At 39.2% G+C, this 144,179-nt stretch overlaps 1 protein-coding gene and 2 pseudogenes across 5 annotated transcripts; 1 reads left to right on the top strand and 2 right to left on the bottom strand.

Moving 5' to 3' along the window:
• Positions 1-32,711: 32,711 nt before the first annotated feature.
• On the top strand, positions 32,712-119,454 carry UACA (uveal autoantigen with coiled-coil domains and ankyrin repeats). 3 transcript variants are annotated; one of them, XM_082383564.1, is made up of 19 exons: positions 32,712-32,968; positions 77,225-77,358; positions 82,300-82,388; positions 85,808-85,872; positions 86,663-86,720; positions 92,464-92,534; positions 92,638-92,744; positions 95,766-95,947; positions 97,125-97,162; positions 99,870-99,938; positions 101,001-101,108; positions 101,656-101,688; positions 102,580-102,678; positions 106,006-106,036; positions 107,217-107,269; positions 108,854-111,592; positions 113,157-113,309; positions 115,165-115,230; positions 117,744-119,454. In XM_082383564.1, exons 1-19 carry the CDS (start codon positions 32,888-32,890, stop codon positions 117,813-117,815), a joined length of 4,248 nt encoding a protein of 1,415 aa, XP_082239690.1. In that variant the 5' UTR covers positions 32,712-32,887; the 3' UTR covers positions 117,816-119,454. The 3 variants fall into 3 exon arrangements, with proteins under 3 accessions (XP_082239690.1, XP_082239689.1, XP_082239688.1); XM_082383563.1 differs by having other exon boundaries at positions 106,006-106,042; XM_082383562.1 differs by lacking the exon at positions 32,712-32,968 and adding an exon at positions 74,935-75,072 and having other exon boundaries at positions 106,006-106,042.
• On the bottom strand, positions 54,113-74,411 carry LOC309624891 (ubiquitin-conjugating enzyme E2 N pseudogene; annotated as a pseudogene). The gene is made up of 2 exons (XR_014249436.1): positions 70,236-74,411; positions 54,113-69,838 (listed from the first exon to the last, which is right to left on the bottom strand). The product of XR_014249436.1 is annotated as a ubiquitin-conjugating enzyme E2 N pseudogene (transcript).
• On the bottom strand, positions 93,675-95,743 carry LOC309624892 (mitochondrial import receptor subunit TOM20 homolog pseudogene; annotated as a pseudogene). Its single transcript has one exon. The product of its transcript is annotated as a mitochondrial import receptor subunit TOM20 homolog pseudogene (transcript).
• Positions 119,455-144,179: the final 24,725 nt, after the last annotated feature.

Below are 144,179 nucleotides of genomic sequence, written 5' to 3'. Positions count from 1 at the left end.
TACTTCACCCCAAGGCCCAGTGGGCAGCTTTGAGATTACTCCTCCCCCAGCCCACTTAGAAATAATTCTTTTGTGGAATTTCCCCGGTGTGTCTGGCATTGATCCCATGTCTGGCCTGTTCTAGTGCCCACAGCTATGAGAAAAGGGTTGTACCCCAGCTTTCTCTCCCCCCACCCCACCCCATGACCTCCAGAGAATCAGCCCCTGGGGCCTGTGCTAATGACCTCATGGAGAACTACTGCCTGCTGACTTCCTGTTTTTATATTCTTTCCTCCTCTGTTTGTTTTTTCTACTTTGTTGTTCTTTGATCATTTTTAGTTCTCCTCCCCTAGCCCATCCTGCAAAAATGAAACTTTATTTTCTGTGATTATTTTAAATCCATGTTTAGCCAAGGAGATGTTATACTTCTCTTTTTTTTGCATTTGGGGAATTGGAGTCGAGGGTACTTTCTCCCCACTCTGTTTCTCCCTCCTCATTCCCCATGGTTTATTTCCCAAATGATAGTCTTCAGGTTCCACAGCTCAGGAGAAGCAAATTCAAAAGCTGTGTCTGCAAGTACCATGTGAATTCAGGATTCTGTCTCTACCAGAGATCTCCCCTCTATTGGACGCTGTAGTAGGCAGAAGGGATGAGATCTGCCAGCTTCCCCACTGTGATATTCGCAGGTCCAGGAAACAAAAGAGACAAAACCACACAGACTCTCCATTTCTTCCAAGATCAAGTACAAATTCCTTAGCATGCATCAGAGAGCCTCCAAAGGGTGGGTGGCCCAGCGTAGCTTTCCACCCTAGTTCACTGTTACTCCATCTGCTTCTCCCTCCCTCCACCCTATTTCCTCTCTTCCAGCCACGCTAATCTTCTTATCTTTCCTGGAAACACAGTGCGCCTTCCTACCTCCCTACTTTCGCACTTGCTGTTCCTCTGCCTGGAATTCTGTTCCCTTTCTTCCTTGGGAACTCTTATTCACCCTTCAAAGCCTAACTCAAATGTCACATTCTCAAGGCTGCCTAACCACGTCCTCCAAGCTGAATTTGTTACCTCTTCCTCTGTGTTCCTTTGGCTCTTTTTTCCTAAGAGTAAATATAAATGTATTATAAGAGTAAATATAAATTTCCATAACCTCATTTATATGCTGTCTTTGGTGGTATTTGATTCATTTGAGCATTGCCTTTTTTTATTGTTCTAGTTTCCTCCTCTCCTTCATTGAATTAGTCCTGTGTATTTATTTGCTTATAAGTCTCTGAGATAAACGTTTCTCTTTCTCCTATTCTGTGTGTGCACATGAATGTGTGTGTGTCTGTAGTATGTACGAACGTTTTGCTAATTATAGCGTTGAAATATGATTTATGCCAAAGGGCCTGTGGGGCAAGGCCCCTGTGGGAAGGTGTGAACTGAAAAGGTTGGTCACTCACAACGTTGATCTCTCACAGGAGGTTGTGGCCCATTTAACGGGAAGCCAGAACCTGGGGCAGGTGGGAAAGGAAATGCTTGTGTCTTCAGGGCAGTGCTTATCAACATAGAGCTTGTGAATCAACCATATCAGAATCACCTGGGAATAGAGGTCGAGAGATGGGACTTGTTAAATATTCGGACTCTGGGGCCCAAATTCAAGCTTTTTGAATCCAACTCTCTGGGGGTAGTTCCCAGGAATCTACATTTTAATAAACTACCGGGAGGTTTTTTTGCACCAGCGTTTGAGAACCACTGACCCGGGTGCTTTGGGAGCTGGAGTTCATGCCACTGAAACTGTGCTTGTCAAGGTTGCTAGTTGTCACGCCTCCTGAATGTCCAATCTACTGGCTGCTTTCAGGCCTCTTCATATGCTCCCTGCTGGCTTGGGACTCAGGGAAGCATTGCTTCTTTTCTGAAACTCTTCACTCCCTCACGCTCTATGACGCCCCCTGTTCCTGGTTCATATCCTAACTCTTTAATCATTCTTTTCCGTACTCCCCACCAGGCTCCTCTCTCTCCAAATGCCCGCTCACTCTTGGGGCCTCTCCCAGGTCCTGACCTCAGCCCTGTCCTTGACATTCCACACCACACCTATGGCTTCCACCACTGTGTGTGGACGCTGATGGTGTCTAAGTCCATGTTTCCAGCACAGACGCTCTCCTTGGCCTCTGTCCTGTACACACACCTCCCTACGGGAGCCTCCACTGGGATGGTCCCAGGCCTCCCAAATTGCACATTTCTAAAACTTTTCTGTGTATCTTCCTCCTATATTTCCTATCTTTGTGGACACTGAACTGGTCACCTGAGGGTCATCCTACCCCTGACACTTACTAGCTGTGTCACCTTGGACAAGTTACTTAGTTTCCTGTGCCTCCACCCCCTCACCTGAAATATGGACATCATGACAGTTCCTGTCTTTCTGGATTGTGAGTATTAAGTGAATTCGTGCATATAAAGGGCTTAGAATAGTACCTGGCATGGTTCATGTGCTCAATAAACACCAGCTATTAATAATAATAATGACGACACTAATAATACTTAGTAGTTTAACCATCATGTTTCTTACCCTGCTCTCCTCCTTCTCCTCACTACCTGCCCACTAGGCAGTCACCTGCCATTTTCTGTCTTTTACACTCTCTTCCTCTGATATCTGCCCCATCTTCCCTATCACCTCCTCTCAGTCTTGGTCAGAGTATCTTCATGTCTTCCCTGGACTTGTCTAAGACTGGTCTCCCATCTGGATTCCTGTCTCCTTTCTCACATTTGTGACTCTTTGATGGGCCCATGCCTTGTTCCTCTTTGTGTCTCCCAGCACCTGAGTGTATATTAGGTATTTACAGAATTAATCGGGGAAACGATGGATGGATGGTTGGATGGATGGATGGATGGATGGATGGATGGTTGGATGGACAGACAAAATCAATGCATTACATAGAAATCTTTGAAGGGGCAAGATGCCTTATAAATCAAGGTGGCGATGGATAGTCAGGAACTTGGGAAAACAAACTCTAATTAAGGTCGAATCCCCAGAAGGTGCTTCTGAATAGAAAAGGAGCAATGGCTTAGTCAATTATATTAACTTGTCTGGGGAAGCATGTCTCTCAGAAGGAATGGGATCTGCAGAGATGTTGCAAGAGGAATCAATGTCTACAAGTGGCCAGTGTGCCTCCACTTATTCTCAAGGGAGACAGGCACTGGACCTGAGGGTCTGAGGTTTTCCCACTGCTGGGGAGAGGGCACTGTTGTCAGACCAGAGATATTTTATCCGCCTTTCCTGACCCATGTGAAATATCCACTCTGAACCTTCCCACTTCCTTTCCTCTCATTCCATCCTCTTCATGGGACTGAGCCTTTTCGATGACTAATTTAGTCTGGGGAGCAGATAAGCTTTGCTGTACCCTTGGAATGTCCTCACATTTTATTTTGCTGTCAGTATCCCATGAATGTGGTTCTTGTAGATCTCTTCCCAAGAGCCCAGTCCGCTCCAGATGCACTAGCAAGACTGAGTTTCTGGGCCTATGAAGCTGAGGAAGAGATCTGTGGCCATAATAAAGCCACTTGTGGCTGCCCCAGGGAAACCTGGGTCACCAGCTGGAGTCCCACGCTGTGGGTTTCCTTAGTCACAGAACTGTGTTCGCTGCTGAGGTCAATAATATCTGGTTGAGTTCACTCAAGGAGTTCTGCCTTCACCATCACTGTTCCAGGGAGATGTTACCTAACTCATTGGAAAATCCCCTTTCCAATTAGCCCACTTAACATTTAACTTTGGTTGTTCTGCTTTCGTCATTCATTGATCTCTGATTGATAATATGGAACAAGGATGGCAAATCTAACCAGACATATTGCCACGATTCCCGCCCATGTTCTCTGCACACGTTACTGGAATCTTGGCTTTCTTTGCCGTTAAGTTGTCCTCAAATTCTTCTCAACACAGCCTTCCAGGAAAACACTACGAATCAATAAAGTTAATAGATGAGATGTAACCTATTTATCATTCCTAATCTAAAGGTGTCTATATATTTTTTTACAAAGAAGTAGTATCTCAATTATCTGTTACTGTATAACATGCCAACGCTAAAATTCAGTGGCTTAAAACTACAGTTATATTTTCTTATGATTCTATAGGTCAGCAACTTGGGCTGAGCTCACCTGGGCAAGCCTTCTGCTGACTTTGGCTGCAGCCATCTGGTGGCTTGATAGGGAATGGAGGGTCTAAAACGGCCTCACTCACATGAATGGTAGTTGGAGCTGGCTTTTGACTGACCATGCGTCTCCAGCAGCCTGGCACAGGCTACTTCATATGGTGTGCATGTTCTGATGTGTTTTTCAAGCCCCTGTTTGTATCACGTTTGCTAAGGTCCTGTTGGTGCCAAAGCAAATCATGTGGCCAAGCCCAGAGTCAATGTAGAAGAGGCTACACAAGGACATGGATTCAGAGAGGCATGATTCACTGGGGGCCATTTCTGTAACCATATACCCCAGACTGGTTGGTACTTTATTTATTTATTTATTTATTTTAATTTTTTTATTTTATTTTATTTATTTATTTATTTATGGCTGTGTTGGGTCTTCGTTTCTGTGCGAGGGCTTTCTCTAGCTGCAGCAAGCGGGGGCCACTCTTCATTGCGATGCGTGTGCCTCTCACTATCGCGGCCTCTCTTGTTGCGAAGCACAGGCTCAGACGCGCAGGCTCAGTAATTGTGGCTCATGGGCCTAGTTGCTCCGCGGCATGTGGGATCTTCCCAGACCAGGGCTCGAACCCGTGTCCCCTGCATTGGCAGGCAGACTCCCAACCACTGCACCACCAGGGAAGCCCTGGTTGGTACTTTATTGATCAGAAACCTACTGAGTGCCAGGTACTGTGCTTGGCACAGAGTATAAAATGACAAAGAAATTGGGAAGAACTTTGAAGACTGGAAAGGCTCTGAGTAGGTGCAAAGAGGGAAGAATTCAAACTGCTATTTGAATCATGGTGGATGAAATAATCTCTGCACCTGCGTGTGTGTACATGTTAGAAGGATGAGGAGTGTTGAATTGTTTAGATAATTTCTTCTAGTCTCCATTTCGTGTGGTTTTGTGCAGCCTTGGTTGAATGAGTAACTTTATTGTTGTCCATTGTGATATGTCCCTTAAAGATTTTCTTCAGACTCTAAAACATTCAAAACAATCACAGAAGTGTGTTCTTCATGACCACAAAGAGGTACTTGAGACTTTTTTTCCCCCCTAGAAACCTGGCCAAGTCCTAGACTGAGGCCCATGCTTGCTAACTCTGATATTTCCTCCCTCCCCACATTCCTGCCACCCACAGCTGCTCCGGTCTAGAGGGAAAGTTCAGAGGCCAAATACTTATGGTCCAAACAGCTCTCCAGCGGTGATGGCAAAGAGACAACTCCACTTACGAAAACAAACAATCATTCCCTCCGTTTATATAGCTCTTGAGCCTCCTTTCCAATGCATGTTCACATCCTTTCTCTCATTAGATCATCCCCAAGACACTTTGAGGCAGGCAGGGCAGATAACAGATGGGGAAACTGAGGCCCAGAGAGGGGAACTGACTTTCTCAGTGAGGGACAAGGCTGAAAGTATAGCTCCAGCTTCCCAATTCTAGATCTTGGCGTGTCCGATACTCACACAGCCACGAACTGAGCTGCACGCTCCTTCCAGGTCTCGGAGGTCTGCTTTAAAACCCTGCTGGGGTTTTCTACTCCACATCTTAACAGTTCCACTAATAGCCATTTTAAACTTGTTTTACTTTGCATTCCCACGGAAAGAATGAGGGGAAATATCAAACATTTCCTTGTGTGCCAGCTTCTAAATCTTTTGTTGCCAGAAGATAGTGGATTCTCTTTGAAGTTCCAATTTCCGGGCCGTAAATGATCCAGCCAGCATCCTCCTGATGGAAAAACAGAGGCCTGGAGCCCATCGCTCTGTGAGTACCCACCCTACCTCCTCAAAGCAAAATGTGATACAGGAGAAAATTTTAAATTAACATCAAGAGAAGGCTTGGAGAGGATAAGCCACCACCTAAGAGGAGAAAACCATTTGAGGAAGTCAAGTGTACAGGTGAGAGGAGACAGCTTGCCTCCAAGCTGTTAGAAGGCTTTGGGTGCCACACAACCCTGCTTTTACAACACCTCCTTCTTCCTTGAGAGAGCTGGTTTTCTGTATCTCCGTCGTGGAGCGCAGGAACCCTTCAGAAAGCTGGAACTGGAGCAAACATGCTGATTTTCACAGAGAAGCTCGGGGAGGGTGAGAAATGGTGATGCCACTGCTTCCCACATTCCTTCCTCAGGGCAGACATGGTGATCTTTCTGGATGAGAATGGGAGTGGCTTAGAGCCCTTTTCAGTATAATCCTTGATTAGGCTGCCATGCTGGATGAAATCTCCCTGCCAACTCTGTAGTCCCCGGTGACCCAAAGGCATTGCAGAAAGGAGGAAGAAGTGGGGAAGTATCCAAGTATGTGTGAGGTGGACATTCCTCGCTCCTAGGGGCCCCCATGTGCTAGGTTTTAAATACAGGGGGCATGGTCAACTAGAGACGAGAGCTTGTTGCTATAGGAGAGGTGACTGAAGGACTTTGACACCGGCATCAGAATATCAGAGTTTGCCTTGGAGTCTTTCCATGGCATTAGTGCAGGATCAATACTCATCTATAAGAGTCAGAAAACACAAAAGATTGTCAGAAGTCACAAAAGGAATGCTCTAAACCATGGGAGGAAAACAGCAGAGCAGCTAAAGCAGAAAGGGACACTAGAACTCATCTGGTCTGGTGCCCCTGGTTAACTGATGAAGAAACAGGACCAGAGTAGGAAAGCAACTTCTTCAAAGCCACACAGCACTGGCAGAGCTGGAGCCCAGTCTGCTCACTCCCAGGCTAACCCTCTGTCGACTCACTGCATGCCTTCTCCTTTCTTCTACACCCCACCATGTATTCCTCTATTGCCTGACCCAGCACCCCTTCCCTACCCAGCCACCTCCCTCCTCAGTGGGATATCATTCGTCAGTGGGAAGGTCATTCGTTTACAGACTTAGTCACTAGGTGGCTCAGTTTAAATTGTACTAGGAAGGTGGGGTGGGGGGTGGTGGATGGGAGGAATCTTACCCTGCTTTCTAACAAATAGGACAATTTGTTTTTCTGTTCTGAGGCCTTTGAATTGTCCTCCAAATACCCTCAGGGCGGAGATGTTAAGTGAGAAGTAGCCACTGTGTAATAGGCAAGGAAATTCCTATAGAACTTCAAAAAACATTTATATCCCAATTCATCTTGCCGGTGGCCAACAGGAGAGAAAGAAGGTATAGAGACGCAACATCCAAGGAGGTAAATACTGACAGGTCTGATACGTGTAGTACACATCCCAAGAGTACCCCAGACCTGGGTCTCTAGGAGATGAGTAACTCCCATAGGTGACTCTGAATTCAGAGCCTTTGCTTTTACAAGAAGTTGTAGTACATTTGTGTCCCCCATTTGCACAGCTGGCCCCCATCCTCTGACACCAACTCTCAGAGGAATCTGGCGAGTCCCTTTCTCATCTCGTACAGTGCAAACAGCCGGTAGGCCTGGGCTCTGGTCCTGGGTTGTTTGTTCTGCCACCCCACCACCTTTCATTCTTTCTGTAGTACTTTTGGCCAGTCTCTGGGTTTCATTTTCCTAACATATGGAAATCAAGAAGCTGCAAGCAATTTGACTTCTGGGAATGGATTCCAAAAAAGCGTTAAGAATTTATGCAAATATTTAGCTGCATGAATGTTCGTTACAACACTGTTATTAATAGAGAAAAAGTTGTAATAACCTAAGTGTTTAGCAACGGGGGACTGGTTAAATAAACTTAGTACTTCAGGTAATAGAAATGGATGCAGGCATTAAAATGATGTTGAGAAATGTATCTACAACCACAGAAAATGTTAGGTAAAAGACGGGGGAAAAAAATCACAAAAACGGTATAGACAGGATGAACCCATTTTTGCTTGAAAAAGATACATTTGTGTTTGTGTATATAATTATATCATACATAATATATATAGTACCTTATATATTATATATAGTACAATATATATTTCTTATATATAATAACATATATACATATATATATTTCCTGAGGAGGGTATTCTAATTATCAAACATGGTGTTAATGTTGTAAAATGTTATACAAATTGTAAACAAAATCTTCATTTATCTAGGGGGCTATTTTACTTATCTAACATGGTGTTATTGGTGATTGTTAAAAGTAGGTGAGATTGTGGATATTTTACCATTTCTTCTTTTCACTTGTCTATATTTTCTAACTTTTCTCTAATGAGCAGTGGTGCTTTTGAAAAAGAAAGCAATGAAAAAAATTGTATTTTGACAAAAACGGGGGCTTGACTATGATTACTGAAGTTCAATCATGCTCAAGAATTCTGTAAAGAAGACACACTCTCTATAGAACAGTGGTGGGATGGGGAGAAGGCAGGATGCCACACCCTGGGCTCAGGGCTGAGGAAGCCACCGCCTCCTTGACTCTGGCCTGTGTGCGCCACATAAATATCCTCTCCGCCCAGCTCATGCTCCATCCTGGAGTTATTCATCCCTAGTTTTCCGGCCTTATTTTGACTCACTCTTCAGATTTCATTTAAAAGGAATCTCTGTTTAACCACAGCAGCCACAGGAAGAATCCTACTAAACCTTCATTTTAACTAAGTTCCAGCAGACAGATGACTTAAATAAGCTACACTGGGCTCAGAGGAAGCCCCCAAATCCCCAACTGCTGGAGCAGTTGTTACTGGTGGGCCTGATCAGCAGGTGGGCAAACTTCATTTTAAACACACACACACACACACACACTCACACACACACACTCGCCCTCTACATCCACAAAACCCAGGCATCAGTTGACGACATGTGCCCTCCTCTGCTTGAATTCCCAGGGCGGACTGGTCACCAGGGCTGGCTCCTGACGTGCCCCTGTCTCTACTCCAGTGGTTGAAAGGAAGCCCCTGTGGTACCAGGGACACTTGTAGCCTTGGATCCAGAGTGACAGAGAGCTGTGGGTACACTATTCCATCTCACAGGGCGCTCTGACATTTTCCCTGCATTTGTCTCGCCTGAATGCTGATTGTCCTTCTTGTTTATCTTTTCCCTCAGGCCCACCCAAGGGGAGCTCTCCTATCCCTCTTCGCGTGCTTTGAGAAATGTGCATGGGTTCAACATTCACTTGGCTGGCCCCTTGGGAATGCCTTGATGTGCTGTCATTTTTCCTTTTATGTTTAAGGTCCCCTGGGGTCCCCTTGGCTGTTGTGGGCTGGTTACACTTGGCTCAAGCCTGGACTCCACTGTGTGTGACCAGAGGCAGTGTAGCAGGGTAGGACTGGTGGGAAATGGGGGTGGGGGCCTTTCCAGATCTTTAAAGATAACATAATAACATCACGCTTAAGACGAGGACAGAAATATGTTAGAGGAAGCAAGATTGTGAGCCAGATGGAGAAAAGCAGCTCCCGCTACCCTGCCCACCAGTGGTGGAAGCTCTGCTGTCCCCAACCCTGCCATTAGGCGGGGTCCTGCCAGCTTAGCTCTTGACCAGCCCCCCAGCCCACCCGCCTGTGACAACAAAGCTCTCCCTGGGATTTCTTAAGAGTCCTGGGGCTTATTTCCCAGGATTCCTCTGCTCCCTGCACCTGCAGTCTTTCTTGCAGTGTGTCTCTGTTTAACCCCATGACAACTCAGAGGCTCACCTCAGCCTCCACTGGTTTCCTAACAACATCTCTGCACCATCTCCCATGCCTGGCCCCCCCGGACAGGTGCTCCAGCCCCTCTCCCCGACAGCACACACTTGCTGACATTTAGGGTCTCCACTCCCTACTCCCGGCTTTCTTCACTCTATCCGTGGAACAGGCAAATTTTCCCTTTCTCAGCACCAGGTCCTCTTCCTTTAGTTCTCATTCAACTGTGAACCATTCGTCAGGAAAATTGCTCCTCCTCCACCATCCTTTCAAAGGTGAAGATTTGTCTCACCCTTCCCATCCCCCTCCCCCATCCCCTCAATCCGAGGCCCCAGGGAGCACTTGGTACAGGCTTCTGCTTTATACCTAGCACTTTGAATCATAACTAGTTCTCTCTCCTCTGGCTGAACAGTGAGCTTGGTAAGGGCAAGTACTGGATCTTTCATATATGTTTCCAGCTCTGCTTATTACCTATTTCTTTAACATGTGTTTGAACAGGTATTGAATGAAGTTGGGTTGGTGACACTGGAGACAAGACTGAGAAATGCCTAATTGTAGGCCGGGTTGTCCATTTTGTGCCTGCCTACCAAGAGGAAAGCCAGAAAAGTGCCTCCTTGGACAGAAGAGAACTGGTCTGAGGCAAGTGGGGTATGGGTGTGGTAGGGCAAGGGAATGCCATACCATATGTCTCTTCTCAAGGAGGAGAAGCCGAGGTGAGCCTTCCCCAGGGGCCTGCTTGATGAGACCCACCCTATCTTACCATTTATCATCATTTATCAAGCATCAGCTATATGCCAGGTCCCATCTCGAGGTTAAATGGAGAAACTGAGGCACAAATCATGCCACTTGTCCAAGGTCCCCCAGCTAGTTAGTGGAAGAGCTGGAAGACAAATGTGAGTCCCACCGCAGAGCCAGATGTCTGCGATGAAGGGCAGAACTCCTGGGTGTTTCCTGGGTTTTGTCCAGCCTGGAATCTGACCTCCCAGCAGCTGGAGTCGGCCTGTGTTTGGAGCAGCAGAGGGAAGGGGCAGAGCACACCCCTACGTCTCTAATGGAGTCACCTGTCCAGCTGGCAACTGGCCTCGGCTGACTCTTGCTGGTGGTACATGGGCTGGGCATTCATGTGGACTGGTGAGTCTACCTCCAGTTCTCGGGATAAACAAGCAGCACTCGTTGGCCAAGGTGTTTGGAAGTGCCGTTTCCATTCAACAGCACAACCCAGATTTAAGTTTCCGAGACTTGCTAAGCAGTCACCCCCTTGGATCTTTATACTTCCTCCTGTGTCCTTCCTGCCACCTGTAGTCTAAATTTAGAGACAAGCACAGTAGAGCACCTTCTGGCCTGGGTCACTTTGGCAGGCCATTGAGCTGCCACTGGGCTGTATTCCACCACCCCATCAGGGCCACCGTGGACGTGGGGAGTTGGTGTGGGAGCCCCATGAGAATCGTCCTGGGAGGGTCTCCGGCACCGTGGGCTGTCTTAAAATTTTTTTTTTCTTTGAATATATAAATAATATATAACTTGGAAAATGCAGAAAAATATTAAGAAGAAAATAAATAACAATTGTATTCCCTTCATTAGGAGGTTTCATTGTTAATATTTTGTCCAGTTTTGTTTCTTTATATTTGAATCATATTTTTATTCTGATAATAATAAAAGCTTATTGATAAAAAAAAATAGATGAATATGAGCCAGAAAGAATCCCAGCCTCCAGAAATACCACTGCTAACATTTTGATTTTTTTTTTGGATATTTTTTATTCATTTTTTTTGGTTTACAGAGTTAAAATCATAGCATACAATCAATTTTGTCTCCCACTCTCTCCACTTATCACTTTGGAAAATAAGCAGTCTCCAAGTTTTTATTTCAAACTCTTTAAGACCATTTGTCAACACAATATTTCATTGCTTCAGTAAACTACGACTTAACCATCCCCCTCTTCTGAAGTTGCTTCTAATATTTTACAATTATAAATTATACAACTTGATGATGAACATCTTTATGCCTGAATGTTTAATGACATTTATTATAGAATTACTTCCTTAAGATTGCTATCTTAGGATTATAAGATAAAGGGCTATGAATATTTTCAAGCTTGTGATCCTTCATGCGGCAAAGTTTTCCAAAAGAACTAGGTCAATTTATGTGATCTCCTCCCACAGTGCAGGGGAGTGAACATGCAGCATTTTGATGTGAGTGAAACCAAGTTCAAAGAAAGAAAGAAAGAAATCGGGCTCCCTGGCAAATTTTGACCTAAAGGAAAAAGTCAGAAAGGGAGAGAGTGAAGTGTTAACCTCTTGCAAAGAGAACAACTTTCACAAAAGGGTTACTGTAGGAATGAGAGCCTCTCGGGACTTTTTGCAGATGTGTTGGGAACGTCATCTGCTTTTCCTCTGTTCACCATTTTGGGTAACTCCCTTGTCCACTTCTCCTAGGACAGAGGCCTGAGCAGTGGTACCAGCCAGCTCCCCTGCGGACAGATGGCTCTTCCTACCACAGTCACCATCCAAAAGGCAGAAATGTGCCAAAAGGAAGAGACCTGAAAGATTCTTTGGTCCAAACCCTCATTATGTCAGATCAAAGCCTAGAAAAATGATGTGACTTGGGCCCAAGAAGTGATTCACAGCTAGTTTGTTGGAAAATCTTGGACTAATACCCATTTCTCCATCCACTTTTGATGACAAATAAAAGCCATTGTACTTCAGTACAATCCTGTATACATAATTCCTTGTACACGTTTCCCTCATTAACTTTTGAGGATGTGTACAGTTGTCTACAGTGCTTAGAAGATGCACTTAAAAAAAAGTCTGAAACAAGTAAGTTTTAAAGTCTGATTGATTGGTATACATTGCTAAGGTGAATGGTTTCTCGTGTCTTTGCTAATTTTCTGGATGTTCTTTAAGTTAATTAATGTGAGGTCTACATCCACCTGTGCTCCAACTCATCTCTGTACTTTCTGCTCTTGAAGTATCATGACCTGTCATGGAGAGAACTGTAGCATGTAGGTATGAGTCTTGTGGCTTTCTTCTTTTATATACGTTGGGACACGTGAAATGGGTTGAACCTCAGGTATGCCCTTGCTGTTAAAAGCTTAATCATTATTCAAGGATCAATTTAAATCCCATCTCTTTCAGGAAAAAAAAAAAAAAAAATCCTTTGACCCATCTAGGCTAATGTGTTCATTTTCTTTTCTAAATTTTGGCTCTCTATGCCAGTGGTTTGAACAACCCTATTTGGGTATGATAATTTCTCTTTTTTAACTTCAAAAAAATGTTCTCATAACCCACATGACAATAATTGTTCTTTTAGAATGTATTATAAAAATTCATGATGACCAAAGGATAGCATAGAATCCTAGGCTTTTAAGTAGCTATATATTTCGCCAATCATAATATATATTTGAACAGCAAATATATGCACCTTCTAAGATGTGTCTGAGTCATCTTATATGGATTTTTGATGCTCAGTTCAACCCATAAATTACAAGGGACTCAAGGTCCAAAGTTTGGGAATCACTGACCTATTGCATTTATTTACAATGAATCACAGGCCAAGGGATATTGCTTGCACTGTCATGTAACTCTTCAGGTTGGACTGTATCCTTCATTTAGACTGAATCCTTCCTGAGGACAGGAGATTCCTCTTACATGCCTTTGTACATCCACAGTGCTAATGAACCAATCAGTTAAGGATCATTAATTGAGCACTAACGGTGTACAGGACACTGAACTTGACTCTGTGGGAGATACAAAGCATAAGATCCAGTTCCTACCCTTGAGCTCTCACAGTCTAGTTATAGAGACATGACAAATATCTCTATTAATGGATTAATGAATTAATGAAATAAGGCTGTGAGAGCAAGGCTTGAGATATAAAGTAACAATTTAATTGGTAAACTCTATGGGTTATAGGATGAATTATGAAATGAGTTGAACAGACACTAAATGCTATGACTACAGAAAAGAAGGAAAGTGTGCCTGTGAGCAGGAAAGCTTTGTAGAGGAGAGCTTTGAGTGTGAACCGGAAAGATGATTAGGACTTGCCAGCTTCCCTCAGTCCCGGAAAGTGCTCAGAGAATAATTTAATGAATGAATGGGCACAAAAAGCATTTTGGGCCATTTGTTCCTAGGTAGATACAAGTGAAACCCTCATTCTTTTAAAGAATAACATTCACTCTGCAACACACAGTAGTCAACTTCTTGAAGGGAGCAGTGGATGAAGAGGAGGCGGGCTTTCCTATTTCCTTCCAGGAGCCTCTGAATCCCATAGTCTCGTAGAATGTTGTTGCTGGGGTCCAGAAATCATTTTGTTCAACCTTTCATAGTGGAGAGTATTGAGGCTCCCACGGTGAAGTGACTTGCCCAGGATCATACAACCAGTTAGTAGCAGAGCCGGGACTTGGCATGCGAGCGCTGGACTTCAAGGCTAATGTACTTTCCACTCTATCCTGTTACCCCTGGAATTCCCTCCCTTTTACTGAACTTGCCAAAACAACTTGTATAAAATAAGTTTCCCTGAGGCTAACCCTTCCTACCGCCTTCTTATTCTAATCACAATGCTAGACAGGCCCTTCTTTTCTTGCTATCCAAACATGCCCTAATTAGAAACTAGAAGCAACTCCTGGACCCCGGCCAATGCTTCAGAGAGACTGTGTATTGGCACCCCCTATGCCAAAACCATCTTATAAAAGACAAACTATTAATTACAAAATCCAAACCATTGCTTTGTGGATTGTGGGGATCTCATGAGTGTCAGTGGGAGATGGGGGTGGTTCTGGAGGGCCCCTCTCCAATGCCATTAGGTTTCACCCACAATAGAGAGCTGCCTTCTCTAGGATACCACAAACCAATTACGTTGGGACACTTCCAGGAAGCTGTCACCATCGGGTGAACATTCAGACAGCCTGGGTGATCTGAAAAGACAGTGGGTGGGCACTGGGATACACAGACATGACTTTTGGCCAAGGATGCTCCAGGCTCAGGAACCTGGAAGGCAAATGCCCTTAAGAAATTACCTCCAGGGGCAGAGTCAAGATGGCAGACTAGGCGGACACGAAATTCGCGTCTCCGCACAACTAGGGCACCTACCAGGCACCGGTGGGGGACCATGGACACCTAAGGGGACGGGAGGAACCCCCAGCGACCGGGTAGGACGTGGCCTGTGGGGGAAAGTGAGGGGGGAGGAGAAGTGGAGGTGGGACAGGACTGGCGCCCCTGAGGGGAGGCTGGGGGAGGGGAAGGGATGCCACGCCCACAGGGGGAAGGGGGGGCGGACCATTGGGAAGGCAGAGGATCAAAACGGAGCATGGCCACCATTTCCCCTGCCCACCCGGGCCCCCGGGGAGCCTGCTGAGATCCCGGGACTGATCCTCTGCCCACTGAGGGCCCCCTCCAGCCGCCTGGATCCTGAGGGAGTGAGAGGGAGGGAAGGGGGAGCAAAAGTAAATGCCAGACCTACAGGACCGGCACCCCTAAGGGGCAGCTGGGGGAGGGGAGGAATTCCTACAGCCAGCAGGACCCACCCACGGTTAGGGGTCCAGTGGCTTCGCGGGAGACCCTGGGGGAGGTGGGCAGAGGAATGGAAGGGAACGCAGCCAGCGCTTTCCCTGTCCACTTAGGTCCCAACAGGCTCCCGGGCCTAATCCTCTGCCCTCGGAGCCTCCCTCCTGCCGTGCAGACCCCAAGCCCCGCCCCTCCACCCCCAACCAGGGCCCCACCTCTACACTCGGAGACCCCCTCTGAGACCCCCTCTAACCGCGCTGGGCCTAAACCCCACCCACACACCCTCACCCAGAGCCCTACTGCCAATCTCTGGAAGCCCCCGCTTTGGACGTGCTGCCTCTCCCCTTCGGTGCAGGTCCTAAGCAGACGCCCCGCCCCACACTTAAACATCACCCCGCCACACCCCACCCCCCCAGCCCCACCTAGGTCCCGCCCCACCCTAAACCCCACCCCTGCCTAAGTTCCACCTCTGCCTAAACTCCGCCCACCATAGCCCCAGCCCTTTTTTTTTTTTTTTTTTTTCTTTTAGGTCAGGGTTCTGTTTTACCTTGTTGTTGATTCATTTATATTTTTATTTTTTCTAATAAATCTTTTATTTTTCTAATTTTATTTTATTCTTTATACTTTGTTCTTGTTCTGCTCCTTTTGGCTTGCTCCCCCTCCTTTATTTTCCTCTTTATTCTGTTGTGGTTTTGTTTTACCTTGTTGCAGTTGTTTCAGTTATATTTTTATTTTTCCTAATATATTTTTTATCTTTCTAATTCTATTTTATTTTGTATTCTCTGTTATTGTACTGCGCCTTTGTTTCTTTTCTTTTCTTTTCTTTTTGTTTTTTTTTTTTTTTTGCCGCACCACATGGCGTCTCGGATCTTGGTTCCCAGGCCAGAGGTCGGGCCCAAGCTCCTGTGGTGGGAGCCCCGAGTCCAAACTGCTGGACTAACAGAGAACCTCAGACCCCAGGGAATATTAATCGGAGTGAGGCCTCCTGGAGGTCCTCATCTCAGCACCAAGACCTGGCTCCACCCAACTGCCTGTAAACTCCAGTGCTGGATGCCTCAGGCCAAACAACCAGTAAGACAGGAATACAGCCCAACCCATCCAAAAAAAAAAAATTGAAACAGCAAAAAATATGTTACAGATGAAGGAGCAAGACCAAATAAATGAAGATGAAATAGGCAACCTCCCTGAAAAAGAATTCAGAGTAATGATAGTAAAGATGATCCAAAATCTCAGCAACAGAATGGAGAAAATACAAGAAACGTTTAACAAGGATCTCAAAGAACTAAAGAGCAAACAAACAGTGATGAACAACACAATAATGAAATTAAAAATACTCTAGAAGGAATCAATAGCAGAATAACTGAGGCAGAAGAACAGATAAGTGAACTGGAAGATAAAATGGTGGAAATAACTGCTGGGGAGCAGAATAAAGAAAAAACACTGAAAAGAATTGAGGACAGTCTCAGAGACTTCTGGGACAACATTAAATGCACCAACATTTGAATTATAGCGCTCTCAGAAGAAGAAGAGAAAAAGAAAGGATCTGAGAAATATTTGAAGAGATTATAGTCGAAAACTTCCCTAACATGGGAAAGGAAATAGCCAATCAAGTCCAGGAAGCTCAGAGAGTGCCATATAGGGTAAACACAAAGAGAAACATGCCAAGACACATATTAAACAAACTATCAAAAATTAAATACAAAGAAAAATATTAAAAGCAGCAAGGGAAAATCCACAAATAACATACAAGGGAATCCCCATAAGGTTAACAGCTGATCTTTCAGCAGAAACTCTGCAAGCCAGAAGGGAGTGGCAGGACATATTTAAAGTGAAGAAAGGGAAAAACCTACAACCAAGATTACTCTACCCAGGAAGGATCTCACTCAGATTCAATGGAGAAATCAAAAGACAGCCTCTTCAATAAGTGGTGCTGGGAAAAATGGACACATACATGTAAAACAATGAAATTAGAACACACCCTAACACCATACACAAAAATAAACTCAAAATGAATTAAAGACCTACATGTAATGCCAGACACTATAAAACTCTTAGAGGAAAACATAGGCAGAACACTCTATGACATAAATCACAGCAAGATCCTTTTTGACCCACCTCCTAGAGTAAGGGAAATAAAAACACAAATAAACAAGTGGGACCTAATGAAACTTAAAAGCTTTTGCACAGCAAAGGAAACCATAAACAAGATGAAAAGACAACCCTCAGAATGGGAGAAAATACTTGCAAACGAAGCAACTGACAAAGGATTAATCTCCAAAATTTACAAGCAGCTCATGCAGCTCAATATCAAAAAAACAAACAACCCAATCCAAAAATGGACAGAAGACCTAAATAGACATTTCTCCAAAGAACACATACAGATGGCCAACAAATACATGAAAAAGTACTCAGCATTTTAAATCACTAATCATTAGAGAAATGCAAATCAAAACCACAATGAGGTATCATCTCACACCAGTCAGAGTGGCCACCATCAAAAAATCTAGAAACAATAAACGCTGGGGAGGGTGTGGTGAAAAGGGAACCCTCCTGCCCTGTTGGTGGGAATGTAAATTGATACAGCCACTATGGAGAACAGTATGGAGGTTCCTTAAAAAACTGAAAATAGAACTACCATATGACCCAGCAATCCCACTACTGGGCATATACCCTGAGAAAACCATAATTCAAAAAGACACATGTACCACAATGTTCATTGCAGCACTATTTACAATAACCAGGACATGGAAGCAACCTAAATGTCCATCGAGAGATGAATGGATAAAGAAAATGTGGCACATATATACAATGGAATATTACTCACATAAAAAGGAATGAAACTGAGTTATTTGTAGTGAGGTGGATGGACCTAGAATCTGTCATACAGAGTGAAGTAAGTCAGAAAGAGAAAAACAAATACCATATGCTAACGCATATATATGGAATTTTAAAAAGTGCTACTGATGAACCTAGTGGCAGGGCAGGACTAAAGACGCAAGCAGAGAACCCACTTGAGGGCACAGGGGGCGGGGAGGGGGAAGGGGAAGCTGGGATGAAGTGAGAGAGTAGCATGGACATATATACACTACCAAACGTAAAATGGATGGCTAGTGGGAAGCAGCCGCATAGCACAAGATCAACTCATGCTTTGTGACGACCTAGAGGGATGGGATACGGAGGGTGGGAGGGAGGCTCAAGAGAGAGGGGATATGGGGATATATGTACACGTATAGCTGATTCACTTTCTTGTACAGCAGAAACTAGCACAACATTATAAAGCATTTATACTCCAATAAAGATGTGAAAAAAAAAAAGAAAGAAAGAAACTGCCTCCAACCCCCTGGCCATCTGTGGCCTGAAGTCAAGCTATTGGTTTAGCCTGTTCCATTGTGAAGCAATTAGCAAATTCTTTGCTAAGAAGTCTTGGCCTCTCTTAACTGTGTAGTTTTCTTGTTTCAGTGATAACTTTCTTCATTACTATCAAAGACTCCTGGGCCTTTATACTTTCTCTTTCCTGATCTACCCCCAACAAAGCCTTGTTCTCAGAGCCTTAATTCATTAATCCACTCACTCAATGTATCTATTATGCCTGTTTAGTCGAGTGAAGTCACTACTTGAAGGACTATTAGGTGATGTCACTTCCTCTGATTCTAGGGCTCACTAGCTGTGTGACTTGGGCAAGGCATTTACTTTTCTGGTTCCTTTGGTCTAATCTCCTTACCTATAAAGTGAGGGAGTTGTATGAAATGATCCTCTCTCCTTCTACCTTTGTCATTCAGGGTAGGAGACAGAAACCACATGGTACTAGGAACAGGGGAGGTTTAATTTAAAGAATTATTAACTCATAACAGAGAACTGGCAACTCAGGGGTAGAGCAAACTTTGAAGAATACTGGAACAGCAGATAGAGGGAGCGGCCTAGGACCTACTCCAGGGCTGAGGCAGAGTACCCAAGGAAGGGACAAATTTGGAGAGTCCCCACTCCCAAGGCTGAGATAAAGACCTTATAGCTGTAACCCAGTGAATGGCACAGAAATTCATTGAGGTATTACAGGCTGGGGCTGGCAGCATGAGAAAAACTTGTTGAGGAGCTGCCCATGGGAGTGCTGCTGGTCTCACTGGAAAGTCAGCTAAGGCACTCGTGGAACTCCACATAAGTGCCTGTAGGGTGCCATGGAAACTGTCTTGAGGTGAGTATGCCTCCACCAACCCCGCCCCTCTTCCCCTGCCACAGGAAAGCCACAAGAGTAAGAAGAAAAGAAAGCACACCAGAACCAGGAAAGGAAGTCCCTTTCTCCTGATTTTTTGCAGTACCCCTCCAGAACCCTCTACTGACAAAGCTTAACGTCATGCCATCACGTAAAGAGAAATGTTTACAGCGTCTGGTTTGCTAGGCAATGAAGGGTAGATTTGGAGATGAGAAGCAATAAATCAATAACTGGCACATCATCATTATGTAATGTGTGATTCTTTGATTTGTTGAATTTTTACATTAAAATGTAAGAAATAAATGAATCAGTTGTATTGTACCTAGCCTAGACATGATCTTAGCTTATTTTTCTATGCCTTCCACAATAATTAACAAATTGCTTCAGACTATAACTCATCCTGAGTAGGATGACTTTTGACCTTAAGACTATAAACATGACACAATCATGTTTATATATGATTATATATATGTCTATATTATATATATAGTGGGTAATTAGGTATTACCTATGCCAAGGACAGAGGTAGATGTGAGCTTCCAGGGGAATGAATAGAAGATGTCAAGTCCTTCCATATTCTTCCTAATGACAGCAAATAACTCAGAGGTGAAATAAGATCAAGAGTAAAGTTAATCTCAAACCAGATATCATCAAGAACCAGATGAACAAAGAAACTGTGATAAAAGTTCATAGGAAGGAAAAAGATCCATAGGCTGAAACGGTCAAGGAAGGAAGGATTTGTGATGGCAGCCAGATTTGAGAAGAATGTTGAACGATGGACAGAAGTTGTACATTAAGTGCAAAGGGAATAGTCCAAGATGTGGCTACCGGTGAGAAACAGACTAATGATCCCTCGACCCCAAATTTGCTAGCCTCAGCTTTGAACTGAGCCATTCGGTTGCCAACAGACATGTCCTGCATGTAGTACAGATGCCATGGAGATCAGCATGCAGGACCTCTAAGAGTCACTGGATCTCATGTGAGCTCTTTGTGGAAACATCATTATACAGACCTTCCCCATCATGTAGCTAAACCCATGGCTCTCATATCAATGGGTTGAGCATTTGCTAGTATAGAGGATTTACTGCTATAATAATCAACTTCTCTGCACCTCGTTTCATTGAAATACCAAGATATAAAAGCAAATAAAGGTCCCAAATAATTGTGATCAACGGTGCAAACACAGCCTTGCTGTGTCTGGCCCCTCAGGTTTATTTGCTTTCTCCTGAGTGAAGATTGGGCAGAGGTGTGGCTCAGAAGTGTTCTGAGTGTTCGACAAGCTGTGCTCTGCGTGAGGATGTCAGAAGGAAAGTGGCTATTGACTTCTGTCTATATCACTTGCACTTAATATTTACTGACATTTGGCCTCTGTGACCCTAGAGTTTGCTGGCCTAGGTTTCTCCATCCATCCTCTAAAAGCTGCCATTCCTTAGGCTCTGTCCTAGGCTTGGCTTACTCTACACCTTTCCTGGGCCTTCTTATCTGTTCCTATGGCTCAGATTACCATTTATATTTGCTGACAGCATCTGAGATTTTATCTTTAGCTCCAGACCGGAATAGCATCCGTGCTGCTAGATAAGGATGCGGTATAGGCAACTCTAGCTCAACATATCCCAAACTGAGCAAACTGTCTTACCCCACAAACTTGTTGCTGCTCCTGCTGTGCCCTTTCAATAAAATGTAACATTATTTCACCCAGGTGTGCAAGTTAAAAACTGGGAGGTCGGGCTTCCCTGGTGGCGCAGTGGTTGAGAATCCACCTGCCAATGCAGGGGACACGGGTTCGAGCCCTGGTCTGGGAGGATCCCACGTGCCACGGAGCAACTGGGCCCGTGAGCCACAGCTACTGAGCCTGCGCGTCTGGAGCCTGTGCTCCACAACAAGAGAGGCCGCAATAGTGAGAGGCCCGCGCACCGCGATGAGGAGTGGCCCCCGCTTGCCACAACTAGAGAGGGGCCTTGCACAGAAACGAAAACCCAACACAGCCAAAAATAAATAAATAAATAAATAAAATAAAAATAAAGGAATTCCTTTAAAAAAAAAACAAAACTCAAGTGGCAGCACCAGTCATCATGGGGCGACCCAAAGCCCCGAAAAGCAGCCGTGTGGGTCTTTAAAAAAAGAATCAAAAACCAGGAAGTCATCATTAACTTTCCACTCTTCCACCCACTACATCCAAGTCAGTCATCAAAGACTATTAATTCTTTCTCCAAAATCTCTTAAATCCACCTCCTGGCTTTCACCCCACTCTAGTCCCTGTGCCACAACCTGGTCCACCCACAGCCTTCCTCACCTCAGTGATGACAACTTCTAGGTGCTCGAGTTCCTAATTGGCTCTCTCTCATCTTTCCTATCAATTCATCAGAAATTTTTATCAGCTTAATCTTCAAAGTATATGCAGAATCTGATCACTTCTCTACTGCTACTACCCCGGTCTGGTCACTACTGCCTCTCACTTGGATTACTGCAAAGCCCCGATGTGGTTTCCCATGTCCCTCATAGAAAAGTCTGGAGCCCTTATAATATCCTACTGGGAACTACATGATGTAGCTTTCCACTCCACCTTACATCTCTCAGTTCATATCCATCTCTTGCCCTTTTTCATTCTGTTCCAGCCACATGGGCACTTCTTACTTTCTGTTCTTTGTCCTTCAGGAACAATGATTAATCTCAAGGAGTCTGAACAGTGCCTAGCACTTGAAAAGTACTCAATAAGGGATTTCCCTGGCAGTCCAGTGGTTAAGACTTCACTTTCCAAATGCAGGGGGTGCAGTTTCGATCCCTGGTCAGGAAGATAAGATCCCACGTGACTCACGGCCAAAAAACCAAAACATAAAACAGAAGCGATATTGTAACAAATTCAATAAAGACTTTAACATTGGCCCACATCAGGTGGTGCAGTGGTTAAGAATCCGCCTCCAATGCAGCGGACACGGGTTCGAGCCCTGGTTCAAGAAGATCCCACATGCCGCGGAGCAACTAAGCCCGTGTGCCACAACTACTGAGCTCTGTGATCTAGAGCCTGCGAGCCACAACTACTGAAGCCCACGCGCCTCGAGCCCGAGCTCCGCAAAGAGTAAGCCACCGCAGTGAGAAGCCCGCGCTCCGTGACAAAAGTGTAGCCCCCGCTCCCCGCAGCTAGAGAAAGTCCGCACGCAGCAACGAAGACCCAATGCAGCCAAATAAATAAATTTATAAAAGAAACAATAGTCCACATCAAAAAAATCTTTTAAGAAAGGTAGTATTGAATTAATTAATTAATTAATTTTCTCAATCACAAACTCTCATGTTGCTTAATTTTTCCTGTTTTTAATGATGCTGTTTGCTATTTCAATTGTTTTTTGAAATATGTATTTAGCATCTCAATTTTGGACAGCGTTGACTAGATTTTGGTTTAAAGTGGACAAGGGAAGGCAGTGCTCCTACAATATCAGGAACATTGGCAAAAAAAATAAATAAATAAAATCTGGGGAACACGTCTGAAAGAAAACTTGATTCCACCCTAGAGTCTTGTTTCAGCCCTGGACTGTAAACCATACTTGTTCTGACATGAACCAGGAATGAAACTCGGAAGACATACTTTTGAAAGTTCACATAATAATCATCCATGACTTTATAAATGCACCACTCTGGTGAATATTCATAGTCTTAAACCTGAAGCTAGAAGGTCAATGAATCCTTTGTTTAAGGTGACATTAAGCTGAATCTCTGTGTGTGAACTGTTTTCATACAGAGAACTCAGTCACTTGCATTATCCAGTAAGTCAACACCAATTTCTCAGCACTTACTTGAGGAAGCCGTATAACTACTGCTTTAAGAACATAGGCCTGGAATCACACAGGGATGTTGAAACACAGGAAGTGACCACTCTTAATCTCTATATGTGATTATACCTTATTCACTTCATTATTTCAATATTTTAGAAAAAAGAGAGAAAATATGAACAAAAGACAAACACTGGAACAACATGGTCTCTTGCACCCGTTCCTAACCATAATATCAAAAATACATTAGAATCAGTATTCTTCATGGCTAGAGTTTTCTTTTTATTTCATTCATTTGGCCCATAGGAGAGGGCCTATAATGTCAGACCAATTGAAATTCTGAGATCTCAAAGTTATTTTTGCTAGACATACCCAAGGAAGCATGAGGTCTGGTGGTGCCAGAAAGGCTCATACTAGTTTTTTCCAATGATGTGCTGGAGCTAACCTGTAACAGCTGATTTGTAAATTTTAAGTAATTTTTACGAGCTGGTTGAACTCCATGCTAGCTTGAACTCCGAGGTGGGAGTATTTATACCATGGAGACTGGCAATTACTGCAAACCAGGATTCCCCCCACCAAAAAAAAATGCCAGCTGTTAAATTATCAATACTATACCACTGGTTCAGTCTTTCAGTCTCTTTGACAGACTTTGTTGAGTCAACAGGTGTTTCTAAATTCCCATTTTTCAGTGTTGGACTTTCTGAAGTATTTTAACTTTCTATAGTGAATCCTATCCATCTACAGGTATAGGTCTTTGATTTCAGTTTTGGTTTTATAGATTTTTTTTCTCTATGGGCAAATTATTAACAAGCATGAATAACTGATTAGGATTTGGTTTTACATTTATTTACAAACTTCTTTTCTAATTACATGGCATGATTAATAATTGCTGACTCTCTGTCCTTCCCATCTCATGGACAACTTCATGGTCTCTCATATTGACATAATTTAGCCTTTGTAAACTTCAGATTCATCACTTATAAAACTGAGATAACAATAGTACATGCTGCTCACTTAGTTGTTGGGAGTATTAAAGAAATAACACATGTAAAGAACTTAGCACAGTGCTTGGTACATGATAGTATCTCAATAAATTTTAGTTATCATGTAGTAACAGTAGTAGTAGCACTTTGTGCTGTGAGGTACATACACACAAAAAGGTGAGATATGGTATTTTGGTGGACAAGTATTTTGACCAATCCTTATACAGCTCAGGAACACAAATTAACCAATATTTGCTGCTTGGTGGTTTAGATATTGGGTGTCCCTGTCTGAGTGGATCCCTCTGCAGGTAGAAAGAGATTAGTTGAGTAGTTACCTTCATACCCCCAGAATAGCACTGAGGATGTCTTAGATCAGGAAGAACAAGTTGATATTTTGGAGTTGTAAGACTGAAAGATATTGGCTATTTCTTACTTTCTCATTTCTCCTCAAACTTCTGAAAACCCTGTTTCCTCACTGCCCATCTTTCCTTTAACTGATGATCATGATTCATGAGAAAATACAAGCAGCCCAGTTGAGACCTTTTTCTTTTCTTTCTGCTAAATATACCAACCTATACATATCTGTACCTGTATTTTCTGCCTTCCTTCCTGTTACTACAGATGATGGGTTCAAGCTTCTATGTGAGGAATCAGACCCCTTTTTCACCTTCTCAAGGACTTAATCTGTATGAATATCCCCCTTCTCTGTTTCGTCAGTCCTTCCTCCTCTACTGGATCATTCTCCTCGCAGCTTACAAAAATGTTTTAGTAGCTCCCACCTTAAAAAGATTTCTACTGACCCCTTGTCACCCTCCAGCTACTATCCCCATTTCTCTGCTCCCCTTCACACCACATTGATTATAGTCTCCACCCCATTACCTTCCATTCTGTCTTGAACCTACTTTAGCCAAAACTGATGGAAACTGTTTGTCAAGGCTATTAGTACCATCCATGATGCCAGACCCAATGGTCTCTCATCTGTCTTCATGCTTCTCCAACTTTCAGCGCTACTTGGCAGAGCTGAACTTTGAAAAACCATTCTCTCTTGGCTGCTGCATCACCACCCTCTGGTTTTCTGCCTGCTCTCTAGCCATTCCTTCTTACTCTCCTCCTCCTTGCCTTCTCCTCTGCTTGTTTTCTAAATGTTGCAGTATCCATGTCTTGGCCTTTGGCCCTCTTCTTCCATAACAGAGCTCATCTGGTCCCATCGCCTTAAAGTCCATTTCTTTGCCCTTGATTCCCAAATCTGTGTCTCCAGCCCCACCTCTCCAATGAGTTTCACTGTTGCTGTTTAGGCTGTCTACTTAATATATCCCCACTTGGATGCCCAGTGGGAAGTTCAAACCAGCATGACCAAAATAAAACTCTTAACTTCCCCTTTGAAACACAACTCCTGTAGTCATTCCCACTCAGCAAATGGCACCACGATCCACCTAGTTGTCTAAGGTATTATCCTCTCTGTATCCAACCTACTAGCAAGTCAGTTCTATCCCTAGACTATAACCCAATCCTCTTTGTACCCTTCTGCTTTCCCTCTGGATCATTTATGATCAGTTTTTTCCCCAGAAACAGAAAGATCTTTTGGGTATATAAATAAGATCCCAACATCCCCTGCTTAATTAACTTCCTATTAGAACCTTAACTAGCTTCCTGTTAGAAAACAATCCAAAATCCTTACTTTGACCCACAAGGCTGTGTTGGCCCCAGCCTGCCTCTCCAAACTCATCTTCCTCCTATACTTCCCCCATTATGCTGCAGTGATACTGGTTTTCAATGTGCTCCTTCAACTTGCTAAGTTGGACCTCCACTTAGGGCCTTATTTGCTGTTTCCTCTGCCTGTAGTGTTCTGCCTCCACGTAGACACTCGGCAGGTTCCTTTCAGTCCTCCAGACTTGAGTTCAAAGTCACTTCTCCAAGAGACCTTCCTTGACCACCCATTCTGCAGTAGCCTCTCCTCTCTTGTTCTCTAACACGTGACTCTTTCTGTTTTCCTCACATACCACTATTTGAATTTATCTTGGTCACTTATTTGTGTGTTTACATTTTCTCCTCCCTTCCACCATGCTTGTGAGAATTAAGCTCCATGACAGCAAAGCCCCTCATCTGCCTTGTTCCCTTGTTTCCCCTGCACTGCCTCGCACATCACCTGTGACTAACCAACAATTGCTGAGTGAATGCATGACCATTCTGGACACTTAACAAGGTATTTCTAAATACTACAAGGGTAAATGTAGGTGAGAAACTGACTACTACACTGCTCAATGTCCTGTATGTAATGCCACACCCGTATGAGAAATGTACTCTAGAATGCAGCCTCAGGAAAACTTACTTCTGTGGAGAACCTGCTGTGCCTCTTCCTTTCCCCATATTACAGCTGTCACTGATGGTTTCCATCTTTGATTTGCCCTGGCTGTTAGGAAGTGGAAAGCCTAATTTCAAACCCAGGACAGCAATAGTAGTTGTTCTAACAGTCCCTTCCTCTGGTTTATTTCCTACTTTTGTTATGGGAAGTATGGTAGTGAGATTTGTTATGTCACCTCCATTTCTTTTTGGAGAGAAGTATGATTTAAATGAAAACATTGAAAGGGTTGACATCTAGTGTTGACTTGGAGCAATATGATATTGGATGGGAGCTTTCTGGCCATAAGGGTTCATGTGGTAGTGTGAGCTTTGTTGTTGTTAGGGGTTTGCTGTGATTCATATTTGTGGATTCCCTAACGTTACTTTAATTAGGACTTACTTGGCTAATCAGAGCCCAACCCTCTGGGTTGTCAGGCTTATTTGTATTTGTTGACTTGACAAGTGTCACTTCAGAGTTATGAGCCGAAAAGCTGCTGCATCTTGAGTGTTTGTTATTCTCTTCCTGTCTCAGGCGTGGAAGAAAGATGCCTTTTAGTTTAGGCTTAAAATGCTATGCCTTGATCTTAGGCTAATTCATGAACCACACCCTCCTGAGGTTCAAAGGAACTGTTCTTAATTGTTGTTTAGGTCTGGGGATGGTTCTGAAGTTTATGGAGCATAATAGGTAATGCTTCTCCCTAGTATGACAAAATTAAAATGTAACTCTTTTGAAGTCCAGAATGGGTTGGCATTTTAATTGATTAGTTATTTTATATCTTTTGCTTGTAGCAGTAGCATTCATAAAATAGCAATAGGGAAAGCATACATCAATCCATTATTATTGAATGTCTTGATGCTTGTACTAAATCGATGTTGATGGTGTAAAGAATATATACATGGTTAATTCATGAGGACATCATAGTGGACAAATCTCTTTGAATAGTTAAAGTATGCTTTTAAAACAGCCCTCATGGTTTATATGCAGTGTGGAATAATGCCACTGTATACAAGAATTGTACCTTAATTTAAAATTTTCTCTCAAATAAGCATTGTAATTAAGTATTACTGAGAAATTTGATACAAAATTAAATTTTAATTTTTGATAGTAATTTAAACATTGGTACAAATAATTTTGAAGAAGGGGCATAGAGGAAAACTTTTTGCAAGCTATTCTCATCCAGGAAGCAAAAGTTTTGGTAACCAAATCCAAACATACATACATACATACATAAATCCTCTATGACATTGATTTTTAAGATTAATCTGTTGAAATACAAGTTTACCCACACTAATGTGGGTTCAATTTCTTTTTATATGAAAATTAGGACTTACATAAAGATTTATTAATTTGTGAAGATTAATTAATTTGTGAAGATATTTTATTAAAGAATTCCATAGTACTTATAAGTAATAATATAAATAAATAGTACTTATAAATAATAATATAATATAATCTTGTATGATGTAAAATATAATAATATAATATCTAATATACATAATAAGCTGTGTTTATATATAACTTTATTAGAACATCTATTTATCCAATATTTTGCCTATGACCTTCTTTTCAGCATAACTTAAACTACCCTAGTCAATGGTAATTTTAATTTAAGCTACTGTAAGATCACTGTTAAATATGTATCATAAAGTTTGGGGCATTTACCAAGCATATTTGAAAGTGAGATTTACCTTGACTTATTCTGTCTGGAATGTCGTTTCATTAGGATGAGTAGCAAAGATTGGTGTGGAGTAACTGAAGGTATACCAGTCACATAATTTACTAGTAATTATTCAATCAGGAGTATTAATAATACCTTGCCAGAATTATAAAAGACCCCTGGAGAGTTGGAAGGGAAAAATTATAAGGAGGACACATAAACTATCACTTAAAATCTGTAGAGATAGTCTTTATTTGCCATATTTTCAATTCAAAAGCAAGAAACTTTTCTATTCCACTTCGACAGTGCTGAAGGCTTGAAAGTCTTTTGGCTCATTGTTTGTGCATATCCTGGTGTGCTGGCCAAGATAAGAAAAATCCAAGGTCTGGAATCCAGGAAAGTTCATTATGGAAGTCAGATGGTTACTGATTCCTGAACCAAATGCTCTGCGTTTATCTGGGTTCCAGGATGAGTAGCCTGTTTTAAAAGGAGCAATCAAGAGCTTCTGCCATGAGCACTGAGGGCCATCAATCTCATAAAGTGAGGCCAGCGGTATTTCTGGAACTGTGTGTAATCAAGACTTGATAACAAAGGTTAATTTTCACCAAATGAAATGGGTTGGATTCTCTGACATTAGAACTGAATTCAGAGAAAAAATTGTGGGTATCTCGGCAGCTTTTAGGTGTGAGCTCAATTATGTCAGGGAAATCTGGTTTTGTTCCTGACCACGCCCCTCCCTGCTTTTCTTCTCCCTCTTTCAGTACTGAAACTGATGACACACTTGATGTGTCATAGGTGAATGACAGTCTGTAAATGCCAAGGAGGACAGAGAGTTAGATGGAAATCAGCCCTCTTCAGGAGGTAATTGGTAGGCTTAAGATTGCTATAGCAGAGCACAAAACAACCGTCAATGGGGGAGATTAAAGAAGTTTCTGTAAGAGGGAAGCAGCTATCTCTTCTTCCCACTTTTCTTCCTCCCACCCTAGTTCTCCAGGATGTAGTCATTGGAGAGCTTACTAGAAATGCAGATGGTTTTAAAATTAGTGCCAAAGATCACCTATTTATTTTTTTAAAGCTCTCTTATGCATTGTGTTTTTGTTTTGACTGTGGCAACAGAAGAAGGTGTGAGAACGGCCTCAGGTCTTTCATCCCTGGGGCTGCCATATGAGTTGTAGGTGGAGGTGTCTTTCCTCATGACCCCCTGGCTACATGTGGTTCTGCCACCTATCTGCTTTGGTATCTGAGCTGGCAGAGAATGACTGATATTCTGGGATCCTCCATGGAATTATTGACTGACTTTGTTGGCTGGGTTCCCTGGGGCTACCAGAACTGGTAGGAAGCTTTGAAAATGAAGAGGGAAGTCGTTGGATATAAAATTCATAACTGAAGATTGTCTGAAGGAGATCTTCCTGCTTGAAAGGGGATCGTGTTAAGTGTAACTTTTTGATTCTGTGTGTCTGATTCATCTTGTCTTCGTCGTCTTGTTGCCATTATCATCACATCATTATCAGTGAGCAGCTCCCAAAGGTGCTTTCTTATCTGCTATGGCTGGTCCCCTGGGAATCCTTTGTCATCTTGGTGTCCCTTCTCAGTGCACTCGCTGAAGCTCCTCCCAACCATGGGTACCCTCCCTTCATGCAGACTAATTTCCTGATCTTTCCTTCCCTGAATACCACCCACATCTGCAATCTACCATACAGCTCAGTAAGTAGTTGTTCTCCAGTTAAGCTGTGTATGTTAGCTTTGTCCCCCAGTCTAGAACACAAGTTCCTTGACAGCCAGGGACAAAGAATAGAGGTGGTGAGGAGACTCACTTTTCCCCTTCTGTATTATTTGAGAATCTTTACATTGTGCATGTGTAACCTATTAAAATAATTTTTAAAGATGCATTTCCCTTCCGGGTTTCATATCTTATAAAACACAAGAAGCAAAACAAACAAAAAAATTCATATAGATTCAGCATGGTACCAAATAAATTCCTTCTAGATTTGATAAGTGCCTTTTGCTCTGAAGGGAAGATAAAAATAAACAATAGTGGTAATAGTTAAAAAACAAAACCTGTCTGGCTGAATGCTAATAATAGTGACTTTACTTCATGTGGGGAGCTTCCAGATCAATATAAAAAAGATGTACTGCACATACACAAACCAGTGCTATTTACTTAGCAGCTCTCAAATGGGAATAAGCAGACATTAGCTATCAAGTTTCTAGCCTGGAAAAATCCACAAAGGCCACTGAACACAAGACACCATGGGGACATTGTGCAGACTGTTCATAAAAATAACTTGCCCAAACATTTTTGGAAACTGATGCAAGCTGTACTGTGGCTCTGTCTGCTTCCTTTGCTTTATCCAGTAACAACTGAAAAGAGGCCAGGACTATGAGAACTTGGATGCTACAGGAGATACCCAGTATTCACCATAGGGAAAGTACCAATCCTGTGTTACATGAATACACACAACAAACTATAATTCACCCTGATAACCAAAAAGAATGCATCAATCTATTCAGAACTATTTATTGAGCACCTAGTACATGCTGAGCACTCTAGGGAATTCAAACATATATCAGTTATTCCCTAGTTTTAAGAAGTTTGAAGTCTAGTAGTGAAATAATGCTTGTTCAGAACATATGTATTAGTATCATCTGAGAGGTTCAAGGTAATCATTCTGAGGATGGAGAGATCACTTTCAGTTGAGTGATCTAGTAGCCCACTACCTACTAGAGAGGTGGGCACTTGGAATGGATGTATGATTTTAAAAAACTTTTTTATTAAAGTATAACACACACAAAAGTGTACATATCATAAAGACTAAAGGCTAACTGAATTTTCACAAACTGAACACATTAGTTATGTAACCAGCACACTAGTTATACAATCAGATAGAATAGTGCAATACTCTAGAAGCTCCCTTTGTGCTCTCTTCCATCATTCTTGGGGGGGGGGGAGTAGGATTTTGTTAGATGAATGTAGACAGAGAGAAAATTACTGGAGGAGGGATCAACATGCATAAAGATATGGAAATTAAAAGGCAAGACCCATGTTTGAGGAATGGGCTGAAGAGTTATTTGCTTGGAGTGTCAGCTGGAGAACAGGGTTGGGTTCATGTTGTTGAGCCTTAAATGCCAAGTAAAGGAGTTAAATTTTATTCATTAGCTGCTGAAGGTTTTTGAGCAAGGGAGCAATATTTTGTAAGATTTTTTGATGATGGTTGGTAGTTTATTGGTGACAGGAGAAGTGAGACTAGAGATCGGGTGACCGGTTGGAAAGCTTCTATAATATCCAGGTATGAGATAATTTTGGATATGCAGTGGCAGCTGAGGACAGAGGAACTAGCCATCCACAGATACTATGAAGAGCCAACAAAACTGAATGGCTGTAGATCTTGAGGAAGGAGGAGGAGTCAAAGAAAATTTCCTTCCATAGAACTAATCAAGAGAAAATTTAATAATTTTCTCAAGTAGTTCATTGTTACTTACTATTTTGGTAAGGGTTAACACAGTCTTTAAATACTGTCTCTCCGAAAGAGTTCTGAAAACTTTCTTACACTATTTGAATAAAACCTTGAGTTATTCTAAGGAAACTCCAAAGAAGAGACTGACCTTTCAGACAGAAAGAGTACTTTGCTAGTCGGAAATGTGGATTGTTTGTCTTTTCAAATGGGTGAATGCTAGAATAAACATTTTGCTGGGAAAAACTGACTCCAAGGAAGACTTCTGAAGATTTCACTGTAACAAATTATTGGGTGTTGCTCACTTGCCTGTTTACCCATCCTTCCCTTAAATAATTCTCAATAATCCAGATTTCTGGGCAGGATGAATTAATTTCACTGTATGCTTTTACCAGTAATGTGTTTCTACAGGAAACAAAATTTTTTTTTGAAGAAGGGACAATATTTTTTTCTTTTACAGCTTTTTATATCACTTTGGCCATTTTTTAATTAAAGCTCTCCCCCTCCATTTTCCATCTCTTTCCCTCCAAAGCAGTGGTTTATGGACTCAGCAAATAACTATTGAGCACCTGACATGTGCTTTGATTTTTCTATAACATCTTTCAAAGTCTGTTCTTAACTATTTGTATTTCTGTACAACAGGCACGTTATTCTTTAGAAACTGTTTTATTTTTCTATAGTTTCTGATGTGCGTGGTTGTTTCCAGATACTGGGATCTGTGTAGTAAAACATCAGCAGATGTAAGGGAAGTTGCTCTTGAAAGCCGGTGTGTGTGCAGGTGACCAGGAGTGCTTTCTGGGATCAGACGGAAGGAAGGGAACTCTACTTGGGAAAGAGCACGTGGGTGGGAAGAGGAAGGGAGTCCGGGAAGGTGAGAGCTGGTGTAGGCTGGACCCCATGCTCTCTCTAGACCTGAGGCTCCATCACCCAGGTAGGCGGGCGCCGATGGTCTGGAGCCTGCCTCTTGCGTCTCTCCAGACCGCTGGCCGCCCACCTCTGCCACTCCCCCAGCAGAAGTTCCAAACTTTTTCTCCAGCAGGGAGAGGAAGGGTGTTATTAAGTTTGAAAGGGAAGTCCCTCCCCCTTCCAGGATTCCTATTGGTCGGGGTCGGCCCCATCCCCGCCAGGGTCGCAGGCGGATTGGCTGTGGTAGGGGAGCCGCGCCGCAGGCCCTGGGCCGACCGCCGCCAGGGGCCCCCAGGTGGCAGGCAGGTGGGGCTGGGACCGCCAGCGTTGCCGCCTCCTCTGCGCGCTTGCAGCCCTCAGACTCTAAGGTTCGCGCGCGGGTCAGACGCGCCGCGCTCGGCGGGAGCGGGACTGCCAGGACTTGGCCATGAAGAGCCTCAAGTCCCGCCTGAGGAGGCAGGACGCGTCCGGCCCCGCGCCGTCCGGCGCCGCCGCCGCCGCCAGCGCGGTGAGTCCCGCGGCCGGTGGGCGCCCCGGACTCCCGGCGCTGCCCTCCCGCGAGCCGCGGAGTCCTCCTCTGTTCGGCTTTGCCTCAGGGCGTCCCGCTGGGTCGGCCCCGGCGACTCCTCCTCCCTCCTCTGGCCAGGGCTCCGCGTCGGCCCGGAGACCCTGGGGACCCTGCCCACCGCCGCCCCCGGGCCTCGACGAATCCCTTTCCCGCCCCTCATCCCCGGGTCTCCCAGCTCCTGGTCTTCGGGATTGGATCGCACCCTCCTCCTCAATTCGGTTTTCGGGGTTGTCCCCCACCCCGGCCCTTCCCCGGCGACCCCAGCCCCTCCCCTCTCCCAGGCTGGCCCCCTCATCCCACGCGCGGCTCTGACCCGGCCCGATTCCGCGGGGCCCAGGCGGGCGCCCCTCAGTCCCCGGAGCTGCGGGCCGGGCGGGGGCTTGGCGCCCCGCAGTCCAGGTGGGCAGGGCAGTGGACCTGGCGCCGCCCCGCCCGGACTCCGGACCTTCCGTGGGTGAGCGCTGCCGGGCTGGGTGGACGTCGTGTGCTGGACGCTGTCGCGGGGTCCCTGGGAAAGTTTGATTTCTGAGTGAGGCAGATGGAATCGGGTGTAGTTGTAAAGACAACGCCCCCAATGGGTGGTGACCCTGGAAGTGAAGGTGGTTGTCTTGTGGGACCGTGTAAGTCTCACCTGTGGGACAGACCCGTGTAGACCTCCATTCGGCGCAGATCTGCAGCCCGGCCTCAGTGTGCGCGCTAAGAAGTTCTCCGGGCCTCTCAAGTTGGCAGGAGAACAGAAATCTTGAGAAACAGCCTGACCGCAGATGTTGGGATTTAGATAATTTGGCAAGTTAGAAGAGTTGGCCATATCACCAACATTCTATATTATTAGAATAAACGTTATTTTAAAAGTCTTGGAAGAGTCAGAAACGTAAACGAGATGTAATGCTCAAAATGCCTGGCTGCCCATTTGTAGTAATTAAAACGGACCTTAATAAGTTTACATAGGTTTTACCCAATGATTATATGCTTTTTATGAGAATACTAATTCATGTACTTTGGCTTTTGAGTGAATTCAGAATTGTGCCTTTCTCCCCACCTGACTACTTCTAGGATGATTTTACTTGGACTTAAAGGAAATTGTGGCGAAACTTGGCTCTTTAATTCCCAACTGAAAAAAAAAAACAAAAAAAAGGAATAGCTTCATATGGCATGATATTTGATGATTTGCTATTGTTTAATAAAGCATGAAATTGTTTAATTAGCCCATAGAAGGAATGATTACTTTCACATTATTTTTTAAAATAAAATAATTGGCGGAAACGTCATTTAGTGATATCAGAGGTCACTATAGGTAGCTGAGTTAAAGATTCAACTTCTTTGTAGTGCAGGTTGTTTTCAGCTTTAAAGATATACTTTTCTAGGATTATTCACAGTATTATACCCATTTGGTTTGCACTAAGGGTTCACATCCCATTTCTAGGTTTGTACACCTTAATTTTAGCCTGTTTTCTCTTCTAGAAATGCAGAGTGTTTAGTTGTTATTGGTATTATCAGCATGCCAGTTTGCATTTTATACATTTGGCACGTGAAGCGCAGCTCTCTGAGCTTAAGTCTTCAGCATTTGTTACACTGAGCATTCTGTTATTTTTCTTAAAATAACGGCATAAAAATAAAGAGAAATATATGGTATAAAAAAATAGAATCTACCTGCTTAGAAAAAGTGAACATTTCTCAGTATTAGTTAAATATTCAAATAAATTTTGTAAAATATTCAAATGAAAATAAATGAGTGTGATGACTAATAAAACCAAACCAAGCATTGATAGAGTACAATACATGTACAAGGGAAATAGATTCCTTCTGCTTTTCAGTCTATAACCCATAATCTCTAATGTCCTATTTGGTCACATGTGTATGTATTGTTATGACTGAGCATCTTTTTTTAAATCTTTTTGCCTTCAAAAATATTTAAATTTTATTTATTTGCTTTTGAGTAGATAACATAGCACATGGCTTAATATTTAAAAGGAACAAAATTATTTACAGCAAAAAGCCCCTCTCCCACCTGTGTCCTTCAGTTTTTCTGCCTGCTCCCCACCATTCCGCAGAGGCCAATGGTGTTATCAATTGCCTGCATATCCCTCCAGAGAGAGTTTAGCATATACAAGCAAATATTAATACAAGTATTCACCCTTTATAGAAATGGTAACACATTGTACCCGCTGTTCCATATATTTTTTTAAACTCCAGTATTTAGGCCCTTTCAGAGGATCCCCATTCAAATCTTTTGCTATAATAAAAAATGGTATGATGAATAAACCTGTATATATTTCAAGTGGGGTGTGTGTGTGTGTATATACTTGTAGGATCAGTTCCTAAAAGTGGGATTGGTGGGTTAAAGGATATGTGCATATGTAATTTTAAAGAATGTTGTTAAATTTCCTCTGTGCGTCATGTACCCAATGTGTGAGTAATTATCACTTACCATGCTTTTCTTTAAAGTTCGCTCAGATTTTTAAGTTTTGCCAGCCTGATAGGTAAATACGGTATCTCAGGATAGTTTGAAATTGTATTTCTTTTATTATGGGTGAAGTTGAGTATCTTTTCATATTTTTAAAAGCTCCTTCCATGTTCTTTTCTGTGAACAGTTTACCCTTTCCATTTTTCTATTTGGTTGTTGATTTCTTTCCTATTCATTTGTATGTACTTTATATCAGGGAAATTAACCTTTTATTTTATTTTTTAAAATTAATTTATTTTTGGCTGCATTGGGTCTTTGTTGCTGCATGCGGGCTTTCTCTAGTTGCGGTGAGCGGGGGCTACTCTTTGGTGCAGTGCGTGAGCTTCTCTTGTTGCAGAGTATGGGCTCTAGGCGTGCGGGCTTCAGTAATTGTGGCACGTGGGCTCAGTAGTTGTGGTGCCTGGGCTCTAGAGCGCAGGCTCTGTAGTTGTGCACAGGCTTAGTTGCTCCACGGCATGTGGGATCTTCCTGGACCAGGGCTTGAACCCGTGTCCCCTGCATTGGCAGGCAGATTCTTAACCACTGCGCCACGAGGGAAGCCCTAGCCTTTTTAATATGAATGTTTTTTCTTAATTGGTTGTTTGTCGTATGACTTTGTTTATGGTGGCTTTTGCTAGGCAGAGTGTAGTTATTTTTGTACAATTAAATTTATCAACCTTTTATTTTATGACTTTTTAAGTTTATGTTATATCTTGGCCTTTCCACTCTGCAATATTAAGCAAAAAAAAAAAAAGAAAAATCTCCCTGGTTTCACCTAGTTTTTTGTTTGTTGTTTCATTTTTTTTTTTTTACATTTAACTCTCTAATCCATATAGAATTTATTCTGGTGTAAGGTAAGAGGTATACATCTTGCTTTCTTCTTTCTCTTCCACTTTCCCCTCGTGGCTACCTATTTTGAATCTTAAAGCATTCATTTAATCATCAGGGAAATGATCATGATTTGTACAACTTTGAGAAAAAATTTTAAAATGTGTATTTCATAAATAGTTTTCTTCATGTATTTATTTAAGCTTATCTGGAGACACATTAGAAATAGACTGAGGTATGTAAATATTTTATGATATTATCATATGTGAAATATAGCATATTAGCTTAACATGCTAAATTATAATTATATGTTATATAAGGCATTTCAAATATTCTGAGTAGTACCGTGGTTATAAATATGTCAATGAGTTTAGAGTTCACTAAATGGGAGTGTGTTCATACACATATAAATAAATATAGTTCACAATTATAAGTTGTGCATAGAATACATTTGAGAGTCCTTTACTAGCTAAATCTGGAGATAGCTGCAGCTTTTGATCATAAAATAAGACAATTTTTGTTGTTAGATTTATTTTTAATTACTAAATTGGAGCTTCGGGTTTCTGAAAGGGATAATTAAATGACTGTAGGGACTTCCCTGCAGTGCAGTGGTTGAGAATCCTCCTGCCAATGCAGGGATCACGGGTTCGATCCCTGGTCCGGGAAAATCCCACATGACGCAGAGCAACTAAGCCCGAGTGCCACAACTACTGAGCCTGTGCTCTAGAGCCTGCAAGCTGCAACTACTGAGCTCGCATACTGCACATACTGAAGCCTGCGTGCCTAGAGCCCGTGCTCTGCAACAAGAGAAGCCACTGCAATGAGAAGCCAGCACACCGCAATGAAAAGTAGCCCCCGCTCGCCACAGCTAGAGAAAGCCCACGCGCAGCAACGGAGACCCAAACGCAGCCAAAAAAAAAAAAAAAAGTAAGAGCGGTAATTAAAAAAAAAATGACTGTAAATGCTATTTCAGATCTAGTCAATTATATGTACAGTCAGTTATGTGTACAGTTATATGTACAGGGAGAATAAGCTTGTTTCATTTTCACCTAGTTCAGATTAGGAAATTTGAGTAGTAATTAAACTGCAAAGCAGTATTGCAAGGCGACATTTTGGAAGGGGGTTCCACTTTAAATTGTACCTATACTGGTAATCTCTGACCTGGGAGGTTCTGCAGTGATTATTTTTGCTGCCCTTTCTTTAGGCTTCAGTTAAAATGGGGCAATGAATTTTATAAATCAGCAACCAATTATGTTCTAAAGCATCTTCGTAATGTCTCAGTACCCTGAAGAAATTTCGGTATTTCCAAAAGAATTTAGAGTTACAAATATAGAAACTGAAAAATCTTTAAAAAACTTCTTTTGGTTCCCACCAAGAGTAGAAGTTTGAGATATTTAGAAAGCATAAAGGATTAAATATGATTTTGTTTTAGTTGTGATTTCGAGAATGAGGCATTTGTGTTTTCCACTCAGGGATATGGGCGTGTTTGAAAGGATGTTATTGTTATTCTTATATTGATGATTTTGTGGTAATGTGAAAACTAAGATCACAAATAGTTATGTTTAGTTTAAACTCATGATACTTAATTGAGCAGTGTTTACTCATTTTCATTAAAGATGCCAACCTTTAATTAAAAATGTTTACCTTAATTAAAGCTTTATTCAGACAGTTTCCTAGGGTTACCCCTGCTTTGTATTTCTTGTGGTTCTTGAAGGAAGATCACAATAAAGAAGCCCTCTTTTTATACTTCTGGATTTCAGCCCAGCAGCAGTTTTGCCCAGGTCATCACGCTGACTTTAATTGCTGAACTTTATTATAATACCAAAGCAGAAGGGTTGAGTTGCTTTGGTATGTCTTTTAGTACATAATGAGTCCAAGAACTTAAATGAGGAGTAGTTAAGCATTTTAATTACTTCTTTTAATAAGAGTGGAGTAATGATTGTGCATTTATTTATTGTGCATCATACACATTTTTCAAATTTAAAATCATTAGTTTCATAATAAGGCAGTTGCTTTGTTTAGTTTGGGAAACATTTATGGCACACATGAGCTAGGCTCAAGACTGAATTAATAATTAGGTCATCTTTGAAGAAATGGATAATTCCAAGTTGGGAGCAGAAAATGTGCAAGATGAGCATGGCATCCTTTGTCACACTAGAAGGCAAAGAAGTTATCAAAGATCAGGACTCTAGAGGGAGCCAACTTGAAGAGGCGACCAGTGATGGGGACTGCTTGGTCATCAATAAGGGTGATATGGCAGTGGACTGAATTCTGTAATAAATCTTTGAGTTCATAATAAAGAACTGATGTGTTCTTTTAAGATCCAGAAAATAAAGAGAAAGAATGAAAATTGGGCTTTTTCTCAGGGTAACCAAATACTCAATAAGGGGAAGTTTCTTTTTTATAAAAGGTATTTTACCCCAGCTAATAGATGAAGAAGGGACGATAGAATTAGTATATCACAATTTTACAGCTCCCCATGAATCAATGGCTATAGAATCCAGACAGTCATTTATGAGTAGCTACTAATGTCTCAAAAAAAAGACAGTTGGACATAATTTATCTCCTGATGGAAATATTCATTCCTACTAAGTAATAGTCTTGCCAAAAAAGCCAAACCTGAATATGATAGGCCTCTAGAGCTAACCACCATTTTACAGAAAATACAGAGGACAGAGAAACATGGGGATGCAATGAGCAAAATTCTAATCATGGGAAACTCTAGAACAAATGGCCTAGTTTTTTCAAAAATACATTCTAAGAAGAAGAAAAAAATGGAGGAGAAATCTAGATATTAAGAGAGATTTAGGAGACATATTAACTAATCACAATGGTAGACTTCATTTGACCCTGATTAAATAATTGTAAAAATAAAAGTTTATAAGACAATTGAGGAAATGTAAATGCCGACTGGACTTGTGTTGATACTATGGAATTATCATTTTAAAAGATTTAAGTGTGACAATGGTAGTAATGGGGTTACGTTTATAAAGAGGTCTGTCTTTCAGGGAAACATTTAAAAGTATACTATTTACAGGTGAAATGATGTGAAGTCTGGAATTTGCTTCAAAATAGTCTGTGGGTGGGTGGGAGAAGTAAGTGGGGGGTATAGTTGAAATAGGATTAGTTGTGAGTTAATAATTATTGTAGCTGGTTGGGTAATGATACTACTGTATTTACTTTTGTGATATTATTTTGTATATGTTCTAAAGTTTCTATAATAAGAAAGATCAAGTCATGGCCTTCATGAATTTTAAGAGAACTAGACATAAAATAACAATACTACAGTATGTTAAGAGCCATAATATATCAATAGATGTGTATAAATTGCTGTGAGAGCACAGATATGTAGGGTAGGGTCAGGGATAAAAGTAGAAAGGAGAAGCTTGAACCTGGGCCAGACAGACAGTTCGAAGGGCACTGCAGGCAAAAGAGAAGTGAGCACAATGGTGTGGAGCTGTGAAATGATATTGCCTATTGTGGGAGCATCGGATTTGAAAACAAATTTTGGTGTTCTGGTAAGGGATGATGCAGATGAGTTATTGACAAGAATTTCAGTGAAAGTAAGGAGTTATGGGGTGACAGCTTGGGGGGATAGTCAAAGGAAGATTTTTCTTTCCTTTTTGTTTTTTTACCTTGAATTAAAACTTTGAATTCCTTGACAAGTTTAAACTGTCATTTAGAGAGATCTCTGACTGGAGTTAGTAAAGTTTCATCTTCAGAAATTATCCTGTTAATAACAAGTTCATTTTCCCTCTTATCCCCTTCCCCCTAGAATTAGCTAATAGCCAGCAAAATTTTGTTCTCATTAACCCTGTTTAACTTATGGTAGTAGACTTGGTGAAGAAACCTAGATCCCAGAATATTAGATTTAAACATAACTCACGTATTCTCTGTTTCATCTCTATCATATAGAAACCTTTACTGTCCTGTTACAGATTATGCAAGCATTTGTCTAACCTCACATAAGGGATATAACAGATTGTTGAAAATTTCCACCTGCATGAGCTTATCTATGCAAGAGAAGTCAAATTGATTTCTGTAGGCAATTTGCCTAAAAATAGATCATTGAAATGTACTTCCTGAAATTATAAGCAGAATGATAGGCTAATACATGCATATTGCCTTTTCCTAAATCATAAAACAATTAAAAGCTTTATATAGCTTTTATATAGTTAGAAAGAGTAATAGCTCTTCCAGGTTTAAAAATATAGCACAAAAACACAAGAATAAACTCACTTGTTTGTAGTTATAAAAACAGTTGTCTGTTGGACTTTTTTTATTCTCAGGAATCCTGAATATTATCAATGTGGACTAATTTATTTCCAAATAGTATAGTCTCCAAAATGAAGTGTAAAACACGAACCGATACAGTTGAGTGACTAAAGCTCTGACCAAGGATGGGATTTGATGAACTGTATTTATATAATTGAATCAGACTGCCAAGTGCCCTTGAGAGAGAGTAGATGCCTGACTGAAACAATGAGGATAAATGGCTATCTGTTGTTTTTAAAAATCTTTTTTTCCCCCATAAAATTCATACATGCTCCTTGTAGAAAACAAAATATAGTTGAAGATAAAGAACAAAACAAGTCAACTGTAATTCTATTCACCAGATTATAAACCACAGGTTAGGCTATTTTTAAAGATTTCATAGTGCCTCTTTGTTATTTAGTCAGCATTTAATTACCTTAATGCTGCAGTAATGATATGTATATCTTTTTGAATCATATTTGATTCTAAGAAACTTTGTACTTAAAATTACAAGTAATTTGAAATGATTTGAGCAGATACAAATGTCCCATTAGGAGAACTCAGTAAATGCTAGTGAATTTACTTAAAAAGAAATAACTTATAAGAAGTCCAAGTGCCAATAGCCAGTATTTTTTGAGCATGTATGTCCCAGGCATTGTTCTAAGTTCTCTACATGAACTCACATAATCCTCACAGCAACCCTAAGAAGTGGGTACTATTGCCATCATTTTATAGATGGCAGTTAAATAATTGACTTGCCCAAGGTGCTATCGCTAATAAGTGGAGAGCCAGGTGGCTTGACTCTGGAACCCGTGTCCTTAACCATTGTGAGCTGATATAATTTAAAATTTAAAGCTATGGGATTTGTACCTTAAGCCAAAGACCAAAAAAATTGTGGGGCGGGGTGTTTGGGCAAAAGGAATGCCTTTTATGGTAAGTCTCAAAACCAATTTGTGTTCCATCCAGCAGTATATAAAATTGTTGCATTCCACACACCCTTCCAGTAATGGATGCTATTATTTAAAACATTTATGAACCAAAAAATTTATTGCTTTAATCTGTGTTTTTAATTTCTAGGGAGTGTGATGATATTTTTATGCTTGTTGGCACTTTCACTTCTTGTTTTAAGAATTGTCTATTCATGTTATTTGACCATTTTTTTCTGTTGATGCCTTGTTCATATTGATCTTTAAGAGCTTTATATCTTTATTTTTGCTATTTTTTGGCCTATTGTAGCTTTGAGAGTAGTGTGTCTTTCACTATAGTTGTGTTTCTGTCCTCTCACCTGTATATTTCAAACAGTTTTTGCTTTATGTACTTAATTTTGTGATAATTGATACATTAAGTTTCCTGGCTACTTTATATTCTTTTAAAGTGTAACTAGTGATTATAAAAATCTGTAATTTGTCCCATTATAACTTTTGTCTTGAATTCTACATTGTTTGATATTAATACTGTCATATTGTATCCCTTTTGCCTTTTGTTGTTGTGTATATTTGTATGTTCACCCAGTACATTATCCCATCATCCTTGGTTTTAGCATTAGATGGAGGATGTATGGGTAAAGTAAGTCCTGAGAATCCAATAGAACTAAAAATCGTTGGCTTACTCTCTGGAGAGGGGTGTGTGTGTGTGTGTGTGTGCGTGCGTGCGTGTGTGTGCGTGTATACATGTGTGTCTAAAAGGGTATATGCTTTTTGGGGTGGGGGGAAATGATATGTTTTTAATATTGACTTTATTGATATGTTGTCAAGGCTTGACATTACCTCTGTAGTAAAGTTTTCCCTTTCAGATGCACAAATATATTTTTAAAAATCTCATTGACTTTTGGTTAATTTTTTTCTTACCAGATTGTGGCATTATTAAAGATGGGGGGGAAGGACATAAAACAATCATGCTTTCTCAACCAGAAAAGTGAATGTGTAATTTTTCTTCTAGCTGGTTTTTGTTATTCCATGGTTTTCTTATCCGCAAGATACTTACCCTGTGCAGAGGTTGAGGTACCATGAAAATGAGTCTCCGGTGGGGAAGTCTTTGTGTGTGTGGTTCTAGTGAGGCTGGCATACTCTGATCTTTTCTGCTGTGTACATGAGGAATAGCCCATAAACACTTGCTGATTGACATGTGAGTGGTCTTTTTAATGGGAGATCTACTTTATGATTCACCTCTATTTTTTTTGACTGTTGGATTCTTTTAAAAAATTAACATTTTGTATTTTAAAAACACTATGAAATATAAACAACATTCATGGCAATGGTTAAGTAGATAAATATGGAAAATGGAGTGTTTTCTCAGCCTTAGAAAAGGCACACTGTGGGCCAAAGACTGTCCGTTCATAGCTCTTGAAACTATGCCTGGAGCAGTGTGAAGGGGCAGGTTGGTGTGTTAGTGTTAAAGGGTCAAGGTCTGCAGTCTGGATGACTTGGACTTGAATCTTGCTGCTCCCAGTAACCAGCTTTATGACCTTGGGCAAGTTACTTAAATATATTTGTCTCCTTATTTGGAAAATGGGGTTAATAATTGCAGTTAGCTCAATAAATATTAGTTCTTACTATTACTCCCTGAAAAAATCTCACCAGAGGTCATTCCATTTTTATCCTTTATAACCAGATGAATAGCAGTCTTTCCTGATCTTTTTCTTTCCAATTAATACATGCTCTCATAGGCTTTTTTAAAAAATTTATTTTATTTATTTTGTTTTTGGCTGTGTTGGGTCTTCGTTGCTGCGAGTGGGCTTTTCTCTAATTGTGGCGAGCAGGGGCTACTCTTCGTTGTGGTGCGCGGGCTTCTCATTGCGGTGGCTTCTCTTGCTGTGGAGCACGGGCTCTAGGCACGCGGGCTCAGTAGTTGTGGCTCACGGGCTCTAGAGCTCAGGCTCAGTAGTTGTGGTGCACAGGCTTAGTTGCTCCATGGCTTGTGGGATCTTCCCGGACCAGGGCTCGAACCCGTGTCCCCTGCATGGGCAGGCGGATTCTTAACCACTGCGCCACCAGGGAAGTCCTCTCACAGGCTTTTATATAACCTAGATCTTCAAAAGATCATCTGCCCTAGCCTTTTGCCCCAAGGGAGGTAAATGGTATCTCTATTTTTTTTATTTATTAAAAAAAATATTTCTTGAGGGCCTAGGCTAAGCACTGGGGCATGAGAAGATGAGGAAGATAAAGAGGCTCAAAATACTGTATGGGAGCTCTATAAATGGATAATATAAAGTAATAACTGCTGTGATAGAGGAGTGTACAAGGTGCTGATCCAATCTGGGGCTGAGGAGTTGGTGAAGGTTTTTTTTGCAGGGCGAGCTGCTGCTGCAGCTTTTTTTTTTTTTTTTTTTTTTTCACACACACACACACTGTATTTTATTTTTACAAGAGATAAATAGACTGACACCAAGCATTGTACATGGATGACCACAACAAAAGCAACAATGATTGCAATTACCAAACATGAAACACACTCATACTGTGTCATAATATTGACATTCAGTCCAGTAATCCTTCACTGTAACAGCTCCTTTACTTTGCAGTGAAAATTGATTTGTATATTCTTTGCCTCTGAGTCCTTGTGGGATTTTTTTTTTTTTTAAATTCAGACAGAAAGTCACACAAATTATACTCATCCTCATCAGTTCACTCAGTCCCATGTAATTAATTTTTTTTTTCATCTTGATCTTTTGTTAGCACTTTTATGAGTTCATCAGTTTTTTTTTAAATTGAGGTGAGATTCATATAACGTAAAAGTAATCATTTTAAAGTGAACAATTCAGTGGCATATAGTATATTAACAGTATTGTGTAAGCACCATCTCTGTCTGGTTCCAAAACTTTTTTATTACTCCAGAAGAAAACCCTGTATGCATTAAGCAGTTGCTTCCCAACTCCCCTGCCCCCTGGCAACCACCAGTCTGCAGGATGAGGCTCTTAACCTGACACTTAAAAGAAGTGGGTAGGAGTGATCCGGGAAAGGAAGAAATTCCTTTCAGAGGGAACAGCAAGAGCAGAGGCATGGAGAGGAGAAATGTCAGAGTTGGGGGAAGGGGCAATTGGATTGTCAGCTTACCTTTTTGCCACCAAAATAATAGGCAAGGGGATTGAAGGGGAGGTAGGCAGGAGGGGAGGTTGGGGTTAAATCTTGGAATGGCTTAAAATATACCACACTGTAAGTGTTGGACTTTGTTCTGTGTATGCCGAAGTGGCGAATCATATGATCAAAAGTGTTTTATTAGATGGATTACTGTGGTAGCTCTGTTCAGGATGGATTTGAGGTGGGCAGATTGTTTATGAGTGTGCTACCGCAGTATAGGCAAGGATTGGTGAGGGCCTGAATCATAACAATGCTGGAAGGGATGGAGAAGAAGAGGCACACGTTAGAGAAACATGGGTCACCTGAGACCCAGAGAAGTTGTGACTTGCCAGCCACACAGTCAACAGACGAGTGGTCAGAGCCCTTGCCTGCTAGCCTTGAGCGAGTCCCACTAAGTCCCCTGCACCTGATGCAGTGTGGGGAAGGTGCAGTCCCAGACTAGAGGTAATAACTCTCAAGGGGGGCGGGGAGAACACTGTCTCCATCTTCCTATGGTAGCAACTTAGCCTTGTTTTAAAGTACACTGATTCATAGTCAATTTGGATGAATAGCTCAAAGTTCTGATGATGTTGTTTGAAAAATACTTTTGAAAGCTTAACTTGCTATGCTAATAATCATTATAAGCACAGGTGAATAAAGAACCCTCGATTTAGAGTGTTTTGCCAGCTGAGGAAGACCTTATGTGTACGTTTGATAGAGTTGAAGCTATAGTTAGTGTTTTATATTTACAACTGTATGAGCTTCTCATTCTGTGGTATCATTCATAGCTATCAATATACTCTTTCCACTGGTTAATACAAATAGGCAGAATCTCACTTATTTTGCTGGGAACAAGTCTTTGGAATTCTGTTGAGGGACATTCTATCTACTTGTATATTTGCCATTGTATAAATTACAGTTACTCTGAGACTAAAAATTTCACTTCCACTCATATTTCTCAGACTTTTTTTTGGTGTTAACACTTTTATTGTCTGCCCTCATTTTCTTCTTTCGCTCCCAGGAACTGCTATCCAGTTCCCTTGAAGATTGCCCCACCTTGGACCCAGTGTCAGCTTATTGGCAGGCTATTAGTAGTGTTTAGCCCATTAGTAGCTGAGATTTAGAAAGAGTTCTCTTCTCTGTCCAGAGGGGGGCAGTTCCTGAAGGCTAACAAACATTTATGGTCTATTACATTCTACTTTCATTCAACAGATATTGATTTAGCACCTTCTATATGCCAGATTTGGTTCAGTTTGGTTTGGTTCCTTCCTTCCTTCCTTCCTTCCTTTCCCTCCCCTTTCCTTTTTTTTTTTTTTTTGCTTAGCTAGGTTTATGTGGTGGGCATGGGGACTATCTCATACCAAACTCAGCTGGCTGAATCACTCTGAAATGCCTTGCCAGCCTGATCCCAGGGTTGTATCCTTAGTCTTAGTTTTCCATAATGAACCTTGGGTAGAATAGCCAGTCTATGAGCTAGGTTTTCATTTGGCCCATTTACCTCCTCTACTCTTTTTTTTCTTTTTAATTAATTAATTAATTAATTTTTATTTTTGGCTGCGTTGGGTCTTCGTTGCTGTGCGCGGGCTTTCTCTAGTTGCGGTGAGCGGGGGCTACTCTTCGTGGTGGTGCCCGGACTGCTCATTGTGGTGGCTTCTCTTGTTGAGGAGCACAGGCTCTAGGCATGCGGGCTTCAGTAGTTGTGGCATGTGGGCTCAGTAGTTATGGCGCACAGGCTTAGTTGCTCCGCGACATGTGGTATCTTCCCAGACCAGGGCTCAAACCCGTGTCCCCTGCCTTGGCACGCAGATTCTTAACCACTGCGCCACCAGGGAAGTCCCCTCCTTTACTCTTTATAGCAAGAATCAAACTAGAGTTTTGTACTATAGAAATTGTCACTGGTTTCAGAGTTCTTTGCTTCTGGTTCACCCAGGCATTATGATTTGGTGCTAACCGTTGTTTCCACATTCATGCTTCGCCTTTTGGTGTAACTAGAAAATTGGCTCCAAAAGGTGACAATTTTGCAAAACCATGTCTTTTTTTTTTTTTTTTAAAAACTAGGGGGAAGTTCAGCTCCTTTTTCAATTTAACTAATTTTTAAATTCATATAATTTTATTTTCTTTACAAGTTTTAAAATAACCTTACACTTTATTTCTTTAACATGTTTAAATATTAGATTTTTTAGCATTTTAAGATTAGAAAGGATGTTAAAGTTTTCTAGCCCAGTGGCTAGATGACCTTTAAGCTTTTTGACTATATAATCAACAGTTAGAAATACATTTTCTATTGTGACAGAGATGTAGTGGGCAGAATTCTAAAAATGGCCTTCCCTGATTTCCCATCTTAATCTCCAGGACTTTGAATTTGATGAGATACTGTGCCCATGGTTATGTTATATTACATGGTAAATGAGATTTTGCAGATGTAATTGAAGGTTACTAACCACTGGAATTCAAGTTAGACAAAAGGAAAATTATCCAGGTGGACCTATTCTAATCATATGAGAGTTCAAAAACAGACTTTTCTCTGGCTTGCAGCAGAATTGGAAGGCAGAGAGATTTGAAGGACAGGAGGGACTTGGTATGTTGTTGCTGGCTTGAGGATGGATGGGGCCATGTGAGAAGGAATGTGGGAGGCCTTGAGGAGCTGAGAGAGAGGCTCTGGGCTGACAGCCACCAAGGAAACAGGGACCTCAGACCTATAGCTGCAGGGAACGGAATTCTGCCAATAACCTGAATGAGCCTGGAAGTGAATTCTTCCCAGATGAGAACCCAGCCTGGCTGGCACCTTGATTATGGCCTTGAGAGACCCTAATCAAAGAACCCGGTCAACCCCACTTGGACTTCTGACCTGTGAACTCATAAATAACTGTTTTTAAGCCTCTAAGTTTGTAGTTAATTTTTACACGGCAGTAGAAAATGCAGGACTGTTTTGCCATAGTCTATACTGCTATATGAAGAAATTCTATGGAAGAAATGAAAATCTTATAAGTGAAAAAAATCAGAATAAAAAATACAGGTACAAGCTGATAATAGTCATGTAAAAATTCACATGGGAAAAGACCAGCGGGGGAGATACAAAGATGATCATAGTTATCGATTATGAAATTTTTATTTTCCTTTTCTTTGTTATGACTTTAATTTTTATAATTAAAATATACTTATATTAATATAATTTTAATACACTTATTTATGTAAAACTATGAACTTAATTTTATTTGGGAATTTATTACTGAGAACATGCACGTTCATAGCCCTGAAAGGCTCTTACCGTCAAGTGTTACACGTGAAAAGCTTCTGAGTGTTTTCCCTTGGCTTAATTATTAAATATATGTAATTAAGATCATTGGTAGAAAGAACCTGTTGGTAATACACTAAAACCCCTATATTCCTTATCATTCACCACATCACTAATTTGCTGAGGAAATAGCTTTTGCTGTCTTGTTTTGAGAGGAACGCACAGGCCTGCAGTTTTGGAAAAGAGATTCCGTGTAGAGGTCAAGACGTGGCCATTGGAAAGGTAGATTTAAATTGCTTATTTATGGCTTTTAAAATAAAGATGTGAAAGGCCTTGTTCCAAATATTACTTGTCTTCAAGCCACTTGACACTTGAAGTGATTTAGCCTTAATAAGGAGCTTTATTGCAAGGGGTCGTACAAGTTAAGCTCTACTAATCAGAGCTCTTTCTATGCACAATTGAGGAGATGGGACAGCAGTTTTCCTAATTGCTTAGATCTAATTGCATTCCTGCTGTTGAACTGTTTCGATAGTGTGGGAAAGGGTGAGTCACAAAAGAGGAAGGAACTCCACTTAGCACCCTTGACAAACACTGCTGGGTGTGGTGGTGTGTTTGGGTGTACTCCTAAGACAAATGAAGTGTCTCGTTTTATGCAGTGAGGTGATCATGTAGGGTTTTTGTTGATTCTAACTTATAAGATAAACTTCCTGTGTCTGCTCTTCAGTAGCATTGAAGAGGACCCTAAGTAGGAAAAGAATAGTATTGCATCATGAAGATGAAACCCTATCCTATAGTTATTTTTTGTATGAAACTGCTTTATTAAAACTAACATTGTTAACCACAAGGTATACTATTGCTTTTCAGCGTTCCTGGGTGATAACACTGATTCAGTTAAATAGCAATAATTGGGAAAATATGTTGAAAATGATAACATTTCCATTGAAAGTGTGAATACGCATGCTTAAAAATTATAAACCACTTTTAAATGCAAGGCTAACTTTATAAAGAACAGAGTTTTGGAGCTCCTGGAATGCCTCTTTTTTCCAACCTTCATAATTTCAAAACTTAAGTGTTCCAATTGTATACGTGTGGGTGACTCTTTCTGCTGGGTTCCCCGGTTCCTTGTTTGGTACCATCAGACTAGCAGGTTAGGCAGGCCCTGTAGTTCTTTGAGGGGTCACAGAGATGATGAGTAAGGTGTAAGTGCCAAGGTTTAGTATAGGACAGACCTTGGGGATGCGGAAATCAGGGTGCTGTTTCTGCTGTTAAGTGCAATTCCTGCTGGACTGGAGGTGAGAGTAAAACAGCAGGTGCTTGCCTCATGTTTTGGCTCATTGCCTGCCCCTTAGAGTGAGTCCTTCCTTAAATTTGGTGCCATAAGCACTTCACTCCCCTTACCCTGGTCCCAGCCCTGCTCACTGGTGCATCACTGGGTTAGCAGGTTATCCCATTTTCTTTTCTTTTCTCTGAAGGAGAAACTATTATTTTTTCACCCAGAGAATCCAGTAAGTGTCTTTAAATTGGTTCTTGTATATATGACTTCACTTGGCCAGAGCTATCACAGATTTGTACATGAATGTAAGTTAGAGAATATTTAGTTTATGCATCTGAAGCAGTTTGGTTTGTATATAGCATTTTATGAACATAAGTATTGTGAAAACAGTTTAGATCAATAAATAAATATTTCATGACTATGACTGCTAGGTTTTCAATATGCCCAGGGAGTGTTCTGATTTGTTGTTTTCTTCCTTCTTTTATTGAGACTTTCTACTCCTGTAATTTATTACGGAGGTTTTCTAGGTGTGTTTCACATTTGTAATCGGTGCTAGAGTCAGAGGTGGAATTGGGAGGTATATTGCCATTGCCTTGAAACGGGAAGAGAGGAGGATTGGACATGAACTGTAGTTTTGAGACAGAGTTTTATATTTGGAGGTTGGGAGAGAAACACCACCATTTCTTTTATTTCTATAATTTATATTTTTATTTGTTATAAAAATATAAATAATAGACCAATCTGGGGTTTATATATGTACCACACCAAATCCTAGAGCCAGTACTGTTAGTTTAGTTGAACTTCTGACAATTAACGTCTTTCCTATTGACTTCAAAAATCTGGTAATATTTTTGGTTAAATTAGCAGGAATCTAAGTATTGTCAATGAAGTTTTGAATTTTTAATATGTAAACTGTTAAGAATTTGGTATACATCTTACATGTCCGTAAGTAAAGTTTGCATTTTAGAATCATTTGAACGGCCTTTTAAAGTAAAATTAGGTTATATTGGCAAGAATAAGACCAAGTTGTCTTTACCTTAATTCATTCCTCTGTAGCAGTGGTTCGCAACTACAAGTGATTTTTGTTCCCTGAGAGACATTTGGCAATATCGGGAGACCTTTTTGTTATTACAACTTGGGGGCGTACTACTGGCATCTAGTGGGTAGATGCCAGGGGTGCTGCTAAACGTCCTGCAATGCATAGGACACACCCTCCACAACAAAGTCTTACCTGGTGCAAAATTTGAATAGTGCCAAGATTGAGAAACCAGGCTTTATAGGATTTATAACAAAGTATAGTTTTTTATCATCCTTTATATTTTTCGTTCCCCTCACCCCCACGTCTTAGATGTACCAGCATTTTGAAATAGTGCTCTTGTCATGATATGTGGTAGATTGATTACAGAATGGCCCCATTCTCTACCCTTCCCTGTATCCATAGTCTTTGCAACGTGACTCTTCCTATTTCCCTGCTTCTTGAATATAGGTTGTACGTGTGCTCTGCTTTGGACAATAGAATATGTTGGAAATGATGTTGAGCCTAGGTCTCAAAAGGTCTTTCATGCTTCTGTTCTCTCTTGTGAACAAACCCACACTTGCCTGGCTAGACTGCTGGTTACCAGTTGCTCCTATTGTCCCAACAGACATCTAGCCAATCACCAGACGTGGGAAAGAGGCCATTCTAGACCAGTCAGCCTCCAACCAGCTGGGCCATTTGACTGTAGACACGTGCATAGCCGAGATTACTCAGTCTCACCCAGCACAGCAGAACTGCCCAGTTGACATGTAGACTCCTGAGCAGTAATACGTGGTAGCTATTTTAAATCTCTGTGTTTGGTGACAATAGAAAACAGCAATAGAAAACTGATACATTGTGATATAGTAAGCTTTTTGGAGGGAATGGAGTCTGCTTTTTCCTCTAATTACTAATAATTCTAGGCAGATGTGTTGTTAAAAAGCCTTGCGATGGGATTGTATTTGCTGCCTTCATAATTCAAAGACAGGGAGGCCATGAAGATTGGAGTGAAGTGAGCGAAGGGGAGAAAGTGGAAGGAAATTTTATCAGTGATCTCTTGGGGGTCCGGATCATATATTAGTAAGGATTTTGGATTGTGTTTGGATCCCAATCTAAAGAGTCCAGTAGGCCAGTTTTTTGTTTGTTTGTTTGCCTTTTACAGAACATCCCACGGTTTGGGTTTGCTTGACTTCTTCCTAATTATTACTTTCAGGTTAAATATTTATGGCAAGAATACTAACTACTAGAGGGTTTTAAGCAAAGGAGTGACATGATCTGACTTATGTTTTAAAAAATATTCTGACTGCTGTGTGAAGAGTAGACTGTAGCTTACAAGTAGACAAGGGGGACAAGGGTAGAAGTGGGGAGGCCAATTAGTAGATTAATTTAGTAGTCCAGGATGCAGAAACTAAAACAAAAACAAAAACAACCCCCCCAAAACAGAACCATAATAGTTCTTCTTATTGCCATTAATTAATATAAATTAATTTTATTGTAGACCATTTAAAAACTTTCTTCTGCATTTTCCATATACTCTCGCTTGAGAAATAATGAAATGTTTAAAAATTGGCCTTTTAGAATAATAAACTCATGGATCTATTGAAAAACTCATCTTTCCCCCAAAACATTAAGGGTAACTCCAGGAGAAAGGTGAACAGGGAATAACAAATTACAAAATGTGTGAGGCTGTGTTATATCTATATTACTGGAAAAGTCTAAGCAAATTATTTATTTGTAGGAGTGAACCTCTGAATGTGGCTTGGTTTCTGTTTAAGTACTGTGGCTGATCTTGTTCTTTTTTAAAAAAATTCTTACATTTTAAGTAAAAGGCTGTGGTTGAAGTACAAAAGATATTCTTTTAAAAATAACTAACCATCTTATATTTAAAAAAAATTATATTGTATACATACATATAAGTAAGTAGATTTAGCAAGTGTTTTTAAATATAGAAAAAATACTGTGCAAATTTAAAACTGAATAAAACTTATTAGAAAGAATGTAACATAAAGTTTAAGATTTTGACCTCAAGAGAACACAGTTATTTTTCTCTTTAATGTATATACTTTATATAAGACTTTGGATGAAATGTTCTGCTCTTCTTAATTTGTTCACAATATGGAAGTGGTTCCCAAATAGGGTCCTGCTACACTCAAAAGGGACAGAAAATCTTCCAAGACACTCTCACACTCTGAGCCCTGATAGCCACCTATTCAAATTCGTCTGTCAGCTCAGAACAGTAATGATTTTAAAGCACCACAGCTGTTCTGGAACTCAGATCTGCTCACCATTAAACATCCTTGAAACTCAGAAAAATAAGGTAATGGATATGAGCCACCTTCATACCTCTCACAATGCCTGAGAGTATCACTAGGCAGCATTTGAGAACCAGTGAACTGAAACTCATATTACACACAGTGCCTAGCCCTGCCTTTAGCAAAGTCATGAGCTCTGTCACTGTCAGCCAAGAGGTTATAAGCATAAGTATTTATTAACTCCAATTAGAATAATCACTGCAATACAGATAACTACAGTCCTCTGTTAAGACGATAATAAAGATACTGAATTTTAACTAAGCTCCATAGTTTCTCAAATACAAAGTATTATTTGAAAGCTGTTGAATATGCCATTTTATTAAAATCAATACAAAATATCTTAATTCCAATTGTATAGTGAAATACAATTGTTAGAATAGTTTGCTATAATTTGACTATAAAATAATACTCAAAGCGTACTAATTAATTTGAAAACTACTTATTCATGCCAAATTCAAATTATTCTTCATATACAGCTACTTAACTGATGTAAAATATGTGAAAAATTCAAAATTGCTTTTAAGAGTTATTAAATATTTCCAAAACATGAAAACTATAATTAAACTAATTAACCAATTTAGAAATCTGCCAGTTAACTTCCAAACCCCAAACCGAGGGTATGTCCCATAAAGGTATCTTCCAGTACAATATTAATATTATAATCCCCAACATTAAATTCTAAAATCAATTCAAAGTACTCAAAATAACAAAACTAGCAAAACTGAAACGTTTGTTATTCATTCCTTTTTAAAACTTTTCTCTGATTATAGAAAATTGTAAATCTTTAGAAATTATCATTTAGATTGTGAAAAATCTCCATATTTACATATATGTGACATGTCAAGATATCCAAGATACATTATGTGAAAAAAGCAAGTTGGAGGACAGCCTATTAGTATAATCCTAGTTTGGTTAGTGGAGCTTTTTTATTTTAGTTGGAAAAGTATACACCAAATTCTTCATTAAACTCTTAAAAATAGTTTCCTGTGTTTAAGGGGTACAGGAATGTGGGGTTCTCAAAGATATTCCTGGACCATACTTTAAGGGATGGGTTTAGATTTAGAGTGGTGTCATTCTGCATGTTGAATAAACACATGCACCAGGTCATTTTGGTGCAGATCGCTTGCCTGCTACATTCTGGCTGAGCTGCCCTGTGGAGTATTTTAGGTGATAGAGGACAAAGGAAGAATACAGCCAGTAAAGGGACGCTACCTTCAAAGAGAAACTCCTCTTCTTTGTTTATTTCAGGACTTCTTTGAAGAAAGTGTCTGGAATTAAAAAGACTTGAAAACCACCATCTGAGATAGCTGTCCATATCAAGTAGAAGTTCTAGGACAGTTTGAGGGTATTCAGTAAATTAAATGTCACTACCTTAATGTATATTTGGAGTTTTTAGTTTCTGAGAACATTTTCTCAATTATTTTCATTTTAGCCAGTTTAATCTGAGCAGGACAGATGAAAAGTGTATTAGAAATGAACATATTTCTACTCTGACGAAGTATTTCAAATAATTTATAAATAGGTTGCCAATATAAATTTATCTGCTCTGTGGACAATAAAGTTCAGAAAAAATTTCTATTTAAAATGGAACCAATCAGTTTTATAGTGCTTCATATTATTTCTGTGTGATGCGATGTCAAATAATTTTAAAGTAACCTATTTGTTTTGATTATGTGCATTTTCTAATTGTTGTACAATCGTTGTTTATGTAATAAAGTGAGGAAAAAACTTTATGGGTATTGCTCTTTGTTAAATAATATTTTTACGATTTTTAGAAACATAAATATTAATTTTCCTTTTATAGGTTACTCCCCCCACCCAAAATGCCAGGAAAGAGGAGGGAGACTTTTCCTTTTTATATTCCCTTCTCTATACTGTTGGCTCTTTCTAAAAACCACGGGTATGTATTCAATTCATAATCTAAAAAAGTACAATTCAGTCCTTAAGCAAAAGCTGCCTGTTTTCCTAACCTTCTTATACCTTAACCACAGCCTTATGCTTAAAATGAAGGAAATTTGGAGTTTAAGGTGGAAGCAAAGGAAGCATGTCTATGGCTGATAGTGAGAGTGGAAGACATGGATGGACTAGAATTGAAAAACGTATGTGGCCGAGCATTGGTGGGCAGCTCCTCTCAGTATTCTTCTTGAGGTTCCTGGAACAGAATTGATGCCAGGGCCACCCCTAGCTCTAGACTTTGTAGGGCTCAGCTCAACTGTGGTTTTCTGTGAGATTTTTCTTGCAGCTCTTTGAATATCTTTATGATAAATCCCATTTTTCTTAAGGCAACTGAATGGGTGTTTTATTTCTTGCAAGTAAAGAAGCTTGAATAGAACAATATTCATTGTAGAAAATTCAGAAAATACAGAAAACATAAAGAATTCAAGTCCTCTTTAATCCCACATTCTGTAGCTGTTAACTCTTTGGTTATTTCCTTCCATTATTTTTCTGACTGTTTATTCCTTAAAATTGTGACCTTACAACCTAGATTAATGTTTGCATGCCTTTTCAATGTACTGAGCTCTGTGATCTTATTTCTAGTTCAGAAGAAAATTAAAGCCAAGGTAAATGAGAATAATTGGGTATATGTACTTTTAAAACCTGCATTTTGGAGAGATTTAGTTTTATTATGAAAAGATCAGCAAAGAGTATGCTTCTAAGCTAATGAGAAAATCAGTGCCGTTTGCAGTTTTTTACACTTTCCTCTGTGTTGCTCATGTATTATATGTCTTGTAAAAGTTTGAATTGAAAGTTTTGTTAGGGAAGACCCAATTTTTTGTTGTCAGGAAATACCTTTTGTCACTTTGATAAATTCACGTTAGGCTTGTTTAAGCAGAAACTCAATCTTGATTGGATTAGAAGAAGCTGAGGAACACTGAAAGTCCATTGAGGTATTAAATGTCATCTTACTACTGTATAATGAGAACTAAGTAGCTGACTAGTGGGCTGGATACCTCCATCCAGTCTATCCCTATAGGGAAGCAAGTTTATCAGAAGCTCGTCTGGTAAAGGTAGCATCAGAAGAGTGGGAATGAGTCATACCATTCAGATGTTTAAAGCTACTGTATTTTGGTGACTTGGTATCCCTGTCATCTTCCTTGGATTGTTCCTGCGTGGTCAGTACCTGAATTCCTGAAAACCTTCCCTCTTAACGCACCTCTGCTCTCATTCCAATATGTTCATAGGTACTTCAGTTGTGCTTCCGCTCTTCGTTTCTATTTTTTGGTTAAATGATAACATAGGAAATTTTTAGATTTTCTATACATCATAATGCAGCTTGTGGGGACAAAATAACAATTGCTATTTTGGAGTCATAGAATTTGCTAAAATCATCAAATAAAGACAAAAATCTATCTAATACATCTATCAAATGAATTTATCAAATAAGATTTGAGTCTAAGAGATGTGTTGCAAACCTTGTTGCTTTTTTTGGTTGGAGCTTTCCTTGTTTTCTGGCTTTGGTATAAATGAATAGAGGAAAAGCCATTTGGGGCCAAAATTGACTATATAGTTGGGAATGCTTACTATGTAAGGAAGGAGTTAAATCTATAAAAAGTTCTCACTCTTTAGGGCAATTGGAGGTATGTGTTGGTTTAAAATAGTACAATATGCATACTTGTGAAAGAAGCCACGAAGCACACCTTTTAGCTGGTTATTGCTAGCTCTACTATTTTGCAACCACAGATTCCCTTGAAAAGTAAAACTCTGTAGTACAGTGTAAAGCACTCAATTTCAAACAAATTTTCAGCTGAATATTTGTTACAAAAGCAAGTCACAGACATTGAGTTTTTAAAAAAATTTAAATCAAATAGTGTTAGAGGACTATCATATGTTTAGGTTTCTGTGCTCTTAAAAATTCTTCTCTTTGAAAGGCACAACATTTTCTTTGAGTGTATGTGTTAAAGATATTTCTGTGTATTATTGTCTATCAGATTTTATGAATAGACTTTATGAGCAGCTTGCCTGAGAAGTAATACAAAGGAAAATATTCATAATGTTGCTTTATATTTATATGGCCACCTTTGTATGTGAAATAGTCAGGTTTAGAAAGAATTCTTTGATTTCAGTATCGGTTAATTTAAGTTTATTCAGTCACTCAACAGATACTTAAGTGCCTGCTCTATGCAGTCAAGTGGCTAGGTTGTGAGGATACGGAGTGCTACTCCCTGATCTTGAGGAACTTGTAGACAGACAAGTGGGGGAGACAGTATTACAGTGCTAACACATTTAAATAAAAAGCTACAGCACTGTGTAATAAGCTCTGTGAAGGAGAGGTATACCATAATATACATAATAGTGAAGGTCTGACTTGGTCTGGGAAGTCAGAGAAAGTGTCTCTGCGCAAAAGCTGAGCTGAGATCTAAAAAAATGAGTTATTGTTAAGTAGCACAGAGGAAGGAAATGCTGTCATCAGGTACCCTGTGAGGGAACCTGGTACTTTTGAAGAACTTCACTATGAAAAGAGATTAGAGGGCTGGGAAAAGAGTATCCAGCTTCAAGATTACACTTCAGAGGTCAGTAGGGACCAGACCGTGAAGAATCTTAGAGGTCATGTTAAGGATTTGGTTTTGAGGGCAACAGGAAGTTATTAAAAGAGTGTAAGTACAGTAAGTTTACATTTTAAAAGTTAATCTCTTTGCATTTGATTGCTGTGTAGTAATTCTTAAGGAGTTATGCTGTGTAACCACAACTCAGCTCCTTGGTGGTGGTGGCGGTGGCAGTAATACTTAACTGCCACTTATTTTGCACTTGTTCTGTTAACTCTAATCCTTATGACTAATGAGGTGGTTGATATTAGCTTCTTTTGACAGATGAGGAAATTGAAGCTCCGAAGGAATAAATGATTTGACCAAGGTCGTTAGCAAATAAGTAATCAAGCTGGGAACTCTCTGGGAACTTAGTCCCGGATTTTCTGATGCCAAATCCCTGTTGGCTAGTAGGAGCGAGTGCCCTCAACAATAGACCATTGTACTCTTTCTGGCCAAACTGTACGTTCAGACAAGTTCCCAAAGATGTTTTTAATAATGATAAATTAGTGCTTCTCTGAGATTGAGTGTTTAAACGAATTGAATAATAATAATAAAAAGCTTCTCTTAGTGTCCAGCAGGGGGAGCCAGAAAGACTGATATTTGAATACACTTTGGAATTCTCCAAGTTAGGAATATTCATTCGTAAGCAATTCTATTGAACGTGTATTAAGAATAACCATTTAAATGAAATGTGTGTATTTTGATTTAAAAGTAAATATATATCTAAGTATTGAAAATGAGGAAGGATGTGTAACAAAATATAAAGTTGTTATTATCCCTTAATGATGGTTTTGCTAGGTTGTCTTTGCTGCTTTTGTTTTAAATATGTATTAGTCTTGTATAATTTTTCTACCAGGAGTTTCTGTTATATAATTTAAAAAAACTCTTATTTTTTGTTTATATGGGTGAGGTAAGGGCTATTAAATGGTTTATAAAGTGTTTAAAATATTCCTTTAATCTAAAATGTATCACTGATCATTTTAATGCATTATTGATTTGCTTGAGAAATCCTTTTCATATCAGCAAGGTAAATTTAGGCCATCACTTAATCTGAATCTTCAAAATTCTGAATTACTGTAGTCTGAATTTAAGAAAATGTATTCAGTAGAAATAAAAGATGTATTATTTTGGGATCTTGGTTGTCACATTAATAAGAACATCTTAGAGTATAAAAGAAGAAATTCGTTATGAATAATATATTTATTTAATAGGATTCAGACTTAGAACTGAGTTCATGGTATCGGCTTTCTCTCGCATCCATTTTGTAGAATTGGTAAAAAGTATAAAACCAAGGTAACCCTTCTATGGAATGATTATTAAATAATCTGTACCCTTTTTTTTTTGCCAGCATGGTATAGAAAAAAGTTGAAGTTTAGAATTAGATAGTCTTGAATTTGAATTTTTACTGTGTCACTTGGTAGCTATTTAACGTTGGCAAGTCAGTAAATTTTTGACTCAGTAAATTTTTGATTTTCTTGACTCAGATTTTCTTGACTCAGAGACCCTCCATCTCTCCAACATACAATGTTGGAGCAGGGATAGGCTATCCACAGTAAACCCTCCTGTTAAGAAAGGGGAAGAATGGAGGCACATAGCAATCACACTACAATTGTCCCTGGCAATTGTAAGAATATTCTTGGGTAAATATAGTGAGGCCTCCTTTTCTTGCCACTAGGGGATGTTCCTTGATTAGGCCCTGGTTTTGGTCCTGTGTGAGGCGCTCTAGTCCGCTGTTTTCCGTGGCTATTGGCTATGCCCTCTGTGAGGTATTTCCTTTAATATACCATGTTCATCCATATTGGAACAGAGTATTGGAGGGTATACCCTTCTTAGCTGGGGAATGAGGTAAGTGTTGAGCAGCTCTCCTGGCCTGCTTCTTGTCTACAGAAATTTGGGGACCCAAAGATGGTCTAGAAGAGTAACAGACCCTTAACTCAGTCTGTGGATTGTTTTGGAAGTTGTCTTTTGTCTTCTTATCTATTTGATTTTAGTCAGATGCATGTGCCATGAGCTAGCTATATCCTCAATTCTTTGAGATATGCATTTTTCTCTAGATATCAATACAATTATCTTGAACTTACCAGGCTTCTGTGGGACCACATCCTTAGTCTCTTCCTGTGGGGAGTTCCCCTCCAAGCCATTTTGTTCCACTGAAAGGGTTTACTGGGTGAAAGGAAAACATTTATTTCCTTTACTCACAACTCACTGAATACTTTTGCACTCCCAAGTATGTGTGGGTTTTCCCACACCAAGCAATTCTCCAATTCTCTTTGGGCACCGACTGGGTGTCCTATAAGGTAACTCAATTCTGACACTACCCAGAATTAGCTCAGACCTTACAGGTTAAGGGCTCAGTCCTGCAAGACTGCCCCTCTCCCACTTTAGATGCCAATCACAAGTCCAATCATTTCACCAAGTTGTCTAATATTTTATACCTAACAGTTTTATTTACCACTACACTATGTGGTTTGCCATTAGAGTTTCCTTGCTGTCTGCCACCTGGCCTCAACGCCTACATCACATACTTTTATTATTTTTGGTGGTGGTGGTGATGAAAGTAGCACCCTACTTCTGGTACCAATTTTTAAAGTGTTCAGCTTTGTTGTAGTAAGTACCTCTGCATTTCAGTGGTTTCTCAAAATAACAAACATATTTCCTACTGACTTTATGTTGCAGACTGTGAGTCAGCTCTGTAGAAATAGCCTGTGACTCCCCTCCAGAACCAAGGCTGAAGGAACAACCCTTATATGAAATCTCTCGACAAAGTACTGAAGGGAGAAGCCTGGCCCAAATTCGTGTTGCTGCTTCAAGTTTTTGCTTAGATGTGATGTACATCACATCTGTTCACATTCTACTGGCCAAAACATATGACATGGGCAGTCCCCAAATCAATAACCCAGGGACATCTATTCTTTCCCTATGAGATATGTACAAGTCACACATCTACATGTGGATGTATATATATAATCATCTTGCAAGGAAGTAGGGGATTGAATAATCTCAAATAATAATACTGTCTACCACAACTTTCTCACATACTTTTGGATAATGCACAAAAATCAGAGTATATCCTTTTTAAAATTTAAGGTCATATTACCTTAATATATTGTATCAATCAGGATTCTCCAGAGAAGTAGAACTAATAGGAGATATCTATATATTTGTATCTCATAGATATCTATATCTAAGAGAGAGATTTATTTACTTTAAGGAATTGGCTTACATGAGTATGGGGCTGAAAAATCTGAAATGTGTAAGGCAGGATGGCAGGCTAGGAACTCAGGCAGGATTTCTGTGTTACAGTCATGAGGCAGGATTGCTTATTCTCTGGGAATTTTTAGATTTTGCTCTTTAGGTCTTCAAGTAATTGGATGAGGCCTACCCCAAATTATCAAGGGTTATCTCCTTTACTTCAGGTCTGCTGATTTCAGATGTTAATCACATCTACAAAATACCTTCATAGCAACATCTAGACTCCTGTTTGACCAAACAACTGGTCATCATAGCAGAGGCAAGTTGTCATATAAAATTTACCCTCATATGTACATAATGCTATTTTGCAGAGAGTAGAGTATGAATACAGAGAGTACTTTCTAATAGGTCTCGTGGTAAGGCAGCAAACAAATTAGCTTGATCACAACTAATAAACTAGATGTATTTTGGCTGAAGATATTTGAGCATCTAAAACAGGGGTTGGCAAACTGTGGCCCACTGCCTGTTTTTGTTTTTTTGTTTTTTTTATAAATAAAGCTTTATTGTAACACAGCAAATGCTGGGGTTTTTTTTGTTTGTTTGTTTGTTTTGTATATTATCTGTGGCTGTTTTCATTCTACAGTGGCAGAGTTGAATAGTTACAACAGAGACTGCATAGCTTGCAAGTCCTAAAATACTTACCATCTAGCCCTTTACAGAAAATGTTTGCCAACCCTTAAAGAATACATAGAAATGGTGCTTGCGGTCCTTGCTCTGTTATGGTCCACTCCTAGTTCAGTATTTCCATTCAAGTAGGAATGTATACTTATTAAACATTACAGTAGCAATGTTTTATTGTTGAAAGCCACATATTTTATTAGATTCATAAAATTTAATAATTTCTTAATTGTTTCATTGCACAGCCATTCAGATGTTTTAGATCACATGCTGAGTTCAGTTTTTATGGATAAAATATATATGAATGCTGTTAGTTTTTAGATGAATACTTGTGTATCTTTGGGAATGAAGAGAAAGTATTTTTTCTATAAAATTTGATCAACTTCATATTACAATTGCAGAATTCATTGTATGTATCTACTTTCCTTCTTTTAAGATGGTTAAAAAGGTATTTCGGTACCCAGCTTATCCCCTTTTTTTAGACAATGGGTTAAAAAAAAAAGTAAACTATTATTTTTTAATTTGATTGCTCTTGTATCTGTAAAATTGAGTTAGAGTACAAGATGCATTTGTTCCCCAACCAAATAGTAAATTGCAGCTTTTGTTAGTAGAGAGAGTCTAGGCCCTGGATTCAGACAGTCCTAGGTTTAAATGTAGTGTTTTAAAACAACAGCTATTTTACTTGCTGCCGACTTCATAGGTCAGCAATTTGGGCTGGGCTCTGCTGCATGGTTTTCCACTGGTCTTGTCTGGGGTTACTCATGTGGCCGCCAACTCATCTGGTAGCGCCTATAGTGCTGGGTGGTCTAAGTTGGCCACGCCGATGTGTCTGGCACTTTATGCTAGATTGCATGACTGAGTGGTTGGGCTCTTTCTCTCTTAAGCTCTCGCATGCTCTGGGTCACTAACTTGTTTACGCTGTGTCAGCAGCATCCCAAGAGGGGAAGCTGTAAGGTCTCTTGAGACTTAGATTCAAAGTTCTACAGGGTCACTTCTGCCACATTTTATTTGTCAAAATAAGTTACAAGTCCAGCCCAGATTTACGGGATGAGGAAATAAACGCCATCTTTTGATGGGAATCATGGCCAAGTCATGTTGCAAAGGGTGGGCTTACAGGAGTGAAAGGAATTAATAGTAGCTGCACAGTCCAACACTGTAAATTGCTTAGTTTCTTTATGCCCCATTTGGAAAGTAGAAATAACAATATGACTTAGAGAGTTCTTATAGTGTAACAAGTATTTCTTAATTTTGAAACTGAATCTTTATTTTAAATGCTGTGTTTTCTTGTTATATACCTAGATATCATGAGAGTATTCATTCTTTCTCATTATTAATTTGGTCATGTATTTTTAATATGGGAGAGATATATTGAGACTCACTGGAAGGAAATCCTGCTTAAAAAGCTGTGCGGGAAGAGTTATGCATATGTGTAGAACTATTATTCATTTCATAATTTAAAAACAGTTAACTTCTAATGTGTTTACAAAAACATATATTTTCTTATAACCCTCTGTTTGTACATATTTTTATATTTCCCGCTTTTAATTTAAAAAATACTAGCTAGTAGTGTAAGATTTATTATTAGTTCAACTCTTGAAGGGTCTTTTGAGTTCTAGCAAACATATTTTTGTTTAGCTAATGTTTCTTTGCAAAGCCAAGAAAAAATAGAAAGCCAAAGAAACAAAAATATCTCTTATTTTTTACTGTGGTCAAACCCCATCAGAGGCTCTTTTTTAAGTGTATCTGTTTTGCTTTTTACTTTATCAAGGATAAACATAGAATGCTTCCTAAATCTGTCCTGTTTTGAGATATATATATATATATATATATCAAACATTAGCCAAAATGTTTGTTAAAACTCGTCAGAGGTATTACTCTGTTCATTGGTGTATGTAAGGTGGGGTAGGAGGCATAATAGATCCTTCTCTGTTTTGACCTTTATATTGAAAAAATTTCACTCATGACATTTAGGCATTTAAAGAATTCTAATTTGAATACATTTTTTTCTAAAATTTTCTAGGGAAAAAGTTTATATTTATTTCTCCCGAATAACCAATTGCTTAACATTTTAAAGGGAATCTTAAACAAAATCTTATTTATCCAGCCTGAGAGCTCTATTCTTGTATGATATACATTTATAATTTTTTGTGTTTAAGACCTATATATATATTTACTTTAGAATTTAATGCTTCTTCTGGTGAGGAAGGGTGAAATAAGTAATATTATGAAACAAATGATGCTTATTAAAATTGGAGAGGCAATTTCCTGTCTATTTTAAATAACCTCTTTTGGGTCCCTAGACAGTTCTAATAAAGGAGCAAATACCTGCAATAGTTAGGGGTAGACAGTCTGGTATTTATACAACAGACTAGAATAGAATCAAACCGGGTGGTTAGGAAATCTTATCAAAGCAGTGCTGCGTCTTTTTGACTCCAGTTTAAAGTTTTTTTAGATTTCATAGCACCTTCAGTCCTTAAGATGTTAGATTTATTAAGTAATACTAATAGTTATTATTATTGTTGTCTTTTTTGTGCTTGACATTTTTATGTAGAGAAATCCAGTAAAGCAGGATTAAGCCTGTTAACATCTTAATCAGAAAAATGATTGATGGGGTATAATTTTCCCTTTCCTCTCTTTGTTCCATTGAGCCCTGACTACATAGTACTTTCAGATCACACAGTGGAAGGCTTGAGAGGATAAGATGGGGCCTAATTAAATAAGGATAAGGAAAAATCAGAAAGGGAAGAGAGTCCGGGGTCTGGGAAGAAGACAGTGGATGCGCAGCTTTTGTTTTCCTGGTTTATTTTAACATTCTTTTTTTTCCTTGTTCTATTATGTAAGCTCTAATTTGCTGTTATATAAGAAAGAAGAGTAAATAATCTTTGGACTAAATGGAACGGGGGAAATATTTCTAACTGTCATCAATCCAGTGAACTGTAGAACAGCTTTTAATTGTGCAGCCTAATCTTCAAGGAATGTTTATGCTTCATGAGCTTTGCTTTCTGCTGTTTGCTCCATTTTCAGATGTGGCAGAGCTCGTCTTGGGTTTAGTAACAGGAATGGTGATAATCGTAGGATACTGTGGAAGCCTGTTGTACTTTGTTTCAATTAGATATGTAGGGGTTTGCCTAAATGTATGTGTTATTTAGCTTTTATTTAGGATTTTTTTCCCCTCGGAGAAGACTTTATTTAGTTGCCTCTATGTTCTTTTTCTTGAAGAGCCTTATCTTGAGGATGTGATTGTGAAATTCTGTTTTTTGGGGTGCTCTTTTATGGTGGTTTTTTTAGTGTAGTTTAGTGTAGTTCATTGCAAAGTTTGTTTAGGTTTCCAGGTCTGAGGTGGGTGAGGTACATTATGATATTTATTATGTTAAGATAATTGATTAATCTTATAAACATTTCAAGGCAAGTTAAGACTTAGCTGTGTATTGTTCAATATAAATGCTTGGAAGTGAAAAAAAAGTAGCACTTTAGGATGAATTATTTTTTTAGACTTGATTCTAAAGTGACCAAAAGAACCTTATGAAGAAGAGTTGCTTTAGTTCCTGAATAAGTCCCTTTTGAAAAATTTTGATGACAAAACTGGGGAATCTCACATTTTAGATCTGGTAGTGCCTGCCCCCCTCCCCCTCCTCATCCCGTGATCCCTCTTACTCATTATTAGTCAGCTAAACTGGCCTTCTTTCAACCATGCCAAACTCACTTCATTGCTTGTTCTCTTCTGAAATGTAAATTCTCTCAGGCTGGCTCTTCCTTTTCACTCAGATCCCATCTTCAATATCGCCTTCTCAGAAGTTTCTGGGTTACCCAACCCAATAGTCTATCCCCAGCATTCCATCACATCTCCTTCCCAATTCTCATCTGATAGTTTTTTTTTTTCTTAGTTGTTTAACCCTATTTTGTTCCTTTAGAACATCAAATTCCATTAGAAGAGAGACTTTGATATGTTTATGGTCTTGATGGTGGTGGTGGTTTCACTGGAATCGACTTATTCTCAAACTCACTGAGTTGTATACATTAAATATGTACTGCTTTTTACATGTCAATTATACTTTAATAAAGTAGTTTAAAAAAGGAGAGAGACTTTGGCTGTCTTACTCACTTCTATATCCCTAGTGCCATGCATGACATGTCGTAGGTGCTTCATTAAAGTTTGCATATGCAAATGTGGAAATTTTTGTCCTTTTTTTTTTTTTTTTTGCTGTAAAGGACATCTAAGTTTATGATGTTTAAATTTTTTAAAGATACTTGCATTTTGACATCAAAGATTTATTTTCAAATGATTTAAGAAATAATAGCTTAATTAGTGGAAAGAACTGGCCAAACAAGTCATAACAATAGGATTCTCTAATCATTCTGCAACTAACTGCAATTGCCTTATACGAAATCCCATAATCTCCTAGTGACTCAATTTCTGCATGTATAATATGAGAAACACTGTTAGCATTTCATATGATGGGGCTGAGGGAGGTAGTAGGGGTAACACCATTCAGGGATTTGTAGACATCATAAAGGAATTTGTCTGTCTCCTACAAGAACAGAAAACTCCTGAAGGATTTTAAGCGAGGTGGGAGAGGGTATTTGGAAGGGAGTGGTGTAGTGGTGGTGGTATGATTAGGTTTTCATTTTGAAAATCACTCTGGCTACAGTGTGGAGAATACAAGGGAAGGGGCTGGAATGAATATAGACAGACTGTTTAGGAGATTAATGTAGTCATCCTGGTAAGGAATGGTGCTAACTTGAAGTAGGATAATGTCGATGGACCTGGAGATGAGCAGGTGGATTTGAGTAATAATGGGCAGGTAAAGTCACCGGGATTTGGTGAGTCAGGTGTCAAGACTCATTTCTAGGTTTCTGTCTTGTACAACTAGATGGATCATAGTATCATTTACTGTGTTAGTGAAACTTGGAATAGGATCAGATTTCAGGAGGAAGAACATGTTTATAGTTTGGGACATGGAGGCACTTTTAAGACACTGAAGAAGAATTGTCAAGAAGATATTTGAATACATGGGCCTGGAGATAGAGAAGCCTGGGTTGCAAATGTGTATGGGAGTCATATGTGAATAGATTTTTAAATTGATATATCATGAATATGAAGTGCTTCATAAACCATAAATGGCTGCAGTTGTGTTTAGTTTCCTAATTTGTGGTGCTATTTCAAACCTGGTGATTTCTCTACTCATCTTTTATTTTTATATTATTTTTTATTTATTTTTTATTTTTAGAATAACAAAAAATATTTTACTAAAACATAAGATTTTTTTTTAAATGGCCAGACCTTAATTTGTCTATTTTTAATTTAATATAATTTACGTCATTTTTTAAATTTATTTATTTATTTATTTATTTATTTATGGCTGTGTTGGGTCTTCGTTTCTGCGCGAGGGCTTTCTCTAGTTGTGGCGAGCGGGGGCCACTCTTCATCGCGGTGCGCGGGCCTCTCACTGTCGCGGCCTCTCCTGTTGCGGAACACAAGCTCCAGACGCGCAGGCTCAGTAGTTGTGGCTCACGGGCCTAGTTGCTCCGCGGCATGTGGGATCTTCCCAGACCAGGGCTCGAACCCGTGTCCCCTGCATTGGCAGGCAGATTCTCAACCACTGCGCCACCAGGGAAGCCCCAAACATAAGATTTACAGAAGTTTCCAGACAAGCCGTACAAAATGGTCACAAGCTTTTTCTTGAAGGGAGGATCCTACACTTGACAACAAAGTCACAATGTTATTGGTGAGGGTTGTGATGTTTGTTTAATGTTCCCATTTTGGTTCAAACAATCAAACTTGTCCGTCTACAGCATCTAAATAAAGTTAGACTTGGCTAGAGAGCATATTCTAAAGAACTGGCTAGCTGCTTTTAACCACTGCAATTAGATCATCAAAAAAAGGGGGAAAGGAGCCCATAAAATTAAAATAAAACTAACTTCCTCCTCACCAAAAAAAAATAAAGAAAATAAAGAAAAACACCTACCCCCCTGCAGCTAACCCTGACAACTACCTTCATTCACAGTGCTTTCTCCTTGAACCATGTTGGGGGAAATGAGTAAAAGCAGAAAGGGACCATTGCTTTTAAATGTTTCGCAACAATCCACATGATACTTCTAGCCTCTGCTCATGCTTTACAACAGTGAATCAGGACAAGACATATTTGCTGATGGGCATTTAATCATCGAAGGACTGAGGATGTCTAGGCTTTTATTCTGTAATGTTTCTAAAACTGTGTCCATTAAATGCAAACAAAAAAGGAAGAAGTCTTGGCAGAACTGGAGAAGTGATGCACACTTGACGATCGGATTGATGTAAATATTATTCATGGCATATAGCCTAGTCCATGCTCTAGCTGTTACTATGGCTTGGGCTTCACTGGGCTTCCACTGCTTCGCTGCTTCGCTGCATCATTTGCTAATGGATCATCTGCATTGGGAGCACTTAACAAAGCCTGGATCTGTGCGGATCTACAGTGCTGGGGACCACTTATCTTTCAAAATATCTAAACATGTTCTTCCCAAATTGTCTACATTAGGATGATAAATTTTGGTCATGAAACATACTTTAGAGGCTGCCATTGGGTATTCTTCTGGAAGGAATAGTTCAAGTTTAAAAGTCCCTTCCTCAAAAGGGGAATCCTTAGGCTCAGCAATGACCACATGAAAATAACAGGTGTTGCTCTCATCTGGTTCTGCTTTAATGCCGGGAACTGGTTCTGCCAGCAAACGCTGGGTTTCCTTGATAATCCTGAGGGGTAGCCCAGCCATCTTGTCAGATCCAGAGTTCAGCCTCTGGTCTCGTCTCCCTACTCATCTTTTAGTAGATAGTTTAGTCACTTTTTTCTACAAATTTTTTTCTGATTTCCCTCTTTTGAACTACTTCTATACCTTACATGTAATTAATGTGGTATTATAGCAGTGTATTATGGTTATGTGCATGTTTACGTATATATCTGTGTCTTTTTCATATTGTGAGATCAGTTAAAGAAAGTGACTGGGGGCTTCCCTGGTGGCGCAGTGGTTGAGAGTCTGCCTGCCAATGCAGGGGACACGGGTTCGAGCCCTGGTCTGGGAAGATCCCACGTGCCGCGGAGCAACTGGGCCCGTGAGCCACAACTACTGAGCCTGCGCGTCTGGAGCCTGTGCTCCGCAACAAGAGAGGCCGCGATAGTGAGAGGCCCGCGCACAGCAATGAGGAGTGGCCCCCGCTTGCCGCAACTAGAGAAAGCCCTCGCACAGAAACGAAGACCCAACACAGCCATAAAAAATAAATAAATAAATAAATAAATAAATAAATAAATAAATAAATAAATAAATAAATAAAAAGAAAGTGACTGGGTTTTATTCCTGTGAATTGCCTGAGGCCAGGTCTCATGTATGCTTTGTTCCTTATGGTATATCCAGCACCTAACGTGTGGTGTAGTACATATCAAATGATCATGTATATTTGAATGTTGAGTCAAGTATTCATATGCCTTTACACATAGATGCTCAGTAAATTTTTACTGAACAAATATCCCATCTTTTGGCAGTTATTCAGTACTTATTTTATAAACATTATATAAAAGACAAAACTCTTTTGCTGCTTCTCCTTATCTATATTAGGGGTTTTTGATGTTGGGGCTCGTGGACTCCATATTTGTAGAGAGGAGATCAATGAACCCCCTGAAAATAAATGTAAATTTTTCTGATTCTGTGCTTATGTATAATTTTTAAAAGAGGGTCCATTGCTTTCATCAGATCTTAATGGGGTCTATGACACCAAAATGATGAAGATCTGTGAATTAGGTACTTTTCTTTAGCATGACTTTTCTTGGTTTTAAGCAGTTTTCTATGAAAGTTTTGTGGTAATCCTGTATATTTCTCTTTTGGATAATGTATCCAATATTGCCTTTAGTCTAAAACTGGTCTTCAAATCATATTTGCTGTGGTCTGTTGAGTCCATCCCTTAAATATGTAAGTACTTTATATGAATTTGCGTATATTTTAAAGTCTACTTGTTTATTTGCATCTATAAAGTTCTTCTCAGGAGACCTTCTATCCTAAATATTGCATAAATGAAACAACTGTTGGACTTATTTATGTTTAAAAAATTTTGTTTAAACCTTTTAACAGAGAAGAAATTTGAGCTTAATATACAAAATTTTTGCTAATTTTTTTCTGCATGGTGGAATTATAGGTCATTTCTATTTTTATATGTAAAATTAAATATATTACAGATTTTCTACATTGAAGATAAATTACTTTAAAAATTTTTAAAATATCATTTAATTTCTGAAAATGTTACGAATTTGCAGTTGATGCTAATATGAGGGAATCACTGTCAGAACTTTTAAGTGATTTCCTTTATGGTGATCTAGAGTTTAAAGCTATCATCCATTTAGGTCTACCTGGTGAAATAACTGCTTTGTGTTAGAATGTTATATTTATTCTCTAGAAATAGCTGTATTTTGACTTTTACCATAGATGTGTTGGCTTGCTGCATTCTGAGTTTGATGAATATCTTCTTTTCAAACCAGTGCAGTACTGAAGTATAGAAATATATTTATTATAATATGTGGTAAACATTAATGCTTTTTAAAAAAACTTACTGCTTTTTAGAATGCTTTCATTCGATGGCACAGGGCTCATCTTGTAAGTATATGGCTGTGAATGACAATAGTTTCATTTTAATCCAGAGAAGACTGAGTGGAAAGGATATGTACTGCGTTTCCTGCCATATTAATGAATCAGTGAAGGGTCTTGGTAATAAGCATGGAATATAGTTTAAAAGTTTATACATCAGATTTATTGGACCATGTATCAAAAGTACATGAAATATACAGAAGTTGAGAGAATAGTTTAGTGTAATGAACCCCAATGAACCTATAACTCGGCTTTAACAATTATTAACCTATGACCAATCTTGTTTCATGTATATCCTCACCTTCTTAATTTTGTTTTTGAAAAGTTTATTAATTGATATGAATCATGCTAATGATATTGTGAGAGACTGCATTTTTGTTTTATTATTTTTACTTTTTTTTTTTTAAACATCTTTTTTTTAATTTTCTTTTTTATTTTTTTTATTTATTTATTTTTTTTTAATGCTATTCTTGTCTGCTTACATTCTTTTTATTTATGTATGTATGTATGTATGTATGACTGTGTTGGGTCTTCGTTTCCGTGCGAGGGCCTTCTCTAGTTGTGGCAAGCGGGGGCCGCTCTTCATCGCGGTGCGCGGGCCTCTCACTATCGCGGCCTCTCTTGTTGCGGAGCACAGGCTCCAGACGCGCAGGCTCAGCAATTGTGGCTCACGGGCCAAGCCGCTCCGCGGCATGTGGGATCCTCCCAGACCAGGGCTCGAACCCGCGTCCCCTGCATTGGCAGGCAGATTCTCAACCACTGCGCCACCAGGGAAGCCCCTATTTTTACTTTTAATTGTGGTAAAAAAACACACAGTTTACCATCTTAACCATTTTTAAGTGAATCTTTCAGTAGTGTTAAGTATATTCACATTGTTGTGTAAATTATCACCAGAAGGTTTTCATCTTGCAAATCTGAAATGCTATATCCATTAAACAACAACTCCCCTTTTTCCTCTTTCCCCAGACCATGGTAACCACCATTCTACATTTTGTTTCTATGAATTTGACTACTTTGGATACCTCATATAAGTGGAATCATACAGTGTTTATCTTTGGGGGGCTGGGATTTATTTCACTTAGCATAATGTCCTAAAGATTCATCTATGGTGTAGCATATGACAGAATTTCCTTCCTTTTTATGCCTGATTCATATTCCATTGCATGTATATACTGCCTTTTGTTTATCCATTCATCTATCAATGGATATTTGGGCTGCTTCCACCTCTTGGCTATTGTGAGTTATGCTGCAGTGAACATGGTTGTGCAAATACCTCTTTGAGGCCCTACTTTCAATTCATTCAGATATATACCCAGAAAAGGGATTGCTGGATCATATGGTAGTTCTATTTTTAATTTTTTGAGGAGCCTCCATCTTGTTTTCCATAGTGGTTGCACCATATTTCATTCTCACCAACAGTGCCCAAGGGTTCCAATTTCTCCACATCCTTGTCAACACTTACTATTTCTATTTTTTTGATAGTAGCCATCCTAATGGGTGTGAAGTGATATCTCATTATGATTTTGATTTGCGTTTCTCTAATTTAATGATGTTGAGCATCTTTTTATATGCTTGTTGGTCATTTGTATATCATCTTTGGAGAAATGTCCGTTCAAGTCCTTTGCCCATTTTTAATTGGGTTATTTGTTTCTTTGTAATTGAGTTACAGTTCTTTACATATTCTGCATATTAAACCTTCATCAGATATATGATTTGGAAATATTTTCTCCCATTCTTTAGGTTGCCTTTTCACTCTGTTGTTTGTGTCCTTTGATGTACAGAAGTTTTTAAGTTTGATGTAGTCCCATTTGTCTATTTTTGCTTTTGTTGCCTGTGCTTTTGGTGTCATATCTAAGAAATCATTGTTAAATCCAAAGTCATGAAGCTTTTCCCCTATATTTTCTTCTAGGAGTTTTATATTTAGATGTTAAATTTAGGTCTTTAAATTTAGCCTTTAATCATTTTGAATTAATTTTTCTATATGGTGTAAGATAAGGGTCCAACTTCATTCTTTTGCATGTGGATATCCAGTTTCCTCAACACCATTTGTTGAAGAGACTGTCCTTTCCCCATTGAGTGGTCTTCGCACCCTCGTCAAAGATCATTTGACCACGTATGTGAAGGTTTATTTCTAGGTTCTTTATTCTATTTCATTGATCTAAGTATCTGTCTCTATGCCAGTACCGTACTGTTTTGATTACTGTAGCTTTGTAATATGTTTTGAAATCAGGAAGTGTGAGACCTCCAACTTTGTTGTTCTTTTTCAAGATTATTTGGCTATTTGGTTTCCCCTGAAAGTCAGTATGAATTTTAGGCTGGATTTTTCTATTTCTGAAAAAAATGCCTTTGGAATTTTGATAGAGATTGTGTTGAATCTGTGGATTGCTTCGAGTAGTATTGACATTTAACAATAGTAAGTCTTCCAAGCTGAACACGAACTGTCTTTCTATTATTTGTGTCTTCTCTAATTTCTTTCAATAATGTTTTGTAGTTTTTGGTATACAGGTCTTTCGCTTCCTTGGTTAGGTTTATTCCTAGTTATTGTATTATTATTATTTTTTTCAAGTTAGTGTTTTTGTTTTTGTTTTGTTTTTAACATCTTTATTGGAGTATAATTGCTTTACAATGTTGTGTTAGTTTCTGCTGTATAACAAAGTGAATCAGCTATAAGTATACATATATCCCCATTATTGTATTATTTTTGATGCTATTGTAAGTGGAATTGTTTTCTTAATTTTATTTCTGGATTGCTCATTGTTAGTGTATACAGAAGCACAATTGATTATTGTGTGCTGATTTTGTATCCTGCAACTGTGCTGAATTCATTTATTAGTTCTAACAGTTTCTTTTTCTTGTGGAATTTTTAGGGTTTTCTATGTATAACATCATGGCATCTGCAAACAGAGATAATTTTACTTCTTCCTTTCCAATTTGGATACCTTTTATTTCCTTTTCTTGTCTAATTGTTCTGGGTAGGACTTCTAATACTATGTTGAATAAAAATGGTGAGAGTGAGAATCCTTTTCTTGTTCCTGATCGTAGAGGATAAGTGTTTCACCATTGAATATGATGTTAGCTATGTGCTTTTCATATATTACCATTATTATGTTAGGGTAATTTCCTTCTATTTCCATTTTTTTGAGTGTTTTTATCATGAAAGATTTTAAATCTTATTTAATGATATTTCTACATTAGTTGAGATGATCATGGACTTTTGTCCTTAAGTCAGTTAATGTGGTGTATTACATTGATCAATTTTCATGTGATGAACTGTCCTTGCATTCCAAGAATAAATCCCACTTAGTCATGGTGTATAATCCTTTTAATGTGCTGTTGAATTCAATCTGTCCCCCTGATTATTCTGATTACTTTTGAAGTAAATACCAGAAACAGGCATTAAGCTGATAAACAGGTAAACATATGATATAAGGGCAGATACTGATAACTATTATGAAGATAAGTGAAACAGGGCAGAAAGATAAAGAGTGGCAAGGGTAGAATGGGGCTGGTACTGTTTAGATACAGAGGTTTGAGAAGCCCTCTTACGCAGTGATATTTAAGAAGAACCAGAATGAAGGTGAGGGAAGAACCTTACAGGCACAGGGGACAGCAGAGGTGGGAATTTGCTTAGAGCTCTTGGGAAATACCTGGGAAGGCGGGAGCGAGAGTAGGAACAAGAGAGTAAGTCACAGAGGCTGGGGAGGTTCTGGATATCTGCAGAATAGGAGGGCACATAAATCCCATCTCCTGAGCCTTAGTTATTAGCACAGATAGCTCCATATATGGCTTTTATTACTCATTACAGATTTCCCCCTGTCTTTTTACTTCCTTTGCCTTTGCTGTCCTATATATAGAAAGAATGTGCTTGCTTTGTTAACCAAAGGACAGGGCCTGAGTTCTATCCCACCCAGATTTCCTCTGAAGAGGGTGAAATGGAGTGGGTGGAGTCACTGGGTCCAGCCAAGAATCCACTGTGATGTCTAATGTGATTTGGGGGAAAAAAAAATCGTTGTTTCAAAAACAAAACATTATGGTATATGATCTTACATATTTTATAATTAGAATATGTACTTAATATTTTAAATTTAAATAGTAGGAAATGGATTTCTTGATGAAATTCGTAACAGAACTTTTAACTGGCAGCATGATCTATAGTATAGAGTTACCTCCTTCCTATAAACAGTTGTGTTGGGATGTTTAGCATTCCCATGAAATGATTTCCCAAATCTGCCTTTTTGGAGGAAGTGTAAATTACTCTTGTGTTACTGTGGGAACTAGAAGGTACAGAACACCCTGGAGCTTGTAGACATTTGTCACCATCCTTGATAATGTAAGGAATGTTGTGGTACAAGCATGTTAAACATCATGGAGAATGTGGAGAGGTTGTTTGCTTTGTCCCCACATGGAGTTTTATTTACAGTCTTGTTCAGTGATTTATGCATTTGTCTCCTCTAGTATTTAATCATTTTATTTGTTTGTTAAAATCCCTGAATCTAGATAATTTGATTCCACTGATAAAATATTTACTTGTTATATTAGGCAGGGTGCTAAACTTGGAAATTAAGAGTACTGAGTTAAATTTAAAATTTGTTGAAAAGTATTCATCGTAATGCAGACTATTTAATGTCTTGGCAGTGCCTCTGGCTCTTCTCATTTAACGTGTTAGGAGACAGACTGGCAGCAGTTGTAAGCTGAAACCTGGTTGTGTGCGGAACGAGACTGATAGGGGTACAAGGAAAATGGAGAAAATCTGAAAATGTTTCTGTGTGTGTGTGTTTCCTTAAATTAAAGTGTGACACATTTGCTTAAAATAGAATTTTATATTCTGTTTATCAAGTTTATTATAACTTCATGATAGAGGATCCTAAGACTGAAACTGGTTTTAAATATTGTTTTGTGGAATAACCAAATTTGTCTCTTAACAATTTTGTCGTGATGTCACGCAAGTTGCTTTGATATAATAAGCATGTTTTACAATGTGTTTGAGTCATTTTTCCCTAGCAGACCTCAAGTTTATTACTCAGAGGAGAAGCATGAATTTACAGTATATTCTTAGCTGCTCTTCTCTATCTATCACTCAGCTGTCAAGGCCTATGGAATCTAAAATAGATCCTGACCAATGGGAGACAGCCTACACACTGCTTACGGGGTGATTCGGATGTGGACAGCTTTCTCATGCACAGACGCTGGTCTGTGTTGCAGTGTTGAGGCGGCAGGATGCAGAGTTGAAGTTTTCCAGTGGAGTCCCTGAAAAGGGACAGCTTTGAAAGACAGCTTCTAAAGAATAACAAATAGGAGGAGTTACAGTACCTGATTTGGGGCTGCTCTTACTCAAGTGCTGCACAGCAAGGAAGATAATTTTCAAGCGTTATGAAGGCGGAGAAGGATTCTGAAGACGAAGAAAATATCGTTAGAGATCCAAGCTAAGTGTAGCCCAGCATGAAGACTGCAGAACAGGAAGAGTTGTAACGAGAAGGAGCGAGTCACTTGTTAGGCGTTTCTCTGAGGGCTTGCTTTGTGAGCTACAGAGATTTGTAACTTAATGCGAAGTAGTTTGCTGTTAGCAACAAGAAACTAAATCCTGTCTATGATGAACTGTTGGTTTTCTTGTGCTCCTAAGAACAGAGTAGGTATCCCTGTAGTCCAGTGTAACAAGAGTCTTGGCTAGGCTTTTTGAACTGTATTCTTTTAAAATGTACTGTCTTATTAATTTTGGTTTCTTTGTCTTATTATATTCTCTCTGCTTTATTTGATTAGCAGATTGGGGTTAGTGATAGAAAACAAAAGTTCTTGTTTCTTTTTCTGTGTTTAAAAAGCATATGATAGAATCTTAATAATTGAGCAGTATTTCTGTTAACTGACAGTGGACCAAAATGGAAAACAATGCTTAGTGGAGTAGAATTGAGAATCACAGGATAATATGAGACTTTAATTCCATTTAATTATCTTTTAAAGAGCCTTACTTTTGGATTTTACAATTGTTTTAGTGTTTTAAATAGCTCCTTTCTCCACCAGGACTTTACCTGGAAATAAAGTTGGGTTGTTCTAAGTGCAAGGATAAACTAATCAATTTAGAGCAAGTGTTTGTGTGCTAAACATGACTTAATCCCTTAGGCATTTGAAAACACAAAGCCTACATCTACTACCACTCCCCAATTTAGAGTCAGTAAACTGATTGTTTTGTTTTAAAGCTAAAGAAAGGGGATGCCTAAAATGTAGTTTAGACTTTGAGCTAGTGAGTAGGGCTTAGCCACTACTCATAGTTGGTAGTTCGAACTTTTCAAGTTAGAAGGAAGTGGGTTCATCTCCAAACTTGACTAGAGACAACAATTCTGAAGTCTGTGTAGGTACTTGAATCAGATTTCAGGGGTGGGTTAAAATTTTAATGTATTTATCTTTTTTCATATTCAGTCTTTATATTTTTCACTTCAAGTATTTAATGAATACATTGCTTATTTAGCTAGAAAATTGGTTGCTTTCTTTTTTTCTGGTTTAGAGGGGATAATAGATATAAAATAATCATACTGATCAAACATTTAGAGGATATGCTTCATTTAAGTGATTCATTTCCCCCCTCCAGAAATTTGTTATGGTATTTGTGGATATAGGAATTGCTTTGTAAGTTAAGTGAAAAATATGTACATCTTTTTTTGGTCTAGAAATGATGCTGGACTTAGCAAAGAATTTAGCAATAAGTTTACTGTATAAAATTTTAAAAGGCTAAAACCTTACTTGTTTAAATAATGTATATTTTAGTGCTGGGTTCTACATTTCTACCTACTAAGAAAAGGTTGAAGTTATTGGCTACAGAATGTCTTGAATATATTTTCTCCAATCAGAGCTAAAGATAACCTTGATATAATTAAAATATACATCATGTGATACATTCTCCTATTTAAAAAAAATTGCCTTTGAGCTTCCTTTTAAATACACATGCGCTAAGTTTTTGTTAAAATAAAAAATCTTTTTTTAACAAAAGCAATATATGTTGAATGTAAAGAAGGAAGAAAATGAAAGTCATCTGTGATCCTATAATTTTAGGATTTTTAAGTAGTTAATACTTTAGAGTCTTTTTTCATTTTATTCTATGTAGAAGTTTCTTTTTATCCTAATATATAAGCATAATGGATTGCTTTTTCTCTTGAGTGTACATGTGTGTAATTTGCCTCCATAATTATATTTTGAACAGTGCCTTTTAAACGAGTAGTGGTGGTGGGGTTCTTAAAAGGTGTGCAGAATTCCACTGTATCTAAGGGTCTTGGGAGATAATCAGAGCCAAATCTGAAAGCATGAGTTACAGAATAGGAAAAAAAAGAGCACACTGATTTTGGAAGTCATGAGAAATCTTGATTGGGCTTGGCTGCTTGGGTCATTTAATGTCCCTGGAGCCTTGATTTTTCTCATCTGTTAAGTGGGGATGATAATTCTAGTTTACTAGGGTTGTTCGAGTCATTCATGCCTGGAACAGGGTAGGTGTTCAACAGTTGCTCATTTCCTTTCTCTGCTCTTTGAAGGCAAAGAAAGCAGGGCAGAAATCATGAGAGACATCCTTTTTCTCAAAAGTATAATTAAAATATTCCTTGTACATCAGGTGTTTTGGAAAGGTTCTTTTTGTGACGTTGGAACAGCAGGGACAAGGAAATTTGGGGTGCAGCTGGTAACTGAGTGATGTATTATACATTACTGCTTTCCCTTCTCTTTTTTTTCTCCCCTTCTTTGGGAAGTCTTACTAATATATATAGTATGCCATGTTTACATTCTTTTTTTCTTTTTTGTAGCAAGCAGCAGATTGGAACAAATATGATGACCGATTGATGAAAGCAGCGGAAAGGGGAGATGTAGAAAAAGTGTCCTCACTCCTTGCTAAAAAAGGGGTCAATCCAGGCAAACTAGATGTGGAAGGCAGATCTGCGTGAGTATTACTGACGATAATTCCCTAAAGAGAATTTGGGTAGACCATTGGGATACAAATGAAATTTGTGAATTATGGTTATCAACATTTAATTTAAAAAAACCTTTATCAAAACCCACACTATAAAATCTTTTCAACATCACTTTCAAACAATTTGGACTAATAATTGTTCTCAATACGAAAGATTTTCAAGTGAGAGAAAGAATACTAAAATACTATCCAGTGGTCTAGTTGTTTGGGTGCTGTGGCAAACCATAGCCTGTGTTATTTGGTGCATTTTTATTCGGTGCAATTTTGTTTATAAGCTCTTTAATACTCCTTATCATATTTGATCCTCGCAGTGGCCCTTTGAAAAAAGTAGGGAAAAGTTTACAGAGGTTAAATAACTTGGTCTAGTCTCATTAAAAGTCACAGGTCTGGGCTTCCCTCGTGGCGCAGGGGTTAAGAATCCACCTGCCGGGCTTCCCTGGTGGCGCAGTGGTTGAGAATCTGCCTGCCAGTGCAGGGGACACAGGTTCAAGCCCTGGTTTGGGAAGATCCCACATGCCGCGGAGCAACTAGGCCCGTGAGCCACAATTACTGAGCCTGCGCGTCTGGAGCCTGTGCTCCGCAACAAGAGAGGCCGCAATAGTGAGAGGCCCGCGCACCTCAATGAAGAGTGGCCCCCACTTGCCGCAACTAGAGAAAGCCCTCGCACAGAAACGAAGACCCAACACAGCCAATAAATTAATTAATTAATTAATTAAAAAAAAAAAAAGAATCCACCTGCCAAGGCAGGGGACACGGGTTCGAGCCCTGGTCCGGGAAGATCCCACATGCCGCGGAGCAACTAAGCCCGCGAGCCGCAACTACTGAGCCTGCGTGCTATAACTACTGAAGCCTGCGCACCTAGAGCCCGTGCTCCACAACAAGAGAAGTCACTGCAATGAGAAGCCCGCTCGCCACAACTAGAGAAAGCCCACACGCAGCAAGGAAGACCCAATGCAGCCAAAAAAAAAAAAAAAAAGTCACAGGTCTGTGATGTAAACCCAAGTTTTCTGTCTTGGAAGAGTTCTGTAAATTACACTGCCTTTTCCTCTTAACCCCCAATCCATTTTTATATTTGGGTAATTAATTTAAATGAGAATGTTTAGGGCAGTAGGGAGGCAGAATGACTAGTGTGACTTAGGGAGATACAGGTAGTGATCCAACCCTTTTGCTTTTGTGTTACTGAGGACTTTACATGCTTATGAACCAGGTATCTTTCCTCTCACCCCTCCCCAGTCTTTATCATTTCTCTTCCTGTTGAGGATGGGGAGCAGTTGGATTAAAGGGTAGATCTAGCTTCTGTTACTACCCTCTATAAATATAGCAGTTAAAACCTTATCTGGGAAACCTTCCAAAGTTAGAGGTGAAAAGTCTCGTTTCCTAAAATTCCTCTCCGCCTTATACTTGTGTAAGTTTTTTTTTAGACCATTATAACTGGAAACCAGATACTAAATATAGAAATGAATATTAGGAAGTGGATAGTTAATGTTTGATGTAGGTCACTACCTTAGAATGCTTAGATATTTAAGTATAGTGAAAATAGCAAAGCGTGACTTTAAGTTGTTCATAAGAGCAATAAAGTTTGAGAAGTTCCAATTTTTTTATACTGTTTCAGTTTTATCAAGTAGGCAATTTGATAGCTACAGAAACTGGTTATTTTGAGTCCTGCTTCTATTTTTGCTAATTTTAAACCATTTATAGGGCTCACAGTATAAATAGTGAAAATTTAATATCTAAAACTGACTGTTTTTCATATTTTTTTTCCAAAATGCCAAGATGTTAAAAGATAAAAGGATCTTCTTTGGGATGAAAATCTTCAGTGAAACCTAATTTCTTCAGTTCTGTCTGTCCATGCTTTGAATGTTTTGAATGAATGATTACTTGAGTTTTTGTTCAGATTTTTTTGATCTAAGGTTCAATTTTGAGGGAAATTATTTGTATTAATGGTCAGAATTACAAAAATCTGGTGTAATTTGATTAACTATGAACTTTAGTTTGTGAAATATTTGAGTAGTATTAGTTTCTGAGGTTTTCACTGTAGGAAGTAGAATTCTTTCTGGGATTCATAGGATAAAATATTTTCCTTTTGTTATTCACACACAAACTGTATTCTTTCTTTTTTTTTTTTTTTTAAAGTTCAGAGATTTTTTTTTTTAATTTTTTTTTTTTTTAAATTTTTCACATGAGAGCATGGTTTCTTTTATCTATTTATTTAGTTTTGGCTATGTTGGGTCTTTGTTTCTGTGCGAGGGCTTTCTCTAGTTGCAGCAAGCGGGGGCCACTCTTCATTGTGGTGCGCGGGCCTCTCACTATCGCGGCCTCTCTTGTTACGGAGCACAGGCTCCAGATGCGCAGGCTCAGTAGTTGTGGCTCACGGGCCTAGTTGCTCCGCGGCATGTGGGATCTTCCCAAACCAGGGCTCGAACCTGTGTCCCCTGCCTTGGCAGGCAGATTCTCAACCACTGCGCCACCAGGGAAACCCCCTGTATTCTTTCTTAATTAAAGCATTTTATATTTAGTCAAGTATAGGACATATTACAAATATATTTTCTGTAATTATAAAAATAATGTTATTTTGAATGATTTTTTTGGTTTTTAATTCTTGAAATTTAAGACAAAAGTAACATGTCCTTCTTGACCTCTATCCAATTTAAAAAATGAAATATTTGAGGCCTAGCCATAGTCACTGCAAGGATCTGTTTTCTTCCTGTTCGCCTCTTTCCTAGGGTGTAGCCCTTTGCCCAGGCAAAATGGGGCAGGTTCACCAAGAATCTTCACTGCCACTTGGAGAGCCATGGATTCCAGTTCCTGTCTCCCCATCCCCTCAGGCTGTCAAAAGTACCGTTCAGCCTCCCAGCTGTTTTCTCTGGAATCAGCAAATGCTCCTAGACAAAAAGGAGCCCCAAATACCAAGCTCACCTCTCTGGGCCTCTGTCCTTCCCTGCATACTGGCTTAGTAATTTTTCACTATCTTGTTAGCCTACTGATACCTTCAAGCAGATGTATTGTTTTTTATGCAGCTCTTCTAGTTGTCCTCAGAGGTGGGGACTGTCCATATTACCTGGATCTCCTATTATAGAAGTAAAAGTACTTGTCTTGTTTAAAAAACGAAAACTTAAAGTTGATTTTTTTAATTGAAAAAGAGTATTTCTATAAAGCAGTTTTCCAAATTTCCTTTGCAACTCTGCATACAATTTAATGATTGATATATCTTCTTTCTGAAGCACATCTACTATTTATAGCACAACAGTATTAATAATGCATTGTAGATTTGCTGTGATTTCTGCCCTTTTAAGTGCATCATCAGTATAATGTTGAGTTATTTTGAAGAAAGAAGTCTTTCAGATTTTGTGAGCTAAGAAATGAAAACAAGCAGACAAAAAATGAGATCCCCAAGATTGTTGGAAGACTAAAAACCTTTGCTTGACGGAAATTACCATTCCTCAAAAGGTTCTCATGATGCATTGCATAGTATAATTCCCCTCTTCAGTGTTGCAAAGAGATTGATACCCTCAGCCTTATAGCAATTTAAGGAGAACTTATCTGACTTTTAAGAACACTATATTCCTTTTATCAGAAACATCTCTTTCTCTCTAATTCAAACTTTACACAAACCTGGTTTGCTTTACTTAGTAGTGCTCAGTCTCTAGTTTGCATTTATATCCCTTATAATACTAATAGAGGCATAGCTAGTGTTGTAATATCTGGAAATGAATTTGCTAGCTATCTCCAGATTTTGTCTCTAAGCATTCAGTTATTCAGATATTTGAGGGTGCATCATCTGTCTGGTACTTTCATTGGTTCTGGGAATATAATAGGATGCAGAACAGACAATAATTCCCGCTTTCATCTAGTTAGTTGAGTAGGAAGAGATTAATAGACCATAAAGAAAATAAATCTTGAATTTATATATAGTATTAGAAAATGTGTAATTCTACTTAGAATAATGAAGGCCAGGATGGGGGAGCTAGGAGTACTAAGGTTGCAGAGGATGGGGAAATGTAAAATTTTCAAATGGTATGGTTAGGGAAGACCCCGACAGGGAGTGTGCTGCCAAGTGTGTCTGTATCCAGGCACCTTGCTGAGCCTTTACCTCCTGGCATCTTCACGATGGGTACAATATCGTTTAGGACCTGAGTTCAGTGTCCTTTGCCAACAAGTCCTACAGTAGTTACTTACAATGTCAGTTCTTAATGCACACAAAATATTTCTGTAAATGTTTATTGATTAAGAAAGTATTAGATGATCAAAGAAACAATGGGATATTTTATCATGGATCTTGAGTACTTGATGGCTTAAAGTTATTTTTTTAAGCAGGCTTTACTTGCCTTATTAGAAAACGTGTTCAACTCTGTTTGTGTGAAATTTGAACCAGTCATACAGGTCTCTGAGTAAAAGGAAGAATAATGTGGTAGTACTTCAGGAAGAAGATGATGCCAGATCTTTTGTGGCTTTCAAGTGTAGCTTAGCTTGTTTTGAAGACTTTTCTATGCCAGGTTTAATATGATAATTCTAAAGAGATGGATAAGTGTTTTGATCTGTCTTTGGCCTTAGCATTCCGTGGTAACTTCATTTGTTTTGGCGGTTTCAGTATATTTGAAACTAAGCAAAATAATCTGATAGAAACTTTTCAGTGCATTTATTAAGGTCTAAACACCAGTGCCTTTGTTATTGAAATGATAAACTATAGAGGTAATAATGTAAATTTGGATTAAAATGAGTTTTTCAGTAATATGAGATAGGTTTCTTTTTTCTTGTATTAAATATATAGGTGTTCTAATGTAGCCTTTAAAATGCATGATCACACGTGTGTGTATGTATGTGTGAGTATTAAATATAAGGTGACATTTATGTAACATTTAAGTTGACCTTGAGTAGTTTCCATGGCATAACAAGTATTTTCTTTTTGTTTAGCTTTCATGTTGTAGCCTCAAAGGGGAATCTTGAGTGTTTGAATGCCATCCTCATACATGGAGTTGATATTACAACCAGTGACACCGCAGGTACGTTTGCCTCCATAGTCAGTTACCAACAGAGAAGACAAGCATTGTCCACTGCCAATGCTCTAAATCAGACCTAAATGTGATTTACAAAGAGAAATCCTTAACTTTCTGTTTCTAATTAGCTGAGGTATTGCTGTGGGGGAGAGGGCAAGTACTGGGGATGTAGCAGAAAGGATGACCGAACGGATGAGCAGCTGGAGACCTGAGGTCTAGGGCTGGTCTTGGTAGTGCTACAGGATTCTAAAATCTCAGACTTTGAAGAACCTTTAGGGGCCATTTAGTTTATACTCATATACTCTTCAGTATATGAATTCTCGCTGTCCTGAGGTCATTTGGTTTTTGGTTGGACATTTCTTGTGTTGAGGAACTAACTGTCTCATAATAACAACATCACCAGTAGTGATCATAACAAGAAGAGGTGACACTTATTTAACATAGATTTAACTACTCTGCTAAGCGCTTTACATGTACTAACTCATTTTATCCTCACTTCAAGCCAATGAGGCTGCAAGGCACTGCGCTGTTAAGCCACTTGCCCAGGGTCTTTCAGTGGATGAGTTGCAGTCAGAGTTTGTGTTTTTAACCATTATGCCTCATGAGGAGACCTGGTCTGTGTTTAGCTAGCTATATTTATAAAAATTATTTCTAATAGACAGTTTAAGTCTGTCTCTTACCAGGCCTTCTGCTTAAACTTAGTCATACCTATGTCTATCTTTTAAAATATTACAGCATAAGTTTGCACATCACAAGATAGATTTTAAGTATTTGAGTATAGCTATTGCTTTTCTTCAGTGTTTTAGTTTTCTGTTCATCTGGACAATCATTCTCAGTTCTCTGAGACCTGTGGCAGCTTATTTCTCTGCACTTCTACTTTGTTTTTCAGTTAAATACGGGAGTTGACCTAGAGCAGAGAATGTCCTTGACAACTTTAATGTTTTATCCTATGACTCCATGTAAATACATGTAATAAATAAATACATTACTGTTAAACAGCATTGTGTTTGGAAATGGAAGGCAAGGAGGGAGAGAGAGAGAGATCACAAATGAGTTAGTGAGGAAAATCTTCACCTAAAGTTACCTTAATTGAAGATGAAACTCAATTTATTTGCCACCTCTGAATGAACAAAAAACTGTTATTACTTATATATATGTTTTCCACTGATGCAGAAGAATATTTATTTTTAGAAATTTTGGATTAACCGTACCATTTCAGAATTCATAAGACTTTATTTATTTATTGTGCTGATTCCAGTTCGAACACGTGTCTTTCTTGTTTTTGTCTGTGTTCTTTCTGCTCTGGACATTTCAGCCTAGTGGCCAGTCTAAGTGACTTTTGCCCTCCCTCCTTCAGTGCAGATGAAGCTCAAATGCTTTCCCAAGCTCAGCAGACGACGTCTTTTCATATACTGCATTCCGGCATACTTTGCTTTACCCATTTTGTCTTATGTTTTTGCTGTTGTTTAGTCATGTTTTTATTGATGGGTTTAATTATGTTTGTCTTTAGAGTTGTCCTTTCCTGAGAACAAGGACCTTGTCTCATTTGCTGTTATATTGTCTGTTATAATCCAGATGTGGATATTTGATAAAAATTTGATTAAACAATCTTTATGGATTTTATCTTAACTCCTTTATTTGCTAGCAATATAAAAGTAGATTGAAAATAACCAGATTTCAAGTTAGTGTGGTTTTGAGGTATTTGTCACCCAGGTCTTGCCAGGTACGCGCCTTTGGTGTAATTCAGGGTGATATACTTTAGATGTGATATTTCCATGATTTTTTGCTATACTGTCTCAAGTGGCTGGATTTGGTATTTCCTTAGCCCTGACCTGACATTTTAATGTGACCAAGTTTCTGTGGCGTTTTGGTAAACACCAGGGACTGTTGCCACTGTGTCTATCCTCACTATCCACTCCATGCTCTCTCTTAGCTTCTCGTGTAAGTGACAGTTATTCTAGTCGCTTTTCAGGATGTGAAATGTTTCTAGAAAGTTTGTTCATGAACAGTAGCAAATTGAAATTTGAAATTGTTACATCTGACTTATTTGTAGAGGATGTTTAGGAGTGGTTGAATATGTTATATCTGTTCAAAGGTCTGGACTCACTGCCTTTTGCTCTAGAACCTGTTAGCTACACAGAAATGATCAGACCCAGCAAAATTTATTCACGTATCTACATGCATATAAAACTGAATGAGAGTTGAAAGTCAGTTTATTCCTTCATCCAGGATGAACAGAACACACATTACTTTTCTAGCAGAAAGGTCTACTTGTGAAGTACAGTTATGTTTGGAGAAGTTTGTGAAGTTAGAGGGAAATTAAGAGCATTAAAGATTGGAAGCTGGCTGCCTGCCAATGCAGGGGACACGGGTTCGAGCCCTGGTCTGGGAAGATCCCACATGCCGCGGAGCAACTGGGCCCATGAGCCACAATTACTGAGCCTGCGCGTCTGGAGCCTGTGCGTCTGGAGCCTGTGCTCCGCAACAAGAGAGGCCACGATAGTGAGAGGCCCGCGCACTGCGATGAAGAGGGGCCCCCGCTTGCCACAACTAGAGAAAACCCTCGCACAGAAACGAAGACCCAACACAGCCATAAATAAATAAGTTAATTTAAAAAAAAAATAGTGTACATGAGACGTTATTTAAAAAAAAAAAAAAGATTGGAAGCTGGAATAGTCTGGTGAAACCCTTGTAGTTTTCACCATCCAAGAAAGATATTTGTGTAAAGAAGTACAATTAGGAGAAATAGTGTTTGGAGGTAGAATGTTCTCTGCAAATTACCTTTTTCAGTATTCAGAGTTAACCTTCCAGATTATCTGGTGACCTCTTCCCTGCTCCCCTCATCATTTCCTTTAAATTTGCACATTTTAATCACATATTTGAACAAATTGTCTGATTTTCAGAGACAGAATCTCTCTGTAAACTTTGAATTTTAGTTGAAGCATAAAAATTAGTTAGAGAATACCCTTTCTTTGACTCACATCTCTTAACCTTTCTCCATTTTAGTATCCACACTGCCTATTGAGAAATGTTATGTGAAATCTAGTTATCTTTCTCTCCCTCCTATCCCCATTCCTTTTTTTTCTCTTTCTCTTTCTCTCCCTTCTCTCCTATGGCAATATTTAATTACTTACTCTGTTTCAGGAACTGCTCCAGGTATTGGAGATACAGTGGTGAATAAGACAAAATTCTTGCTCTGTAATGAGTTTGTATGTTTATTTTTTCTTCCCACCTTCATTGTTTTGGTGTGTACCTTATCTCTAATTAAAATATGAAACTGGGTGAGACATCTTAGAAACTTAAAGCCTGCCTACAAATGAAGTAGTCTGTCAACTGATTTTGGAAAACTGAAGCACATTTCTAAGGAGAATTCACATGTGAAGAAAATAACCCTTATCATATGTTTAAAATTATTTCTTTCCTAGGGAGGAATGCTCTTCACCTGGCTGCAAAGTATGGACATGCATTGTGTCTACAAAAACTTCTACAGGTAGTAAAAGTGGTTAATTCTTTGACTTTATTATTTTGACTACAAATAATAGATGTGTTTTTGGAACTTGAGATCAAAGAAAATAGTAGGCTAGCTTCGACTGTTAGCTTACATAATATTTTTTCCATCATTTGTGAAAGAATGTGAACAATAAAGAGCAAAAACTCTGAGGGAAGTGAATTGCATAACTCAGTGTATTAAAAATAAACAACAAAGACTTGACCTTCCTGTTGACATTAGCTGGAGATTGGAATTTTCTGTCATCTGGTATATGACTTGAGATAAAGTGATACAGCATAGGATCTATATATTTCTGTATAAACATCAATAACTCACACTCCATAATATCATTAGTTAAGCTTATAATCAGACAACCACAAAATTCTGTGAACTAGTGGGCTAAATTACGTTTTCAGTTGAAAGGTCTAGTCACACATTTCCTTAAACATGTTTGCCACTAAGTTTCACAGCAGAACTCATTTGTTTTTTCTGATTCAATTGTTCAAGTTTTAATTCTTGCTGGAAAAAAACCCCAAACAATAACGGTTTCTATATTTCATGCTATTGTAATGTACCATATGTTTTCCTGTTTACTGGAATACTGTTAAATTTACAGTATAATGTTATTATATTTGTCACATGTCAAAATATTTATGGCTTGTCTAGTACTCTTTAGAGTTTTTGATAAATGCAATATTTTTAAGATTAAATAACAGCTGTTCATTTGAGTCTCGATATTTAACTTGAAAATAAAACTTTCTTAGATTACTAAATTTCTGTGTTTTAACAGTACAGTTGTCCCACTGAACATGTAGACCTGCAGGGAAGAACCGCACTTCACGATGCAGGTAATAAGCAAAGGTTTCACTTGGACATAAACAAATCTTTGTTAAAATGGCTGGGCATTTAAATTCATTTCAACGTTTTAACATGAATATATTTGTATAATTCATGGAGAAACAGAATGTTATGAATTTTTTATTTATTCAGATTTGAAATTTATTGGATTGTACGGCTTAAAAAGAATCATTCAGCCAATATTTACAGGCCAGGTTGCTAGATACTGAAAGTCCAAAGATGAATAAACCATAATCCTGCTCTCAAGGAGCTGTAAGTACCATGTGTTTGCTTGGGAACTGGTAGGAAAAATGGGAAGGAGGAAGACTTCTCTTTCTTAAAAACTATATTTACCTCATTAACATGTCTGAAGCTCATTTTCCTCATCTGCAAAGTGAAGTTACTAATACTACTGCAGTAGTGCTTATAACTGAATCTTGAGTAGTGCCTGGCATGTGGTAACTTCTTAATTAATGGTGGTGGTGCTTGTTCTGATTTAGAGGTGTCAGTGCTGAATTACATATCATTGTAATTTGCTCTATTTTAAAAGAGATCTCTATTAGTAATTTCAAGGATTTTATTAATCATACTGTATATCAAAATTTATCTGCATTATTCTTTAGGTGTCTTAAAGAAAATGATTAGAAAAAAGTTAAATATTTAAGGATTTTTGGAATGTAAGATAGTCTGACCCCTGGGCAGACTCCTCTAAGACTGAAATTCCTAGTTAACTAGGCGTTCAAAGGAAAGAAAAACAAAAAACAAAAAAAAACCCTACTGTTTCCCTTTATGTATATGGAATATCCTTGGTAGATTAGAGGATTAGAGTAGTCTCTGTTAAAAATGTATTATACTTCAAATTTCCTTCAAACATTTATACTTTTGGTTTTCTTCCTTTTTAAAAATATTTAATGTATTTTTATGATAGTTTAATCTCTCACACAATGCATTTTTTAAAATTTTGGTATAGAGTGCTATTATTTGCAGAACATTTTTACATACATTATCATTTAAGCCTCACAATGACCCCTGTGAGTTTCTATAGTTTTATTTTATATTTTATGTTTTTATGATAATTTTGTATTACTCCTTAAATAAATAAAAATAATGAAATAATTAAAAAATAAATAGAAACATAGACCTAGATTCATATGTGATATACTTATCAAGCTTGTGTAGTTGTGGAATCATCAACACAAATTTATAAATTAAACTTAAAATCATAAAAAAATATAATTCATTTCTGTAGCACTAATTTATTGTGTTTGATGGAAATTTTAAAATGATTTTGCTGCTTAATGAAGTATGAATACGTGTCACATGATATTTCTATTCTCCTACCACCTTCTCATAGTTGTTTTTTAATCCATCCAACCTTATTAATAATCATGTTTTAAAAATTATTAAAAATGTTTTATTATGGAAAATTTCAAACATAAAGTTAGACTATCATATTAAAATACCTTATTCCCTTCATCCAGCTTAGACAGTTGTCATCATATGGCTAATCTTGATTCATTTATACCACCACCCATTATTCTCCTCTACTTGGCATATTTTAAATCAAATCCAAGACATCATATAATTTTATCCATAAACAATTCAGTTTTTATCTCTGAAAGATAATGATTCTATTTTGTAACCTAAGTGTAATACCATTATTACACCTAATGCATTTGAAAATGTTTTCAATATCATTTACTCAATGTTCAACTTTTCCTAGTTGTTTTTTTTTTACTGCTTAATTGAGGTATAATTATTATACAAAAATTGTATACAATTATTGTAAAATGTAATATAATAACGTATTGCACATAATTAACAATATGGTATTGTGTACTTTAAAATATATTAAGAGGAAAGAGTACTTAGTATTCTCACCAAAAAAACCCAAAAAAACAAACCCCAAAAAACACACAGACACACAAAAGGACACAAGGAAATTTGTGGAGGTGATCCATATGTTTAGTACCTTGATTGTGGTGAGGGTATTACAGTGTATGCATTTGTCCAAACTCATCAAAATATGTACAGTAAATATGTGTAATTTTTTGTATATTATAGATTTTATTATCCCTGATTTTAAAACTGGTGCAACTTAACAGATTGAAATCTTAATATTTGTTCAGTAGGTATACAGATGAAGTTAGAATGAAGACCAAGTCGATGTAGTAAAAGAACTCCAATATCAGTTGCTTATAAAAAAAAATGGAGTGGTATAGGTTGGCAGGTGGCTTGAGGTCATTCATGAACTGAATCCTTTCCATCTTGTTGCTCCACTTTCCTCTGGTATCTTCCTCAGCAATGTCATTGCAGCAGGGTTGTAGTCATATCTGCGTTCCAGCTGGCAGGAAAGGGAAGGAGAATAGGAGGAGCGCATGCCCACAGTCTAAGGCCCAGATTTGGAAGTGGTAAATAGCCCTCTACTCATAATCCATCAACAAGAGCAAAGTCAGTTGTATTTATGTGTAAAGGAGGCCCAGAAATGTAATCTCAAGATAACTAGTCATGGCCGAGCTGCTACACTGTAGAAGAAGGGGAGAACAAATTTTGGTAACAATTGCCACAGTCCAGCCCTCTGGCCTTCCAGATATTCCTGCAGCCCCTACTTCCCACACATAGAACATTACCCCCACCCCAAGGGAGAGGATACATAACCAATTCAGTCACTGAAGCCACCTCAAAGTCTGGGGTTTCTGGGTGATGTGCACGTGTGTATTTTTGGCTCTGAAATGGCTCTTCGTGGTCCAACAGTTTGTAAACTCAAAGAAAAGAGATCTGCTCCTCACAATATATAGTGATGCAGCAAGAACAGGATAAGTAAAATAAAGACTCCCTTTTGGAAAAGGGGGAACTGGGAAATACACAGCAATCACTAGTCAACAGCAGGTATCAAATACTGCTGAGCAAAACTTGCAAAAACTGAGATCTTGGAGTAAATTTCTTGGTTAGCTCCTTCAGGTGCCCCCTGGTTTTGTTTCCTAGGAGAAATCCCTTATTGTCCTCTGTGGGCCCTAGCTTTGCCTTCTGGGAGGTTCTTGTCCATTATCCTCCAAGATCACAGGTAAATTGGATGTTGGAAAGTATGCCCTCTATATAAGCAGATTAAGCACAGGAAGAGTTATTAGTTTTAGCTGACTGGGCTTTTGGATTTTGGGGTAGTGCATTCCCTCAAAACCTTGGTAGGTTTCTGGGCTATTTGTTGCCAACCACTTCCATATGTCAGGAACCATTTATTTTCTGGACATAAAGTTCTTAACCCTCCTTTATTTCTTGTTTTTATTTCTGGACTCATGATTCTCTACCTCATTTTATTTTATTTTTTTAACCAAAATTTAGAAAATTTATTTATAAAATGTTCAATACTGTGTAGAACATTAGGTTAATTTACAGAGTTTTTTTTTTTTTAATTTTATTGGAATGTAGTTGATTTACAATGTTGTATTAGTTTCAGGTGTACAACGAAGTGAATCACTTATACATATACACATACCTACTCCTTTTTTAGATTCTTTTTCCATATAGGCCATTACAGAGTATTGAATAGAGTTCCCTGTGCTATACAGTAGGTCCTTATTAGTTATCTAGTTTATATATAGTAGTGTGTGTATGTCAATCCCAGTCTCCCAATTTATCCCCCCGCCCCCACCCCATCCCCTGGTAACCGTAAGTTTGTTTTCTACATCGTGACTCTACTTCTGTTTTGTAAATAAGTTCATTTGTTCATTTTAATACTGCCACCTCAAAGTCATCTGAAATAATAGTCTTGGATGGGAATATAGTATCCTCAATCTGATCTTTATTCCAGGACTGGATCTGGTTTTTTTGTTTTTGTTTTTTTTTTTCATTTTTCCTTGTTGGGCTGTCTTTGAGAAAAGTTGTGACCAACGATGGTTTTATATCTTGCTGTTTGGTATAGAGAAACAATTGGCTTCTCTATACCTGTGAGGTCCCAAATATCTAGAAACTCTATTCCCTTCCATCTGTGTTCATAACTAATTCTTGCTTGACCTCATCTCTTTCTTGTTGACCTCATCTCTTTCTTACTAAAAGCAGTAAGCAGCCGCCAATATGCCCTAAAATTCTGGCTCTTTTCTATTGCTTCACCTAGAAAGGCTCCATAGTCACACAGTGTACCTTGTAAATTAGCACAGATGATAGATCTATCAAACGTTTTGCCACAGTATGAGAAAAATCACAAGGTTTCTAGCCTGAAATAGGTTTACTGACCACCTAGTACCCAACCACTAAACCAGTGCTGTATAATTTAGGTATCTGTTACAACAGCACCTGACTCCTGATAGCAATTTTTGTCTTGGTTAGGGATAAGACTATACTGCTGTGACAAAATAAAATAACATTTGCTTTAAAAAAAACACACCCACACACAGAATTTATTTCTTTCATTTCACAGCCCTAATGATCAAATTGGCTTGTACCTCTGCTCCATATGGCCATTCAGGGACCCAGATTTCTTCTATTTTGCAGTTCTACCATTGCCTGGTGTGCTGTCCTCATCTTTAAGGCTGAAGCTGATAATAGGTACCTGTCTTCCTGCTAGCAGGAAGGAGAAAGATTATGGAAGAGTGTATAACCACTTTTTAAAGCCCTAGACTCAGAAGGTAGCACATGTCCCTCATGTCAGATTCCATTGGCATGATCTAACTCATGTGGTCATGCCTGCATGCAAAGGAGACTGGGAACTGTGGTCTAGGTGAGCCCCCCTGTGCCCAACACAGTTTTGTTACCATGGAACAAGGATGAACAGCTGGCATTCTCCATCATCGCACCTTTAATACTGACTTGATTTGTTCAGTATAGTATAACTCGGGAATTTTTTATGCTTTACATTTTTTCCTTCTTATTTTTGATTGGGCCTGAATGGGTGTTATTTTATAATTCCTGAATTAATGTATTCAGTTTCAATTTATCTTTTCTTTTTAAGATTGATTATGTATTTTATATAAAAGGCTTGCTGGATTAAAGACATCAGAAATGAAAAATTTACTTGATTTTTTAATGTATGTTTGGTTTTACTTTATTGAATTGCACTCAAAAAAAAAAGGAAAAAAGAACGCTGACTTAGTACTTTTTTGTGCAGATAAACTAGTATCAACTTATAAAACTTTTATAAAAACTCATGGGAAGTATAAACACAATCGTACTTTATGAATTTGACCACTTTTTTCCTGATACAAATATGGACTCTAGTGTTGATCAGAGAAGAGGCATCATGTGATTTTATAATATAATTTTTAGCAAAATGACCCTGCTTTTGCATCAAGGGCAGACGTTGCAGTTTCTGCTGTGAAAAGGAAATATGAATTGTATGAATCATACTTTCTTTACTGTGGGTCTTCTATAAAGAAAAAAGTATATGATTCTTTTAAAAAAACTGCCCTAACACTTCAAGGATTCAGTAAGTTATAGCCACATTTTAAAATATACTATAAATCGAAAGTTTAAGCGTGATTTTCGTTATCAGTGTTTACCCTTAGAACAGCAGTATATTCTTGTCCTCTGCAAGAGTGACAGTGTTCCTTGGTCCTAATAAATTCCACAAAATTGACAAAATGATCTTGTCTAATCCATTTTCAGATAGAAAAATCAATGCTTATAATGCTAAACTGAGAATGAAGGATGTGAGGCTAGTACTTTAGGGACTGAAGAACTTAGGCCTTATTCGGGTCTAGCGAAACACCACGTGTTACCAACAGATGTTCACCATTTGTCATTTTCCTTTGTTCCTCAAAGCTATGGCAGACTGTCCTTCTAGCATACAGCTGCTCTGCGACCACGGGGCCTCAGTGAATACCAAAGATGTAGTAAGTCAGTTTATGTTTATTCTCATTTCAACTCATGTATTCTGACTTTCATGTTTTGGGAGACTTGTTGTCTGAATGCTGTCTTATTTTTCTTGTTGCTTAGGATGGGCGGACGCCGCTTGTTCTGGCTACTCAGATGTGTAGGCCAACAATATGTCAACTGCTGATAGATAGAGGGGCGGATATCAATTCCAGAGACAAACAAAACAGGTAATTCTTTTATCGCGGCTCCGCAGACACCAGCTCGATGCACAGTGATCCTGAAGCTCTGCTGCTGTGACTTGGCCTTTCTATCCCCTGTGGTTCTCCCTTCCTTGGAATTGACACTCACTTATTACTCTTCAGAGTTGGCTGAAGAAGGAGGGAGAGGGAAATAGGGGATGACAGGGTAAACTCAAAATACAGGCAGTGATTATGGCCTGTGTTCAGGTCAAAGAACTGAAGAAAAGAGTAATTATATCCTAGTTATTTTGAGCTTATAAAATAATCTTTAATGAAATGGGCTCAAATAAGGAAGAAGAATAAAAAATTACATTTATAGTCTCTACTTCTTCATTAGTGAATCTTTTGAGAGTAAAGGAGTTCTTGCGTGTCCTGGAGCTTGACATGTTTCAGTGTAGATTTTCTCAAGGTGTTTTCTCTCCTTTCTGCTGGGCACAATGCCACCTCCTTCTCTGAAACTGAGTTCATTTCTGTACCCCAATACAGATTTCATTAATTTATTGCTGCACCTGTATTTGATGTTATTTTAGTTGGTGTGCACTAACAATTTCTATCTGTAATTCTCTCTGTCCTCTTTTCTGGGTCTAGTGTATCATGCTGCTTGCTATATTATAATTCTGATGTTTATAGTCATAGAGTTTCTGACAACAAAGTATCTGAAATACATCCCTTCCACCAGTTGAAGCATTACAGTAATTTATGACAAGTTTCTGAGATTGTATAGATGATTACTGGTAAAATTGTTGGTTTCTTTTCAGTTACTTTTATTCTTCTAAACACATATTCTATTGTTTGTAGTTCACTGGAAGTAGATAAGTATAATTAGTCTTTGGATGTCAGATTTTATAGCTCTGATTGTTTTCATTGTTCAGGCATCTCAAAGGAGGAAATTCTTAAGCAATTAAATCATTAATGTGATTTTTAAGAAAGTGGCTTTTTTTATATTACTTTGTTTTTGTGATACTATGATCTGGCTCCAAGCATGTTTAAGAAAATTTGATTGAAAAATAAATTTTAGGATCAGAAAGGGGTGATCTGGCTGATCCACGTATACAATGCCTTATTTCTTTAAAAGATCTTTTATTTTTCCAAGTATGTTTGTCTGTGTTTTTTCATTGGAACTTCACAAAAAAACCAATGCGATAGGGCAATGTGTATTATATTTAGACTACGTAGCAGATGGTTTTAAAGGTAAATTAAAATCTGTTTCTGACACTCTGTATTCAAGTTTCTTTTCTTTCTTCCTGTCTTATCTATAACATTTTTTCCCTTATAACAAAAAATTTGTTAATGCCTGTTTTATGTAAAACTGCATTCCAGCAACTACCGGGGAGTATAAAAGAGGAATAGAACAGACATCAAATAAAGGCAAAAATCAGTTGCCGTATGAAATTCAATATTCACAATTGAAGACAGAATCATATATAGGATAAGTCACTTCATTTCATTAAGTGTTGGTTGCCTCAGCAGTAAAAATAGAGAATTTCTAGAGTACTTCTAAATTTCCATGATGATTTAATTGTTGCATTATTATGGTCTGCCAATTATACTGTTAAATGTTTAAGTGCTGACGATTCTATCATGGCAGAATAAACCAGTGGTCCATGATAATGGGGTTAATCAAAGAAGGTTTATTTGAGAAGGCAAATTTTAAAATTAAGTGTGAAAATGTGAAGGAGATGTGTAGGAGAAGAAAGGCTCTTCTAAAGAGAGAAATCAGGAACAGGAATCTGATTCTTGTTTTGGAATAGAAGGGATTCATTGGGGACATTTGCATGATGTAGTTCAGTTCACGAAGTGATTTATTTATTTTATTTTTTTCAGTAACTGATAGTGTATTTATAAAATGAAAACCTCTCTAACAAAATACACTTTTCACTGGGAAAATAAATAAAACAGACAAATGGATCTACACAAAGTAAAAATTAACTTTGGTAGATTTCAGTATAAGACAGTCCATAACAAGCTTATTTGCCCTTACTCCCCCAGAGCTGATCATCTTCCAAGTTAAGATTTTAAAAATATTTTTTAATTGAGATTATTATGTTGACATTTGTTTCTCATTCCACATCATCTTCAGCCAAGCTCTGAGCACTTACAGTTCTCTAATTGTTGGGGGCTTAGTCAGAAGCATCTGGAACACTGGTGGTGGAAGAGTTTGCTGCAACACTTGCAGTAACTGCTGTGGCCGTCCACACACAGCAATTGCATTTGTCAGATGGTCAACACCCTTCTCATATTCACCTTGAGCTAGTAACTCTTGCAAGCTGTATTTCTTCGAGGAAGAATTTCTGAACGGCTTCAGCATCTTTAAGGTCAGGTAACTTGGAAAGTCCAGTTCTCTCCTTGGCAAGCTTCAGTTTCTTTCTTCGTTCTCGCAGCCTGTTCTTGAAGTTAGGGTCACTCCATCTCTTGGGGTCAAAGTAAATGCAGTACCCGATGAAAAGGGCCCCGCTCACGCCGGCGGAGATGGCGCTGTTCCGGCCCTCCATCTTCTCTCCGACGAGGAGTGGGGTTGGCGGCAGCAGGGCCCGCGATGAAGCCCTTGGCCGAGAACCCTCGGAAAGGACTGTGTCACTCTGTCCCGCCGCCCACCGTGGGGGACGGGACGCGGAAAGGCCTGCAAAGTGATTTAAATAGCTTGCGTTTATCGTTGTAGGTTTTGCACAGATAAGGTGACAGTATCAGTTGTGGAAGGTCTTTGTGGCAATTAACTTGTAGTACATAGAAGGACTGGAATAAAGGAGGTTAATTTGGCAGTAGAAGTAACAAATGTGTGTAGGTAGATGTAAAATGTTAGCTCTGCAAACTAAGACACAAAACAAATGTTTTTATAAATGCAATGGAGTTAAAATATAAGATAAAAATATGAAGTCAAATCTGTGTCTATAACAACGTGGCTTTTTAAAGTAATATCTGTTCTTTAAGAAGGGGACCTCTGAAAGAGATTCCTGAAGTATTTTTTTGGATCCTTCTCAAGGTCTTTTATTCTTCCGTCTTGCCTTCTAGGACTGCTCTCATGCTAGGTTGCGAGTATGGTTGCAAAGATGCAGTAGAAGTCTTAATCAGAAATGGTGCTGATGTAACCTTGCTGGATGCCCTTGGCCATGATAGTTCTTACTATGCAAGAATTGGTGACAATCTGGACATTCTAACCTTACTGAAGACTGCATCAGAAAATACCAACAAAGGTACCAGCAGTTTCCTGTCACTAGAAAAGTGCTAGTTAATAAAGAGCAGCTTTTAAAGATTTAGATGGTAGAGCTACAGTTCGTAAGGGGCAAAACACTCCTTACAATAAGCAGTATTGGTTCATCTCCCTGTCTGCCCCAGCTGTGCGGTTTTACATTATAGTCACTTGTTTTGAGGCAGTGTGTGTTACATGTGTTGTCCAGTTTATCCAGTCAACCCTACTCTACTGTGTAGTAATTTAAGAACTGAAAAGAAAGAGCCAAATAGAGTGTTTTACTAATATATATTTTTTGATGAGGAGGGGGGAAGTGCTTAAGCTCATACTTAAAAAGTTTTAAAGAAAGAATCATTGTTTAAACATGTATTTAAAATATTCAACTAAGATTTATTGAATACTTGTGCCAAGTATTTTCCTATGCTTATTAAAGAGAAATTGGAAAGCACAGAAAAGCACAGCAAGTAAAATCAACCACTCATTCTACCACTGAGGAGCCTCTACTAACATTTTGAGGAATATCCTTCCAGTCTTCTCTCTGTGCATAAAATTGAGATCACCTGTAGAGAGCTGTAGATTACTTTTTGTGTAATATAGTTCGAAGACTTTTCCCAAATAAATATTTTTTCTACAGTATGATTTTTATTGATGCATAAAATTCCATCTAAGTTTAATTTAATTAAGCAATTTTCTATAGGTGTCATTTAAGTTGTTTATACAGTTTTTACTAATATAAATAGTGACTGTCCTTTAGTGACTGTCCTTATGCATAAATATTTTAGCATATTTTTATTATACCCTTAGGATCACTTCCTAGAAATTGAATTAAGAGGTTTCAGGTTATGCACATTTTTTTAAGCTTTTAGTATATATTGACAAGTTGCCTTCTAATTTAGGATGTTTTAAATTTTGTATTTTTCACCTGCCTCCCCTCCCTGGCATTGAATATCATCTACAGGGATGTTGTCATAGCAAAAAAAAAATACTTTGCTGATTAGATAGGCAAAAGTGATATTTCATTGTTGTTTTAACTGTAAGGTAGTAAACTTCAAAAGAAACTTAAAAATTTATTTCTTTAATATTGACTTAATTATATAATTGGGGAATGCAAATCTACCCAAGTTAACCTGCTGTTTCACTGTTCCTCTTTCTCCTCCCTTTCCCTCTCTTTAAATCTTCAGGGAGAGAACTTTGGAAGAAAGGACCATCTTTACAACAGGTTAAAAAATTATGTATATTGTGCAGTTTAAGTAAAGTGCTGAGCAAACCTGGGTAATGGTTATATATAACTGTTTTGTGTTTAAATGCATGCTGTTCTCTCTTCCCAGTTAATCATGCCCATGTAGGACCTAGGTCATGAGATCCTGAGGCTTTATCCAGATACTGTCACTCAGCTTGAGACAGTGGGTCTTAATTACAATGAATGTATCCAATGGGAAATAGGTAGACTCCTGATTGCTGGTCTTGAACATCCAGCCTTTTCAAGTATGGAATATTGCACCTTGTTGAGTTTCTCTGATGATGAATATTAGCTTGGTAGACCATAGGCAGTTTTCTCCTATTCTCCCTTAGTAACAGAGTCGAATATCCCCTGATGTGGGAAAATTCTTCCAAGCAATAAGAAATGAAGAAAACAGAATTCAAAACTGATTATATATGTGATTTCAATGCCACTGTTAACATTTGGATTTCTTTTTCTTTTTCTTTTTCTGCTGTGTGTATTTAATTTAATGAGGACTTGACTTTAAAAAAAACACAGTACATGAAATAATTCATACCTTGCACTAAGTTTATTATCACATCACTATTGAACCCTGGTTTTGTGTCTCAGTCTCTGTAGATGTCTAATCATTTCCCCTAATCTCGTCTAGTTAAAGTGAGTGGGGCTGCTTTGCGCACTCTTAAACCATCTCACCCAAAGCTAGTGTAGGCAGCTCTTCTCTTCTGCTGGCTGTTCCCTTCCTGGCTTTCAGCTTTTCTCTAGTGAGAGGGACCTGAGCACTTCCAAACCGTGAAGAGAAGTAATCAGGTACCTTCTGAGCCATCCCGTCATCATTCTATATCATTTCTGTAGCTCGCACCTAAATTTGAAAGCTGTATGAAAGCATGCTTCCCTTTCAGTCCATCACAATTAAGTAATACGTCCCTGCATGGGTCATATCTGCTGTCACTTTTCTTTCCCATCTGGAGCAGCTGTTTCAGCCTTTTCTCCCATTCCTCAGATAACCTAAGTGGGTGTAGAGGGAAATAAAATGTGCCCTCTTATATCAATACCAGCCATCTCACACATATTGAGAGAAAAACTATTTCTGAAACATACATGTATTTAAAAGAAAGAATTATTGAATATTGATATGGGAATGGTATCTAAATGAATAGGAATTATCTAAATGAATTCATGGAGTTAATATTCTGCTAAGAACAGTAAACCTCATTTGTTTCAGTTGTTAATTAAATACATTTTAAAATATCTGCTGTAAATAGGATTTGTTTGTGTACTAAGGGACATATAATCCTTGTTATCAAGAAGCCTACAGTATAGTTTAAAAAATAAGATGTATTCAGTTACTTACTATATGTCCATTACTGTTCTAAGTGCTGGGGATATCAGTGTTCAAAGTCCCTGCCCTCCTGGAGCTCCCAGCCCAGTGAGAGAGATGAACAGTAAGCAAATGGGTATTTAGTACCATGGCAGATGCTTTGAAGACAAGCAGAACAGGATTAGGGAATGAAGAGGGAGAGGGCGGGAAGCTATTTTAGATGGTGTGGTCAGGAAGTGACTGACATTCGAGCAGAGGTCTGAAGGAAGTGAGGAGGGAGCCAGCGGCTCTGTGGGTGAAGCCTCAAGGGCAGAGGGAAGGGCAAGTACCAAGCCCCTGATGAAGGAGCATGTTTAACATGCCCGTGGGGCAGTAGAGGGGCAGAGTGACAGGAATCAGAGACCAGAGGGAAGGCGGGGGCTGAAAGTGGTATCATGAGGCTGGTCAGATTCCACGTGAAGAACGGCCCTTTGGTAGAAGGAATGAGGCTAGACATGTAGTTTGGGCCAAATCGTGGATACAGAGTATTGTCTTAATGGGAACTTGTTCCTCTAATTCTAAATCCAAGCTCATTAGGACGATAGTTTAAACACGTGAGTCAACAAATAATGTGGAACATAAAATTATCTTGGAAAATTAAAGCATTCACGTTTTGTTTGTTTTTTTTAGCTCTCAAAAAGGAAGAAAGAAATAGCTTTCTAAATTATTGTGTAGATTTAAAGATCAATTTGGCCAAAAAAAAGATTATTTTATCTCTTGTTTAATGATTGTATTGTGTTTTTATTAAAGCAAATCTCTAAGCTGGAATAAAGTTTCAAAGCAGTAAGTGTACAAAAACAGATCATGTACCCAACCAAGTCATTTAGAAATCTTTTATATAGCTTTAGTCAGTGAATTGTCTATCTCTTTCTTATCACACCCTTTGATATTTTATTTCATCAGTACTCAAAGAAGTAATTTCCATATTTTCTCTCAACATTAATGTAACTGCCCCCGCCTCCTCTTTTTAAACACCAAATTCTTCTTTTGGGAATGGTAGCTAATGCTTTATAGTACAACGTGAGTTTTGCCTCTAGTACAAATTCTCCTTTTTAAAATTTGGTGACTTTGGTTAAAATAAATCCTTAGCAGTAGGGGTTTTAAATTCTGTTATTTTTTTAGTATTTAAAAAAATAGATTATACTTGATTTATTTAAAACCTAGATCCTTAAAGATTCTTTCCATTTGGAGTTTTAAGTGGAAACAGTGCCACCTTGTGCTTTGTACAGCAAAATTTAAACTTGGATAAACTGAAAATCACTAATTGGGTGTATTGCCTATTGAGGAAAATGTACTTTTCTATATTCTCATACTTGCTAACCTGTGTTTTCTTATGTTTTACCAAAGCGAAATTTGACGCAGATGCTAGATGAAGTAAATATGAAGTCAGATCAGAGGGAGCATCAAAACATTCAGGTAAAAAGAAAAAAAATTGGTATCTTCCTTTGTAAAGAATTCCAGCATTGTTTGTAGTGGGGTTGGGGAAAAGAAAGGAAGCAAAACTGCGGGGGAAATGAGTAAGGGATGGAAGGGCAGCTTGTTATGTTTTGTGATTCTACTTTCTTGCCCAATTCCTTCTAAAAGAATTAACTTTTGATATGAATGTTTGGGTCAGTATTATCTTATAGGAAGTATTGTTTTAATATATATTAGGAAGTAAATAAGTTAATAACTTTCTGTAAGTTTTTGTTGATTTAAATATATCTGTTTTGGGCCATAAATCATAAATTTATATTCCTTTTAGAAAATTAATTATAATGATAAAAATGATGGTTATCAATGTAAATAAACAAAATCTGAACTTTTTCTTAAAGTATTTTTTATTTTGATTAAGAAAAATAATTTTGTTAACCACACAGCACTTTTTACCTTTTATGTTCGTCAAAGTGTTCAAAAAATAATTATTATTTCGATTGCATTGGAAGAAGAGCCATAATTAAATGGTTTATTTTATGGCTGAAATACCATTAAAATATAAATTGAATTGCCTTTTCCATATGATAAAAGAAAAGCATTTTATTTGGGTTTTCATAGTTTACTATGTAGTGTTAAGAAAATGAACTATAGCCTTCAATTGGAGGCTTAAATGTTTTATTAGAGCACTGAAGTATTGATATTCTTATGCTTTGTTAAACTCATAAATTTGAGAGGTGTTTGGCAAAAGTTAAAATGACATATTCTTCTGCTATTTTCTATTTCCAGACGATGCTTTTATTTCTTATTTATTAGAATCATGATGGTTTCCTGTCTTTGTATATAGTTGTATTTATTAGTTATAGGACTATAATTTTCTGTGTTATTTCTCATGTATAGATTTTAAATTATTTGAATGTCATTGAAATTATTGTATCTTTATACTTAAAGCTGTTTTATATATGTATATATCTGTTTATGATAGTGAACTGCATTTAGAAATTTCTTCCATAAGAATTGCTCCTTTAAAGTTGGTCTAGCACATGTTAATCTTTGCTATTTAAGGATCTGGAGATTGAAAATGAAGATCTGAAAGAGAGGTTGAGAAAAATTCAGCAGGAACAGAGAATATTATTGGATAAAGTCAATGGTTTACAACTACAGCTGAATGAGGTAAATAATCTGCGTCACACCAGAAAAATCCAGAACTGTTTTACTACGAGTCATTATCGTCGGTAACAAATGGTTAATGACGGCCCATCACAGCAAGTCATGGTGCCAGGTGCTAAAGGAGGTAGAATCAGGTTATTGCCCTGTGGAAAGTCATATCTTATTAGGACCTTTACATGAAACAAGGTCGGATCTAAGAACAGAGAGCACTGTTGGTCTGTGGTGATGACAAAGGACTGAACTGTGATTGGAGTTGTGGGATTAGAGGGGAAGGATTAGACAGAAGACGTGAGGAGGAAGAGCAGGTAAGAGTTGTAAGTAACTGATGGGGTCTCAGAAGAGTCGAAAGTGCTTCTGAACCTGGTTAGTGAGAAGCATGAATGACAACGCAGAGCACAGAAGTAGTAGCACGTAGGCATTTTCTTCTCACAGCCTCATCCCCAATCTTAATGACATGCGCCAGCCTTTTTAAAAGATATTTGCCAAGCTCATGCTTTTTAAAATAAACTTTCAAGAGTGAAAATACATTTCTTCTTCTTTTTAAATTTAGGAAGTAATGGTTGCTGATGATCTGGAAAGTGAGGTAGGATGATAAGTTTTACTTTAAAGCTGTAAATTGTTGTGTAAATTGAAGATAACATTGCAGTAGAGGTTTAAGTCCTGAACTGATGTGGAGACAGAATTCTCTCTTTGGTTATTGCTCAAAGGAAAAAAACAAAACCTACGTGTGACTGTAAAATTATGTTTTGAGTATAGTGGCATGGGTTATTGTAGGCATTTTCTTGTTACTGAAATGAGCCTCTGAATGGCTCATTTTCTATGAAACTTTTCATGAAAAGATATAGAATTCTAAGCATTATAGAGAAAATGTCTGAAAATAATAAGATTTAAAACAAACCACAGAAATTTGAATTTTTCATAATATTGTTTGTGTATATTATTAGTATAGTTCTACAAATCTTGAACTCTACTAATAGTTAAAAATTGACCAGGTTAGGGCTTCCCTGGTGGCGCAGTGGTTAAGAATCCGCCTGCCAATGCAGGGGACACGGGTTCAATCCCTGGCGTGGGAAGATCCCACGTGCCACAGAGCAACTAAGCCCATGCGCCACAACTACTGAGCCTGCGCTATAGAGCCCGTGAGCCACAACTACTGAAACCTGTGCACCTAGAGCCCGTGCTCCGCAACAAGAGAAGCCACTACAATGAGAAGCCCACACACCGCAAGGAAGAGTAGCCCACGCTCGCCGCAACTAGAGAAAGCCTGCGCACAGCAACAAAGACCTAACACAGCCAAAAAAAAAAAAAAAAAAAAAAAAGTTCCATTAAAAAAAAAAAAAAAAATTGACCAGGTTAGAGAATTCATTAACTATAGTCCTCAAAGTAATTCTAATTCACATTTTCTAAAACACATTTTTAACACAATTTCAAGCACAGGGTGATTTTGCTCTGTATTTATTCCTTTCCATTTCAGAAAGAAAAGCTGAAGTCCCTTTTGGCAGCTAAAGAAAAGCAACATGAAGAAAGCCTAAGAACTATTGAGGCTCTGAAAAATAGATTCAAGTATTTTGAGGTATAGAAAGCTTAAATAAATTATTTCATGTAACTCATAATGGGCAGTGGTAAAGGGCTTGAAGTCAGGCTTGAATTTGAATTATCACTCTCTTCTTTATAGTGTGACCTCCGGCAATTTATTTAAAGTCTCTGAGCTTTGTGATGCTTTGGCAAAATTGGGGTGATTGTCCTTTTTTCCACAGAGTTGTTTTAAAGGTTAAATGAGATCATTGAAATTGACTAAACTGACATTTAGTTCAGTTCCAGTTTCTCTTCCCCAGCCTTCCTCTTTGTCATCTTTACCTTTTCAAGACATTATACTTTTACCTGTAAAATTGCAGTGATTATGATGGTGTTAATAAAAAGCATCATTTAAATGAAAAGCGGTAATTCCAGGATTATCTCAGAAAGGACCTTGTGCATATGTGGATTTGTTTGGTGAGAGTAGTGTGTTAATAAGGCTCAGATCATATACTTATCTTTTGTTGGCTCAATTAGCTCTTAGTTTTTCCAAGACTATGTTTTTTTAAAACTTTTAATCAGAATACAATATACGTTAAAAAGAACACGTTAAAGTGAATAAGTTGAAGAATTTTCACAAATCTAACATCCCAGATCAGGAAACAGCACATAACTAGTACCCAGAAGCCTCCTCACGCTTGCTCCCTGCACCAAGGGTGACCACTCTCCAGACTTTTAACGGCATAGATTTGTTCTGCAAGGCCAAAATATATATTTTATAAATGTTGTTCATCATTGGGGGTCACTGAAGAGAGTGGCTGATTCAGTGTGAGTCTTTTATCTTTATCGTGGAATATAACTCCAAAGTACATAACAAAAGTAACTTTTTTGTGTGTAAATTTAAAAATATGGGTGCAGCTATGAAAAAGAATGTAAAGACATGGATGAATCTCAAGACATAATGTTGCATGAAGGAAATCAGACACAAAGAGCACATACTGCCTGACTCCTTTTTTGTGAAGTGCAGAACTAGACAAAGCTAATCTATGCTAATACAGGTCAGAATAGAGGCCACCCTTTGGTGGCCAGTTACTGACCAGGACGGGGCATGAAGAAACTTCTGGGCATGCTAGACAGGTTCTATATCTTGATCTGAGTTGTAATTACACAAAGTATACATATGCAAAAATTCATTGCACTGTATACTTGTGTACTTTATTGCAGGTGAGTTATGTCTTGATACATTAAAAAAAAATAAAACCAAGAACCTGTGTTTATATTTATAGACTGAATTCTGAAATTATTTAGAAACAGTTTTATCAGCTAAAGAACAATCTAGTATAGGGCCTTCTATCTCTTTTCACATTTGAAGACTTTTTAAGGTTAGTAATGAAACTAGTGATAGCTAACACGTTCATGACCCCAACCATGTGCCAGAAATTGCTTTGTGCACTTTACATGCATTTAATAAACACATCAACTTGGTATGGTATGTTTTCTTTTTATCTCCACTTCATAAGTGAAGAAAGAGACTGAGGCAAAGAGCAGTTTACCCATGAGGGGTTTTATAAATAATAGTTAAGTGTCAGAGCCAGAACCTGAACTCAGGCAGTTTGTGCTCCTAACTACAATACTAGTTTTACACTCAGCTGGAGAAAATACAGAAGTGTATGTGGGCCTTTGAAGTATTCATCAAAGTTTGACACCTATAATTGGGTACTATTTTTGTGTTATTTTTCTCCTAAGAGTAGACTCTCATGTCTTAACAATAGATGATTTTCTGTAGCTTCAGACAAGTCTGTAACTTTGAATGAGGTTATTATAAACTGCAGGAAAATACTTACTGTTTCTTATAAAACAACATATATTTATTTCAGAAAAATTTAAAAATATAGTTAAACTAAAAGTAGAAAATAAACACACCTATAAGCCCAGCACTCTTAGCACCTGACATCCTTTCAGACCTTTCTTTGTACATAACTTGTGTTATATACATGAATTCAACAGGTAGTCTTATTATTCATCCTGTTTTGTAAGTCTTTGCACTCAATATAATGGGGACATTTTCCCCAGTCAGATGAATTTTTATACTAGAAATGATTTATAACCTTCAAGAAGAAAATTACAAGGTCCACTTTATATGTGACCCAGTATTTATGAAAGCAGTCCTTAAAAACTAAGGCATCATAATTTATAAATATTGAATATCCACTACTATATCATCTCACATACTTAAAAGTCTTCATAAACTGCCAACAGAATTGCTGTGTTATGTGTAATACTTAATATGTAGGCATTTTCCTTATTCTTATAGAGCAGGTTTGGGAAAACATGGATATTTTAGAACAAGGCTAATTTTCTGTTGTAACTCATGCATTTGTTTTCATTTGAGTCATCAAGTCAAGGTAATAAACCCAAACTAAGTTTTTTGAATTCCTTATGTGCCTTGACCTCCTCTTACCCATTCATGTATAAGCCCATTTACTACCTATTACAGGCTCTAGTATTAAATATTACTTAGAACAAAGAGCTTACCTAAGTTTACAGATATTTTTCCATACCCTTGGGGCAATAAGTATTAGTGGGACATTAATTTAGTTACGGAACTATGGGCCGTTTTTATCATGGTCACCTATCAGAGTCTGACACACAGCTATTAGTACTAATATAGACAGATACACAAACATGAAGTACATCTGCATATCTTTACTCTCAAAAGTATAGTATTTTAATTTATGTTAGGTTCTTTGTGTCTGGCTTACTTGGGATAAGGAGCAATCCAAATATATTTTAACTCAGAGTATCTAAAATTTCTCTATTATTCTCCTTTTCCTAACTGATGTATTGATGGATTTATTATGAACTATATGTAGCTCTTTGCCTCAGTTTCATTTCCTGCTCTCTGTCTCCTTTTACCTTCAAAGGTAATTGGTGTTCCATAAATTCTGAAAGAGGGGGTTAGGCTAATGTTTCACAGGCGATGAGGTAGGGTTCCTGCTCCCCAATGGTGGTAAAGTAAATTGATTTATTGCGGCGAATGTGGCATTTCCTTCCTTTTGAAGTAAAGAAACAGCAGAGAGTATGCATTCAAGGTTGCTTCATTTCATTTGGAGCTTTTTTTTTTTTCTTTTGAGCAGTCAAGTTTTTCCTTGAAATACTTGGCTGCTTTTATTAAAATGCTGAGTGAAGTAGTTTATTCCCAACTGATCTCTCTAACTGTGTTCTGCCTTTCTGTGAGTTCCAGTAGAATAATACCCAGGAGAAACAAGGAATGTTGAAAATGTGGTTTTAATGACTGGATCATTTAGAGCTAAAATAGATACAGAATTTAACAAAATGAAGCAGTATTCACCTAAAATGTTTTAATGTATCCTTCTGATTTCAGAGCAATCATTTAGGATCGGGAAGTCATTTCAGTAACAGTAAGTATAAAAGTATAGATTATCATTACAGTTCACACAGTTCAAGCAAAAAAAAGAATGTTTATGCCTCTTTATTTTGTCTAACTGTATATGATATTCCTGCTGCAAAACTTCATCCAACTACTTGTGTGTTATACCTCAACATGGAACTAGGAAGAGATTAAAATGACTCCTGTAGTCTCTAACATAAAATCTGGTAATCACTGAGGCTCTGATTTTCCTTAGGACCTAGATTATTAAATTGTATATTGTACGCATTACCAAATTTGCCTTGTCGCATGTTAGACATTTATCTTGTGATATTTGGCGCCTGCTTTTTATGGAAAGAGACGTAAACATAGTTTTCTGATTTGGAGAAATCTTTGGATATAGTCTCAATGCAGGTAAGCATTTTAAAATTAGATGTTCCATAAATATTTATTATTTTAAGACTATACATAATTTTCACTTTTGTTTATTCTCCAATTTTAAACAATTTCTCTAGAAAAATCTAATTTTTTGCTTCCTGTTGAATGTTAAATTATCCGTTAGCTAAGTACAATCGTAATATTCATCCTATAAATTGCAAAGAACACCATTTTTATTTTGACTGTAATATACATATTTCATGATAATCATTTAACTTATTTAGTCTAACAATTTTACATAATTCAAAAAACCAACTTAGTGGGATTTCCCTGGTAGTCCAGTGGTTAAGAATCCGCCTTCCAATGCAGGGGACGTGGGTTTGATCCCTGGTTGGGGAACTAAGATCCCACATGCCGTGGGGCAACTAAGCCCACGCACCGCAACTACTGAGCCCGCGCGCCTCAACTAGAGAGCTCGTGTGCTGCAAACTACAGAGCCCACGCACTCTGGAGCCCGTGCGCCGCAACTACTGAGCCCATGCACTGCAGTGAAGAGCCCGCGTGCCGCAACTAAGACCTGACACAGCCAAAAATAAATAAATAAAATATAAAAACCAACTTAGTATCTATTCAAAAGAATATACATACTTTCCTTATGTATATAGGAGTAATAAGGAAAAATATGGATATTTTAGAACAAGGATAATTTTATGTTGTAACTCATGCTTCTTTTTTATTTGAATAATAAAGGAGATAATAACACCAAATTAATGCTTAGACTTCTTTGATATGGATATTTAAGATACCATTTATTTGGACTTATTTAGGAAAAGAAGATATGCTTCTTAAACAAGGTCAAATGTACATGACAGACTCACAGGTAATATTTTATTTTAAAATATATTTATAAAAATAATTGTGCCTTTTTAAAAAGAGGAAAAGAGCATTGTATATTTATCATCTATATGTACATTGAATAAGGTTTTCATTATCAAACAAAAGTTGGCCTTGTGGTCTTGAGTTTAATAAAAGCAGATATTGCTGTGTCTAGTGCCCTCTAGAGTATTTGTGGTGACAGTGACTTAAATAAGAGATTTGAATTAAAATTTCATTGTCTTTGACAGTAGCCCTCTATTCTTTAACAGCAGTTGGTCACCTCTTCATATTTGCCCATTAAAGGGGGAGACAGGTATGAATAATTCAAAAGGCATGTCTTGACTTTTAAATGTATTATTCCTTGCATTCAGATATATATTCTATATTTTGGAAATTCACCACAAAGTAAAGCTTCCAAGAAGGAGTGTTATCTGATTTTCTTACTTGTTTAACTGCTCCTCACTTTTAGTTTCCAGTAAATACAAGGTTTGCATTTTTAGTACCTTCTATGAACTGCAGAACTGATAAATATTTGGGCTTTTAAAGGTTTTTTTACATACTTTCTTCTGTAGAAGAGTGAATTAGCCTATATGATGTCTAAGATCACTCTAAGCTGGAAACTTCTAAGATTCTAAGTTGAGAGACTGGTTGTCAATCAACTGAATAATATTTTTTTAAGAACATCAGATAAATATTTGATTGTAATAAAATAAGTATGGAAATTGTGAAGCTGTGTAAGTAGTTTGTTGGTAGGTGATAGTAGTCTTAGTCTAAAGATAATTGGTAAGTTGAAAGATAATTAGAAGTAGACTGAGGCTGAGAAATTATTCCTTGTTAACTTTCTTCTTCATCCATGGGAAGGCAGTGTGGATCGAAATGAACAACAGTAAAACCTGCCATATAAAATAGTGGGTTGTACTCACAGCACATGGCTTTTTTACTCATAGCACATGACTTTAAAAGAGCCCTTATTGTAATAGGGTGGATGGGGAAAAATAGAAATAGTTAATCTTTCATGGTTATATGTTCTGATACTTCTGAAATATTTCAATGAGAACTTAAATTGTACTTCTTTTTGTTAGCATTTAATAGAGGAAACAAGATGTCAATCCAATTTTGTAGTAAGATCGTATGCTAAGTTCTAATTTATCTTTCTTTTTGAGAGAAGAAAACGTGTTTCTATTTTGTGAGTTGCTTGACATCATTTTCTTGACAATTCTTATACTAGCTAGGTTTATTTTGGTAGTATTTTTATAATTTAAACAACATTACACTGGAGTTAACATTGAGGGAACTTAGAAGTCAATATATGTTATTAGAAAATAATATTCTGTGGAATTATTTGCAGATTTAAAATTGTGAAAGCCTTGTTTTTACTCAAGGGTTCTGATGACTTTCTTCAGAATTTGAAGTTCTAAGTACATTATGTGCCATAAAACATAGAAATAGTAAATGTATGTTGATAAAGTTGATATCCATGTTTGGGTAGGTATTACCAATGGTAAGTTTGGTAAATAAGTTTGGTAAATAAGTAAGTGTCTTCTTTAGGCTCTTGGAATTGATAATTTATTTTTTATTATTTTTGCAGTGTACTTCCACAGGTATGCCAGCCCATATGCAGAGCAGATCTATGTTAAGACCACTGGAGCTGGCCTTACCTAATCAAACCTCATATTCAGAAAATGAAATTTTAAAGAAAGAATTAGAAGCAATGAGAACTTTCTGTGATTCTGCAAAACAAGACAGACTCAAGCTCCAAAATGAACTGGCTCACAAGGTGGCAGAGTGCAAAGCCTTAGCATTGGAATGTGAAAGGGTCAAAGAGGATTCAGATGAGCAGATAAAGCAACTAGAAGACGCCTTGAAAGATGTTCAGAAGAGAATGTATGAGTCAGAAGGTAAAGTGAAACAAATGCAGACACATTTTCTTGCCCTGAAAGAGCACCTAACAAGCGACGCAGCTACTGGGAACCACAGACTGACAGAGGAACTGAAGGATCAGTTGAAAGACATGAAAGTAAAATATGAAGGTGCGTCTGCAGAAGTGGGGAAATTAAGAAACCAAATCAAACAAAATGAGATGTTAGTCGAAGAGTTTAAGAGGGATGAAGGCAAGCTAATGGAAGAGAATAAGCGACTGCAGAAGGAATTGAGCATGTGTGAACTGGAGCGAGAGAAGAGAGGGAGAAAGGTCACCGAGATGGAAGGCCAGTTAAAGGACTTGTCATCCAAGCTGACCCTTTCCATTCCGGCAGAGAAATTTGAAAACATGAAGAGCTTGTTGTCAAATGAAGTAAACGAGAAGGCAAAAAAATTAATAGAGATGGAAAGAGAATACGAAAGATCACTTAGCGAAATTAGACCGTTAAAGAGAGAACTTGAGAATTTGAAGGCCAAACTGGCTCAGCACGTCAAACCAGAAGAACATGAGCAGCTCAAGAGCAGATTAGAGCAAAAGTCAGGAGAACTTGGGAAGAGAATCAGTGAGTTAACATCGAAAAATCAGACCTTACAAAAGGAAATCGAAAAGGTCTATCTGGATAATAATCTCCTCAACCAACAAGTACATAACTTAACAACTGAAATGAAAAATCATTACGTCCCTTTAAAAGTAAGTGAAGAAATGAAAAAGTCACGTGATGTAATTGTTGATGATCTGAATAAAAAGCTTTCAGATGTGACACACAAATATACAGAAAAGAAGTTGGAAATGGAGAAATTGCTGATGGAAAATGCCAGTTTAAGTAAGAACGTTAGCCGCCTGGAAACTGTGTTCATACCTCCAGAGAAACACGAAAAAGAGATAATGGCTCTGAAATCCAATATCATTGAACTTAAGAAGCAGCTGTCTGAACTTAATAAAAAATGTGGTGACGACCAAGACAAAATATATTCGCTCACGTCTGAAAACACTGACTTGAAAAAGATAATGAGTAATCAGTATGTGCCAGTGAAAACCCACGAAGAGATTAAAGCTGCTTTGAGTAGCACATTGGATAAAACCAGCAGAGAATTAGTAGACATGAAGAAGAAGTGTGAAGATATAAATCGAGAATTTGTGAAAATAAAAGATGAGAATGAAATATTAAAAAGAAACCTGGAGAACACTCAGAACCAAATAAAAGCTGAGTACATAAGCCTAAGAGAGCATGAGGAAAAGATGAGTGCTGTAAGGAAGAGCATGAAGAAGGTCCAGGACAACAGTGCCGAAATATTGGTTAACTACAAAAAAGGCCAGGAGGAGATTGTAACACTGCATGCCGAGATCGAGGCCCAGAAAAGGGAACTTGACACAATACAAGAATGCATCAAGCTAAAATATGCTCCAATTATCAGCCTTGAAGAGTGTGAGAGAAAATTTAAAGCTACCGAGAAAGAACTAAAAGAACAGTTATCCGAGCAGACACAAAAGCATCACATCAGCGAAGAAGAGGCCAAGAAGTGCAAGCAAGAAAATGACAAGTTAAAGAAGGAGATCCTCACTCTTCAGAAGGATCTAAAGGATAAAAATGTTCTTGTTGAGAATTTTCATGAAATGGAAAGAGCATTAAGCAGAAAAACAGAAGAGCTGAACAGACAGTTAAAAGAGCTGTTGCAGAAATACACAGAGGTAAAGAACGAGAAAGAGAAGCTGGTGGAGGAGAATGCCAAACAGATTTCTGAGATCCTTGCAGCACAAACTCTTCTGCAGAAACAGCATGTTCCACTGGAACAGGTTGAGGCCCTGAAAAAATCTCTTAATGGCACAATTGAGACGCTTAAGGAAGAACTGAAGACTAAGCAAAGGTGTTATGAGAAAGAGCAGCAGACAGTGACCCAACTGCGGCAGATGCTGGAGAATCAAAAGAACTCCTCTGTGCCCCTCGCAGAGCATTTGCAGATTAAGGAAGCATTTGAGAAAGAAGTTGGAATCATAAAAGCTAGCTTGAGAGAAAAGGAAGAAGAAAGCCAAAACAAAACCAAAGAGGTCTCCAAGCTCCAGTCTGAGATTCAGAATACTAAACAAGCATTAAAAAAATTAGAGACTAGGGAGGTGGTTGATTTGTCTAAATATAAAGCAACGAAAAGTGATTTGGAGACACAGATTTCCAACCTAAATGAAAAATTGGCCAATCTGAATATGAAGTATGAGGAAGTATGTGAGGAGGTTTTGCATGCCAAAAAGAAGGAACTGTCTGCAAAAGATGAGAAGGAATTGCTCCATTTCAGCATTGAGCAAGAAATCAAGGATCAGCAGGAACGATGCGATAAGTCCTTAACAACAATCACAGAGTTACAGAGAAGAATACAGGAATCCGCCAAACAAATCGAAGCTAAAGATAATAAGGTAATAATAATACTTTAGGTAAGCATGGCTTGGTATTGGAAACCCCAGAGCAGAACTGCCAGAGTAGAATAGGACTCTTTACTGTAGCACTCCACAAGACAGGTTTACAAAAGCATTAACAAAGTGACCATTAAATGCCATCTTTTTAGTTTGACTACGAGTATGCAAAAAAAAAAAGATTGGAGTTGAGAAAAAGGTAAAGTCACACAAACAAAAATCAAAAGCAGTTTTCCTTTTGTTTCCTCAGCTGTTACAGCCAAGAATTGAGGTAAGATGGGGAAACTCACTTGCCTCAAAAATGAATGGTCAAAACCCAGTGGGTTTTAAGGTACCTAAAGAATGGTGAGGGAGAGGAGGAAAAAATGCTATGTTTCTGGGCTATGAGAAACTAAGGATGCTGCAGAGCCCCCCAGACTTGATCTTGGCACTCACCCATACCAGTAAATTGAGCCCTCCAACTCATTGTACATTCTTTCCCCGTATCTTCCTACAGACAGAATATCTTGCCCCTCCTTTCTACCTTCCTAAATCCTCTACATTCCTTAATGCCCACTTCATCACTTAACCCTCCTTCCTAAAGCCTTCATTGGCCAACCTAGCCTACAGTAAACTGTTCCTCTTCCAAAATGCATGTTGTATTTTGGTTTTGCCATCCATTTACAACAAATATATTACCGTGTCAGAATGATGTGGTTGGGACTTCCCTGGTGGTCCAGTGGTTAAGACTCCTTGCTCCCAATGCAGGGGGCCCGGGTTCGATCCCTGGTCAGGGAACTAGATCCCACATGCCACAACTAAAGATCCCACCCGTGTGCCACAACTAAGACCCGGCACTGCCAAATAAATAAATATTAAAAAAAAAAAAAAAGAATGATGTGGTTAGTCTTTCCAACTAGTTTTTGAGAGCAGGTTCATAACTTACGTTTCCATCTTTATCGTTCATTCTCATGGTACAATTTACAGAATAGGTGCTCAATAATATTTTCAAAACTGGTAATTGAATAAAGTATGTACTATGAAGATGAGAAGTCAGGGAGATTGAGTTCAGTTTTACCCATTCAACAAATAATTATTAAATGCCTTCTACCTGCAAGGTACTATGCTTAATGCTGGGGATATAGTGACAAGTGAAAGCAGACACAGCCCCAGCCCTCCTCAGTGGACAGGTACAAGCACTGACTTTCTGACATGTCTGCTCATATGACCCAGAATTTTAGTGCTCTCAGCTTGTTTGGAAGTCAGTTATGAATATAATGTATAATTATAATAGCAAGTTATTGATACCTACTTACAATTGTCACTATTTATTAAGCATATACTACATACCAAACATGTATTTATGATTTCATTTAATTGTCTTAACTATGAAAGGTTTTCCCCTTACTGAGAGGAAATTATATATTGCACATACTGTTGATAACAATCTTGACAGCGTTCATTCCTCAACTTTCTGGCATATAAAGATAAATTTTGTGTCTCAAGGAATGAGTTCTGTGTAAAGATGTTCATTGTAAGTGAATAAGTGACTAATACATGTTTCTCCCACAACTCGTTTTTTTATAAGATAACTGAACTGCTCAGTGATGTGGAAAGACTAAAACAAGCACTCAGTGGCCTTTCCCAGCTCACCTGCACCAGCGGGAGTCCCAGTAAGAGGCAGAGTCAGCTGATTGGCAGTCTGCAGCACCAGGTCAAGTCCCTGCAGCAGCAGCTGGTGGTGAGTAACCGGGGCCTGCAGGACTTCGTGCTGATCTGCTCAGGGTCTCGTTTGTTTGTTTGTAAAATCTCATTTAGAAACCAGATTGATCTTTGGCTATGTTCAGATCCAAGCATGTAATCATTTTTGCTAAAAGTTACTTATACTAATGATATAATATCATTTTTTGTGTGCTTACTGTATACCAGGCACTACACTAAACATTTTACATACTTGATCTTTAAACTTGATCTTCTTCACAATCCTACAAGGTTTTATTCCCCCCTATTTAATTCTTAAGGAAACAAAGATGAAAATATGCCTGGGGTCATACAGCTAGGATTTAATCCTGGGACTTGCTGACTCCAAATCTGATAGCTTTCCAACTGTAGCATACTCTCTAAAATATTGGTCCACTAAACTGAAGGAAGTTCTTTTAATAGTCTTTTATCCTTATGAATGAAGGTAGGCATTCCTATGGTTTTATACATTATATCCTTACATATTAAAAGAAAACATCCGTGTATATATATTCATATAGATACCTATATGGATATGTATCTCCTTTATATATTAAAAGAAAGCATCTGGATTAAGAAGCTGAAGTTGGGATCTCAGTTCTAAGCCCTGCCACTTAAAAGAGAGTGACATGGAACATTCCCCTTAACCCTTGGCTTCCTTATCCATAAAAATAGGATAATATGAACTGATTGTTTGTTTGTTTGCTTTTTTAATTGGATGAGCTATGGGGCAAATTAAAACATAGCCCAATCAAATGTAAATTGTTGGGTAATATTTTCCTATTCTATAGGAATTTGTCCTGAGTTGTTTTTGAATAGAAGAAAGTTATTTTTTAAAGTGTTCATTTTATGACACCGTTGGCCTGCAGATTAATGATGACATATTACTGATTTGGATCTTATCGAAAGGATATGGTGGTCTCTTCAGTATTCAGAAATATGTTTATTATGTTCATGGCACTCTGCTAAGTACTGTCAGGGATAGTGTACAGTTCCTGTCCCCAAGGAGTTCTGGGTAGTTAGGCAAGATAGAGATCCATGAAAAGTAAAATAACGAGACAAAAAATATCAAATATAGAACTAAGAATATGGTCCCAGATTCTAAGTGATATGAATTCCCAGGAAGGAAAGACGACTGATGTGGTGGGAGCTGGTTTCAAAGAGGAAGGGAGTACCTGGCCGGAACTTGTAGTTAGGTGGTGTTCAGGTAGGTGGAAGGAAAATAGAGACTCTCCCTGGCAAGGGAAACAGTGTGAAGGAAGGCATGGAGGTGGAATCAAGTGGCATGCATGCCCCAGGGGTAGTAAAAGGCTGCTCAGCCTGGCTAGGCATGGGAGCTGTATTTGAGGTCAAGTTGTGGAGACTGTTGAGAATCAAGCTGATGAGTTTGATTTCTCTCTTATATCTAATGAGGTGTCACCCAAGGTTTTTGAGTCAAAAGTGATGCGAGAAAAGAGCTACCTCAGTCTTGGAAGCATGAAAAGGAATAAAGTCTAGAGACAGGGGCTGAGATGGGAAGTTTTTGCAATAATCCAAAGCATAAGTTGATAAGTGTCTGGGTGATTTCATGGCATTCGATATGAACTCAGGCAATAATTTCATGTTACCTAGGGTAAGTGCATTGCTTTCACTGTGAATGTTCCCACACATTCTTTAACAAAGTGTATACTATTGTTATGCACTGGAATTTTGCATCTGGTGGGTCCAAGGTGGTTTGTTATAAGAAGTAGCAGGAGCACTTTAATAATACTACCGTGTAGAAGCATCCAGCCTGAGGACAGCATCGTCACAAGCCTCCATGTGTTTGAAAACGTGAATGCTGATATTCTGATCTGTCCATCTTTCCGCACTTGTAGGATGCTGACAGACAGCACCAAGAAGTAATTGCAATTTATCGGACACACCTTCTTAGTGCTGCACAGGTAAAGAAGAACTACTCCTTTGGCTAGGATATTGTTTCAGAGAAAATAATTTTTTATTTTCCAGTAAATTTATGTGAAAGTCATTGATGTTTAAAGTAGTTGAACCCCCGTATACTTATTTTAGAATTGTTTCTTTTAATCATGGCTTGCATTATCTCCCAGAGAAATTTACAAAGCTGTGTGGCAACACAACATCTTAAATTTAGTGTTGTCTCCATCTGCTTGTCATTCATTTTATAGACAGTTTGGCAACATGTGATGGCAGCACACGTTAATGGTATTGCTAGCTGGAGATAATGCCTTGACATCCACACGTCTGTTAGCTAAAAGAGGAGAGCGGGAAGGACTTCATTGTTTCTTGGTAGCTCAGCAGTGTTTCTTTGAAAGGTAGAGAATACCAAAAAAGTGCAAAAATGACAAGTAAAATGTGCACAGAATTTTAATAACTTAAGAAAAAAGTGGTTCTCTTAGAACATCAATAATATTTATTTGTTGAGCCTTAATCTCAGTGAAGCAGAAGACTACGAATTGCCTTCGTTGGGGGGTGTAATGAGAAAGCTATTAAAAAAAATCACACTAAGAAACATGTTTAACATATGAAGGATTTTATACTTAATGCTCTGTAGAAACCCTGTGATCAGCATCTCCACAATTCTCAGATTCTGGGGGGAAGACAATCGAGACAATGTTAGAATGGCAGGTGAGATGTAATAGAAATTGTTTAGGATTTGAAGTGTCCACACTGAAAAAAAAAAGGTGTTGAGAGAAAGCTTCAGAGAAGATCATTAAAAAAAAAAAAAAAAGAAAAAACTAGGTTAAATAATAAAAAGGAAAAGATTTTGCAATATCAAATTCTTGAAATAAAAAAGCCTGCCTTTTCTATAGGAGATGAGGGGGAAACCAATGTAAAAGAATGAATGATATGATAAAGCATCTTTGGCTACTTTCTTTTTAGTAGATAGACGATAAGCTGGGGTTTGAAAGTATATTATTATTGCAATTATTCGAGACTATTGATGGGCAGCAGAATGGGGAGTTCTTTGGAGGGAAAACAGTAGAAAAGTGTAGAAGATCTGTGTTAGTGAGGGTGAGGAACTCGCTTGGCTCTGATACTGGCCAAGGGGGGAACAGCATACTCTTGATGAAAGACCGCAAACTGACAAGCCTTTCAACTTTTTTTCACGTATGCTTCTGAAATTCAAAATTATTTTCCACTGACTCCTAATGAAACGTAACAAAAGCAATTGGCATCTGAAATAGTCTTGCCTTCTGGCGTCATAAAGTTAACTAAGAAATTCAGTTTAGTCAACTATGGCTAATGTTTGGAATTTAAACATCCTGCTGTTACAGAAACAGATTTTGGAAGCAAAACTTTTTATATTAATAGGAAGTGTTATGCTGAAACTCATTCAAGTGCTCAAGCAAAGAAAAAGGGAAGGGGGGGTGTTTTAAGCCCACCATACTGACTTGCATTTAATCAACCTCTTGCCGTCTTTTTAACTTTAAAGTGTCTCTTTCTAAATTTAAGCGGATAACATTCACGTCAAAAGGTCTCAACCTAACCAGTAAAGGGGGAAATGCAAATAAACAAGGAGGTACCATTTTTCAATTCTGGGATGGGCAAATTTTAAACAAGATGATAGTCTGTAGCATTGGCCAGGGCATTGTGGGAAATGGGCATTTATACCCTGCTGGTGGGAGTGTAAATTGTTATTATCTCTATAGAGGGATATTTGTAGTACTTAGCAAAATTTAAAAATTGAGGCTGCTTTTTTGACCTAGCAACTTCTTCCCTAGGAATCTGCCCATAAAGATTGGAAACCCCATAAGTGCCCATCATTGGGAGAATGAATAAAGAAATTATGATACATCCATACAGTGGAATATTACACAATAATTTAAAATAATTAAGGCAGGGAATTCCCTGGCGGTCCAGTGGTTAAGACTCGGGCTTTCACTGCCGTGGACCTGGGTTCGATCCCTGGTTGGGGAACTAGGATCCCACAAGCTGCGCGGTGTGGCCAATCAATCAATAAAATAATTAAGGCAATAACTAGGTGAAAAGGCAAGTTGCAAAACAATATATATGATCTTATTTATGTAAAAAATATAAATATGGGGATTTTTCATTAGTTACTTTTCTAATTTAAAAAAAAAACTCAGCAGAAGCAAAAAAAATTTCCTTGTAGTTTACTTTGCTCATCTGTAACTTACACTACCCCTATCATCTGAGCCATTATGTAAAAAAAAGAAAGAGGTTTGTCCATCTCTTCTCTGATAATAGCTGTTAAGAGCAACTGGTGTGCACTACTTTTAAATTGATTTTCTTTATTTCCATGATAGAGCTCTACTCTGTTTTCCAATAAAACCTTTAGAATATCACCACGATGGTGAGGATTTAGCATTTGGTGAATCACAACCAACGAGGTTCTATTATAAAGCCCTTGTCTTTAGAATTTGTGTGTAAATGAAGATGACATAAAATATTTCTCCCCTTTCTTCTTTCTCCCAAGGGTCACATGGATGAAGATGTGCAGGCGGCCTTACTCCAGATCATACAGATGCGGCAAGGGCTTGTGTGCTAGCATCGGCGCCCACCAGCCGATGGTGGCTTTCCCTGCTGGTGCTGAGCATTCTGTGTGCAACTCCGTGGCCTTTCTGGGCCTCACTGTGCTAGTATAATTAAAATAAAGTATATTTTGATCCATCAGTAGGTTTTTAAATTAGACAAATATGTTACTGAGTTTTTCAATATCAGTTCAAATCTTATATTCTTTAGATGTTAATTTTACAATTAGACAAACAACATAACACTTTGCCTTGGATTGGCTACTTATTTTTAATTGATTGAGTACTCAATAAAACATGAGTCATCTGAGTGGGTCCATTTGAAGAGGGATTAGGCTGAAATAATTATTAAAGTTTTCTTCCAGAGAAATTAATTGGGTTGGTAGCCACTTTTAAGTGGATCAAGAGATCTTTCAGATGTTCAGTCAAGCCATGAGCCCTAATGCAGTTTCAAGGAATGCATGGTAACTTGGCTGGCCAAGTTCCATTTTTATTGAAGTAACTTAATGAGTGCTTTTGACTTCTTTTGGAGGTACAGATTTTTTTTCTTTTTACACTAGTAAGTTTTATGCCTTTTAAAATAAATTTCTTTTCACAAATGGTTTGCAGTGCTAAATTACATTTAGGCTAAGAACAGGCAAGGGTGGAATATATCAGGAATTTATAATAAAATTTCCTCATAATCTCCGCAACGGTATCTTAATTTTCACTTGTAGTGACTTTTCTTTTTACAGTATGAAGAGAACTATGATAAATGGTATACTAGATTTTTCAAAGTGTCAAAAATGTTAGACTTTTTTTAGTAATTACTCTGACATTTGCTACTGTAGTAACAAAGCACTCATTATATATGCATCCTCCAAATGTTTTGTACTTATTTATAGGAAAATTGCACTAATGAGATTAATAATGTGAAATGCAGTTTTTTTACAAAATCAGCCTTAGAAAATTGATTTTAGAAGACAGATCTTTAAGGTTTTAGACAAAAGTGCAATAACATTGTAAACTGTAAGAATATAGATAGCAAGAAAATAATGAAATTGGACATGTTTATAGTAAATATTATAACCAACCATTTTTATTAACTACATCTCATTAAGGAAAGTTTATATGTTTTGTTATTTTATTAATATTTTATTTACAATTCAGATTGAAAATGACTAATTTGACTGTTAGCAAATAAACTAAACAAATGAATCATTGCAGCCAAGCTTTTTAAATTGCAAAATGTGCCTTAGCAATAATCTTTGAGCATCCTGAACCAGATTTTTGATCCCATTTTTGTGTAATAACAAGGACAAAGGACCATCAAAATATCAATAACTTATTCCACCAAAGAATAAGCCATTGTGTTTCTTCAGTATAGAAACAAAAGTGAAAAGTCAGAAATGGATTTATTTTGAATTCTTTAGGTAGGTATATACAATAAGCAATATTTGGATTCTTTAATTTTTATATTTAATGTTGTCCTTCAGCATGAGTTCTATGTCATGAGTTTTAGGTCACCTATCGAAGCTCTAGAGTAGAGAGGTTCTTAACTGAATACTTACATTTCAGTGTTATATTTTCCTTATTAGGGGTGGGAAGGGAACCCCTATATGGGTTTATATATGTTTTATTTTGTCTTCAACCATCAATAAAATGTTTTCTGTGAAATATTGTTTTGAACATCTTGTAAGAGATTTACACGGTAAACCAGTCCATTTGCTATTTTTGGAGAATTTGGGGGAGAGAATGATGGAATGCAAAGTACAGATGATGACACCCATTTTCAGTTAGCTATGTAGAATACAATATCAAGTAACCTCGAATTAATCCCATTTTCTCATTCACTCACCTTTGGGTCAAAGGCAGAGCTTGCATGTACAACACTGAAGGCGAAAGCTTCTTAGATAGTTAACAAATGGAACATGCACAGTGGATGATGCTGGTCTCTTTGCTATTCTGTATTCAGGAAGACTATGAAGTCTGAACTTAGGCCAAGAGGAAAATCAGTTGTCTAAGATGTGAGTGCTGTCTGAAAGAATCACTGAATTCCTCTTGGAGCGCAGTCCTTTGTTGAAAGCTTTATTACTATTCGTTGCTTGTTTTTTTTTCTTATCACTCCCGCTTCATCAGAAAATCTCATTCCTTTTGATAGAGGGTCAGTGTTATAAAGAACTATTAAAATAAAATCAAATATTAATGCAATGAACATCTTAAAATTTAATAATACAGTGACTCTAATCACTAGCTACACCTGTGCTATTCTAAAATTCCGGGTGAATTTAGCTTAATCTTTCTTATAGCTTGTTTTTTATTTAGACCTTTCCTCTTGACCCTAACCAACATTATACAGTTTAAATTTTTCTATTATTCTAAATGCATTGGATAATTGCTGCTTTAAAAATCTTGTAGCTTTAGAACATGAGCACTTTTTTCCCCCCAGCGTTACCAGTTTTCTTCTAACAAGGACCTAAATATTGTTCTCATACACGAGCTTTTTATCTACTGAGAACGTGGTTCATGTTTTCAGTCCACTTGTTTCAAAGAAGAAAAGGGAAGAGTTTCAAATTAATTTTTGGTGTCCATGATGACTAGATACATCAGTGCCTGCTTACACTAATGCCAAGTGGGAAATAGTAGTGGTTACAAGCTTCTTTTGATATCTGCTTCACCATGGTGGAAGAAAACTACTTCTTGATGCCTCTTTATTTACCTCATCACTGGATTCTGCAACCTTGTAGTGATCCTTTTTCATCTTACAAGTTCTGTGCATCAAAGTAATGGCAGTACCTCTGGCACCAAAATAAAGATTGAAAGAGAATTGCCTGTGATAATCATGCAAAATGTGGTTGCACATGTCTGGCAGGGGAAGAAGAACCTGGACCTTATTCCTGGCTGCTAAATGTTGTGAATAAATTTCAGAGAGGAAAAAAACAATTATTATGAGTAATTTTCAGAAAGAGAAAAAAAGCAAATGGCACCATAAAATATATCGTGCCCAAAATGTAAAATGGAAAATACGTATTTCAGCTCCCATTTCATTCAGTGATGTCTCCAACTAAACTGGATTTAAGACTTTGTTGTTGGAAATTAAATTCTTCCCTGTGTTTTGGTCCTGGCTGTTTGAAACAAGACTGTCTATACTAGCCTCTCCAGGTAAATACTAACCTGCTTCTTAACGTGGCTTCTGTTTCTTACAGTATATGTGGACCTTTGGCTCACGAGAGAGTCATGAATGTAGAGATTTAAAGAAAAAGATAAAGAAGAAACTGCAGCAAAGATGGCATTCCAATAAGACTCCCTGGGCAGTGTGAGTGCTTGTATTTAGCATAATAGAGCATGTGGCATCACTTATGCATTAGAGGGCATTTTCATTATCTGTGCCTGCATGAGCAAACACTGATGATGAATGAATTCAACCAAAAAGAGAGGGTTACAAAAATGTCATATGTAAATTAAAAAAAGCCAAGATTTGTGAGGGTTGCTTCTCCAGTTATAAGTGTGTGTGTATATACACATACATACATACACATGCATGTATATATAGTGAAATAATAGAAGAGACATCGATAAAAAATAATGCCCTTTATAATTGATATTTGGCATCAAATTGTACTTAATGAGCCCAATTTTTATTTTATATTTTAAACAGGTTTGCAAATTTTTTTTCAAGACAACAGAATATTCTGAATTCAGGAAAGAGTTTAGAGAGGTTATTGCCTTCTTAATAATTTAGAGCTTCCATTGCTCTGCCAAGTCAGAAGATTAACATTTAATAGAAAAAAATTATATATCTGTAATTCAGTCATGGCTATTAGATCAGATGGATTTTACATTAAGTGAAAAAGATGTCGAGCATTTAAGGACCATTAAACTACAGGACTCTTTTATTGGGTTTTAAGGCCTCCGAGCCCAGGTCCTGCTGTGAAGATTATTTATTTTTACATGTACAGAACACACTAAGGATGGGAAAAGGGCATACATTTTAAAAGAAAATAGGCCATGAAAAAGTGTGATTTTCCACATTGTGAACAGCTACCATTCAGATTCAATCTTATTTTATAATAATTAGTTTTATGCATCATTAAGTAGCTTTCTTACAGGCTGGAAGAACACGGTGAAGGCCACTTTAAAAGTGGTACCTGCAGGAAATCCAAGTAGCTGGATACCCTCTGTTGACATTTCACTTTGAGGAACCACATTTCTAATAGTTTCCAGGTAGCTCAACATTGTAAAGAATTTAAGTTTGAAAATGCCTTCTCCAGTGGTCCTTAAGGACTATGAAAACAAAAGACCTAGAGAGAAGTGACTTCTAATAAGCGTCTACCTTTTTCTAATGATACCCACATTGTCAAGGAAGGACTGGAATTTGACTTTTGAGAAGAACCACTCACCTACGGGGAGAAATTCTGCACCATCCAAAAGTCTGCACCATCCCTTTTATTAAGTGCGTGTAACACTTGACATTGTTGCAGTTAAATCATGACAAGCGATATCTTAAATAATACAAACTTTTCTTACTATTTGCATCGTACCTCCTGTCCCATTCCCACCTCCAAAAACTGGGGAAGAATTTTATGTAGGAGTTTAAGAACAAATAGACTCAGGGAGGATGGAGGAAAGGAGTTAATGTAATTTGTAACTTTTTTCCCTACAATGTCCAAACAAATTTTGTGATTTTCTTTCTTGCTATTCTAGGATTTTTTTAATTGCCTTCAACTAAAGTGACACCTTATGGGCTGTTTCAGAAATTCTCTTTAGGATTTAAAAATGAAGCCGATTCATATTCAGAGTCTTCCTGCTAAAATCTGTTAAGCCAAAATAAAAATGACTGCTACTTAAAATTTTTCCCCTCTTTGTTGTTGCTACCGAGATTGTCTCACAGGAGTTGCAAGTTCCCACTTATGCACAATTAAAAACTCTTCTTTGTACAAATGGAGAGAGATGAACAATCACAGGGTTGCCAGCACAAGTCCTAAAGATGGAAGTGTATACGCCTCAATCAAATAAAGAGGGGCTGCTCTCTTGAGCTTGGAGGCTTGTTTTGTGAAAGTGAATTTTTCCAGTTGGCCTTAATCCCTAAGCAGTATAGCTCCTTTAAAGCCATCTTTATTCATTCACACCAATTGACACTTTAAGAAATTCCCCCAGCTACTGTTCATCTGAGTCTAAATATATCTGTTAGAGTCGAATGCATTTAAGAGGATTTGCAATCTGTGATTATCCAAAATACTATTCATTGTCAATATTTTTGGTGTGCCATAGCCAATCTTGTTATTGTAATGTACATAGCCACTTAACTGCAGCAAAGCCTGAATACATCACAGCAACTGGAGTAACCTGAGGAGGGCTTGTCTCCAGCTCTGTGCTACCATTCTGGCACAGCTTGTGTGGTTATGAACATCAGAAAGAATTCCTTAATATGCTGTTGCTCTCCTTCCAGACCCTTTTGGGCAATCTCACCCTCTGTGTTCTCTAAGTGGAGAGCAGTTACCAGGACAACAGAGAATTTGAGAAAGATTTAATTGTGATCTGGTGTCTAACCAGAATAAGGGGCTGGTGCCTTGAATTTACATTTTAGGTTCCCAAGGAAATGTCAATATGCATATTTATTATTTTTGCCCTACCTCATTACAAAAAAAGATTTTAAGGTGGCTCGCAATTTTTTTCTTAATATGGGTGAGGGAAAGGGGAATGGTAAATACTAAAAGGATAGGAAAAGCAAGCAACAGCTTGGGATCCAGAAAGCATGCCATGAATACCGTAATATTCTGCTTACTTTTCTGGAACTGGCCTCAATTTGACTCAACTTTCTACCAGCCAATGCAAAGAAGTGAGCGTCACATATGTGAGGCACAGCATCCATTAGGAAGAGCACAGTTATTCCTGGTTCTGAAGCCGGCCAGCCTTTCCCCCATGGGTCCAGCACATCATTTCAAACCGGAGTAAAAACTCCCTTCGGGACACATGCCATGAGATAAACAGGGTGCATCTTCCTAAGTGCTTCCATCGGACTTGATGGTAAGAAACATAAGCTATTTTGTAAATAACTTTTAAATTTTGGAATAATGCAGTGACTAATAGGCAGTGACTAAGAGTAAGAATAGTCCACATTTTGGGTCTATTGGGGTCCACGAGGAAGAATTCACTTTTTTCTCTCACCTTATTTTTTTTTATTGTAGTGCGGTTGATTTACAATATTGTGTTAGTTTCAGGTGAATAACATAGATATTCAGTATTTTTGCAGATTATATTCCTTTATAGATTATTACATGATATTGGGTATCTGATACTGTGCTACACAGTAAATCCTTGTTGCTTATCTATTTAATATATAGTAGTTTATATCTGTTAACCCCACACCCCTAATTTGTTCCCCCCCTTTGGTAACCACAAGTTAGTTTTCTGGGTCTGTAAGTCTGTTTCTGTTTTGTATATAGATTCATTTGTATTATTTTCTAGATTCCATGTACAAGTGATATCGAATAGTATTTGTCTTTCTCTGTTTGACCTATTTCACTAAGCATAATATTCTCACTAAGCATACTGTATATGTGTGTGTGTGTGTATCTATCTATCTATCTATATATATACACACACACACACACACACACGTATATATATATATATACCACATCTTAAAGTAATCCAATCATCTGTTGGGCACTTGGGTTCCTTCCATGTCTTGACTATCGTAAATAGTGCTATTATGAACATTGGGGTGCATGTTTCTTTTTGAATTGGAGTTTTCATCTTTTCTGGATATATGCCCAGGAGTGGGATTGCTGGATCATATGGTAGTTCTATTTTTAGTTTTTTAAGGGACCTCCATACTGTTTTCCATAGGGGCTGCACCAATTTACATTCCCACCAACAATGTAGGAGAGTTCCCTTTTCTCCACACCCTCTCTAACATTTGTTATTTGTAAACTCTTTGATGATGGCCATTCTGACAGGTGGCCCTCACCTTATTTTTGGTTAACAGATACTTCAAAAAAATTTCTAAGGTAGATGTCTGTCTCTGGTATTTTTTGCCTTCCTTTCTGCTCTCTTTGTGCATTCATTACCTGTGTCCCTTCAGGCCTCCTATGCACTCACCCTAAATCCTCCATTTTTGCACCCACTTATAAAGGCCTACCATAGACTCCTATTTTCCTTAATCTCCCTCACCTCTATTCCAAGATAGGAAATGGCAGAGCTTTCTGAGGCAGGGATTTAAAAAGCAGTATGACCAAATGAATTCATTTGTAAATTACTGATAACATGTTAACTACTGTAAGTGAATTTTTACTGTAAAAAGATATGTTTAACCCCCAATAACGTATTAATTAGCAGATAATCTTAGAGATAATAATAAAATCAAGGGGGAAAGTCCTATTTTAAGGAAGAGGAAGATAATTTGCCACATGTGGAGACATCATGGCTGCCTGAGTTATGCTCACCCCATCACAGTTCCCTTTAAACTACTTCTGCTTTTCAGATTCCTACCTCCCTCTATATTTTTGATGAAAATCTCTAAAAGGTGTTATGTAGTAGCCAATTACTCTTCTCTTGACCACCAGCATATGAACCACTTTTCTATGTCTAGGGGATTCTCTGCCTTATGAGTCTTCATGAGATGAAGAGACACCCGCCCACTACAGAGGCTGAAAATGCCAAGTGTTTGCTTTTCCCTGGTGTCCTGGGATGCAGGCACATGACCCAGGCCAGGTCATTTTGCCAACTGTGCCCTTGACTTTGACTAGGGGACTAAGTGACAGAGGCAGAGGTGGCACTGGTCTCTCTTTCTGGTTGCAGGGACAGTTGGGTTTGCTCCAAGATCAAGTTCCTGGTGCAGAGATAGAAGTGGCCCAAAGATTAGCATCTAATGCTTGATGGGACAACTGCTGTTTTCTCCTCAGACAGACTTTGGAGTGTGATTTGGAAGATTTTTCTGTCCGCTCAGGCCTGAGCCTGGTTTTCCACCTTCTCTATAATTCATTGAGCTACCCAGTGCATTGTTTTATTATTATTTTAAAAAAATTTTAATCCAGTGCATTCTTAATAAATCCCCTATTTACTTAAAACAGCCAGAATTGGGTTTTATTGCTTGCGATTAAGAACCAGGGCTGATTTTTAAAAAAAATTTCCCCTTATTTCCAAAACAAAGTATATTCAATTTGAAAACTTTTAGAAAATACAGACAGAAAAAAGAAAAAAATAATTCACCCCTCCAACCCCCTCCAAACCTAGATATAACCATAGTTCATGCTTTGTTGTGTCTTTTTCAGTACTCTTGTACGTGTCCATTCCAAGGAAGACTATCCTGTAAAGCGATAACAGTACAGGATTTGGGGGCTACTTCCTTCTCTGTCCAGGGAATCCAATAAATAGGCTTCCTACCCTTGTTTTAAGAGCCTGAGGTTAAGAGTGGTTAATTGAATTGGACTTTGTGGGCAAGAATTTCTTTTAATCCTTTAATTTAAGATTACATTTAAATTACAATTAAATTTAAGAATCACCTACAAAAGGATGTTAATTCTTTGCCAAATAGGTTGCAATTTTTTTCCTTCTCACTTTATTTTTCCCTTTAACTTTGTTTTTTTCTCTCATTCACCAGTTTAAATTTTGTATTCAAATTTGTCAAACTTTTGTGGTTTCTGGCATTGATATCATACCTTAAACATTCTTTCTGAACATATGGATCTATATTTTATCTAGTTCTTTAATTATATTGTTTATATTACATAATCCATTTGGAAGTTTTTTAATGCTATCACATGAGGTACAGATTCACTTTAAGTATTATCCATAGTTCTATCCAGTTTGTCTAATTAATTCAATTATCTTTTTTTCTTCAATGCAATAATATTTTTTTTTCCACTCAAAAATGTATTAAATTCCTATTTGGGTCTATTTTTCTAATCTTCATTATGTTCCATTGGCCTACCTATCTCTTACCTCCACTTCAAAAATCTGTATATTCTCTCAAGTTCCAAATCTTCCTGCAATTACTCTTGAAAAAATAAAAGATATTGGATAGATAGGCAGGGATTTAGGGGAAACTATTAATTAGGAATTGCCATTATGGAAAACTCTGTTCTTTAATGTGGGCAGGGAATGGAATGCTCTGGTTAATATAGAATTTTGGTAACGAAGCAAGTGTATTGAAGTAATTTGGCTGGCCTTTGAGAATTCATAGGGCCTGTTAAGACCTGATAGTATCTCAGGATCATCAGCAACACCACAAATACTGATTATCATTATGCTCCAGATGTGCTGATGTGCTCATTAACAGAGCCGGAGCAGAATACTGGATACAGCAGAGCTGACTGTATTTGCTTTTGGAATCCTGGGAGTGAAGTGAGTGTTAGGGTCCTTGGAGACAGATGGCAAGCCCATCAGTTTGCTATGTGAGTTACCACATCTATACTAAGCTGATGAATGGACTTTGTGAGCTAGAACTATTACAAAATGGTAACTAAGACAATGGTAAACAGTTGGTCAGTAATCCATGGAGCCATTTCCCAGGGGAGGGAAAATGTTCTTTCTATCCTACTAGGCTCCAAATAGCTTTCTGGCAGGGGATCCAAGAGAACCCACTTGGATTTTGACAGCACACCACAGAATACCAGGTCTTAGAAGGATAATCTGTAAAAGTTCCCCACATTGGTAAGATTGGTTGTATTGGAGGAAAGCAAATGAAAACCCACGCATAGACTGATAAATGAGGGAACCAGGGCATTTGTACTGCAGTGCTTCCCCACCTTTCCCCATACGGGCCTTCTTCTATCCCAGCCATACTGGGCCAATGTCATTGCCCTCATGGTCCTAGGCTTGCCTGCCTCCTTGCTTTGCCCGTCTTATTCCCACCTCTTAAAATGATCTCTCACTCCATTTCTTCCCATTATAATTCACCCAGTTCTTCAAGGAATAACTCAAATCCTACTTCCATGAAGCCTTCCAGGAATTACCTTTTGGAAGAGTTTTTCCTTTTATTCTGAACTCAGAGAAGTTCATCAAACATTTCTTGAGTACTTGCCAGAAAGGCACTGCCCTAGTGTTGGGGAGTGTATTAGTTTCCTAGGGCTGCTGTAACAAGTTACCATAAGCAGTGGCTTAAAACAACAGGAATTTATCCTCTCACAGTTCTGGAAGCCAGAAGTTCAAAATCAGTTTTATTGGTTTTTATCTCCTAAACCATTTATAAGCTACTGGACAGTAGAGGTGCTCAAAAAACTCTCTCCAGCAGTGGCTGCCCCAGCCCAGAGTCTTCCACTTGAATAAGTGAATGTATGAATAAAATAGAAAATTAAAATAACCTGGAGAAAAAGAGATGAGTGAACAAATAACTGTACTTCAAAAATATATTCGCCTTTGCTTACTACATAACCCATTTATATAACATTTCCAAAATGACAAAATTATAGCAATGGGAAAAAATCAGTGGTTATCAGGCGTTGGGCATAGTGGATTATATAACATTTTCAAAATGACAAAATTATAGCGATGGAGAAAACATTAGTGGTCGCCAGGGGTTAGGGCTAGTGGAGGGAGGGGAGTGAGTGTGGCTATAAAGGGATAGACAAAGGAGATCTTTGGTGATGGAATGCTTCTGTATCTTGACTGCAGTGAAGGTTACAGAGTTACACGAATGTGATGAACATGTGAACATGACCTAGAATTTTACACACATATTGCACTGATATCAAATTCCTGGTTTTGATGCTTTACTATATTTATGTGAAGTGTAACCATTGGAGGAAACTAAGTAAATGAAAAGCAAGAGCTCGCTAATATCTTTAAAATTTTCAGTGACTCTGTAAGTATTTAAAATTTTAAAATGGTAAAAATAAATTCACCTTGTTCCTCAGAAAAATAAGAAATATATATGGCAAAGTAAAAGTAATTACATTAGGAAATTGAGGGTTAAGAAAAAGGTGGGGGTAATGTCCTTATATCATAACTAAACTTGGGCTGCAAAGTCGGCTCATGAGCTTCCTAAAGTCCAAAGAAAAACATCGATCTGTTAGGGTTTTCTGTGTTTTCCCTTGAGCTACACCTTCTCTAATCTAGAGGACAGCACCTTTAGAACCTGAGTGAATCAAAGAGTTTTTCTGTTGCTTTGTGTTACAGTGAAAACACTGAGCAGCGGCCCATATCCTTTCTCTTCTGCATTTGGATGGAGGTGTATTCTAGAGCTTGGTCTGCCCAATTTACGCCTTGGCTGTGATGGTCAGCAGGAAAGGCCAGGGCGCATGATGGAAAAATGAGCACAGTAGAATTTCCAAAGTGCAAAGTCTGCTGAGATCCTTCTAAAATGGCACTGTGTAGGAGAAGAGGTTAATGTCTTGAGGGGAGAAATTAGCTTTAAATCAAGTGAGGAGTGTCTTTTAGAAATTAGTGGGCTCAGCTGGAAGTTGGGACTTGCCTTTCTATAGAAAGTCTTTTCGTCTTACTGGATACTCTGTATGTATATAATCACATTAGATATTATATGTGGGCCCTCCCGGGATGTATTTAATGATGAGAATTTATGAAGTTTTGTGAAATGTACAGATGTAAGCAAAATTTCGTTCTGGCTCCTGGGTATGCCCTTTAGTATTGGCTGTGACTGCAGATAAGTAACTTAACCTTAGTATCTAGACCTGAATTGAAAGAGAGATGCTTTGATTATTACAAAAGTACTTCTTGGCACAAAAGTTTTATGAAATTCTACTTCTAGGATGATTGTTGGTTTGTCTTGGCACTTGGACCAATTATGTTCTTACCGCTTTCTCTGAATTATGAACTTCAGAGTTGTTTTTTCTGACACTAAGTTTGGTTGTGATGTATGTGTGCTTGCATGCATGTCTACAAACCCCTCACCACTGGTGTTAAGGAGTCAGTCCTTGCTTATGTATATTAACAGAGAGGAAAAAATACAGGGGAGAATCAAGCCACTTTGGTTATAAGAGCTCCCCTCCAGCTTCTGCAATGGTGGCTAGAAGACAAGCCCTATGAAAGGAGAGATTAAAGGCAGAGAATTCAAAGAGCTCACCAAAGAAGCAGCAAGTTGATGCTGGAAGCAGACTCATTCAAAAAGGATTCCAGAATAGCTCAAAGTGGCTCATCATTTCATTTCAACCCATCATGTGCACAGAACTCTGTTAGCGAGTGGCCCTACTTCCTGTGTCATTAGTCCAAAAGTTAGAATGAGACTCTGCTACTTCCCCTTAGAAACTATTTATATTATGTCAACCAAGGGTTTTAGTTACAAGAACAGTTGTCTGGTTTAAGAAGAAAGGTAATTTGTTGAAAAAAGTATTAGGAAGCTCATGGAATCACTGGAAAGATGGAAAGACAAAATTTGAAGGCTATGCAGCCAAACCGTGTTGCAAGAATTGGTTCAGCGGAAAAGCCACTGTTACTATTCCTCAGAGCCAGATCCCAGGCAGGTTTGCATCCTAGCTGCCCCCTAATTGTGCTAATTGTGAGGGAGGCTGGGAAAGTGAGTTTGGGGCATCATCAACACCACGTCATACTAAGACGCATGCAGGGGGAGTTTCCCAATTATAGAAATGGTTTCAAGTTCCGGGAAGCCAAAAATCAAACCAACAAAATACAAATATCCACTAACTTCCCTCTGGTGTCCAATACTGTAAAACACTGTTGCAAAGTTATGAGTAAATCCCCCCCCAAATTCAACTCTTGTAAAATGTGGAATGAATTAATGTGAAATAAATTAAATAACTGGGTGAGACAGCAGAACTAGCTGCATGGCAGTTCTGAGAGTCCCACTGCTTGATTCAATTAAGGCCAAGTCCCAGCTGCCATATGGTGCCGTCTGGGGCAGCTGTCAGCTCCAGCTTAAGTATCAAGAGAATGATTCTGGATTCCGCAGCAGGCAGGGATTCTAGAACAGTTACAGTGATTCTGAAACTCTCCTACTTAGTTGGTTCTCATCTAATTGTCCTGACCTGGGGGGGAAACCAGTGATGTAGGAGTATACTGTCCATCTCTCTACTTTACTGTACAGGGTTGCCTGCTGTTTTCCTGCTCAGCTTCACCCTCCTTCCCTATTCCTCACTCCTGCTGCCGAAGTAGAAGATAACAAATTAAGCCTGCCTCTTTTTGAGAACAGAGTTGGGCAGAGGACCGAGGCAATCACCAATTGTGCTATATCCAGGTTTGCCTTAAGAGGTGGTGTGTTATGGGATTTTACCATATCAATAATATTCCTTCTTTCCACATTTTTGCTTCAAAAACAAAATACAACAAAATAAAACTTCCTCCATCCTAACCCTCATATAATATAAAAAAAATGCATTCATCCATTTCTCAAGGGGAGTCAACCCAGTGTCTCATAAGAGCTGTAACCAGTTCCAAGCCCAAGTCCAGGGTCTCTGAGGATGTCTTCCTCTTCTAGTTTTGTCACAATTTTGTGATCTGACCAAGAAACTAAACTGTACACTTAACTACTCCCAAGAGTCAGGGGTAATGATAGGAAAGACAAGAAAAATGATTGAGAACTCAAAAATGTATAAATGGAATGGAAGAAAATATGGATAGATGCTCAAGTCTTAGTTTTTGCAAGTAGGCCCAAGGCCAGAATTGGTGTTTGTGACTTTCCCTCCCCTGCAACATTTAAGATTCCCTTTGCCTTCAACCAGAACCTCAACTGGATTATTTAACCAGGAAAGGTGACCCAAACCTTCATTTCTGAGGGATCTGAGCCCTTGATGACACTTTTTCTAGGGAGTCGCTTCTGAGTGGTGTGCTAGATCTATCTTGTATTGGCTCCTGAGAGTAGGTTAATAAACTTTCAGCAATGTTTTGGGCCACTTGTTAAACATAAGCCGTTATTAAAAATTAAATTATATAAACTCACGATTAAATAAATTATATTAAAAACAATGTGATAAATACCCCAAACTCATCACTTTCTAATTATTTTGCTATTATCCATCCTGCGATTATTTCTGTCTTTTGTATGTATGGTAGAAAAACCATATAATGGTGTGCTACTGTTCATTTTATCCTAACTGCATGTTCATAATGTAGTAATGTCATATTGATAGCTTGAAATTGGCCACAGTAGGAGTTTTTAAGGAAATTGGCAAACACTACAATTCAGTGTCACCGATTATAGTTTTCACTCATTTTTACCACTGATCACTGCAGTGTCAAGAGAAGTCCCAGGGGATCTTCTAGGTTGCATCTATTCTTTTCTCTTCCTGAATTATGTAGTAGCTATGTTACAACACCACAGTAGTATGAGGAGGTAAGATAGCCAAGTCTTTGAAACCTTTGTTTTTGTCTCCTGACTGAAGCATTCTTCTCTCAAGACTAGAATCTGTAAACCAACAGAGCACAGAATTGTAAGGATGGGAAGCAGAAATTCTGTGAGTCATTAGTTCTGAAAGTGACGAGCAAGCACCTCCACGTCCACTGCTTGGTTCCTGGCCCTGTGTACTGGTTGCTGGTTCAAGGAATGTATCATGTACTGTAGATCAATGAACTAACCTCAAAGGTGTTGTCTCTCCAGTGGCGCTATAACTTGAGTTTTCCATAGGTGATTACACCCTTCTATAAAGCCAGTTGCCTCTGAGTGATTTGGTACATGGTAAAAACTTTGAATAAGGTCAATCAACCAACTTCCTAATTTTGCAGAAAAATGGGTTCCTTAGGAGCAAGGTGGTCTTTGATACCAAGTCTGTGTAGAACGTGAGTCCACAGACGGTTGTGCTGGCGGAAGTGTGATGGGCATGCTAAACAAATCCAAATGTGTTTCTGTGAGGACAAAACACCACCCTCTCCAAAGAGTGCTGTATGAAGCCTAGGTCAGTCACTGCTGGCCAGTTGAGCCCATGAGATCAAGAACTTAGGGATCAGAGCTTTTCAGTCTTTCTTTCAGCTGGTCATTGCTCTTGGAAGGAACCGCCCACCGCATAGTCCTTGAATTCTCAGGCTTTTCGTACTGTTCTCTGATGATGGCTCCCCATGGCCTTCAGTTTGAAATCCAAGTTCCTTAGTATGGTTGTTCTTATTTGGAGCCCCGCCTACCTCTCCAGCTTCACATCTCACCCACCCTTTTTTGCAGCACCTCAGCCCCAGCCAGACTAAGCTACTTGCCGTGTTGAATGCTTTCGTCCTCAACCCGCATCCCAAGCCGCTCTGCCTCCCCTGCTTTTGCACTTGCTCTTGTCCGCCAGACGCATCCTTTCACATGTCCTCTGCCTTGGCCCTTTAAGACTTTCCTCTCTTGCTCCCTCTCCCCAGGGGAAATGGATCCTTAAGCACTCGTGAACCACCCCTGCAGACCCATCTACCCAACAGGCCTAGAGGACGGAAACGTGAGCTGAATGAGTAACAGGCAAGTGTCTGTTGGAGCTGCCCTGGCTTATTTGAGCGCAGTCGGTGCAGTGACAGCAGCAGAGCATGCCAGGGCGATGGGAAGGCAGGGTGGGGCCTGTGGTCAGGGAGAGTGGAGGACACTTCCTCCCCCCACTTCATGAGACCGGGTGCTGCCTCGCTGTGCCATGGGCCAGCAGCAGTGAAAAGCTGGCCTCGGGGCCTGGCCAGAACCCACCTCAGGGAGCTACCACACACCTCACATAGCCTTTGAAGGCCTCTCAGTAACTCCACGGAGCAAGCTGCACAATGAAGGTTCACGTGTAAACCCAGAGCTCACACCTCCTACTGCTGGTGTGGGTGTTCAGTCTCTCCACAGTCACTTAAAAAGCGCGCGTAATGAGTTTGTGTGGGTAGCAATAAAGTCTTGGAGGCATAAGGGATCCCATCGTTTCTTGAACATGAACAGTCACTGCCAGATCATTTCATTGGAGGACAGCCCCTGTTACAAAACCTTTTCCTTATTTTAACGAAATCTGCCTTCCCAAGACATCCCCTGGGTGATCCTGAGCCTAAAAACAGGCTATAAAGGTGACTAGAAAATGGCATTACCTTTCTTTTTTTTTTGACAGCCACATTCCATTACTGATTCTTATGGAGCTTATTACCAAGTAAAGCCCCTAGGACTGTTTTCAGATGTAATTAAATCAGACCTCATAGTGTTATTATGCAGATAACTGAGAACAAATAAGTAAGGGACTTTACAATTAAACCTATTAAATGTTGTCGTGTTGGCTTAGGCCTGGCCTTTCCCAATTGGCCCAGCATTGTAGGAATTAAGCTAGAGTACCAGAGATGTTGCAAGTGGGCAGGAGATGGCAGGAGAGAGCCAGGAACTACCACCACTGCGGCCTCCAGGACTGTGAGGGTGTGGAGGCCTGGGCTCTAGCTGGTGGGGGGAAAACAGGGAACTGGGGCAGAACTGGCCCCTGGGGTGAGGAGCAGGGGGAGGGCTGAGGATGCACATAAACCCAGAGCAAGGGAACCAGAAGAGGAGAGTTTGCAGGTACTGAGAGAGGTGGGCTAAAGGGGGGAAGCAGAATCACGTGCCTGTGGAAGGACTCCTGAGCCCCACGTGGGACATACAGACTTAGGGATCACCAAAGCCAGCCCCCAGACACAACAACAACCTGAAGGGGCAGCGAGAGGGAAATGGGCAAGTAAATCATGTAACCCACATGTGACAGAATATTCTGCCCCGATGAAAAAGGGTGTTTCCAAAGAGTTTTAATGGCAGAAAGATGTTTTTTGGTTGAAGCTTAAATCCTCCTGTTGATACCAATGATGTAGTAAAGATCTGTGGCATGTGTGTATGTCTCCTATATATATATGTATGAATGAATAAATATTCTGAACATTCCTTCTGTATCGAGAGAGAGAAATCAGTCAAAAAGTTAACATTGCTCATAGTTTCCAAATCTGCCTCAGAGAGCATATGCTACTTTTTAAATTAGAAATTACAGTAAATGTTATCAGAATCTCCAGTTTCCAAGAACTGGGGCACAATGAATAGAGTACAGTGATGGAATCCTTGCTTAACACCTGGAATTCTGAACCTATTGCTCTTAAGACAGGTAACCATTAGCTATTTATCAAACACTTAGCCTGGGCCAGCCACTCTGTTGGCACGCATGGATACAAAGGTGAAGAAACCCCTACTGTGTTGTTAGTTGCAACTATGATAAATAGTATCATAAATTCTTGCACAATACACAGTAAGGGTTAAGGAGCAGACTTTATTGGGAGAAACACACAAAGTAAAGATCCGCAAGGAGAGACATGAGGTCCCCATCTTTTCAACATCCCATGGAGAGGCATGCTGGGCTTGTTAGTCCGATGGAGGGACACTAGAGGAGTGGTCCAGGAAAGCAGTCACCTTTCACGTGGGGACCTGGGGACCTGTGGGAGTTTCAGGCAGGACAGACCCTCTTGCTGGAGCAAAGGAGCTCCTGGTCCCATAGGAAGCTGAGAAGAGGAGGCCCCAAAAACCATAGCCAGCTACTGGGGTCATTTTCACGTGATCCTCCTTGTACCCCCAGGCACTGTCCTTGTTCTTACGAAGCTCACAGCATGCCAGGAAGACAGATATGTATCCAGAAAACCATAGTCCCCTGGTAGTTTTAGGTCTTAACCACATAGAGCTGCCCAGATTCTGCCATGGCCCATCATTTGAGCCTGCCAAGATATTTTTGAATTGAGTCATCCCAAATTTGCTGTTCCTCACAGCTTTGTGTCATCAGCACAGTGACAGACATGTTCTCAGTGTCTTCATCCCAATGGCCCAAGGAGCCGGCCTCTCAGCAGGCCACCAGGAGGGTCCTCGGGGCTGACTGGACTCCGCCCCATCAGCCAGGTAGGACTCTGCCCAGAGGTGCTGTCAGCTCCCTTGCCCCTTCCTTAGCCCCGTGGGAATCCAGACCTCCCCCAGGCTTCTCACGTTCCCCATCGAGCCCCATGTGAGCAGATCGTCTTCAGGCCCAGTAACCTCCATCCCTTCCTCTCTCCATGCCCACTGCCACTCCACCACCTCAGGCCTCCTTTGTCTCCAGCCTGAACAACCATCATGGTCTCCTAGCTGGTCCCCTGGCTTCTATTTCTTCCTCCTCCTACCCACCTTACATTCTATAACCATTGTCTTTGAAACAGGCGTCCAACTGGAGTATCATTCAGCAATAAAAAAGAACACACTGCTGATTCATGCTGCCATGTGATGAACCTGGAAACATGGTGCTGAGCGAATGGAACCAGAGGCAAAAGACCACACATTGTGCGATTCCATTTATATGAGGTATCTAGAAATAGTAAACGTATAGAGACATAAAGCAGATTAGTGGTTGCCTGGGGCCAGGGGTAGGAATGGGGATTGACTACAAATGCCCACGTGGGACTCTTTGAGGTAACAGAAATGTCCTAAAACTGGATTACGGTAATGGTTACACAACTCTGTAAATTTACTGAGAATTATTGAATTGTACACTTAAAAAAATCTGGCACATATGCAGGGCAAAGGGAGGGATTGATGAGGGTGGACGGGACAGAGGGTTCTGGTGTCCTCTAGAAGGATCCAAAATATTCCACTGTGTTTTTTGTGAGATCATCCAAGTGGCTTTATGAATGAGATTAATGTTATACTAATTCTTTACGTGAGAGAAGATTTTTTTAACCATAGAGATAATGAATATATTCTTATTTTAACGAGATCATTCTGACCATGTTACCATCTGCCTAAAAACTTTCTTAACCCTGTGCCTGTAACACAGAGTCAAGGGGCCTCACCATGGCATCGGCGCCCTCCCATGGCAACGGTCTCCAGTGTTCCTCCTTAAGTACCCTGCACTCCAGTCACACTGGATTGCTTGTGGTGTCCCCAACACACCAGGCACGTGTAATGCCTCTGTTCACCCTTTATCTCCACCTCGTGTCCTGACCAAGCGTCGTCTTTCAAAGCCCAGCTCACATGGCACCTTTGCTTAGTGGGATTGATGATTCTTTTATCTCTGTTCTCCCATCCCCTCCATTAAAGCACATTTCATTGTGCTACACAGCCACCTGCCTCTGTCTCTTGTACTGGAGTATAAACTCCTGACGGGAGAGGCTGCGTCTTAGTCATCTGTACATCCACAGGGCATGCAGTGGGCGCTCACTTGTTCCTCACTCATTCAACAGTCATCCATCTGGAGCTGGGTTTCCCAACCTTGGCACCATGGCCATGTTGGAACAGGTAATTCTTTGTGGCGAGGGCTGCCCTGCACGTTGTAGGAAGTTAAGCCTCTGACCCTGGCTTACCCTCATCCCTGGCCTCTGACCGCTGCATGTCAGTAGCACCACACACACCCAGTTGTGACAACCTAATGGGGTCTCTAGACCTTGCAGATGTCCTGGGGAGAGAACCGCTGGTTTAGAGCCTTCTCTGTGACAAGCAGTGTGCTTAGGATCATCACTGTGTTTTGTGGAAAACATGCTGGGACTAAGGAGAGAGCCCTGCAGCCCACCCGCAGTTACTACTTGCCAGCTGCCCTCAGAAGGGAGATTGGTCCACTGGGTAGTCCAAGCTCAGCCTCACCAGGTCTACCAGCCCTGTAACCCTGTCAAGCCCCAGCGCCTGCCTCGACTTTAGTTGTGTGTTGATTTCTCTTAACTCAGTCTGTCTTCACCTTTTAAGTTCCAGAACCTTTGCCTGGGTAGGAAAGACAGGAGTAAAATGGGAGGTTTGCAGTTCTGCTTTCTCACTGTCACCTGTGAACCGCCCACTCTGCCACAAGCACCAGCTTGTCCCTTCCTCTTCGTATTCATGTGGAACTACGTTACCAAAGCCCCTTCTATTGTCCTGGGGATATTCGCAAGCCTAAGCGCATTCTCCCAACACCCACACACCCACTTTACAGGCTGGGGGTGGAGCCTCTGTTGCTGCCTGCCACGATGCTTCTTTTGCCCTTTGTCCTTTTTGCCTCTGAGGAATGAATTATTTGTGTACTCTCAGAATTTGTAAAAGGCTCCCATCTTTCTTGAGTCATCTTCCTGTTTCTAGAGTTTCCAGCTCTGCTTGTCCTGAGATCTCCTTCCTAAAGTCTATAAACACTCATTTTAATATTAAATATTTATATACTAGTAGAGACAGATTAAACACAGAACATATGACTCCAAACCCAGAGTAGGATTATCCACTCTATTACTATTACATCTCCAGGTTTCCATATTTACTTTCCTGGTTATCATATTATCTTAGTTTGAGTCCCTCCAGATACAGACCTGCGAGAAGGATTTGAGTGTAAGTCATTTTTTGAAAAGTGATCCCAGGAGACATGGGCAAGGGAGTGGAGAAGTGAGGCAAGAAAGGAAGGGAGCTCATGGAATGTGTGTTATCATGCCCGCGTTTCCACTGTGGGCAAGGGAAGCTTAATCCCAGTGGGAGCCCTGGGAGGCCCAGGAGAGCGGCCTCAGAGCTGCCCCACAGAAGGGAAAGGAAGCTGGAGGTTGATTCGCCAAATCCCCATCCTCGGTGTTCGTGGGCACTTTCCGAGGCATTAGCTCTGCCTCTGTGGCTTGCCCGGTCTGGGCTTCATGCCAAGACTCAGGTGCTCCCAGGACACAGGAAAGAGTGTGGGATGTGGGCACAGACCTAGTCTTCAGCCATGTTCTGGGTTGACCATATGTCCTCAATTTCCTTTCTTGTCCATTTCAACAGCCAGTCTTTGGGGGACCAGAATTAAGGTCTCCTTCCTCTGTGTTCTGAGAGATTACATTGGCAACAGGGCCTGAACTCCACGTTTAGTAGAATGGATCTCCGTTATGGGTCTGGAGATCCTCTTCACCCCGAGCCTGCTGCTGTGCAAATTCGGTGAGGGTGTCAGCCAAGGCTCGCCATCTCCATGCTCTGGCTGGGACCAAGGTGGGGAGAGGGGTGTGTGGTAAACAAGGGGTCCTGCTTCTCCCTGCTCAGCACCTCAGAGGGACCTCAGGGGCATTGGATCGGGCTTCTTTGCCCTGTGTGGCAGCACACCACAGGAGATGCACCCCTCTCAGTGGGCAGCCTAGGGCCACGCACTCACCCCTGCGTCTTAGGAGAAGTACACTGTGCCCCACCCTCACAGAGGACCCTGCCCCTCTGACCAGCACTGGTGTCCCAGCCTGGCAGGGACCATGAGGCCCTATGTGGACGCTTGCTGTTTTTCTCTGCCAAGACGGCTCTTCTCTTTGAAGAATTAAGTGTCCCTTCCCCATCATATTTGTCCCCTGTTGGGAGGTAAGGAATGGCTTCACCCACCCCAAACCAGGGTGGTCTCATGACCAGCCTCAGCCTATCAGATTGCCCCAGCCCCAGGATTCTCATGTGTATGAATACGCAAGCAAGGTCACTCAGAGCCCTTTCCAGAATGGACGTGCACAAATTAGGAGAGAAAAATGCCTTTCCCCCGGGGGTTGCCAGGGAGCTAACTAGACATGGCTATGACAGGTGAATATGGCTGCCAGCCGCTCCCCATTCCGTGGCCCTGGTTTTCTCTCCTTTAAGACAGAGCCATGACTGTGGGTGAGCGCGGCGGAATCTGTGGAGTGAGCTGTAATCTGGCCGTCCATCCCCGCAGCGGTGGGCAGTAAACCAGAGTTGATGCAGCATTGGAAGCACTTAAAAGCAACAGGCCAGATGTTCTCTTAGAAACATGGATGGATCTTAAAACCGTAGCCCTGAGGGCTCACAAAATAACATTAAATACAAATGGAGTAGTTAGACAAGATAGTCTTCAAGGTCCCTTCCAGTCCTGTGTTTGTGAACGGTAGTGTGGATCATAGAGGTTAGAACTATGAACTTTGTGATCTGTTTGCCAAGGCCCCATCCCTCTTTGGTTGTGGGTACCTTCTGAGGCGTTAGCTCTGTCTCTTCCAGGTTGTGGGCCTCATGCAAAACCTCAGGTGTTCAGAGGACACAGGACTTGGTTTCAAATCCCAGATTTGCCATGTACTAATTGCAGGGACCTTGGGTGAGTCACTTAAGTTCTCTGAGCCTCCGTTACCTAACCTGAAAAACAAGGATAATAATCCCTATAGAGTGCACTGGACAGTGTAAGAGCTCAAGAAATGATGGGCAGTTCTCTTGCACTGGGTTGGCAGCATTTCTCTGGGGCAGGAGGAAGATAGACTGTGAGGAAAGGTGGAGGGCTTTGCCAATGTGGAAAAGCCCAGTAGGGAGTAGAGATGTGGATTTTGTCTTAAAGGGAAGTGGTGCCCTCCACTGCTTGCCTGGTGTTGCCAGGCGTCCTTCAGGCTCCCATGGCCCTGGGTCAACCTCGCATCTGAGATGGGGCTCTCACCACGGCAGGCTGAGGCTGGCCAGGCACAGGATGTAGGTCAGGCCCGTTTTCCAGAACAGCTCTCCCTCCTCCCCCGAGAGCATTCATCTCCTGAGGTTGGTCTAATTCAGGACCTCAGATGCAGCCCTCTTTTTCCTTCCTCTTGTCACCCCTCCAGCTATCAGATCACAAGTAACCCAGAGAACACGTGACTGAGCCCCTGTGACGTGCTGAGCATATAGCTCTGCATGATGCCGTGCTCTCCTCATTGGGGTGCAGTGAACACGGGGCTGGCCCTGGTGGGCTCACCGTCTAGGGGGAGACAGGAAGACTTCATGGGCACCTATACCTGCACCCGTGTGCAGAGTGCTGAAATGGGGAAGCGGAAGTGCCACAGGAATGTGAGGAAGGCCACCTGACACACTTGGGGCGGGCTTGGGACCTTGGGAAGGCTGCCAGCCCAAAGGGCTAGCTGAAGAGTGAGCCAAGGGTGGGCTGAGGGGGAATGAGGGAAGCAGGAAAGGGGGATACACAGGACTGAGTGTACAGGCAGATGAAACAGAGACAAGAGAGTGCTCAGTGCTCCCGAGGGTCCAGGGGAATGTGAAGGGAGAAGTGGCTGGAGCCGTGGCCAGGCCATGTGCTGGGCTTGGGAAGCCATGTCGAGAAGCCAGGGTTTGGTCTTGAGGTTGTGGGGATCAGGAAAGAGCTTTAAGCAGGAGAGTCTCAGGGATCGATTCTGTCTTAGAAAGACAGCTCTGGCTGCTGCAGAAACATTGGTTTTGAAGGGGAGAGGGCAGAAGGGAGGAAACCTGGTAGGAGGTTGTCTCAGTCATCCAGGTAAGAGCGGCACCAGGTAGGACAGGGAGGGAGATGCTGGACAATGAGGAGGGGAATGCTAAGGTGGTAGATTGGGAGAGGGAGGCCCAGGGGAGTCCAAGGTGTCTTGCCTTGTCCTTTGGGTGGTGGGAAGCTGGGAGGAAAATAGATTCTTGGGGAAGGCAAGCCTGGTAGAACATCGGTGGGCACCACGAAGGCTGTCCTGATGCCCCTTCAGTGCAGGGCCTGTTCCCAGATGCGGGGAGTGCTGTGGGCAGGCAGCCTCCAGGGGTCAGCTCCTTTAGGGACTGCCTTGCCCAAGGTCATGCCCCTTTCCAAGGCACCCACATCCTTTGATTTTGGTGTATGAACTCCTGGCCACCGTTCCCACCTCGGGACAGCTCTGAAGGGCCATCTTACCTTCAGTGCTTCTGTGGCATAGGCTGGGGCTCTCTTTGGACCTGATTGCTGGTCAGCATCTCCCTCTGCCCCCTCCAGGTCCTTTCCCCTCCCTTCCACAGGTGACCATCCCAAGGGCTCTCCTTGGAGGAGAGGCCCTAAATATCCTTCTCACTCACTAAACTCCAACTCAGAGTCTGGTTCCCAATGACCCCCAAGGAATCATACCTCTTGTGTCCACACCCCTTTGCAGTGACATGCAGAGATGAAGTCTATTTCTCCACCCCTTGAATCTGAGCTGGCCTCATGCCTTGTCTTGCTTTGACAAGGAGAATGTGTAGAAGTGACTTTCTGGGACTCCAAAGTCCAGGCTCAAGTGGACTTGCAAGTTTCACTTTTGCTCTTGGAACCCAGCTGCCATGTAAAAAGTCCAGGCTGTCCTGTTGGAGGAAGGCTGTGCGGAGGAGAACTGAGGCCCTCAGCCGACAACAGACAGCATGACCCCAGACATGTGAGTGGGCTCACCTTGGATCCTCTAGCCCCAGGTGGGCCACTCCAGCCAACACAACAGGGAGCAGAGATAAGCGTTCCCCCTGAGCCACCCAAATTCTGACTCACAGAATTGTGAGTAATAAAATGATTGTTACGCGAAGCCCCTAAGTTTTGGGGTGGTTTGTGATCAGCAACAGATAAGTAAAGCTGCATGGCTGCACCAGCAGGGAAGTCCCATGGCTCATGCTCAAGTAGGGCAGGCACCCATGCATTAGAAAACCTCGGAGGGGCTGGCCTTCCTGCCAGCTACCACAGGGTTAAATGCAGCTTTTATCCCCCAAGGATGAGGCTCAGGCTGTTTTGTCATCCTGGAGCCCATCACTGCTCATCTCATCTCCACTCCTGGAACAGGGAAATGCCAGTGCTATTACCTCTTAAGCCTCTCTGTGTCTGTAGAGAGCAGTGCCTCACTGCCAAAGGAGCAAATGAGGCCCAGCTTTGCGCAGAAACATTCATCGTCCTGCGTTGCTCCAGGCAGAACCCCAGCATATATTTCCCTTCTGTGGGAGCTGGCTCAGACTGCATCCATCTTCACGAGCTCATTATTCATCTGATTATTTTCATGCCGTCCCAGTGGGGAGTGAAAGCCATCAATAAATCACACCATTGCTGCAGATTATATTAAATGACCTGGGCAGAGTGCTGGCTGTGCCAGTCTCTGTGACCATGAGGGCCAGGGCCACTTGTGCAAGGTCCTTCTCCCGGGCTGAAGAACACTTGCTCTGCTTTCAACCCAGACATGAACCCACCTCTCCATCGCCCTTGATATCCTTCGTGTGATTAAAATCCATGAGCACAGCCTCTGCGTTAGCTGTGTGACTTGGGGCTGGCTTCTTGGCCTCTCTGAAGCTTGGGGCTCCTCATCTGTAAAACATCCAGAAATCCTTGTTGTGAGGACAAAATGAGAAAATGAATGTGAGATTTGCACTCTGAGAAACGCATATGGGCACACGGGTGGCATCATATGGTCATTATTTCAGAGTAACCGTGACACGTAGAGGGTACCATGGGAGAGACATGCTAGATTGGACATTGAAGAGCCATGAGCAATCATGTACGATTTCTTAACTTTAGATCCTCATGTTTCAAATGGACCCAGTAGTATTTGCCCCATCAATTTCATAGAGCTACTGCGAGGTTCAAATCAAATAACAGTTAGGGGAGCCCTTTGGCAAAGCATTAAGTTGTACAAATGTAAGCTGCCTTACTGAATCATTTCTTCTCTGAACTCTGTTGTTTTGTTTTGTCTGTTTTGCTTTTACCCGTCTTCCTATTTCTCTGGTTTTCAGTATTATTGTGAATCTTCCCCAAGACATTCTAAGATAATCAAGAAAATTTGATCCAGTTGGCTTTTTTGGAAGGGAAAAGCAACTGCCGTTATTGAGTACTCATTACATTTCAAGCTTTCCAATATGTTACCTCATTTAACAGCCCTCTAAATGGACATTATTTGTCTGTTTTCCTAAGGGAGGGGTCTGGGACTCAGAGAGGCCAAGTATCTGCTCAAAGTCGCAGAACTGGAATTTGAGCTCAGGTCTGTTCCATCACATCACACTGGAGACTCAAGAGCACTGTTTTTCTTTCATTAGAGAAACTTACCCATATTTTCACCGCCCCCCCCCCTCCCCACTTTTGACCTTTCTTATCTGTCACAATTAAGACTCCTTTAGTTAAAACTCTTTGATGGATTCAAGGGCCATGTGAAGTTTTTGAGAGTCCAGACAATCCATGGTGACGAAAAAAAACAATATGATGAGCAGATTCACGCGGTGGAAAAACTTCCCCGTGGATGCGTTACATCCAAGTGCCTCTGCACCAAGGAGCCATTTCAGGAGAGCCACAGGCTCTCGATGGAAGGTTTGAGAATATGAGAATGTTGTCTTTTTTAAACAAAGGATGGACTGATCACTTTAGGAAGAGAATTGGTTAGCATACCAACTGGGTTCAAGAGAGCCTCGGAAGTAGCACCTTCCTACCCTACCCTAGTTTCCGAATGTCCTGAGAAATACGGCAAGAGAATAAGGCATATAAACACCAAAATAGCTCCTTTATGATTGAACTTGATATTTGGGCTTTCTAACCTCGTATTTGGATAGATGTACCCACCTGAAATATTGGCTTGGGAATTTTCGCTCATGGAGGAGTATAACAGAAGATGTGCTTCCTTAGGGCAACCTGTGCCCAAGAGAAAGTGCAGAAGAGGCTGGACTGCACACGCCCACTTTCTCTTTTCTAATGCTCCAATCTGAGTGAGGCCAAAAGTGTTACAAAGAATGGTGCCCCTCCATGCAGAATGAGACATGAGGGGGGAATAAGCTCCCCCCCTGCACCTCCCACCCTCGCTGCCAAACAACGACATTGGAGTTTGAGGAAAACGGAAGACTAGCTAGAGCATTGTAGAATTTTCTAGAAAATATTGTTTTTAATTGTCGAGGAGGAGAGCAGTCCAGAATGAGTCTTTTAGGTTGA

This window comes from Balaenoptera borealis, assembly GCF_965194805.1.
Source record: "Balaenoptera borealis genome assembly, chromosome: 3".
Lineage (NCBI taxonomy): Eukaryota > Metazoa > Chordata > Mammalia > Artiodactyla > Balaenopteridae > Balaenoptera > Balaenoptera borealis.
Note: the sequence above shows the minus strand (reverse complement) of the source record. Positions and strands in the feature narration are given on the sequence as shown.

Excerpts from the sequence above, each read along its gene's own strand:
- UACA (XM_082383563.1), top strand. The coding sequence starts at position 32,888 with ATGAAGAGCCTCAAGTCCCGCCTGAGGAGGCAGGACGCGTCCGGCCCC. Across the intron at positions 92,535-92,637 it reads CAGTGAATACCAAAGATGTA|GATGGGCGGACGCCGCTTGT; the intron begins GTAAGTCAGTTT and ends CTTGTTGCTTAG. Across the intron at positions 97,163-99,869 it reads AAGGACCATCTTTACAACAG|CGAAATTTGACGCAGATGCT; the intron begins GTTAAAAAATTA and ends GTTTTACCAAAG.